Source organism: Anomalospiza imberbis, chromosome 8, assembly GCF_031753505.1.
Source record: "Anomalospiza imberbis isolate Cuckoo-Finch-1a 21T00152 chromosome 8, ASM3175350v1, whole genome shotgun sequence".
Taxonomy (NCBI): domain Eukaryota; kingdom Metazoa; phylum Chordata; class Aves; order Passeriformes; family Viduidae; genus Anomalospiza; species Anomalospiza imberbis.
The window spans coordinates 31,830,142-31,948,078 of record NC_089688.1 but is presented as its reverse complement, the minus strand read 5'-3'; the positions used below and the strand labels follow the sequence as shown (position 1 = coordinate 31,948,078).

Genomic DNA, 117,937 nt, shown 5'->3' with positions numbered 1-117,937 from the left:
GAAACACACTCAGCAGTGTAATTTACACACGGTATAGAGCCATGGGATTGTTTATGTTGGAAAAAACCTTTAAGGTCATCAAGTCCACCCTCATTGATGCTCCTCACAAAGAGCCACTGGCATCATAATCCCACTTCTTTCTCCTGCATGAGCCAACCAGACCTGGGGGAACTGAAACTCACTCTGATCCACGCTGCTGAATGCAAATCTCTTCTCAAACTTCAGTGCCATTTTGAAGGTGCCAAATAAAAATCCCAATTCCTTGCTGTGAGTGGCAAACATAAGCCCAGCTCCTCTGAGTTTATAATTTCAGTGGGATATTCAGTTATCCTGTATCAGGTTATGACAGGAAAAGGACACATGAACAATTCATCCCCACTGAAAATTCCTCCTGGGACAGTGGCACACTCAGCAGCCAGCTCAGTATTCATTGAATCATTAACAGCATTTCCTGAGTGCTCTGGTGTTGCACAGTGATATCACCAAACCAAGCACTGCTGAAGCATTTTTTGCTTCAATAGTACTATTAATCTATGAAAAAAAAGTTTCTTGGACAGGAAAAAAAAATGAAATAACACCTACCAAACTGGCAAATGTGAGTCAGTCCTTGGCAGGGCTTTGTCATACAGCCCAGGGTGAATCCTGGAACATTTGTTCCCAGTCCAAAGCCAAATGAGCAGGAAGCCTGGCCTATTCCAATGGTTAATATGTGCCTTCCTACAACTGGATTAAAAAATATTTCCCTTCAGCAGGTGGTGCTGCAGAGCAGTCCTATCATTCTAACCATGCCTGAGCTTTTGTACTGCTGCATTTGAGAAGAACTGAACTTATACATTTTCATTAGGCTGCTCTCAATATTTTCCCTTTCTTCTGTTCATTCTACAAAAGTGAATATTACCTAATGAACACCCCAGTAGGTACCTCTTGCTCTGGAATTACAGGCTGGGGGGCAAAGGCAGCACAGCAGGAGCTTTGAAACAGAACAATTCAGCAAGAAATCAAACCCCTGAGCTTCTGAAGCCAGGAGGTTCAAAGCACTTGGACTAGCAGAAGTGAATGGTTGTGAGCATGATACAACCTCAGGAGGCAGGAGCTGTAGGTGTCCAGCACTGCAGGAGGCAGGGTTTGCTGAAGATAACAGCAACCAGAGCCAGCAAATTGGGAATTTTAACACTTATACTGAAGAATCGATGTGCTGGAGAACTGAAGAACTCAGGGCAGAGAGGGGTGAAAGACTCCAGGTGCAGACCTGGTGAAGGTGAGCTGATTCATTTTAGAGAAACTGAGGCACGTGCCAGAGTGATTTGGTCTTTCCACTGCAGAGAGAACCAGCTAACAAGAGAAGTTTGCTCACTGTTCACTGCTGTCTTGGCAGGTATCTCAGACATTTTAAACTGCAAATCTTTAACATTTGAAGGGCCTTTATCTGTGGATTTTCAAAAGTCTGTTACTGCTCCAAGGACTAGTTTGTTTAAGATTCACACATTCTTCATTTCTCACGTCTTCTGTATTTTCTTTACTTCCAGGAATGCTGCATCAAGGATTTTCCCACAGACAACAATACACCAACTCATGGTTGTAGTCACCAAACCCGAAGGAAAGGATGATGATCTTGCAGCTTTGCCCTGCTTCCTTGGGATTCAGAAGGCCTTAAGGACCTTGTCATCCCCACAGCCTCCTCAAACTTCAAGGAAGCCTTTAACAACAGCCCTGGACTCACCCTGCCTTCCCCTCAAGGCTGGCAAACCTCAGGAGGCAAACCAGCCATGCTGGCTTGGCTTCACACCTAAACTGGTATTCTCCTGGGAGTAAAATAGCACCAGAAATTCCTTGTTTTATGAGATAACCTGGGAAAAAAAATAAAGAAGGTAACATAGGCATTCCAACCTACCCACACGTGGCTCCAGATGAGAAGACTAAAGGATGGTGGAGAGAATTTGGTCAGGTTTGCATCCAGGCATGGGGAGAAATTCCTCTGCTGCAAGGAACCATCCCAGTGTTTGCTTTCTGGTTTCTTTAAAAGGACAAGACAAAAAGGGATATGTGGAATGTACTGATTAGAATAAGGAGCTTGAACAATATCCTGAGATTGTTTTGGTACATGGAGCTGTTCACAAAGCTTTGTGAGGGTAGCCAAAAACTGATTGTCATAAAGTCCAAGAACAAAGAAAATGTTGATTTTTTTTTTTCTTATAAAAATATTTAATATACTTCGAAACATGCACATTGTTATTTAGCCCCATCCAGGCTTGGGTTTCCTAACATATTTATCCTGCTTTTCTCTGGAGCAACCAATTTCCACACACACATGCTGCAGATTTTCTGCTTTGCCACTGAACCCATTTCCCAGAATAAGCTGGGCTGGTTCCTGGTTGTCCTTGAAGCATTTCCACACCAGCCCAGGTTTAATGAGCAGATGCAACATGAAGGACTCAGGTTTGCAGGTCAGGGAGATGCAAACACTTGCGTAATGCCAGAATTTTTCCATGTAATCACAAAGTGGAAGGGACCTCAAATACCACCAAGTTCCAAAGCCCCACCATGTTCAGGGACACTGCCCATGTAGCACATGGATTTTAAACTCCATCAGGAAGAATATTGAATTATAAATATTTTTTTTTCCCTGAACTACAATTTCTCAAAGTTACTCCAAGTTAAGGGTAAGGAAAATTAACACATTCACATGCAAAGAAAGCCCTGAGAATATTATTCAAGAAAAGCATCTCTAGGTGAATAGGAAATGCAGAAGCCCAAAATGTACATGCAGTGCTCTTCACTGCAGTTTAGAAATCATTTTACATGCTTAAAGTCAATTTGAAAATGTCTGTAAAGGGCAGCACCACCAATTCCCACCATCTACCACTTTGTTTTTGTATTTTATTGAATATATTTGGGAAAAGAATTGCCTTCCCTTGCTCCAGTGTGAAAATGAAATGAATCTCACCCTTGCACAGCAGAGCAGAAGCCTGGGTGTCACAAGTCTCCTGCTGGACAGGAGATGGTGCCACCACGTTCTCATCAGCAGGGACATCCCTCCCTCCTGCAGACACACCCAGGTGTGTACCGCAGGGAAAGTGGGACAGCTGGAGATGGTGGGACAATGCCAAAGCCACCTGTGGAGAGCACAACACAGCGTCTCCAACAACACAGGCCTCCTCTGGGTGCTTCTTTTGGTGAAAAGACACTTCCTTTCTTCTCCACAAATCCTGCTTTGCAGGAGCAGCCAGTCCCAGCTGTTTTCTCCAGTGTTTGTTCCACCCAGGGCAGGTCATAGCTCAGCAGGTCCTGGGCAAACAGATGTGCATCCAACACACCTGCTGGGAACCAGCTGGAGGCTGGGAAGGAGCTTGGCCGCTGCTGGAGGAACATTCCTCACACCAGGAATTTGTTCTGACCAGCAAATCCAAGCTCCAAGCGTGGGCTGCTGTCTTGGCTGTGTGAGTCAAAAGGCTGGAGTGGCCTACTTTTAGTAAAAGAGGCACTTTGGGGTGAAATGTTCAATCTTCTCATCCATGGAAGAAAATGTCTCATCAAAATTTTATACAGCCTTGGGATCTTGGTGTTTCATCAACAAGGCCTTTCCAGATGCATAAATAAGAAAAGACTGGAACATCACAAATTGCTGGTCCAGAGGAAAAATGAAAAGTAGATTAAAAAAAAGAAAAAAAAAAAATCAAGCATTTACTCAAAATTTATGGACTTTTATATACACACTTGGGAGTTTTATCCAACATAATACTGTTGTTCTTGCAGGAAATAAAAGTAACTGGAAATTTCCTGCATCACTTCTCCTTTCTCCCTGGTGTACTTCACAACAGGAACTTTGAGCTGAGCTCCTGAATGTGTTTCTGGGATAAGTGGGGCAGGGTGTGGGGGATAGGTCACCTCAGATGGGGTTTTAGGGAGTTTTAGGGGGTTTAGGTTGCCATTTATATGGCAACCTTTCATTTCATGGGATGGGAGTTGATTACCCAAGTGGTCTTTTCTAGCTTCTTATTTAATAAAAGTAGTGAAAGAAATGTTTGCTGTTTTTAATTATCAGGATGAAGATCTCATATAATAAAGAGAAGATTTTAATTGGTCATAACAATGTAAAAGAAGGTTTGATCTCTTTGTACTCATCATCCACCTCCCTAGTGAAAATAACAGGTTTATTCTTTACAAGAACAAGAGGAAAAAATTACTGTTTGTAGTGAGGTTTTTTCAGACTATCTATACAGAAAGTCCAGTTATACAATGTCCCACCCCTGGAACTGTCCAAGGCCAGGTTGGATGGGGTCCTGAGCACCTGATCTAGTGGGTGGTTTGCCTGCCCATGGCAGGGGGTTGGAACAACATGAGCTTTGATGTCCCTCACAACCCAAACTATTCTGTGATCCCATAAAGAAAGTAATTTTCCAGAATTACAAACCGTGTTTCAAGCTTTTAAGAAAATAATAAAGGAGTTTTGGGCTGCTAAAATTCTGTAGAGTCTCTCAGACACTGCATTTATTCCTATGCATTATTTTCCATCCTTCCCCAATAGCCTTAAAATTATTCAGAGTCCTCAATTTCTCATGGCCCTGCAGTGCTGCTTGTTGGGTTAACACAGTCTGGTAGAGAGGAATTATCAGCTGCAGGGTTGTTACCCCACCCCAGAAGACAAGAATAACCCAGGCTGCTGTTAATAGAGCCCTTGGGGTGGATTAGAGTGAAATAACACAGAACAATCAGTGTTTGCAAATATAAACATGGAGAGTTTTCAATAGAAAAATTGGGCTGTGCAGGAAAACGGGTATGGAGCTGTTTGGATTGTTGTTATCCCTAGGAACATGACAATATAAAAGCATAAAAACATCACTTGAGGAAATGTAGAAGAAGGAAGGGATGGGAACAGAAAGAGCTCACCTCCTTATGACAAGAGCTGTTGCAATTTTGATGAGTGTTGGTCAAAGCCACAGTCACAATCTGGATCCATGGGGTGGTGGGAGAAATCCCAAAGAAGTAGGGGGCAGAAAGCCCCAGGGCCATCTGTTGGGTTTATATCACTCAGGTTAAATGGGAACACCCAGGTACCTCCCCTGGGGCAGGGAGATCCAGCTGGATGATGGAATGCTGTGGATCAGACACTCCAGGAGCCTTGGACACCTTCTAAGGTGATACAGCTGATACCACATCAGTGCAGCTGAGTCAGCTGTGGCCCATCAGCAGAGGGCAACACCTTCAGGCCATGTGTGGATTTACCACAGCTGAGTTCACTGATGAGGACTAATAATCAGCTCCTGCCTGCCAGGGTTCTCCTCTTCGCTTTTCCTGTTCGTCACCAGCTCTAGTCTGACATGGGCCATGCTCTGTCTCAGTCTACAGAGGATGGGATTCAGCCAAAGCATCCCTGGGGCATTCATTCTGTACAGGTACTGACAAATGTCAGTTCTACTGAGCACTCCTGCACAAGGTTCTTTGTTCTTGGACCATGGTGTGTCTACAAGGCAAAAGATCTCTAAAAACCACTTGGTCACATAAGAAATTCTATACTTTCAGATCATACTGGTTTAATTAAATTCAAAAAATATTGTATAAAACATGTGAACTGCTGCTAATGCCATGTACTGAAAAATGCAAAGTCCAAACCCATGAAATATGAGATTAATTAAAATAAAACATTAGTGCTTTATCCAAAACTTGCATTTTCCTGTTTCCTACTTCATGTTCATGTTTGCCTTCCCAGCCACGTAGGCTAGAAATGAACCTCTTTTCAAAAGACAGTTGAGACTCTTACACATTAAATGAGTTCAGCTGACAGAGCCCTAAAGAAAATAGTCATTACCAGGTGAGTTGTAATAAAATCTCCCATGGCTGCCACAGGCTGTTCTCTGGGCTGGCTCCTGGGAGTGCTGGGTGCTTCGCCCGGTGCCTGGCTGATCTCCAGCCCTCTGCAAACACTGGAAGCCGAGGCAGTGAACAAACTTCATGGATTGGCCTCATTATTGCCTCATTATTTACCCCATTATTGCTGCAGGTGATTCGGTTACTCAGGTAGAGCTCCTCAAAGCCAAGCATTTGCATTCATCTGTTTTCACAAGATTCTGCTCACACCTTGACCCTAAACCAACACATTTCTGTGCTTTCACCATGACAAACACCATTTAAATAAAAAATGCCTTTTCTGTTCTAACACCTGAGACTCTCAGGAAATACCAAATCTATGCTGAGCTAAAGGAGGAGGAAGTGCCAACACAGGGAAATAGAGCAGGCCTTGAATCAATTAGCACCACATGGTTTTATTTAATGCATTTATTATGGTTTCTACTCAAAAGCCAGCCCTTGCCCAGTTACATAAAGCTATCATTTTCTGGATGGCAGGACTGGAACCATCTTTATAAAATCTGGTATTATTTTGGTTCATTATTCCAAAAAAAAGTTACTCTTTACTTTTGCTAAGCTCAAGGAAGCAGAAGGAGGCTGACACAGATAGTTTGGAAGAAAACAGGCAGGAATTTTTTAAAGCTGTGATTGTATGGGTGAAGTGAAATGTGCAGAGGGACACTGTCACAATTCCAGGTGCCATCGTGTTGAGTTGGACACCATTCATGGAGAAAATGAGACAAATACACAAATCAAGTGACTTTACAGCTCCTCAGGGAGCAGCAGTAGCCAGGGGGCTTCAATCCACTAAACCCCAAGCTTTAATTTTTATCACTTCTCCTTTCCAGTCCCTCAAGGCAACCTCTTGGAGTGTGGTGGAGCTGGTGAAGGACATGTTGAGCATCTCGGAGGGAAATTCTGAGTTGTCTACCAATTACAGTCTTCTTAATTCAGAGGAAAATTTTGTTACATAGTAATTTTCTACAGATTTTTTTTTAAGTGATATATAAAGCCAGTGAACATCAGCCTTTGACAATTTTATCCAAATTTTGTAATTTTTAAATATGTTTTTGATCCACTCTGAAAGGGGAATCATGTAAATCCTGAGTTATCTACGTTGGCATTGAGGAGCTGACACCAATGTACAGCCACAGATTTGTGCCAGCTGGAGATCCAGCCTTGGGGATGTTCCCATATCCTAAGAATATAATAGAGCTCATTGTGTTCCTGTCCTTCTCTTTTTATTTTCTCCAACTCTTCCTTATTTTTCCCAACCTCTTGTTGCCACTTTTCCTCCCCTTTTAACACCAATTCCCATAATCAGTTATATCATACTTATTTTGGGGTTTGTACTGTAGATATAATCTCAGAATATACATTTCCATATATTTTCTATACAAAATGCCATACACTTCTCCAAACTTTGGCTTGTGTGGAGAATAAAAGGAATAAAGTCAGATGGTTAGAAATGGTCAGATGGGTAGGTTTAAAAATTAAAGGAAGTGTTCACATATTTAGAAAAAAAAAAAAAAATCAAAATTTGAACACATCCTCCTGAAATCTCCTGTCTCCTTGCTCTGTTTCACGGTTGAGCTGTCAAAACCCTCTACAGAATGATCTGTGGATCTATTCTCTTTACAGAGCTGACATTTTACAGCTAGAAACAAGCACAGAAACAGCAGTTTGTGTTGCTGTTGAATATAGGACCGATTTCACTGATTTCCAAGGTGTTACCCAAGCAATATGTGACTTTTTGATATAATATTTTTTAAGAAAAAAAAAATCATCAGATTAAAATCTGAACTGAAATCTCTATTCTAATGAAAAACACTTTCAAGGCCTGACCCCACTCTGCCTCATGCCTGACAGTGCTACAGACTGAGACCTTATAACTGAGAAATTGTTTATTTAAATCACCACAAAATCACAAATAACAGCAGTTGAAGTCCTTGATGTTTCCAACTGTTCAGGACCAGAACTACAACCACAGCCTGAGTTTTGAGTCCATGGTTTCACTCCAAGTTAGTTAAATAGAACATGAGTTAGTTAAACAGAACAGTGGGGTTTTGAGGATATTTTCTTTGGGAATTCCTGCAGTACTTACTGCAGAATAGCACATAACATAATCACAGCCTTCCAAGTGTTAATTGCTCTAAAAACCAGGATAAGGATTATACTCCTGACTTGCAGCCAACTTGGAAATTATCCTCTTATTAAAGCTATAACCTGAGAAGAAAAAAACCTGTGACTCAGGACTCATGAGAACAATAAAAAATACAGTAAGATCTTTTCTACTTTTTGTTCTCTCTTTCCTTCAGGGCTAACAACAATAGCGATAACAACAACACATTTTTGAAACTGAATATGTTTCCTTGGTTGCATCATAATGACTTTGCTTTGACTGCCTGGACCCAACATGGCACTTTATAATGAGTTTTTTTAATAGTGTTTAAGGTTAATAATCTTCATTTTTTTTTCCCAGTCAGAAAATTGGACTAATTTTACTTATTTTTGATGAAAATCCAGATGAAATCAATGGCACATATGTCACTGACTGCAGCACTGTAACAGCACAGGATGCTGTGTCACACCATGGGCTTATTCTCCACAGACAGCAGCATCTTCTGCTGGGCACCTCAGAGACTGCAGGGGTCAAAATGGGGAAGGCTTTGGTTCCTTTTTCTAGGGGAACCAACCAGGAGCAGGATTCAAACCTGTACAGATTGAGGAATGCCACTGAAACCTCTCTGCTGGGCTGAACTTCTTTTTCTTTACTTCACTTAACATATCTGGATGTGCTTTTTGTTACTGGGATAACCTCTGGAAAGCCTACACTGACTGCAAGCAACAAACCATATTTTATTAATGTACCATGGGTTATTACCAAGAAATGGTAGCAAATTCAGAAAAATCTGTTCTTATTTAAATAAAATAAACGAGCTGGTTTGAGGTTTGCAAAAGCTTTTTAATAATATTTCTGTCTCAGAATGTGCATTTTTCCATGCTGATAGTTATGAAGAATAACCTTATGGAAGTTGCTGAAGAAAAATGAACGTAGGGGGAGAACTAAGGAAAGTAATCTGAAGCAGAAACCACAGACTCATGGTAAGGGAAAAAAGGAAGTGTCTGTTGTTTCTTGTAAGTGAAATGTATCTGTTATACTGACATTTTGAGGCTGTACTTGGAGGTCCTTTGAGAGTAAACATTATTACACAAAGAAGAAGAAATGGTAGGGTCCTGACAACACAAGTCGTCAGCATTTTGATTCATTGCCTCAAGTAATTCTTGCATGTAAACGGAAGCCCCCCAAACCCACTCCCACACACTGCTGAAAATGTTCTGTGTTTTGTTTTGTCAGCTGGATGAAAAGCCATGCCACAGTTTGTTTAAAGAAAAAGCTTTTTATTTCACAAAACATGCTCCTCAGGAAGGCACCAGAGACCAGCCTGTAGAGCAGAAAGTACAACAAACAGATCCAGGGTAATCCTTACCCTGAGAATACCAGGGTAAGCAAAATACATTTTCTAACATAAAAAATCTCTGCCTTCCTTGGACATATTGTGTGATGAAGCCACCATGGATTTACATTCTAAAATATGAACAGGAATCTTCAAGAAATGAAAGTTTAATTACTGTTTATCCTCTTGAGTGTGTTCTGGGGGTGTTATTGACTCTCTGTGGTTTTATATCCACACCAAGAGTGTTTGAATTCAGGGATATTCCCACACAAGGAGAAGCATCGTGGTGCTTCTTGAAGACCCATGAGAAGGGACTTGTTCATCACAGTCAGCAGCTGACTGAAGACAAAACATGGGAATTATGGAATAGTTTGGGTTGGAAAGTATAGGAACTCACCCCCTGGTTGGGGTGAGCTGGAAAGGTGGAAAAGTCTCTTCTCTAACCTGTGTCTCCAAAGAAACACTCAGCAGTCTTCAGTCGTCCGGTCTCAAGGTAGTTTATTGTGTGTTATCTGAAAGATTTTCTCCCTGAGCTGCTGCGGTCCGTTCAGCAGTCAGACAAAGGCACACTCCCACACCCAGGGGGCTGGTGCCCTCTTTTATATCACGTATTACGTATCAGATGTTTACAGTTTCCCCAATGCCCATCACCTATATTGAACAGTGACTTTCTACTCTAAACCAATCTGTGAGTGCCAACATCACCAAGAACATGGAGGTTAGGAAGGAGAAGGAAAGAGGACAGGGCACACCAAAGTCCTTCCATCTTAGAACTTCTGTCCCCCATGTACAAAACTCAGACCCCTCTGTACAAGGCCTAAAACCCCCCTGTACAGCACTCAAAAATCCTTCCTCTCACTTTGTGACTACTTCTACTATAATATCTAAACTTTTGTTATTTCTTGTTCTTCCTGCAAGGCTGGTAAATTGTTCCATGGGTCAGGTTCAAAGCCCCATGTACAAAACTCAGACCCCTCTGTACAAGGCCTAAAACCCCACTGTACAGCACTCAAAAATCCTTCCTTTCACTTTGTGACTACTTCTACTATAATATCTAAACTTTTGTGATTTCTTGTTCTTCCTGCAAGGCTGGTAAATTGTTCCATGGGTCAGGTTCAAAGCCCCATGTACAAAACTCAGACCCCTCTGTACAAGGCCTAAAACCCCACTGTACAGCACTCAAAAATCCTTCCTTTCACTTTGTGACTACTTCTACTATAATATCTAAACTTTTGTGATTTCTTGTTCTTCCTGCAAGGCTGGTAAATTGTTCCATGGGTCAGGTTCAAAGCCACAGGGGTCTGTGGCTGCATTCCAGGGTCTCAAATACTTTTGATCTGGGCTCGGAACATCCAAGAGTGTCCAAGGGACATTCTGGCTTCCAACAGGAAAGGACCTTTAAGCTCATCCAATCCCACCCCCTGTCATGGGCAGGGACACCTCCCACTGTCCCAGGCTGCTCCAAGCCCTGTCCACCCTGGTCTTGGACACTTCCAGGGATCCAGGGGCAGCCACAGCTGCTCTGGGCACCCTATTCTGTTGAAAAAAAAAACCAAAAACTCTGCCATTAATGTGGCATTTTCCTGGTCAATTGTGATACCTTTGCTTTAAATGCTCCCTACTCCACAAATTTGTGTTCCCATCTTGGTTGGGATCTGCCAGACTCATTTCAGACTCATCCTTTACTGCTCAGTGGGAAGGGTAAAGAAAAGTCAAACCAGCCAGAAAATTCCAGCTCCTCCAAGAGAACAGTAAATAGCACGCCAGCTTGAATTTCCCTGTTGGATCCTGGGAACATTTGGAATACTTCTGGCTTGGTGTTGTCCCAGAAAGTCGAAATTGTTCAGACACATTAATTAAAAAAAAAAAAAAAATAGAACAATCCATTTCATTTCTAACTGGAGCAGATCAAAAACCACATTCACATCTATTTTTCTTGTCCAAGTCCCAGACAACATCCCTCAACTTTGTGCTGTTGGTTTTGTGAGGCTGAAATCAGACAAAGAGTGAAAAGCAGCCAAATATGGAATAAACATTTTTCAGGGAAGGCGACTTTGAGAGTCAACCCATGATAACTTCCTGAATTACAATCTTCTTTAACTCAGAGGAAAATTTTGTTACGTAGTAATTTTCTACAGATTTTTTTAAAGTGACATATAAAGCCAGTGAACATCAGCCTTTGACAATTTTATCCAAATTTTTGTAATTTTTAAATGAGCTTTTGTTCCACTCTGAAAGTGGAATGATGTGAATAATCTCTTATTCAATTTAAATACTGCTTTTTATTAAAAATGGGTATTTCCATTAAATTTTTTTGGTTTTTCTCTCTTTTTACAATTGTCTCAAAGCCTGTGAAGGCAACACTGCTTGTGGGCTGCATGGACTTTGTCCCAAGACAGAGTTCTGCCAGCTTATCATTCCAGTAAAGAATTTATATTAGAATATAAGGTACAGACAGGCGAAAAGAACTTGATTTTGATGTTTCTGAAGAAAAAAAAAATCAGATGACAAGTCATCCAGGCTAAAGAACAATGACCAGACTGAAAGGAAAAGTTTCTCCCCTGGGTAAAAGCCTAAGTTGGTGAGGATTTGCATTCAGCAGTTTCAAAGCAAGCTCATTTTGGTTGGGTTTTTTTGCATAAAAGTCTGAATGTTCTGCAGACAGATTGAAGTCAGCATCTCACTGAGCCTTTTCCAGCAGAGGTCTTTGCCACGATCTACAGAGGGGGATTTTCACTGCCAGGGAAAGCAGGAGATTGCAGTTCAAACACAGCGCTCTCTGAAAAGGCAGCTGTGATTCCTCCCCTGTTTCTGAACCTGAGATTGATCCATTTTCCCCTCATTTGCCCAGTGGAAAAATCTCCTGACTTCTGTAATTAAAGCATTTTAACCAGAGGATAGGAGAGAGAAGGAACCAGAGGCAGAGCGGGTAAAATACTTTGCTTAACCTTTATTCCTTAATTCAGATGGAGACCCTGAGGATACCTCAGGGACCCTTCCAGCACCTAAAGGGGCTGCAAAAGAGCTGGAGAGGGACTTTGGACAGGGGCCTGGAGTGACAGGACACAGGGAATGGCTTCCCACTGCCAGAGGGCAAGGATAGATGGGATATTGAGAGAAAAATCCTTCCCTGTGAGGGTGCTGAGGCCTTGGCACAGAGAAGCTGTGGCTGCCCCATCCCTGGGAGTGTCCAAGGCCAGGTTGGACAGGGCTTGAAGCAACCCGGGATAGGGGAAGGTGTCCCTGCCCATGGCGGAGGTTGAAACTGAATGAGCTTTAAGGTCCCTTCCAACCCACCCCCCTCTGTGATTATCTAATTCTATATAATAATATAGATTATATAATTCTATATAATTCCCACCTTCCCACCAGAAGTTTCAGCAAGATCCCAGCATTTGTCCCAAAGCACACCAAAGCATCTTTCAACCCAACAATGTCAGCACACAGCAGAGCCCTCTCCTCCGTCAGTGTCACCTCCACAAAGCTCCTGTGCTGGGACAAGTTGTGGGACAACCTGCTTGGTTTTATTCTGCACCTCTGTGACACTCGGGGACAAAAATGAGCAAGCCAAAGGTCTCAGTGCACGTGGGGGAAATCATCAGGTCCCAGATCAGCACCTCAATCCCTTGGCATGGGAGAGGCATTTCCTGGCATTTCTTGGCATTCCATGGCATTCTGTGGCATTTCCTGGCATTCTGTGCCATTTCCTGCATTCCATGACATTCCGTGGCATTCCATGGCATTTCCTGGCATTTCCTGGCATTCCATGGCATGTCTTGGCATGTCCTGGCATTCCATGGCATTCCATGGCATGTCCTGGCATGTCCTGGCATTTCCTGGCATTCCATTGCATTCCATGGCATGTCCTGGCATTTCCTGGCATTCCATGGCATTCCATGGCATGTCCTGGCATTCCATGGCATTCCATGGCATGTCCTGGCACAGCTGGCTGATTGTGATTGCTAAAAATAGGTTAGAAACTATTGTAAAATAATTGATAGTTGTTTTAACAGTGATGACCAGAGCAGCACAAGGTTGACAATGGATATAAAGAACTGTTCCCTGCACATTTCAAACCCTGTGCCACTTAGACAAAAAATGCTATTTTCTTTCACACTGGCTGTTTCCAGAGAGTCTCTGGAGCCTGCTGGGTCCCCAAGCTGGTGAGCTCATGATACTTTTACTAATCAGCATTTATTTCCATGTGGCTTGGCTGACAGACAGACTGACAGGATTTACCTTCAGGGCAGAAATTGCTCTGAAACTGGAACAGCAGCAAGGAGGGGTTGATGTGGAGAGGTGCTGGTTCTCAGTCTGCAGGGGCAGCACTGCTTCGTGCCAGGGCAGGATGAGAGGTGGGCTGAGAAACTCAGCTAGAAACAAACCCAGTGTTTCTATTTTTTTGGGATTTTTTTCCCAGGAAGCAAGATCTCTCAGCTAGGGGGTTTTGCTGGAAGGTGTTTGGAACAATGAATGGGATTAATTATTTAATTCATTTATTTTAGTTTTCTGTATTTTGGGTGCTTTAAATCAACTGGACCAGATTTCTGCCCATAACAGCCATGGCAGAGCAGCTGCCATGCCATGGCTCAGCAGTGACAGCCACCTTGGGGGTCATGCCAGTGTCCTTTGGGGTCTTCAAGCCACCACAGACATCTGGGGGGTCAGGAACCCTTAGCCTGGCCACTGGGCCCCCATTTCAGACCTCACAGGAAGGGAGCTCATGAACACCCATTACAAGGTGTGAGGGACACTGCTGTTTTCTCCATCCCCTCTGCCTTTGTGCCCATCCCTGCCAGCTGGAAGCAGAAAATTTCCTTTCCCCAATTTGCTCCTTCTAATTGCCACTATTTTCAGCACAAGGGTTTTAGTGTTAATTTGATTTTTGCTTCAGCCTCGCTGTTTTCTTCTTATCCTCTGAATTCCCTAAGCTTTTCACCCTAGCAGGGCTGTTGGAAGCTTTGTTTCTGCTGGTAAATCTAAATTATATTCCCTAACCCCATTTGTATGGAAGATTAGTAGCAAAGCATGCTGAGGAGAGGGGGTAAGTCAATCAATGAATTAACCTCCTGGCTGAATGCCACAACATGTGACAGGACAAATGCATCATGGTTTAGAAATTCAAATTTCAACAAGGGGGATTAGTGCAGTTTATAATGACCCAGAATGTTTTTTCCTTTAAAAAACGATGCCCCAGATGGATCCTGGAGCCTCTGGAGCTTCAGCAATGTGCCTGCCACATGAAAAATTTGCTCCCAGCGAGGAGTGCAGACTCCAGGCTCAGTATTGATTGAAATGTATCAGCATGTTTCAGAGGCAGCAGAGGGTTTATTTACTGCAGACAACTGGCTGAAAACAATATTTAGTTGCTTCTCAGGGCTGAGCAGAGAGGTGTGTGGGCAAAATTGTGCATGGGGAAAAACCAAATCCTTCCTTCCTAGTCACAGAGAAGGGAGATCACTGCTGAGCCTGAAGGAGCAGCTCTGGCACGGGAGATGTGATTTGTGTCTACCTGTGGGATGGGGAAATCAGCCGTGGGACAGCTGGAGTCTGGGAAACTCTTCAGTTCTGCATCTGGGGGGGAGAAGCTGCTGATCCCTGGGGCACCTGGAGGAGCTTCTTGCTCATTTATGGGGGAAGAGCATCCTGTTCCTGTCCTTGCACTCCTGAAGAAGGGACAGCTCAAGGGAATGATGAGTGGGGATCAAAGATTTGCTGCAAATGTCCCCATTTCCCTGGACTGGCCAGCTGGGGCCAGGAACTCTTTCTGAGGACACACAATTCCCTATTTTCCATCATGGACTGTCTCCTGGCATCCCCTTTGGCAGGCTCACATTTTTCCTTTAGTTGTGTTTAAACTGTCCCACAGGTCAATGGAACAAGAAATTAGGTTGAGGGAAAACCTCCAGCTTGCAGGAAAACCCCTTAGGAACTTTCTATTCATTGACTGGCACAGACTTATTTCTACTTTAAAATGGAAATTTTGTCAATTAAATATTTCTTCAACTCAGAAAACATTGACTAAAATTATTCTTCTGGTCTGAGTGGAAATAGAGCACTTTATTAGAAAAGTTGCACTCAAGTTCTGCTTTAGAGTGTATGTACCTGTCCTATATATGAGAAAAACTTCAACCATCTATGGATATATCAGAGGCAAAATGTGGCAGAAAATTCAAGATAAAACTCATGGTTTACATTTACACTGAGATGCAGCATCTGATGATTTAATCTAAATTAAGCTTTTGGAAAAATAGAGCAGAAGGGACAATGACTTTTCTGTATTTTCAAAATAATTTCATTAGTCATTTAATAATACAATCGAGATTATCTCAATAATTTAGCAACTATTTATTTCCACTACTTACAATACAGAAAATAATAATCTGGCATCTTTCTAAAGTCATATTTTCTTGTAGCAAATGCATCTGGAGTTCATGTAGACTAAAGAAGTAGACAAAATTGAGATTAAAAACACAGGATAAAAAGTTAAGCTTGTTATTTAACAACTTCATAATAAAGGTTCTTGCTGCTCATATGACACTCACTGTTAAGTATAAAATGTGTTTTAAATTGGGACCTTTCTCCTCACCTGGGAAGTGCTACAGCATGAAGATTCTGAACTGAACTCTGCAGAGATACCCGTGTTATGTACTCCACTCTGTTTTGCAGATAGACTCTGAAGAAAGAATTTCTCACTTAAAGGGAGACTAATTATATGACCTTTGCATTTTGAGGATCCACCTGGAGAATTTTAATCACTCAGACAGCATGAATGGTTCAAGTCAACTCTACTTACAATCAGTTACAGCACATAAGCAGTTTTATCATTTGCACAAGCCAGAAAAGAGGCACTTTGATGGAAAAAATGCTGTTTACATTCATACTGTAATTCACTTCAGATTTATCTTTTCCCTGATTGCAATCAGGAGATCAGGATACCAGCTCTGAGCAATATATCGTAGTAGGGACAAGCTGGGATTGAGAAGCAGTGCAACACATTTTCTAGATCAAGAAGAAAGACTTCTATTGACTTCTGAAAAAAAAAAAAAAAACAACATTTAGTGGGATATGAAGCACTTTGCTCTTTTACACAGCAGTCCAGAGCCATGAAAATCCCAGAGATGCTTAGTGAAACCAATCTGGTACATCCTCAGAAATACTGTGCTTTTGACAGAGAAACACAGCCAGGTGGGAAAGGCAAAGAAGGAGATGGGATGCATAAAAGAGTGGAGAAAGTGCATTGGGATGGCAATAGAAAAGGAATGAAAGACATGAGTGCAAGCGTTCTGAAATGCTTGTGCTTCCTCAGCTCTGTGGAGGTTTTATATGTGCATTTCTCACAGTCATCAGCAGCCATCAGGCTCTGCAGAAAAGCTCTGCATGTTTTTCCATGAACTTGACAGCTGAAGAGCCCAGTAAGATCACTTCTCCCCTTTCAAAATGTAAATTAGATCAGAGATAACTTGATTATCTCTGCAACTTGCAAAGATGTTTTCAGTGCAAACAAGAGGCTCTCAATCTTCACTTTGTTAAGCAGAACAAATGTGAAGTTTCTCATTAGAAAGCATCTCGTCTAGGCTTTAAAATATGTATTGCTTTTTAAAAGTTCTGCTTCATTTCCTTTTCTTTGCAAAACTTACATTTTGCTATGGAACATTGTACTGCCAATTCCCATTAAAGTTAGGGCATCAAACTACCACTGAAGATCCTGGCTGAAGAGTTTACAGGTTTCGCCAGTGATTGTCACAGTTCTTGTCAATCATCTTTATCTTCTGACACCTCACATTTGATAATATCCAGCTGCCTCAGCCACGTGGGTTGAAATTCACTGAATTTTAAGGTTAATCTAATTAAAAGATATCACTGCTATGGCTGCTGCTCAACAAGGGATTAGTGTGGGGTTTCTGTGCCATTGCTCTGTCAATAAAGTTGTTTCTTATTAAAACACCACAAGAGAGGATGTGTTGAAGGCAAAGAGCCTTTTACAGCACCAGAAATGCAAAGAAGCTGCATTCTTTAGTTCTGGAGCAGTTCAGTAATTTTCCCTAAAACACTAACTCTGCCTCCTAGTATTTCTAAAGATGAATAGATTTCACTGCTCATTATCAGAGAAGCAAATAGTGACTCAGTACTGACTCACAGATAAGAAAATGTTGCAAAAGAACAAATCAAATTGTTGGCAATATTGGGAGTTTCAGACATAGAAACTCTTGCCTTGATATTGCACTAATGGCAAATATCAGTTTTTGGATGCACAAGGTAGGTCTTTATCTCCAGACTGAATGAACTGAATATTGCAATATGAAATTAAGCTCAGCTCAGAAATGAGGGTTATCTCACGTTTGGGGCATGGCAGATCCTTAAACCTGGGCTCATGTGGTGTTTTTGCTTCCCAGAGGAATCCAAGAGCAAGGGGAATCTATTCCGTGATTCTTCTTGGACCACAGGTCATGAATCAAATCAATAGCTCATCCTCAAGCTTTTAGTAGAAAATTTTATATATATGCATATTACCAGCTGTTTTTTTGCCAGAAGTCCTTTGTTATTTTCTTAAATATTATTAGTTCAGCCACAGAAAAAAAAATAGTAGGAAAACATTTGGGAGATTTGAATTCAAAACTTGGTTTCCACCCCAGTATCTGAAGCTGAACAAAACCATTTCCCTTAATTGCAAATCCACATCAAGATATTCCATCACACTTTGGGCAAACTAACCCAGAGCCTGACAAAGAGTCTCTACCTCTCCACAAATTCTGCTTTTTTGCTGAGAACATGAGGAGGCAGGACACAAATACCTATAAATGATCCCCGCAAATTCATGTGGAGGTGATCTAAAAGACTATTTCTTCACCTGGCTGCTGTCCCCTTTCCATAGTACATTACAAGGCTTTTTCCAGTTCTAGGATGTTGGTGACTTGTAGTGGCCGTGGAGTCTGAATATCTTGGCCCATGTGGAGTCTATAGGGTGAAAATCTCTGGGAAAACCTGGTGCCAGGTATCTGCAGAAATATGGAGACACCAGCCCCAAAAATTGGGTGGGATATTCCCTAGTACAGAGCACCAAACCTGTTCAATTTTCAGGAGATGAGCCCTTCCCCTTCCTGAATGAGCAACTTTTATTTGATCAGCTTCTGCATCCAAACCTGAAACCAGAAATCCCCATGATGGGCTTAGGGAAATCTATAGTAGGAATAAAAAATAGCAACACACTGCTATGTGAAATGCATTATGGTTTTACTTCCAGAGACAGACTCTGCTATCAGATGACAGCAGCCATGAGTGAAGCCAGGAGGTGTTTAAAAGCAGCATTTATGGGATAAACATCACCCAGGCCTTCTGCCACTACTGCTGGTCACATGGGAAACATGCTGGTAGGGCTGGGGGCCTTACAGAATTTTTATATTCTGTATTCCTGTGGAATGGGGGAAAATTAAATATTTTTCTGTTGTGACAGCTGTAGAAAATGCTTAGATGTACCCTTTAATTTCCTCCATCGATCAGTTCAGATTGTTTTTAAATGGGGATCTTAGGGGAGCCATATGCTCAGAGACATTCTCAGAACATTGTTCAGGCGAACCCAACTGCACTTGCTCCTTAGCAGGCTCATTTTTCACTGTAATGCTGATTTCTGATGGAGCTTCCCAGCAGCTGGTGGCCTGTTCATTGTTCAAGGGCCATTTCAGTGAACTCCAAGCTCATATGGCAGAAGAGCTCTTCCCACTTCCTTCTAATTGCTGCAGAGCTCTCCAAATGCCAACGATGCACACAGGTTGTGAGCAGTGACAATGCACACAGGTTTTCTGCTGCTGAGCAGATCAAAGCAGAAGACTGTTGTGATGTGCTGTATTCATTATCTGAAGGAGTCTTTCCTTTGTCACAAGACTCATAAACGTGGCTGGATCTGCCTTTTTGCTCCCAGAGGGACAATGGGTCCTCCTCACCCCTCTGAGAACTCAGCAAAGTGTGTGAGCTCCCCTCTACCTTCCTCTTTAATCCGAAAGGTTTTCTCAGTGGGATTCAAGCTTTGCAGAATTCAGAATTTGAAGAAGATCCTGCCTCAGATCCCTTTGTGTGTTAAGAGCTGCACCTTTATTTCCAAAAGGAGCAGTTAGCTCCGAGAAGCTGCTGGCAATGAAATGCCCACAGTTGTTATGAGAGATAAATATTCACAAATGCCCTTTTTTTTTTCTTCTACCCCCCTGCCCCAGCTTTTTATTGCTCATGAAGGAGGCCCTGGAAACATAAGGAGGGTCAATTAAGATGAGATAAAATGATTAAAATTAGATAAGGATGACGTTTTTTACAGTGAAGGTGGTGAGGCTTTGGAGCAGCTTCCCTCATCCCTGGGAACATTCAGGTTGGATGGGGCTCTGAACAACCTGGTCTGGTGGAAGGACGATGAAAACAAGATAATCACTGAGGTTCCTTCCAGTGCAAACCATTCTGTGGTTCCATAACCTGTTCATTTTCAGGGATGTGCAGCTGGATCCTATTCCCTGGGCTTTTCTTCATGAAAAGGAGCAGGTTTTTGCGTGGGGCTCAGTCAAGTGCCTGGGCGCTAAAAGGTGGCATCACCTCCGAGGAAGAGGAAAAAAGTAGTTGTTAAGGCTGATGGAAATGCCAGCACTGGGCATTGCATAAATATCAATGCTGCTGATTTCTGGGGGTGTAAATCAAGACCAGATCCATTCTGAGTAAGAGATAAAATGTTATAAAGTGCTGTACCTGGAAGGAAAAAAGGCAAGAACTCTGTTTCTTTTGCACTCTGCAGCCTGTAGTAACAGCCCCCAGCATGGGAGATATTTTATAGAACAACATCTGGTTACAGAGTGCAAACAAACCAACAATTTACACAGGGGCATGTGAAAAGGTTTGACATATGGTATTTATTTATGAAATTCAATGAGCTGCCTGTATTCAGTTTACATTCAAATATTCCCTATGTCCCACAAAGAGACCCCACGTGTAGGCTGAAATAATTTTGCTGTATTCACTCATGATGCTGAGCTAAGTAACCTCTAATTGGCAGATTCAGATTATACAGACATTAATCATAATTTTCCCCATAGAATAGATGGATACGGCAATGTTTTCTGCAATAAATATCAGCAATAAATTCAGAACTAAGAAAAAAAATCACTTGATAAAACGTGAAAATTCTGTGGGCAGCATTAGCATCAAAACAAATTTCTAGAATATCAACATATAAAATGCAAGAATTAAAATCATATTGACCGTCCAATCCTCAACTTTTAACATTTCTCACAGAGGATTAAGAAGCTGTAAATTTGGAATGGATTGTTATGATAATCCATTTTGATCTACTATATAATACAGGCTAGAAGGAGTATTTTATGAGGTTATTTCTACAGCAAAATTCACTTTTAAAGACATTCTGACTTCTCTATCACATCTGTCAGCAGCTGAGCTGTTCCAATAAAGTTTATCCTTGCTGTTTAAATTCACAGCTCATTTCTGTTCTGCTTTTAATTTGTTTTATCAACTGGTTTCAGCTACTAGGGCTGACAATTCCATCATTTGCTGAGCCAAAAGAGCCCTCTGCTGTTGGAGACCTACTTCCACCCAGGGGATTTCTAACCCACAGCCAAGAGTCCAGTTGCACAGTGCAGAAAAACAAGTTTTTAAGCTTTTGGAAGGCAGAAGTTCTTATGCTGGCAACCTTCTCATAGCTGTGTTCTGAAACATTTCTAAAAGCTGCCAAGAGGTGTGTGGGTTGGCATTGCAAACACTGGCATTTCAGCTGTGGTGGGATTCAAAAATACCTTCTCCCCCATCTCCCTTCCTCAAACATTTGAAGTCTCAGATTTCACCTGGAACTCGTTGTTCTTCAAAACAATATTGAGAAAAATGGCTCAAGTTGAGATGTTGTGTTTAGTGAGAGCCAGGCAGCCACAAGGTGTGGATTTGACACTCCGAGAGAAGGCCAGTTCTGTGGTGTGTTGGTTCTGTTTTGGACTGTATGTCACAGCATCCCCATTCAGAACAGGAGAAGGACATGAAGTTTTAGAAATGTAAAATTACAGTACCTGCAAATGCCACCAAAGCTAGAAACAGTCCAAGGACTGAATCTTTCTGATTGATTTTCACAGCTCTCATTAAAAGTGTGTGAATGGACCTTTAACAAAAGCTCTGCTACTGCAAAGTGGAAGCAATGTGCTGTTTGAAACTTCATTTTTCTGTGATGCCTTGTGAAGGCTGACCTAGAACAGAGACTACACAGAGTTAAAGAATAAAAATAAAGAATATAGTAGGAATTTATTAAAAGGCCTCCATGGATCCACCTTGGGCAGCACCAGAGCCCAGCCAGGGCTGCACCCAGGATGAACCCAAATGGTCCCAAAATGCACGAGCGCTCCCGGGGGCTCTCACTGTGATCAGCTCTGCTCCATTGGCACACTGGAGTTCATTGTCCCATTCCAGCTTTAGCCCATGCAGTCCCATCCTGCTTGTTTTTCTCTCTCCAGCCCACGTTGTTTGTGCTCCCGGGCCTGAGATTTGGATCATTTGTCCTTGGTGCCCAGCTGGAGCAGGAATTGTTTTGTCTCCCTGCTCTGTGCAGAGAGCTCAGCATCCCCTGATATGAAGCCCAGACCCTCACACTAAAGCAGCACAGAATCTAAAAAATAGAAAAGCTAAAACCTGAGGCATCATCTGTTCTGTGAACAATAGCTGTGAGGGTTTTTTCTATTCAGCTGCTGCTCCCCTCACCCTGATGGACCTGGATCCTCATGGGATTTTTCTGGGACTGCTGAATCCTGCAGAGCAACCCATGGTGAAGAAACAAGGATCCTTCCTGGCAGGCACAGGGAGTGTCCCTCTGACTAGCAGAGGCATTTAGGGGCACCTCGAGGAAGAAAAGGAAGGAGTGGACAGGGCAAACTGGCTGCAGACACATCATTAAAGACAGCCCTTGGAGAGTAAATTCACTTTGTGGAAGCCGGGACTGGGTCATCTCTTCCAGCCAGAATGAAATGCTAATTTTGTCTGCAAAGATTTACAGCAATCTACAGCTGCACATGCTCCAGTCTGGCAGGATCAGCTCAAACCAGCAGGCCCAGAGCGCTCAGCTGTGGCAGCAGTGCTGGGGCTCAGCATGAGCCACCTTGGGGGCTGGAGAAATGAGCAAGGATGGTCCTGGCAGCTGCTTTTTTTATTAATTATAATGAACATTTCTGTGCAACCTCTTGTAAATGGATCCATGGAAATGGAGATAATTTCAAAGGCATGTTCAAGAAGCTGAAAGTAAATAGGCTCCCTGAGATAGAGGATGATCTTGGCTCTGCCAATGTCACCAGTGGCACTGCAGAAATCTCTTTAGAGATTTCTAAAAATTTCTACATTTTTTTAGATCTTTCTAAACCTCTAAAAAAATTTCTAATAGTGGACTCTGCTTTAGAGGGCCTCCTGCACTAATTGATGCCCAGTTGATCTGAACCTGATCACCAGACCCCTGTCACCTTTTCCTGATGTTCAAAGGAGATTCCAGAGTCATAATCTCTTGACCCAAATCATCCCAGCCTGTTGATTGCAGCCATGTAAATAATTTTATTAGTGCTCTGGATGTGGTTACCATATCCCAGTTTGATTCTCTAATTAGCCTGTTTTGTTAATTAATTAGGTTTTTTATCTCCATACTGTGAGGGTGTTTTCTCTAATAAACTTTTGTTTCATCTGGCCTGGCTCATTGTATTTTGATGGAGAATATGGAGGCTACAGAGATTTAAAATTACTGCTACAAATTTCCTCTCCCATATTCTTAATGTTATGAAATACAGATTATTGATGCTCTGGGTGAGGGACAGTCCATAGCTTGAACTGATTTGTTAACAGCCAATACAGAATTTATTGGGCAGATACATCATAAACAGCTCAGTCACCATAAAACATTATGAATTTTAAATTTTGTTGCAATGGGTTATTATGTAGTGTATATTATAGTTTTTGTTCTGATTTTGAGACAGATTTTGGCTCTATATTTGAACACAGCTACTTCTTGGTGTCTGCACAATGATGTCTGTGGATTTTAGGAAAAATCAGGATCGGTGAGGAGAACACCCCTCCCAGTCACCCTGCCCACATGGTGAACCCACAATAACATACAAAGAGAAGAAAGAAGAGTTTAAAAAAAGAAAAAAAGTAGATCACAAAATGAAGGAAATTATGGAAACCCAGAGGCCCTCAAAGCAAACAGGGAATCACCCTCCTGCAGCTCCTCTCCTAAGAAAATGCTTCCTGGGCTCACTCACTGCCTGTCTGGGGGATACAGGAACATTTGTCTGGGCATCTACAAATTCCATTTACAGCTTAAATCAACTCATCCTCCCTGGGCTTGTCACAGGATATGTGCTGGGGGGATCTGGGGACTCAAACAGGTCTGGGCAGGAGGGATGGCTTTTAGAATTAATATCAATACAAGCCAGAAGCAAGAAACTCCCTGAGAGAGCATCTACCTGTAGAGAGGGGGACACTCACACCTTCCTCCTAATTTAGGGTCATTATTTGTACTGGGCTCATTTGCATGTTATACTTAAAGGTCAGCTTGGCTGCTGCTGCTGTTTATTTGGTATTATGACCTGCATTTATTTAGAGATGAAACAGGAGCAATTGGAGCTAATCTCTTCTGACCACTATCATGCAAATAGAAGTGGTAATCATTAACTACCCAGAGTCACACAGAAAGAAGAGTTAATTAATTGTAGGCACACACATGTATCAACCTTTTATTTAAAAAAGCTGCATGATGACATCAGCCTTCGAGAATGTCAACAGACATTTTAAAGAGTTTCTGCTGCTTTTGTCCAAGAGCATTTAGCTCCCCAGAGCTTCTGGAAAGGGAGTTAAATATCCAATTATAACAATTTTTACCATCCAGATCATGAGCCTATTCTTCAGAATTAGCCTGAATTAATGAAAAGTGTGGAGAAAGGAGAAGTTACACGTCATTACCAGCTGCATGTCTTTCTGGACAAACCCAAATCCCCCAGCTCAGTTTTAAATCCTCATTAGCAGCATTTGCAGAGGAGTCCAGGCTGCTCCACACCCACCAGCACAGCTCCTGCTGCATCTCTTCCTGGTGCTTCCTGGACAATCCCTCTGACATCCCAAAGGACACAGGGATTCATGGCCAGCACCACCAAAAAACCAGTGCTGACACAACCAGCTATGACAAGTCCACAAATCCTCTTCGGGTACCAGCCCTAAATTCAGGAACTGTGGAGCTTTTTTGAAAAGTAATAAACCTTCTACCTTTCTTTAAAAACATAGCCACAGAAATTGATATTTTGAGTATAGCTCAAATTTTTGCACACCAGATTTGCCCGTTAGGGAAATGTCGTCATTTCAGTGAAAAGTATAAACTTTTTTTTTTCCTCATTTTCTTTGGAAAGTACCTTTTTATTAGAATCAACTATAAATATAACTGGCATTTTAGGTTTTTTTTTTTTTTTTTTTTTTTTTTTTTTCCTTTTGTGGCAAAGGAATACCTTGATTACGCTCTATCACCAGTTTAATCAGGAAATTTGCGGAGATGAGACCTCAAAAGCTGCCTTAGCAGGAGGGAGGTTCTTAAAATCCCTTTTGTAAACATGCCTGTAAAACTTATTGAGAGTTTACAGGTTGTAGGTTCTTCAAGAAATTACAAATCAGAGTGAGAGCAGGTGAAGCTATTGGAAAAATACCAAGAATTTTCCTATCTTTTTTTTCATTAGGATGGTGGAGTACCATTTATAATCAACTTATTAATGGTTACTCTTAATATAAATTTTAAAACCCCCAACAAAACCACAATTACCTGTGTTCAATATACACATGCACATGAAAGAGCAAGTGAATAATGCTGATAGGTCTCCTCAGCTGCATAAAAATGGAGAATAAATGGAGGAAGTGAGTTACAGAAAGTTTAAGCAACATAGGCAGAGTTCAGAGCAACACTCAGAGCTCTGCTATTCCTCAGCTTTCTGTGTTCATGGTTGGACCTTGTGTTGTTGTAGTGCAAAGAAAGGAAAATATGCAAGGAGCTCTCCTGTGCCTGGGGGAAAGGGAGTTACTTATGGAAAAAGGAAAGTTTTCCTCTCCCTTGAGTCCTAAATCTGATGTTTAAGGAGTGCAGTATTGCTGCTTATCTGTTAAAAGATGATGAACGTGTGGTTTTGGTTCTCCACAATGAATAGTTTCCAGTAGTTTATAGAAGCACAGTACAGTCCACTCTGAAGACACCATGGTCACAACTGTGCCATTTTAAACCTTTCTTTGTAGCATAGATGGTTTTTTTTCAGACAAGAAACTGAAAGAGACTGACAGAGCAAGCAGAAATGTCTGTCTGTAAAGGGAGTGTTGCCTCAATAGATGGATGCTTGGGCTGATAATGAAACCTCCTGGGTTTGTAGAACACCTCCTATTTTTGTAGAAAAACAGCTGTTGGAAAAACTGGCACCGGGAACAACAACACCATAACAAACGGAACCAGGAGCCACACGAAACGTTGGCACAGGCATGGAGGCCCAAGCCACAAAATAACTGGGATGTCTGGAAGGGAATGGAGACAGAAATCCAGGGAATCACTAATAAAGGCTGCCTGAAGGAAACCTTTAGGGGCTGCCGGAGGCCAGAGCTGGCCGCAGGCCCCAACACCGCGGGGCAGGGCCGCTCACGCTGCCGCCGCCGCCGCGCAGGAGTGGCGCTTTGTAAACAGCGTCTCATTAGAGCTTTCTGAAAGGAAAATCGCTGGGAATTCGAGCTGGGAGTGATGTTTTAGAGATGGGAGCTATATTTTAGAGCTGGGAGCGATGTTTGCAGCCAGCAGATTTCACGTTCTCAGCAGGTCGCGGGAAGGATGAGATTGGGGTTGAGTTTGAAGCCTGGCTCGTGGTGCTGTCTCTTGATACCTCAAGTTTTCACCCTTTATTTTTTTTTTTATTCTGTGCTGATTTGGTGTGTGAGTCTGGGTTTCATATTAGGGGATGGTGAGCTCTCTTCACAGAGCAGGGAGACAAAACAATTCCTTCTCCAGCTGGGGACCAAGGACAAATGATCCAAATCTCAGCCCCAAGAGCACAAACAACGGTGGACTGAAGAGAGAAAAACAAGAAGGATGGGATTTCATAACTTAAAACTGTAATTGGACAATGAACTCTAATATGCAAACCGACCAAAACTTATAAAAATGTGAAATCTCATGACCAAGCTCTTTTGCTTCCATCTTGGAGCCATCCGAGCAAAGCCACGACTGTGGCTCTGGTATTGCCAGGGTGTGGCCTATGAAGGCTCTTCAATAAATATCCACTTTATTCCCCCTTTACTCCATCTAGCTTCTGCTCAGGCTGCTTAAGGCATCACTCTGCTGTGGCTGAGGCAGGTGAGCAAGGGCCAGGCCACTCCTGCAGCAGGAAGGGCAGAAATGCTAAAAAGAATTGAAATACAGGAAGTTGAAATGTTAGAAATTGCAAGGAATTTTTTTTCCCCAGTTTAACTGTGGAATTTGGCTGTCGGTCTGGAATTTACTGTCTTACTTTGCCTTTTGCTACCCTACTGGCTTGTTTTAAGCTTCTGGTGTTTTCCAGGGTATTTTAAACATTGCCTTTTAAGTATTTTTTTTCTTTTGTAGCAGTCTTAGACAAGTAAGCAGGAGGAATTTGCACATGATTGGGCAAAATAACAAGAAATAAATATTTTCCATTGCAATTACAAGGTTGGTCTCCTCCTGTAAATTATTTATGGAAAAATACACTTAATGCCATTACCCAGATTTTCCAAGATAAAGGAAGATGAAGCTAAGGTTGCTGCACTGCAATCCATTAGTCTGGTATGTGTGATGGATCACAGTCAGAAGCAAACCATGTAGAAAATAGCTATAAGTGATCCTCCAGCAGGATTTTTGGAGCTTATTTTCCACCATCAAGGTGTGGATACTTCTGGTAGAGCAGAAGAAAACTTTCTAGGCACATAGCATCCTTCCTCCCTGCTGTGTTATTGGGAGGGAAGTTTCCTTCTCCCTTTGCACTTGGGGTGAATATATGAGATTTAAACCAAACATGCCTCTAAAGCTCCATTCCAAGTGCTGATGTGCTGCCTACATGTCTGGAAGCTCACTCAGGAAGAGCTTTTGGCATTCTGCCCTCCTGCCCAGCCTGTCAGCCTTGGGAGGGCTGTGCAAATCATACACCAGAGACGTGTAGTGCAGTACTTAAAGGAGGCTTATAAAAAAGACAAAAAGTGACTTATTACAAGGAAAAGTTATGATAGGACAAGAAAAACTGGCAGAGGGAAGATTTAGATGAGATGTTGGGAAGGAATTGGTCCCTGGGAGGGTGGGCAGGCCCTGGCACAGGGTGCCCAGAGCAGCTGTGGTGCCCCTGGATCCCTGGCAGTGCCCAAGGCCAGGTTGGAGCACCCTGGGATAGTAGAAGGTGTCCTTGCCATGGCAGGGGATGGAATGAGATGATTTTTGAGGTCCCTTCCAACCCAAACCATTCCATAGATTCTATGATTCTTCTCTAGGGACTCAATGCCTAGGGCTGCGCATCTCTCTGAGTTTAATTTTTCTTCAAATCTCCAGTCACCCTGTCCCGAGTACCTTTGGCTCCCTTCCACACCCTCAAATTTTCATTTTTGCAAGAGAATTCCTGTGCTTGGGTTGGTCTGCAGCTGTCTGTATATTGAGAAATCAGCTCAGAAACAAAAGAAAACAGAAAATTGTTAAATTCACCAACACAGTTTTCCATCCCTGGGGTTATTAACTTGGCTGTGTTTTTACTATTCAGCTGATTTTCATAACATGTGAAGGGCATTTATTTGCCATCTTGATTTTTCCATTCAGCTCAAATGAAATCCATCAGGAATTCCAGCATCACTAGAGATGAGGGCACTGCAGATGGACAGACTTCTGGGAAAATGAGCGGACAGACAGCTTGGTGACAGGGCAACACAATGGGACAGGCATTTCCAGAGAAACTACTAAATAAACGATCTTCCATGGGGCTTGAGGGAGAAAAAATGAAAAAATGATGCTTCTGTAACAGTTTGGATTTGCTGGAGGTGATCCAGATGTGTAGGAAGGGTGTGGCATTTTTGTTAAGACCAGTTTTCAAAGGACTGTTTGCAAGCGACTTCTAAAATTTATAAAACATTTTGACCTCATATGACTGTATTCTCATCTAAAATATATGAAAAGTACCCTTAAAACCTAAAGCTGTCACTGAGCATTAAATAGCCAAAATTTGTGAATCCATGATGAAGTTCTCTGGAGAAAGGGGAGCCACGTTTTCATTCTTTGCTCGTTTGCTGGCAGAGGCCTTTGGTAACACTCCCTGCAAATGCCTCTTGTGAGGCTCCAGATCTTGTGAGTTTCTGCTGGGATTCTGTCTGGAGTGAATAAAACACAGATGATGAATGTATTTGAAAATGCTTGGTTCTATTTAGAAATCACGTTCTATTTATTACAGCTCCAAGCCACCTGTGAAAGGAGATGGGGAGGATGATTATGGGATGGTATTGGCCTGCACAAACACCAGGCCAACCTCAGGCTCAGCCCTGCAGATGTCTGTTCGGGATGGGGTTGACTGAAGAGGCATTTAAAAGATGGGTTATTGCAAAATCAGTCTCATGGAAGGGTGAGACTGTAAGGTTGTTCCATCCAAAACCATCACATTAGAAGCCATATATTAGAAGCCTCACACCAGAAGCCATTATAATTCTAGTTACAATGTCTTTTATAAATTTCTTTTCCAATCAGCACCTTCCACAAAGCGCGCTAGCATCTTCATTACCAATTGCTAATTGCTACATTTTACACATTTACCACAATGTGTCTTTTTCTATCCAATCATATAACTCTACAGGAACTTACTGCTTCATCTTCTACTTTTTATCAACTCTATAACAAGTTCTATTGTTAAACTCGAAAATCTTCTATCTTGCTTAACATACTTGTTCACTTATATGAGGCCTATATCTAATTGCTTAAAACTTATTTCTGCTTAAACTACAAACTTTTATTCTTATTTTGTGTCTGTTTCACTATTCTGTTCTAAAGCTCCAAGCCTTCTCCAAGGTCTTAGGTCAAGCACTGTATCCATCTCTGAGCTTGTATGCTCGAGGCCTTGGGAGCTCTCTGTGCTTGCATTTCCCACACATGTCCCATTCCCCAGGCTGCCAGCCTTGCAGCAGTTCCGCTGATCTCATTCCAAACCACTGCAAATCTGAAATCTCCCATGATGTGGAGCCCTGAGCCTGTGGGCACTGAGGAACAGAGAGGAGCCGTAGAGCACGACACAATCTCAAGCGTGGGGGAGGTCTCAGTAGCAATATTTGTGTGGAAATCTGGGAAAGTGGCACTGGGAGCCTCCTTGGCTCTATCACACGTCACCATGTGGAGGAGAACCTTGGTCCTCGCTCAGCCTCTGGGCTCAGCCTCTCCCCTGACACACTATGCTGAGTATCATACAATAGCAATAAAAGGAGGCCCTTCCCAGAGCAAATGTGTAGGGACCATGGGAAGGAGAGAAAGAGAAGGACATAAACAATAAAAGCACGTAACAGCATCTCTAAAATATCAGGAAAATGTTGAAATTGCTTCCTACCAGCTTTGTTATCAATCCAGTTATAACAATAAATAGGGAATAAGAAACTCCCCTGTCTAGGTGCTGATCAAAGGAACCAGCAGATCTTCTTCCTTTTAGTCACAAGTGGTTTCCTTTCAAAAATATTATCATTATTTCTGAGATAGAACCATTTAAGCCCTGATGGATGGTTCTGGAAATTACTCCCCACTCTGCTGACAAGCTTATCTGGCCTCAAGTGAGGCCAAGGTGTTTTGCTTGGACTGAGTTTGCCATAACCTGTAGGAAGCAAACAAAACCATATCTGAACTGCACTATGGGGTGCATTTGGCTAAATTTCAGTATTTCCAAAACCAAATTCAGTAACCTAAATGATAATGACACTCTTGAGGGTAAAACTGTTGGACTCAGTAGTATCCCTAGCACTGTTGATCCCATTGATGAGTGTGAAATATAACCCCACTGAGAGAAGTAGACTCTGATTTAAGAGATCTTAAACATACAAAGAAGGTTAAAAAATGGAGATGCTGAGATCACAAAAATCTCTTTCAACCTAAGCTGTTCTATGCTTTTTGGAAAAAAATTTACTTTGGATAAATTTTAAAATGCAAGGTAATTTTTCTAGACTGCTTTTTTTTGGCAAAATTAGTGTGAAGTCCTGTGTGGAAAAATATATTAGTGCTTTTCAAACAGTGAAACATTATAATTTATGCTATGCCACCTATTAGCAAGAATCTGCATAGCATTAGAACTTCACTGTGCCTTTAAATCCTATAATTTCACTTCTCAAATAGCCTTGTCCAGCATGCTGGCACAAGCCCTTTTTAAATGGCTACAAGTTTAGTAAAAACAAGTTTATTACACAGCTGTGAAATTATATTGGCATATCCGGTAATGTAAGTCTGACATGAATCTCTGTGTGACAAGTGAAAACTCATTTCATTGCCTTCCTTTCACATTAATTCTTGCATTTTCACTGTTTTCATAAGTGAATGAACTGTGGAAGGTACCTTCAGTATATTGTCAAAAATATGTGATTATGAAGATAAAATTAGGTCTTTAAATATTGGCTTTAAACGTTACTAAATTAATCAGTCTGGGTTGGAATTAAGCTATGCAGAGACATTGTTATCATATGAAAATATTGCATTACATTAAATATTTCTTCACCCAAAGTAATCCCAGCCATGAATACTGCTTGTACCTGAAAGGAATAATTCCTGACTCTTCTGTCTTTAAAACACAATCTTTAAATACAGAATTTAATGACTACTCTCTGATGATGTGTTTGCCAGCTCTCACATTGAGCATAACAAATATTTCTACATTTACGTGCCATCTTCAGTTCCCACGGGACCTTCATCCACGGCTTCTCAGGCTACTCTTAGGCTGCAGATATTGAAGAAATCCCAGGAAAAAATGACCTTTCAGACAAACTCCACACTGCATTTTCCTGCTGCTGCCTGGGATGTGTTAAACATGCTGCTCACACTCCACATGGCACATGTGCAGCAATTTCAGTCCAGGAAATACCAGACTGAAATGTGAGAGTCGTTACTTTTTGGGATTCAGATGTTGGCAGGTAGATGATGTCCATGGGGACTTGCTGGAAGTGGCTGTTTTCATCCAAGTGAACCAAAAAGGGACGTTCCAGACGAGCTGTGAGCACAGCAGGAGAATTTCAACCCATTTTCTCCAACTGTTCCATATAACCACTGTCATCCATTCATCTCTGTTGTCTCAGTGCTGTCTCGGTTTTACAGTTAAAATAAAATTTATGCATTAAACTTGCCCATTTTTGGACAATGCAGACAACTCTAAACCATTGACCAGTGCAGAGCTACAGTCTTTCCAATGGTGATGAATCAACAAAACACAAATAGTATTAGAAAAAAACAAAATATTAGTTCTCCTTTTTGTAGTGCTAGCATTAGAGAATTTTTAATCCCAAGGCTGCATCTCCAGGCCCTTTCCTAGTGATATCCCTGCAGGCTTTGGCCCAGCAGTCATTGCCAAATGCCAGGGCAATGTGTTGTTAACACAAAATCTACAGACATTCTGGGGCATGAAGAAATGTAGTTACCATAATAATAAAAAAACCCCAAAAACCTATTATGTTCTCCGCAAAAATGCCAGAAATTCCTTTTCTGGCTTTGTTTATGTCACAGGTTAACTTTGCCTTTCTTAAAATTCTGTTTCTTCTCATGTGTTCAGCACAGAAGGAAAAAGTAAAGAAAACTCTGGGAAAGTGTAGGTAGAGAATTTTCATTTCTCCAGCAGAATGGGGCTGATGCAGATGGATCTGATGTAAATATCCCCAAATAATGATGATGGTGTGTTTTGGTTTCTCAATCTAGGACATGGTGGGTGCAGTCTCTGCTTGGCATTCACAGCATTTGCACCATGAACTGATCCATCACTTTGAGGTGTTCAAAACAGGAAAATCCCACAATTCCATTTCTAGCTTGGAAAAGGGTTCATATAGTGAAAATGATATCACAGCATGGGGAAGTGTAAGAGAACAAGGAACTTTTGTTTCCATGGCAATCTGAGATCCTTCTCCAGACACAGGCACAAAGGCAATATGCTGAATGATTATCTGAAGGTCATGTTGTTCTTAGGAGAAAAAGTTAGGGAGAATGAACTGGGATAAATTCCCCAGCCAGGATGCACACTGCATTTCTAACCAGTTCACATAAACAACTGCTGAAGGAAATAATTGCCTTCATTAATGGCATCAGTTTATTTTAAAATCTGTTTGCCCAAAGGGAACAGCAACCTGCTCAGGATGATATTTTGTACCGTTATTTGATATGTTCAGAGACAAATGTTGAGATTCTGGGTATATTTGGCATCCCTCACCTGGTAAAATAATTATATTCCCTTTAAAGTTAAATGCATCTCAAAACTGAGTAAAATGTCTCCATGTAAGAGCTTGCTTATGTTTCCAGTCATTTTTTTCCTGTGGTAAGAACCACTCTTTTAAGGATCTGCCTCATCAACAAGTGCAAACAGGGCTTTAAAGTCCATGATACTCAGGGTGTGCAGGTGAGCAGAACCTTAGTACCTGTCTCTGTTACACGTGCAAGAAACAGGCATCAAAGAGCCACATAAATGTTCAATGCAGTTTCCTTTGTATTTCCCAGTGTCATTTTTAGGTTTCCATTTCCTCTGAGATGGTTTGACCTTGTTGACAGCAGGGATAAATGCTTTATGCAGCAAAGAAAATGACTTTGGAAAGTGTAATTCTCTTTTCTTGCTCCATTCTGTGCTTCATGATTTACTACAGAGCTGAAGTATAAAGGAACAGAAACTTCACTGGTGTTCAGGAGGAAAGTTATTTTTAGAGTCATTTTATTGCCAAAGCATATAGAAACCTTATGTGCTACCTCAGAAAGTTACCCTGGAATGGCAAGGAAAACAGAGATGCCTGGTTTTTTGTCTTTTTTTTTTTTTTTTTCCAACCATGAAGCTTTGCTCCAACTAAAAAATGGTTTTCCAAATGAGAAGTTGCAGGAGTCACTGAGCTGTTTGAGTTAAACCTAAGCGTGTGGTCACTGATTGTGGGGTATGAATCCAAATTAAGATCCTCAGCAAGGACTGTGCTTACAGGTACAACTTTACTTTCTCCTCAGTGAAAAGCATTTCTGAATCTGCATTTTCCAGAGTCATTTAGGTTGGAAAACATCTCTAAGATCATTAAGTCTATCTATTAACCTGCTAATCCCACACATGTCCCCCAGTGCCACATCCACACAGCTTTTAACTCTTTCCAGGGATGGGGACTCCACCACTGCTCTGGGCAGCTCCAATGCTTGATCACCTTTTCCATGATGAAACCTCCCTTAATATCCACCCTAAACCTGGCAGGGAGAGTGGCAGGAACAAGGAAGAGCTGGGAGTGCCTCTTTTTCCAGAAGTGTTGTTGAAATTAGCCCAGCTTAGAGAGCAAACCATCATCTTCCAAATAAATCCTTCTTGGGAACAGAGAGGGAAACCCCGCTCATTTGCAGACCCCAGCATGTTGTGTCTCACTGCAGCAGGACAAACATTTAAAGCAAAGTGTGGAATGACTTCTGCAGTCTCACTGGCATCATTTCAGGGAGGGAGGGTGATGCTAGTTACAGTTGTTTTCTACAAAAATCTCAGTTTGCTTTATCTCCTTCCACATCAACAGCAGGTTTTTATAAGCTATTTTGATATTTCCCAGGCAAAAGAAAACAAACAGCCCTTAGGCCCAAAACATCTGAGCCCTCAGTGATCTTCATACTTCTGTGCCACTCTTAGAAGAAAAACCTCCTTTCCTGTAAGTTGTTTCTAGGATGCTGACAGATAAAAAAGTAGTAAAAACATTTTATGGTGAAGTAGATCAAAATTGTGCCTAGGGACAGATTTTGTGTAGTCTCAGCTGGCTGAATGCATGCACATCCCAAAAAGAGAGTTGGGTGTGGAAGGGGAAGCAGTGAATGCATACCCACACCCACAGTAAGTATTAAAAACCCCAAAAGAGAAATACAGGGGAGCTGGTTATTTGCACAGGTTGATACTCTGGAATAGGTATTGTTGAATTAATCTTTCTGAAGGGTAATTGCAGACAGAGAGAAAAGAGGGAGTTATTTGTGTTGACTGGAGGAGGAGCAGCAATGGGTTTAGTTCTGCCTCATGTCCTGCAAAGTTCTTCCCAGTGGAAGGCAAAATTCCCCCAAATCACATTCCTCAGGTCTTAAATTAAAGTGCACTCAACTTTGTATTTTGTGAAAATGCTTCTTGTTGTGCTTGAAAATGTTAATACTCACCTCTCTGTCCATCTTTAAACACTCCAGCAAGTTAAATAATGATCTGCAGCTGAAGCTCCTTTAGTTTCCAAACAGCCAAGTCCTCACTGACATCATGGAATAGTTTATTTTTCTACTACTTCTCTAGGTATGTGAATATTTATAATGCTTTCGGAAGAGTGGCTGTGCTGCAAATGGCAGCAAAATTAAACACATTTTCTGTAGCTTGTGCTCTGCCCTCAGAAATCAGGACCAAGGAGGGAGAGGACTATGGAAAGGGAAAATGAATTCAGAATATTTGTGAAATCACTAAGAGGGGATTTCCAGGATATTCAGCCTGCTCCCATACTGCTCCCAGAGGCAGAGGTGGCAAAGCCATCTATTACAGATAAAAGGACCTGAAAGTTTGATGGGAAGCAGCTTTTCAACAAGCAAAGTTTATTTATGTATATATATAAAATTCAGCAAAGCAGTGAAAAAGAAAAGTACATTTTCTTCTAGTTTTAAAAACCAAAACTTCCTATATTTGAAATAGAAAGTTGCATCGTTTTCAGATTTAAATGAAAAAAAAAAAAAGTAAATTTAAGGATAAAATACAGCTGCATTTTTATAAAAGGCAGGACAACAGACACAACATAATCACTACATTCCTTTTGGGATAGCAACTAAGAAAGCAAGGATGATCATTGCATATATGGGACAGGATCACCCACAGCCTGGAAACAAAATATATCAAAAGATACAGGTACCAAGACATGAAGTGATGCTTATTATGGTATTAAAATTATGAGAAACACACAAAAAATGCAAGCACAAAGCCAAAATAAAGACTGGGGTAACAGATGTGATGCTTTCTCCCAGCTGACTGGACCCTGGCAAGAAATACAATATTCATGATGAAAATATAAGATGGTATTTTCAACACAGGAGTAAGAATTCATATTTCATGGGAGCCAACTGTTGCACATTTCCTTCAGCACTGAAGGTTATTTTAGAGGTATGAGAAAGATGAAAGATAAGATTTTGCTCTCAGACAAATTGATTTCATTAACGACACTGGCTTGCGTGTGTGTAGCACAAAATATCCTGGTCTGCTGGGAAGATGTTTCAGGGGGAGCAAATATCAGGATTATCCCAAAACCAGTGAGAAAAAGGGCCAGAGATGAGCCATGCTCTTCCTGGTTTTCAGCTGGGCTGAATCCATGGAGCTGCCAAGTACCCCAGGAGAAGCCTCTTATAACTTGGCACATGATATGTGTTGAGTTGTATTAGTTATAGATAACTTGCTATACAATAATAAGCAACTGCAATGTATAAATTTACCTAAAGCTATAGGATTTAAACTATATTATTTGAACAATAAACTATAAGTTACTATAAAGTTGCTATAAGTTACTATAAGTTCTATAAACAAATATAACTATATATATATTAAATATAGTTTTAGATCTATAAACTAAAATATAGTTTTAGATCTATAAAGTAAAATACAGTTTTAGATCTATAAATGAAGTTATACAGAAATTTTGTTGCCATATTGGTGTAAACCAATGTAAAGAAGGGAGACTGAGATGGATCCTACTTTGTAAAAGTCAAAACAGGGGAAAAAAGGCACCGCAAAAGGGAATAACTTGTGTGGAATGAGGACTATTTGCCCCGGTCCCGCATCCCCCGTATCCCCTGCGTGCCCAGGGTGGCAGTGCCAGCAGATGACCCCCGCCAGGCACGGGCTCTGCGCGCCCACCCCCATCTCCCGGGGGAGGGAAACACTTTGGCCACGGGCTGGGAGGAGAAGGCTGCCTGCCAAGTTGCCTTTCCTTGGAATAAGCGCTCTCTTGGATGAGCTGCGCGCAGGAGGAGTGAGGAGTCCGGGCACGGAGCGGGAACTGTCGCGTAACTCGGGAAACTCGGGAGAGAGCGGCTCCGAGAGCGGCGGGCAGGGCAGGAGAGCGGCCAGTGGGCATCCCGCCTGCGGGGCGAGCGTCCGGGGCTCCGACTGTGCGTGTGTCCGAGCGTCCGAGCGCCCGAGTGTCTGTGTGTCCGTGTGTCCGAGCGTCCGAGCGTCCGTGTGTGCGAGTGTCCGTGTGTGCGAGTGTCCGTGTGTCCGAGTGTCCGTGCGTCCGAGTGTCTGTGTGTCCGTGCGTCCGAGTGTCTGTGTGGCCGTGTGTCCGTGTGTCCGTGTGTCCGAGTGTCTGTGTGTCCGTGTGTCCGAGCGTCCGTGTGTCCGAGTGTCTGTGTGTCCGAGCGTCCGTGTGTGCGAGTGTCCGTGTGTCCGAGTGTCTGTGTGTCCGAGCGTCCGTGTGTGCGAGTGTCCGAGTGTCCGTGTGTGCGAGTGTCCGTGTGTCCGTGTGTGCGAGTGTCCGTGCGTCCGAGTGTCTGTGTGTCCGTGTGTCCGAGTGTCCGTGTGTCTGAGTGTCCGAGTGTCCGTGTGTGCGAGTGTCCGTGTGTCCGAGTGTCTGTGTGTCCGTGTGTGCGAGTGTCCGTCTGTCCGAGTGTCTGTGTGTCCGTGTGTGCGAGTGTCCGAGTGTCCGTGTGTCTGAGTGTCCGAGTGTCCGTGTGTGCGAGTGTCCGTGTGTGCGAGTGTCCGTGTGTCCGTGTGTGCGAGGCTCCAACTGTCCGAGTGTCCGTGTGTCCGAGTGTCCGTGTGTCCGAGTGTCTGTGTGTCCGTATGTGCGACTGTCCGAGTGTCCGTGCGTCCTAGTGTGGGTGTGTCCGTGTGTCCGAGTGTCCGTGCGTCCTAGTGTGGGTGTGTCCGTGTGTCCGAGTGTCCGTGTGTGCGAGTGTCTGTGTGTGCGAGTGTCTGTGTGTCCGTGTGTCCCAGTGTGGGTGTGTCCGAGTGTCCGTGTGTCCGAGTGCCTGTGTGTCCGTGTGTCCGTGTGTCCGAGTGTCCGGCGGCGCCGCTCTGCCCCCTCCCCGCAGCCCCGTCCCGGCTCGGGCTCCATCCCTCGCCGCTCCCGGAGCGCTGTTCCAGCTGCCCAAACTCTCTTTGCCCTCTCTCCAAATAAAGTTCCAAGACTCCTGCGAAAGCCAGCGATGATCGCCCGTGGCCATTCTGGGCTCTGCCTCGCTCTCTGCACCTTTGGGCTGGCACTGCTGGGGGATGTGTCCCGGGCTGTGCCCATGGACGATCAGGATTATTACCTGCAGGAAATTACCAACAGGGATCATTATTACTCCTTTCCATATCCTGGGGAAGAGTTCTTTCCTTTCACGGAGCAACCCGGACAGGAAGGACCTATCCGTGCTGCTGAGACAGAGGAGCACCCAGGGTTCAAACCGAGCAGGAAGGAGTTAAAACAGAAGAAAAACAACAAAAAAGGAAAATCCATTCTTGAAACGCCACCAGGTAACTTTCCACCCTCTCCTCCAGAGTCTGGAGCCTGCTGAATCTCACGCTGACTGCGACTTTTAGCATTAATGAATATCCAGTTAATGGCAGTCTTGGTAATAATAACAATAAATGCGGTTGTGGTGATGATGATGACAACACATGAAATTTTAATATCGCACAGAACAGCCCTGCAGAACTTTTACATACTTTGAAACAGTCTCTTTACTTGAAAGGGAAAGAGTTAAAGAGTCGGAATGTAGTAATTCTGCTGTACTCTGGCTAGTCTGCGGACTTTTCCTTCTTAATTATTCTTAATTACACTTGGCAACTGGCTTGCTGTGAAAGCTGCTGTTCTATAAGCAAAAGAACAGAGACAGATTTCATAGTAAAAGGTGATTATAGATAGTGACATCTCACCTTACCCTTTGTCACTTTAATCTAAGACAGGCTTCTGAATTAATTTCACTTCCAAACCTGTGAATTTCTCTGAGATTTCACTTTTAAGCCCTCCAGAGGAAGATATGTAAACAGAGATCTTCCTGGAAAAGACTAAGCCCTAACAAGCTCAATTATCGACCAGTTAAGTAAAGAAATTAAACAGCAACAAAACGGCCTTATAATAAAACAGCCACCCTTAATTCCGTTTTCTAAAGTTTGCAGAAACTTGATCAGCTTTTAGCACCCACTTGTTCCCGTTAACACCTAATTGCACCACCCCGAAAGAGTAATCCCTTTCTGTGTTCCCTGACTGACTGGTAGGTACTTTACTGGTTTGGGATACTTAGGAGTGAGTTTGGTCCATGAAGTTTAGAGTTGTAAAATTTGGGGCCAGATCTCACTCCCCTACAGCTGAACTTCCCTTTACTTCAGGAGGAAACTTCAGGTTAATGACTGGGGCATATGGCACAAAATCTGTGATTTAAAACCATCAGTACAGCAAAACAGGGGATCAGGGGTTGTAGAGTGGCTTTAACTTTGTCCCGTGACATCCAGCAGACAGCAAACAAAATATTTGAAATTTCATGTTAACACTAATAGAAATTAATTAGCATTTGTGCAGCAAAAATATGGGCTTTTATACTAATAAATAGTGATAAGAAAATGCAATTTCCAACACCTAACATTTCTAGAACCACTTGTGGGGCAGGCAGAGTGGCTTGTCGGGGTAACTCCAGGCAGAAGTCAAGGGTGGTGGCAGATGCACCTTGTCTGGGGAGCAGAGACACAAAACATCCGCGTCCCTGTGCCCTCGGGGTCCAGCAGCTTCCCAAGGGGATGACACTGCCTGCACCATCTCAAGATTCATTATCTCAGTATGGCCATTGCAGTCTGCAAGAGATCTTCTGAGAATGTTCTTGTTCCGATGTGTCGTTGGTTTGGTTTTTTAAATGAAGGAAAAAGGCTCTGCTTTCCACCTCCACAGACTGAATCAGGTGGATTATGACAGGACAAGGGGGAACCACTTCCCACTGCCAGAGGACAGGGTTGGATGGGATTTTGGGAAGGAATTGTTTCCTGGGAGGGTGGGCAGGCCCTGGCACAGGTGCCCAGAGAAGCTGTGGCTGCCCCTGCATCTCTGGAAGTGTCCAAGGGATGTTGGATAGGGCTTGGAGCACCCTGGGATAGTGGAATGGACTGGATGATGTTTTAAGATCCTTCCCAACCCAAACCATTCAGTAAATTCATGACCATGGGAAACACTTGGATATTAAAGCTCTGTAATTAGGTTTTTGATTCCTCATTGTGGTGGAGACAATCAAGATGTCCATCCTGTGGTGGGATGTTCTGTGGTTCATCTCTGCTTTCACCTTCCCCGTTGGCTTTTTCCCAGTTTTCCCAGCACTTGGGGATTCACACTTGCTCCAAACATGACAGTGATGAGAAGATAATCCAATCCATGAGGGCAAAGTTTATTTGTCTTTACAGACCGGCATTGTCCTCGTTCCCCACCTGCTGCACTGAGCACAGGGGGAGAGGCTCGTGGGGCACCACCAAAAGCAGCTGGAAATGGCTCAGTCCCGCCTTCCACAGCATGTTTGGGCTCTTTGGACACAGCTGAGCTTCCAAGCTTTCACCAGCCATGTGCAATAAAAGGTTTCAAAGCCTGTGAGCTTTTAAAAAAACAACCAGAGGTGCAACAAGCAACTGATCTCCTCCACCAAACTCCTCCTTGATCCAGGACATGGGTGATGGGCATCAACTCAGCAAACTGGACTTATTTATCTGGGCAAATTCAGTGGATTTCCCTGGGAGCAGCTGAACAATTTTAACTGCAAGAGGCATCATAAACCCTGAGGTGAATACCCAGTGAGGAGAATGGTCACCACTTGTTACAGATGGGAGTGAAAACAGGAGGGTTCCAGCAGGAAGTGTCAGGCAGTTTGAGCTGCAGTGTTAAAAGTCCTGGCTGTAATATTTAAAATTTCTCTTTTCTCCTCACCCAGAGGCAGGCAAGGGCAAGGTCCTGCCGGGGCAGGAACTCTGATGCTTAGTGCCATGTCCCCATGTCACCAGGGATCAGCTTGGAATGAAGATCTGACAATCTGGCCCTCACAGACATGTTGAAATACTAATACATACCTATATTCACTCACATCTGGATGTTAGGAGGCCAGCTAGAAATAATAACAGCAGCTGTCAAACAGATATCAATAATAATAATAACCACAAATCTGGCTGGGTAAGAGTGTGTCTTGTGCTTATATGTACACAACTGTGTTTATGCATCTCTCCAGAGGTGGAATTAATTTATTGGACATGCAGTAAATACCGAAATTTGGGGTTTGTGAGGCTCACTGGCAGCCAGGACATGTGGGATTAATTAGTTGTAACAAACAATAGCCTGGCTGGGAGCTGGGATGGGGAAGGAGGAGGAATGGGAATGTGTGATGTGCCCTTTGGCTGAGCAGCTGGTCCTGATCAACTCCAGCTTTGAATCAAAGTGGAAATCAAACAGAGCAGTCTCAAGGACATGGCACTAAACAGACGACACACAGTCCATTTATTTCAGCTAATTACTGAAGGTGGCCAGAATATAGATATTTGCACTCTGTGAAATATTAATGCAGAAAGAAACCCAACTGTGGCCAGTGGGTTTGCAATTTTTTGCTTAAATATTAGAATTAATATTTGCAAATAGGCAATTCAGGTCAAAGTTGAAAGTATCAATCTGCCTCTTTGCCCTTTAAATTCCCCATAAATTAAGTGGTACTAGGCCATCCTTGGAAGGCAAACAGTTGGATTGACAGGTTTTGTGTATACAAACAGATTTCCATTTTCTAATTCTGTCCTTGTTTGTATAGGCCTCTGTCCAAAGCCCATTCAAATCACTGGAAAGAGTCTTGTTAACATCAATGTTTTTCTTTTATGAGGCTTTTAATAGTTTGAAATATGGAACCTCAGCTGCCATCTGTGGGGCAGATCCCTTCAGAGTCTGGGGTCTGACTACAGGCAAAAATTCATCATCAAGAGATTTACAGGGCTGAAGTGCCCAATAACCTCCTCAGTGTAGCCCAAATCTGCCACAGTGAAGTTTGTAATTGTTTTGATTTGATCTACAATACGTAAACTTGTAGTCCTTGTAGAGCCATACCTCAATTCTGAATGTATTTAGAAAATAAAGGAGTGATGTTTATTTGTATGGCAGTGCTCAGAGTGGGGCTCAGAGCACATTTGTTCTGTATTTCACAGATCTCCCAGTGTTTGATCTCTGCACAATCCAACATTTGTCTGTGTTTAGCTGAAATCAGGATTTCCTTTGGCTCATCTCCTTTGGTGCTTTCCCCAGGCTTGATGAAACTCCTCAGATGCATCAGTGTTTACTTGCCACATATTTGTTTATTTTCCTGCAATCTTGCCACCTGTTCAATAATGCAATTCTTAAGGGGTTTGGTTTGTTATTTCTTTTTAATTCCTGTAGTGCATAGGATGGGCCAGGTCTTTCCTGGGACATGTGTGTGAGGGGGAGTCAGTAAGGGGAGGCAAGGAGAGGATAAAATGGACAGTGAAGGCAAACATGGAAATAATCCAGCAGAGAGATTCTGAATTTATAAAAATAGACCAATAGTACTTTAATTGAGATGTTTATCAAGACAATGAAAGCTTGGAGAGAGATCAGTGAGTGAATGAGGAGGGAAAGCTGAATCACAGGGATGTCATTCAGGAAAAGCTGGAGATATTTTGGTGTGAAATGGGGGCGAAGATCTGGGGAGTGTGTGAAGTTAAAAACATGACAGGTTTGGGGTGTTACTGGCATTTGAGTGGTGATTTTGTTCACTAGAAAGAAGAAATGACAGAGTGACACATAAAGCATTGAACTGACAGCTGAAAGCACTGAGACCTGGTCACCAGGATACAGCAGCACAGAATTTCTCATGTGCTGGGAAACCACCAGTGCTGCTCTTCTCCAGTCCTTTTGTGTCCCCTCTCTTAAACCTTCCTTCTCTGAGCAGCCCAAAGTGGAGCTCTCCTCTGACTAGAACACAAATTTTCATTTTAAAGCTTTTGCTTAAACTTCTCATAATAGGGACTTCTAAGAATGGACTTCCTGGCCCTAGGTGGGTATCCCATGAATTTTAATATGACCTGTATTGCATCCTAATTGCCATATGTGACAAGCAATGTGGCTTTTAATGAGCTTTCTTTCATCTACCAGCCTCTATTTTCTCCTCAGCCTTTTTAAAATATGCAGAATAATGTAATGTTCACTATTCCATTTAAGAGCCCGTCCTTTAAAGAATGTCACAACAAAAGAGGACAAGGGATGACTAAGAATGAATAATGAGCAATACCCTCAAAATTGGCCAAATCTTTTTGATTAGCATCTTTCCTTACCCATGGCTTCAATGAATAATGTAACATGAGAGGAAAAAAATGGGAATAAACACATTTGATTATGCCAAAAAAAAAACACTTTCAAAGATAATTCTTCCAGCAGCCATTTCTGAATTCAACCCCATGTTTAAGGTGAGAAAAATGTCTCTTTAAAAACATGTCCTTAAAAAGGGGATGATTTCACTGAATAGATTTTAATAGTCTCAACCTGAGCCTAGAGCTGTCCCTGAAATGCCAGCAAATTATGAGACACTCATTAGGTGAATTCAGTCTTGGGGTTTAATGTTATTATCTGTTCAGTGAGCTGGCTAGACAAGTCAATCCCATGGCTCACAACCAAATTTCACTCATTTCTTTTGGGTTTGGAATGAAGTTTCTGTCAGCTACGTGAACTTCAAATCTGTCAGAAAGATGAAGTGGTGGAAGTAGAAGCTGTGGTGCAGAAGAAGCAATTTCCTGAATTTTCAGTGTCTGAGCTGGGATTTTTAAGTCTTGCCCAATTCACTGTGTAAAAAGCAAACTACCAAAAAGACTGGTGGTCTGAGTACAGAGTTGGGATATAAGTGTCATATTCACACAGTGGTTGCTTGTGATTTTATTGATATTTTGCAAAGGATGCTCTAGATTTGGTCTTCTTGTCAGGCCTCTAGTGAGGTGATGTCTTGTGGGATAATTTGGTCTATGGAAATATAAATCTGTGCCTTTAACACTGGGTGCTCCAGGAAAATGGGAACAAGTAAAGCTCTGATGTAGTCAAAATTACTTGCCTTTTAAAATGAACTTGTAAATTCAGTGCCTGGGAAATGAAATGAGGATGTTCAGAGGAAAATGGCCAGCCCAAAGACAGGTCTCCACCACTGCTGCTGTGATTATTTTCCTGATGAGGGTTCCTGAGCCACAAATTCCTGCATCTTTCAGGGTCAAATCTTGCTCCTCTGGAGCCTTTTTCTGGCTATTTCAGCCTCAAAAGGTGTTTGGTGGGGTGTTTGCATATCTAATCAAGCAATGAGAAACACCTACATCAAACCATTAGTAAAACACACTGCAACGTTAATTCATTACCTCTGATGCCACCACATTTACAATTTCCTTGTGGCACAGCGAAAGGAACATTTATGATTCCATTGCCCTGTGGTTTTAACAAACTGGTGTGAGCAAGAACAGGGTATTCTGGATGTCTGCTGTGTGCTGGAAGGGAGGGAGCACTATCAGAGAGGAGCAAGGCTTTTTATTCCTCACGCATGTGCCAGGCAGTGCTAAATCATCTTGACAGATGTAAAGGGAAAACTGTTTCTCTTTTCTACACATCGCTAAAAATGGCAACGAAAAAAAGGTGAGAAAAACAAGGATAATGAAGAGATGCCAGATGGTGACTCAGGGAGTCAGAGTGCCTGTGAGAAGGAGTGTGTGTGGGTCACTTAAGGCATCTTCAGAGCACTTGGGTTTAGCTGTTAATCCCTCCAGCCCTGCCCGAATTGAATTACAAAGGATGTTCTGGTGAGTCTGCTGATAGATATCTAAAGTCCTCTTCTGGACATGAAATGCTTCCCTCCTGGTGGGGAACATCCCAGTGTTTTGGAACATCCATCTTATGAAGGGTTAAATGGAGACAAGGAAAGACAAAGGCTTCATTTCTCGATTGCTCAGTGATTTACATCATTTTTGCAAACAGAAAAAGGCTTTAAAGTGACTTCCTGATTCTGGAGGGATGTTTAAAGGATCTGTCTTATAAATGGGAATCAGCCCCAATACACTTTGAATCCTATTTTATAACAATACATTTCAAAGAATTACATGAGATAATACTACTTTGTCTGAAGTGAAAAAACTCATTTTAGTCTTGGTTTAGGAAGAGTGAATCTTTTCCTGTTCTGACATGTGAATGCCCCCCAAACCTGCCCTGCCTGGGCTCTGTGGGGCTGCCTTGCTGGGATTTGACATTGCAGAAAAGTGAAAAAAAGCTGGGAATCTTCAGAGGACCACAGTGACTTCCAGTGGCTGTGGCTCATGGCTGGAGCTGAGTTGATTTAGGAGTGAAAGTACCCAGATATGGGATTAATCTTCTGTTTCTTTGTGGTTATTTACCTGTAACTGTACAGGTCTATAAATAAGAGTAAGTAATAGATTTTTGCTCCTGCTTTCACACAAGCATTAGCAGGATGCTGTAATTGCAAAAGTGCTGCTGCATCCAACATGCCAAGCAAGGAGCACAGTAAAAGTTGTGTACATAAATTAAACATAGATCATAGTTGCATGTCTTTACTTTCTGCTACACGCTGTATCTGCTCTGTAGCTTCTAGCTACTGACATAGAAAATATTGCTTTCAAAGTGGATACTGGAAGTGATTAATTGAGCATTTTTTATGGAGGGGGTTAATTACTTACAGATTTGTTTTGTGGTTTACTTTTTTTTTTAATGAATTGCCAGACAGACCTGTCTGTCTGTTTGTGACTGTACATCAGCCTGGGGCTACTGGTAAATTATTTAAGGTATGTACCTGGCAAAATTGTTCTCCTACAATCAACGTGAATCCCAAAGACCAAGTCCAACTGAGATCTTCCATGAAGTTGATAGTAAAGTATTATGTGTATATCTATAGTTATAAACTTTAAAATATGGGAATTTTGAAAGTTTTACAGTGGGACTCAGCTGGATAAAGCACCAGAGCCCTCTGTTCATGTCAATTCTTTCTTTTGGACTTCAGCAGCTCATCCAGACAGTGGCTGATAGTCCTTCCTAAATCTGATTTTCTTGCTTAGGTTATGGGGCTTGAGTGCTTCCCGAAGATGATTTCTTCCTGACTCTCTCATGTATCACAAATTTAGTGGTTTTCTTTTTATGGGAGGCTGGAATTTCCCATGGTAACTCTGGAGTGGATTTGGATTTGTTCCAGGGTGGAGCTGACTCAAGAACATGGGGATGTGTCCCAGCCTTCAGTGCATGTCCCTGGAGCAGGAGGCTTCCCCCAGGTGAGGCCAGAGCTCTTATGCTGCTGGGGAATAGAGGATGAGGAGAGGAGTAGCCAGGCCCTGCACACACCTGAGCTAAAACAAAGGAAAAAGTGTCTGGCAGATCTCCTGGGGGATGTTTTGTTCCTCAGGCTCCTCTGGATAATTTTGGATCCCAGTAGAGGACTGCAGTCCAGAACTCCTGCAGGTGCCCCAGATGAGTGGCTCAGATCAGCTCCTTTGCCTTTCATGAGATACATGGCAGTGACAAAAAGGGACCCCAAAAACCTTGATTCCATCTGGTAGTGGAACAAAGGATTGGGGAATCATACACAGAACCAGAAACGTGAGTGATCTCTGAGTGTTCCTCCAAAGACCTTTGAAAATGCTGACAAAGTGAGTCCAGGGACTGCAGAAGCCAAGAGATGGATGAAAGGCATGAGCCCCAAAGAAAATGGCTAAATTCCCAGCTTGCAGGAATGAGGGCTGGGGGGTCTGAGGCTGGCAGCATGTGGAATCCAAAATCCTCCAGACACATCTGATTTGTTCCACACTCCAAACATGTACTTGGCTTTTTTGGTGCTTGAGTGCCAGTCAAATGGCAATCAGACAAGTAGACCCCTTGCCATCTTGCAAGAGGAATAAAATGGGAAACTTTAAAAAATATGGTAAAAAAGTGCTAGTATGGAGTTAGTGCAGATAAAATGCCACAAGAACTCCTTGAAAAAGTGGACAGAAAATAGCACAGAACTTTTCCTCTGTGACTCTTTCCATATTTCTGCTCATTAATCCTGAACCAGATTTTTTTCCCTTTCCAATTAGGAAGTAGAAAAATGAGGAGTTTTATGCTCAGGGACGCTTGCCTTGAAGTTTTCCCTATTCCGTGGCTTTTCAAGTGCAGAATACCTGTACTTAGCAAATACTTTTGGCTCTTGTGGATAGGGAGGAGGCTGGACTCTCCAAGGCAGCACTGGAGTTAGTAAGTCCCAAATCATAACCTGAACTTTTCACATTAACACATTGATGTTTTGCAGTGCAAATAAATGTCTTGGTGGCAATGTGGGCACTTTTCTCGAGGAAAAGGATGTCAAACCTCACTGGGCAACTGATAAAAATTAGATTTTATCTGAATGCACTCCTGAGCATGCATTCTTCCTTGCTTCCATAGGCTGGGAAATGCATTGCCTTCAGCTTGGATTTTTGGGCTTTTTTTTTTTTTTTTGGGGCTTTCAGCCTGGAGCAGGCAGAGGGGAATGCAGTGAGTTTTATACTCACTAATAACTCATATTCCAATTCACGTGGAGCTCCTGACACACTTTGCTTTGAACCAGTGAGGCCTCCAATGTGCTAAATGTGAAGCCTGTGATTACGAGCCTTTGCTGGACCACAGCTGAATTGTTAAACAAAGCAGAAAAGATGTTTGGACAGAATGAATTTTGGGAATCTTTCACAGGCTGCTGCGTGACCATAGGAAGCTGGAGTAGGGAGAAGGGAGCTCTGAACATTTGGGCTGGAGAGGTGCCCACCCTTGGAGATATTTGTCTGAACCTTGCTTGAACTGCTTTATCTCCATTGCTCCGTAGCTTGGAGCTGGAGCTTCACACCAACTTCCCAGCTTCACTCCAAACCTTCCCTACAATCCTCCCAGAGATACCCACAAGCAATGTCCTGCTCAATTTTAGCATTTCTCTTCCTGCAGACAGGAATCTCAGAGCCTTGAGAAACTGCTGAGTGTTCAGAATTTAAAAGGTAATTACCAAGCTTTTAAATCCACAGATTCCTGGTGCTTGCTTGGGCTTGAGGCATTTTAAAACTTCTTTCTTTATTTCCAAAAGCTGACTTTTCCATGATTGGTTTGAAGGTGGGCAGGGAGGGGGAAGTTGAACAGAGAGACTCTGGTGTGTCCAAATGTCACCTTCACAATGGACATATGAAAGCTAAAAAGTCACCTGAGAGCTGAAGTCCTTGGGGAGGTGAGCAGAGACTCAGGGAATCACACCTGCTGAAATGAGGGGAAGGGAGAGCCTGGCTGCAGAGGGGGCTTTCTGAGCTCCTTAAGAATCATGCCTTCCTCTAAAATTACTTTGGGGAGGAACTGATTTCCCTTGCAAGCTGGGCTCTGCCCTTGGATTTTCCATGTTCTCCAGTGGGATTCCTGTGCTGGCGTGGGGTTTGTGTCCCCTGAGTGAGCCCAAATGCCAATTAGAGACCTCTTCCCAAGGGAAGCCTCTGTCATGCACCCTTACAATTCCACTCCTCTTTTCTTTTTTATTTATTTCTGGGGTTTAGTTTGGGCTGTGGTGTTTTTTTGTTGTTGGTTTGGTTAGTTTTTTGGTGTTTTTTATTTATTTATTTTTTTTTTTAATAAAAGAGGGTATTCACACTTCAATCCAGGCCTGGATCTGATTTTCTCAGATCTCAGAGATTTAGATATTTTTTGAAATGTTGCTTCTTGATGCTTTGAACTCTTAAATCCTCTGCTCTCAGGGTGCAACAGCTTGGACATAGTGGGCTTTAAAGAAAACAAGAAAGCTCTGTTATATGAGTTCCTAAATCTTTTGCTTTTCTGCACTTGTGGATTTATCCAAAGAACCTCTGGTTATTTTCTATGTGCACCTGGCCAATTTTTTATCCCTCCACTGAAACAGTATTCCACTTTGGGAATTTAAATGTATAAGTTACTTCTGACATTTTAGTGCTGTCTTAGAGCTGTGTATCAAAGAACACCCAAGAATTCAAAGAATTACATGTATTCAAAGAATACACAGTCTATCAAATGAATAACCAGTTAAATAAAAAAAGAGTAATTAAGTGAGAAGCAGACAACCCAACCAAACTTATTTTTTCTTTTACTCTGCTCTAGAACTTACAAACTGATTCCTTTTTAAGGGTTGGGAAGGAGTACAAAGCTTGAGTTCCAGTTTGCTGTAACCACACAGCTTTCCTCTGGAATCACTGCCTGAGCAACAGCTCCAGGCACTATGAAAAATTCTGTGCCTTATGAGAAGTGTTTAGGTTTATTAATTTCTCTTATTATATCCTGTGAAATAATAACAGCAGATGTGATGCTAGAAGAAAAGAAAAGTGTATAAATGTCTAAACTTGCTAGAGCAGACACACCAGGTCTTCATAAAACTCCGACCTTACACTTTATAAAAGGTTTTAAAAGCAAGCTGGATTGGTTTGAGGTATTTCCTGTCACAGGCTCCTTATATAGGTCGAGTATTTATCCCAGATGTGCAGCCTGGCAGCGGGCTGGGCAGGGAGGGAGAGCAGGGCGACAGCTCTGAGGGATGCTGGGGCTGGGGCAGAGCCTCCCTGCGATGCTCCCAGTGCTGCTGCAGGAGAAGGGGTGGCAATTCCAAGGGGTGAGGCTTGGCGTGGCAACCCCAGCCCATCTTTGAGGGTGTTGCTTGTGCATGGAGCTGCGTTTGCAGCCGTGTGTTCAAACTTTCATGTCAGCACTGAGGAACAGCACGTTGTTGTTGGGAAGACTTGAAATCCGAAGCATGGAAGGATTTCATCCATCCAAAGGATGAGTTTTCCCCAAGGCAGCAGAGGAGGACTGGTGATCAGGTCAGAAGGATGATCCTCACCCAGGTCTCACAGCAGATATGGACTGCTGCAAGTCTGCACTCTGTTGGCAATTTGAGCATTTTTAACTTTAATAATAAAAATATGAAAGATGACATCTCAGCTCTCAGCTGACTAATGACTCTCGGCTGCCTAAAGGCACAGCTTGTGCTCTTCATCAGCGTGGCTCTGGAGCTTCCTGCCTTGCATCAGGAGCTAAGTCAGACAGCTAAAGGGGTAGAAAACAGCCTAGGAAACCCAAAACTGAAGAGCCAAGTGATTCTATCCGCATCCAGGATTTACTCCTGCTAGGCTTTGAGCTACATCATCGAAGGAACTTCACGCGTCTGTTTCAGTCTCATTTCCAGCTCATTTTCCGCCTTGTTGAGAAGTAAAAAAATATAGTTTTGTCTGTGCTGGAGTTTAACTGGATTAAAATTTGAATAACATTAAGTGGAAGTGACTGGGAAGCTGCTGATTTCAGTCCTTCTCAAGTGTAAATTTAGCACTTGGGAGTGGAGGTGACTGTAGCAGTGGGGATGAAATTTAATGGCTCGTCGCTACTAATGAGAACTTTACAGTTTCTCAGGTTTTTCCTGCTCCATGTGTGTGTGGGGAGGGTGGGAAGGTGAAAGCTGGGTGATATCAGGGTAGTGCCACTTATTCCAGTGGAATTAGGTTTTTCCAGAGGATTTCTGAAGCTGTTCTTGTGTGTGTCAGCCCCAGGTGAGGAGTTCTGATTCTCAGAGTGGAGCATTTACAGCCCCTTTCCTGTGTCTTCCCACTTGTATAATTCCTTTGGGCCACCTCAAATCCATGGGGTTTTTTCCCCAAAATCATGGCTGTGTTGCAAAATCCTCAAAAAAACAGCCCGAATGCTCAGTAAATGTGTATTTCTAGGACCAGGAGTTATGTATACTTTCCAGTTTATTTATGTTTAAGGAATTTCATGACTATGTTGTCACTCTGCCCAGTGAATGTTCTATACCAACTATGGCTATATTGGATATATTTACTGCTGTATAAAATTCCTACTACAGCTCTCATGGAGGGAGAGGGGAATAATTGCACCACGAGCCAGTTTTATACTCATACAACTCCTTACAGATTTATCCTATTTTTGGTAAAATGCACTCAAATTGGATTGCTAATATGGTTAAACTTGAGCACTTTTAAGATGTCTCATTTATTGAGCCAGGGTTGTATCTTAAGATCAGAGTTGTTTCTGTTCTTGGTTTTATACTTGTTAATAGCATTCCAAGTTTTAATGTTTATTTTTGATGGCTACAATTAATGCTCTGAGTGTAGAATCTCTGCTCTTGCAGTACACCTCAGTGACCTGGTATTTTTAGCTATCTCTGGCATGAAGATGTGTTTTTAATGGTAATTTTTGTCCTAAACCCAGCCATTGTGCAAGTGGTCTGTCTCAGTTTTGTTCTTCATTTTTTTTGGCTAAGTCTGTTTGTTTGGCTCTGGAAAAAAAAAAAGAATGGTTCTCATTTTTGATGGCTGTACTCAGTTTTGTGGCTTTAGCTGGAATTACAGAAACTCTTCACCCTGTGCTTCAGAAAAAAAACACCAGAGAAGACATTTTAAAATTCATAGCCCAGAATTCAGCCTTTGTCAAAGCTCATAATAAAAAAAGTTAAGAGCTGATACGATATTTTTCAGGCTGGGTTCTTTTGGCCACTTAAGAAAATATGTTTTCTTCAGAGTGATTAAATTAAATACTTTCTCTGTAGAGAGAGGGGAGATCTTTGCAGATGCGGGTACAAATTGGAGGGTACCTTGTGCCACATCACAAATCCCATCCTGTGCCAGGCTGGTGGCAGCAGAAGGCAGCTCAGGGAGTGAGTGTGATGTCTGGAGTTTAGATGAACCTCTTGAGTCTCAAGGCTTGGCCACAAAACTCCCAGGCACTCTGGAAACTGCTGCCTCCAGCTGTGCCAGCAATAATAGAAGCTCTTCCTGCTAAATGTTTCATTGCATCTCGAGCCAGCCACAACCTGGGCTTGTGAGAGAGCAAAAATGTGAAAAGTTAATGAGAGAAAATGAAAAAGTGTATTTTTGGAATCTCATTTGGTTTCATGTCAGACCTGACCTAAAGAACCCAGAGAATTCTTCATTTATTCTTTATTTCTTTTTAAATCTTCAGGAGCAAACACAAGTGTAGGTTGCAGTGCTGTGATAAATATTTCCTCCTGAGAGAAGCCCCTGATGTTGTAGACCTCAATGCAGCATTTGGTGCTTGTTCTGGAAAAATATACAGCTTCAGTGCAACATTAGCCAATAATTAATGTGGTCTTAGGATAGGAAATGTTAGCATCTCCTTAATTCTTGATTTGATCTTTGGCCTGGGACTGTAATTCAGTATTTCAGCTTCTGTGCAGGGGATTTGTTGTAAGTGCACTTTGCTTGCTTTTCTCTCACAGTGCTCTGGGAATGAGTTTTTCAGAAAAAGTGAATAAAAGCAAAGGGTGTTTAGGGATCTTTAAGCTGGCCCAAGATGCTGCTTCAAATGATCTGGGGTGTAGGGTGGCTGGTGGCCTGAATTCAGGCCAGAAAAGAAACTTGTTATTGTTGTTAGCAACACTTCAGATATGAGCAGTCAGAAAACCACTCAGACTGAAATCCATGGACATTTTTCCAGGGAAGAGCTGGGCCATAGCAACTGTGGAGTGTGAGTCATGAACATCTGTGGGAATTTCACACTTCCATGATCACATCATCAAAACAGCAACATTTAGAGACCAAATTTCCACCCCCCCACATGCCCTCATAAATAAATATAAATTATTTATGTAACATACACATAACAAATTATTTAGAAAATGGAAAACTTTATTCTGTTGAACTCAGCCCCTACAAATGCTGTCCATAGCAGAAACATAATCAAAAGACATTTTCAGCAAGGTGAAGGTTGTCAGAAATGTGCTTTTACTGTTATTTCACCTTGCAGGTGCATTGCAGTATTAAAGTATTTTGCATACCTGTGACCTAAGCATAAGTTTAGCCACAGAAATTAGACTGCCAGAGTTCCCATTAAAAGTTTCTGCTGTTGGAAGATAAATAATCAACCACACTTTTCATGGGAAAACCTCTAAATTTAGCTGCTAGGGCAAAATTTATGATATTGGCCTCATTAAGAAATTTTTGTGCAAGACCATCAAGACCTAAGAACAGTATGCGCAGTATAATGAGCCTTAAAGTCTTAATTCCCACAAAATATACACTTATTTGTGAGCTTAATTTACCTTTATCTTTAGGTAAATTGACAGTTTTGCCTCTTAAGTGCTTGTTGAAGTGCTTTGTTTAAACAAGACTTAAATCCCGTATCTCCCCTGGGATAGGAGATTGTGAGAAGCACAAAGCTGATATTTCTCCTTTTCAGATCCCAGTATCTCTGCTCATGAGGAGTTAGACCAGCAGGAATTGAAGAGGGTTACAGGTATGGCTCTTAGGATGTGGGCTGAAGAGGAAACACGATGCTTCTCTCTGCCCTTCCATTTGAAATATTCCAAAATTGATGAAAATTCTCTTTAAGTAAAAGAATTGTTCGTCTGCTTTGCCTCTGGAAGAGGAGGACAGAATGATTTCCTAAATGCATCTTTATTAGATACAAGAGCCATAAAGGCAGTCTGGACTTACATGCCATTCTTTATTTAGACCAGAAGAAATAAAATAAATTAGCAATTTAGGCAACAGAGACGAGCACAAGTGTTTTCCTTGCCTGCTAATACAGCTGTGTGATACAGAACAGGTGAAACTGCAGCACAGCAGCTGGAATTATCCTGCAGGAGTGAAGGAAACCACGCTGGCTCTGCAAAAGGTGGGGTTTTGACCAGAGCTTCAATTGCAGATGCTGCAGCAATAGGACAAAGCCATCACGAGGATGAAACTGCTTTCAAATATCCCCAGCCACTGAGATTGCAAAGTGAGCCCCTGCTGGCTTGAGGAGGGAGCTCAGCTGCACATCCAGGTATTGTTCTTGCTGTAGGCAAACCTAGAATAAGAGGTAAATTCAGATTTCAAGAGATGAGGTCGAGCCTGAGCTGATTCCCGAGTGTTTCTCCTGCTGATTTTAAGGGCCAGGGGTTTCCCCCAGTGCCCAGGTACCAGAACTGCCTTGGTGCCCTGCTGGGACTCCTGGGGGAAGAAGAATTGACGACACTGGACACTGAGATGTGGCCATTTAGCATTGCTGCAGGGAAGCTGTTCTGGGCTGAAAGCCTCACAAGAACACACTTCCACAGACAAATGTTATTGTATTTTACTGGAATTAATTCATTTGATCCAGACATCTTATTAATGCTCATTTCTAAAGTGAATACCTATCCGTGGCTGCAAATCACACACAAAACCATGCTTGAATATAGACCAGGAGGGAAGAAATGTCCACAACAGCCCCTTCCCTGCACCTTCAAGCCTAATGTTTGCTTTTTATCTCTCTAAACCAGGAATTCTGTAGGTGCATTTATTTATTAAGTTCTTATATACACAGGACGTGTATTTCAATGTCTCAAAGCCACAGCTGAATTCCCTGTATTTTATAATGATTAATTTTTCAGCTGGTTAAGGAAAAAAACCAAATAACTGGGTCATTTCCAGCTGAATCCATTATGCAATGGATTCACACAATCTCTGGTCATTCCTGCTGTCCAATTTCTGTGGCTTCCCCAAGGTTTTTTCAAACTGGCATGGAGTACAAAATCATTAAGACAGTCCTACTGATTGGGTGGAAATTTTCATTGTTTCATGAAATATTTCTTCAAGTTAAATAAAATGTATTAGAGCAATACTTTACAAAGTTTTTATGAATGCCATAATTCAGTTTCTTTTCCTGTATTTTTTTCAAAACTAGGCTGTCCCGGTTATCTCCAGTAGCTGTAAGAAACAGGGGACACACACCCCAACAAAATAATCTATCCAAAATTAAATTCTTGGTATGACTCTTTTTTTTTTTTTTCCAGTAGTGATATGGCAACTTCAGGTGGATTTTGTTGTATTATAATGAGTAAATTTGAGGTACTCAGAAGAGGCTATATTGAAAAACTTGTCCCCACCATCTCTGTACATTACACATTGTTGTTTTGGTCTACATGCTCCTTTTTTCATCCCTTTATTGATGTTGGAATTCTGTACATGTGGAAAACATTCATGTTCCTAGAGTGTTAATATTCAAATATTATGGCTGTAAATAGGAAACATAATTTTATTTTAAAGAAAAATCAGAAGTCTTCTCTTGTGGAAAACTGCATGAAATAGAAAATAAAAAATAGAATAAAATATAGAAATAAAAATTAGAAATATTTTCCATTTTTATTCTATATTTCTATCTATTAAAAATAGAAATATAGAATAAAAAAGTAGAAAACATAATTTTATTTTAAAGAAAAATCAGAAGTCTTCTCTTGTGGAAAACTGCATGAATCCCATACATCCAAGCTGCTGCGAAAAATAGTCTTGATGATTCCAAGAATATCATCCCCATGCAGGGTTACACAGGTGGAAATATCTAAAGGTCTTCAAATGCAAATCCTGCTGCTCTGCTCCAAGTTTGGGATGTCTACTAGAGAAAGAGGAGCCAAGAGTGGAAGAAAGTATTTTCATTAATTTTCAGTCAAGTATTGAAGCAAAATATTCAGTTTTTTTCTTACCAAGATTAAAAAAAGAAATAATATGATTAGTTATTGAAGTCACAGCTTAAAGTCTAGAGAAAGCAGGTGTTCTCCTATTAATTTATATGAATAACTGCAAAAATAAATTCCAGGATACTATTGAATTGATGGTAAAGATTTTTATGATTTCACTTGGAATATGGTGAGGCTTGAGCAGGCTGGGAAAGGAGAGTGTTGTGAACATTGCAGGGTTTCCATCAGAGTTACCTGTTCTGCCTCTTGTAGTCCCTGCCTGCTCACACAGCCCAGTCTTGGTTTCATTGACAGCTCCTGCTGTATTGAGCATTTCCTAATATTAGCCTGGTAATCTGATGCATCCACAGACAACACAATTCATCCTTGAGAAATAAAGAGCAGTCAAGCACCTTTCTCTGAGATCCATACGAACACTTATTAGTAAGCTTCAATTTCTCTAGAAACAGAGATAAACACCAAAACACTCTGGGCATTTTTTTTTCAGCCTGGAAATACCCATCTTGCAGCCTAAATCCACAGGCAACCCAGGAATTCTGCAGCTTTATAGTGAATTAATAACATTTCACTCTGAATAAAACTAAACCAGCTTCTCATACCTGCATGGGCAGGTGAATGCCACCGAACTGCTCTGACAGGCAGCTGCCAGGCTCAAAAATAGTGCATTTCCTACAGGTTTCAACAAAATGGGGTTTTGCACAGCTAAGAGCAGTGGTGGGTAGGTGCAGATTCTTTGCTTCTTTTTTCCTCTAAGGTTGGGATTAACTGTGTGAGAGGGTATTTCTTGTTGGGACTCAGATATTTATTAGTTCTTATCTATGTCACAGTCTCACAAACCCTGAGTTCCACAGCCCTTCACTCCAACAAACTAAAAATGGAGCTGCATCTCTCTCTCTACAAGGCCTTTTAAGGATAAACTGTGTAATTAATAAATGACACCTAAATTATTTTCACTTTTAACCCAATAACCAACCACCCATGCCCTGCAATGTGGACTTTATCCAATTACACAAAACCACCCAAACCCATGGAGAAGAAGGTGAAGAAGAAGGACCAGCCTTGGCCCTAAAACTTCCATCTTGCTTTATATATATTACTGTATTCTAAACCCTGAAACTCTAATTTTCCCACCCTATGATATCACACACTTCTATCCAAACTCCACCCCCACAATCCCAGTTCTGTCATTTCATTTTGGAAGCCTTCTCCACGGCCTCAGGTCAATGCAGTGTTCTCCTGGGGGTCAGTGCCTGGCAGCACAGAAAGTCTGGAATTCTCAGCATCCAGGGCTCCAACAGATTGGGACTGTGCCTGTGCATCCCATGGAGCAGGGATGTGACACCTGGGGTAGCTCCGTGAGCCTTTGCTGCAGTTTGGCTGCAGAGAACAGGATGTGAAACACAGAGACTTTTCAACTTTTATTTTGTAACTCCCAGCAGTACCTGTAGATCTCAACGTAGCTTTGGTAGGAGCAGCATAAATGCTGAATTAAATGATATTTTATGAAGTGAGCATGCAAAACCAGCTTGCTTTTATTTTTTGGCTCGCCTTTATTTTCAGCTCAGACCTGGCACAGGTAGTTCTGGGTAACTTCAGGGGAATTTGAGATTGTTCACAGATTATACACCAAAGTGCCAAAGCATTCTCAGGATTGCACCATGAGACTGATTTCCAAACCTGTCTTGAGGACCAAACTTGTTAAAAAAGGCAGGCAGTTCCCAACAATGTGATTTACTCCCAGTAGAGATCTGTCAGAGCCTGAGACTTCCACTTGGAGTATGATGAAAGATGCAACACTCTATAAGGAAATGAAATTAAAACAATCAGACAATCAACCCAAAATCCTCCCAGCTATTCCTTCCCCTGGCTTCCATTACACATCCTGTTTCTTCTCTGTTTTGGATAATTGAATTGAAAGCTCTTTGAAATGAGGAGCTGTCTACATTTCAGCTCTCATGTAGCATTAAGATCACTGTTGGTACTTTAGAAAATATGTTAATTTTTACATTTTATCTTTACTACCTCTGAAGGAGACATTTGGCCCTGGATTTTTGTGAGAACTTCCTAAGGATGACCAAAGAAACAGCAACATGAATTGACAGCCTGTAACATTTTTCCTGTGGGATTTTAGTTTGTTGTGAACTGAGGAGGAGTCTGGGACATCTCAAACATTGCCAGTTTGTGCCTAATAATGCAAAAAACTGCACTTGAAAGTTAAATACCACCTGAAAGTTAAATACAGTCAGGTCCATTCCCACTGTCCGGGACAGAGCCCCCATCCCTGGAGGGATTTAACAGAGGTGTGCATGTGGGGACAATAGTGGTGAACATGGCAGTGCTGAGGGAATGGTTGGACTTGATGATTTTCGAGGGATTTCCCAACATAAACGATTCTCTCATACTTTGATAACCTCATGACATTTTGGTGGGTGATTAAAAAGCCAAACGTTTGTCTGATAATCACGAAACAGATTTTTCCCAACCTCTTAACTTCCAAAGCCAGAGCTCCAAGCACTGCTTTGCTGAAGTAATGGCATTTGCTTTTTTGTCCTCAAGGATGTGCAGAATTTGGGGCTTAAAGGGATGGTCCTTGGTTCAAAATTGCTCTGTTTGTGTTTAATCACCGCCTCTGCAGAGCTCACCTCTCTCTGGGCTCCCAGACCTCTGGAACAAGATGCTGTTGTGCAATGGGAGGAACTCTGAAGTTTCCAGAAGAGATTTTAATTAGAAACATAATTTCATACAGTAGCTTGGAATGAGTACAGGGAGGGGAAAAAATCCAAACAAGAGATGAAAAAGAAAACACCAAAAAGAAAAATGAAATGGGTGTTTTAGTCATGAAAAGCACTTGACAAGAAATACTGTGCATATCTGTGAAAAACTGAAGCACGGAGCAAGCAGTAATAACTATGTGAGCCCCTGCAAACGGTGTAAGTCTGCATTGCCTCATTGATTTTCTGAGAACTGCCATTCCTCATTGCCCTCAGCATTGCTCTGCTCCTTTATCCCAGGGAGGACCCAGCCAGCTTGGCACTGCCCACATCCAGAAACTTTGAATACTTGTTTGTTTTGTGTTGTTTTGTTGGGTGGGTTTTTTTTCCTGTTTAATTAAAATTTAATCAACCTTTTGTTTTGTAGATTGCCCTCCACTTGGTCTGGAGACATTAAAAATTACTGACTTCCAGCTCCATGCCTCCACAGCAAAGCGCTACGGCCTCGGGGCCCACCGAGGAAGGCTCAATATTCAGGTAACATCAAATTTTTCTCCTAAGTGGGAGAATGGCTCCAGGTTGTGCTGCTGAATAAAGAGAACCAGTGGATAGTTATCGGTTCTGACTGCTTTGTCAGCTCATGTCATTCAAATGGAGGGGAAACAGTGGGGTTGCAGAAGGGAGGAAGTTTGATGGATAACTTTTGGGTTCGTGGACTAGTTAGGAAAATCTCCAGATTTGATGTGCAATTCCAGACTCTGTGAGGAAGCAAAGGTGGAGGCAGATCCCTTCCCTGCTCCCTTCACAACCGTCCTGCAAGGAAGCTCTAGCAGCAAGTTGCTTTTTTCTTTTGCCTGTAGTTAATGACAATGCTTAATTGAAAGTGTGGTTTCAAGTGAAACTCTTTCCCTAAGGCAGTTTTTTTTTCAGAAGCAGTGATTATACCATCCAAAAAATGCTTCTAATCAGAACTCTCTAACATACAATCCTGTTTAGCTTCTTTTGTTTCAGATTAAAAATGTGTTTGGGTGCTTTGCAGGACCAGATGCCATTGTCCCGTTTCTCGTGTTTCTGTTTCCCACTTTATTATTAGGGCTGTTCTCTGGATTACAGTCTGCCCAGACTAAAAATGTTACTTTGCATGATAAAGCACAACACTTAGAGTCATAAACAGGATATCAGCACCCAGCCAACAGTGAAAGATCCCTGAAGTTTATTTACTTTATCTTTCATTTCAGACCCTTCCATTTGTGTTTCTCCTCAGCTGAAGGGGTTTGATGCTTAGGGGGGCTAAGGCTGGGACCAGGAGGGATGAGCTCTAATCAGCAGTGCCATTCCACATGGTTCCCTCTGGAAGAGGGATCACCCTTGCTTAAAATCCCACCGTGCCTCTGCACAAACATCTCTCTGGGGAAAACACCTGCATAGCCCTCCTAATTTTATTTTTTTTTTCCAGTGTTTGTTTTAATGTATTAAAGTTGGTCAGAAAGCTCAGGAAGTCACTTTGGAAAAGGCAGCTGGGGGGAGTGGCAGGCAGCCAGCACAGAAGTGGGAATGGGCCGTTCCTTTCCAATCCAGGCCATGGGGTTGTGTGCAAGGTGAGCTCTCACCTGCAGCCTTCATATTCATTGTCTTTGGAGAGCCACTGAGGGAGTTTGCTTCTTTCCTTGGTATTTTTGCTAGGAAAAAACCCTCATGATCACAAAAATGGGATGCAGATGATATTCAGGGGGGTTCTAGAGGAATGCTCAGTTATTTTATTACATCTTGTTTATATAATGGCATCAAACCAACGACTGTGATGCAAACCTCTGAGTTCTCTGTTGGTTCTGGCTACTTATTTTTCATGCTGCTGTTGAAGTTCAATTTATTTAAACACAAGACCACACTGGTTTGGCCATCCACTCCTGTCATCACCAGTAGTGTGCTAAAATAAATAGAGAGGTGATAAATAAAAATAATATATATATAAATAAATAGAGTGTTACCAATGGCTGCTGTGTCCTGTAAATATAATCTCCAGAGAAGCCAAGGGCAGAGTCTTTTACTGGGAAGCAAAGCAGAAGAAAAATGCCACTCAGCTCTTCCTGAAATTTCCCAAATCTTGGATTAGACCATTTTTTTTTTACCCCTACTGAAACTATAGATACAATAATTCCCTAAACTCCCTTACCACACAGGGTTACTACTGCTGTTAAAAAAAAAAAAATGGGCTTGCCATTATTTTTATTTAAAAACAGTTTTCTCTGGACTTAGTTAAAAATTAATAGCACTAAAACTTTTCTAAACCTGGGATCTGCAGGTCCCTGTCATTGGGGTTTCAGTGCATAAAGATTTCTGAATTTCACTCATATTTAGAGGGAATTTGCTCTAACCAGGCACAGGTGCTGCAGGTGGCTGATGTGCCAGGTGGGTAATGAGGTCCCTGGTGATTTCTCTGCTGCTCAGCACAGGAGGTTGCAGCCAGCTGGGAAAGGCAAAAGGCACTGGGATTGAAGCTGCTGTGTTTTCCTGCTGTCCAGAGCTGTACATGAAGGAAAACACTTGGCCCAGCTCGCAGACACTGCTGTGCCACTGGAATTCTGTGAACATGCTCTGGGGATGGTGACAAGCAATTCTATGGGCTGCTGCCCCCGTCCAGTGATCTGGATTTCACCCTAGAGCTGTCAGAATATTCGTGGGGCTGTGGTGTTCCCCCCCAGAATAACACAAAATCCTCTCTCTGCCCAACCTCATCATCTGATGCAAAGTCAGCTGAGAAGCTCAGGGCTCTCCCCAGGTAACTGGCACTGCCTCAATTTTCAGAGAATTTGCAGAATAATTAAGTTTTTCCAAAGCTTTTCAGGGTTTGTTTTGGTTATTTCATTTTTCCTGTTTAGATTATCTGAAGCACATGAAGTGAATCAGCTGGTGTGTGCTTTATTCCAGAAAAGGACAGGCTTAGAACTGGATAAGACTTTGCAGGATCTGCTTCTCTTGTGCCCTTGAATTGTGTGGGCCCTGATTTTCCTCCCAGTCCTGCCTGAATGTCGGGATTAAGGTGGGATTTCTCAAGGGCATGAACCATGTTAGTAGAGGCCCATATTTTGGAGATCTAACTGCAGTAGAGGTACAACCAGGAATAATTTAACATCATCAAGGGAAATCATGGCATAAAATAATACTAATTGAGGCTCTATGCCTTCAGGGATAAAATTCATTTGTATTTGTCACTTATACGATAATTAAAGTGGTTGAAACGTGAATCGTTTGTCAAACTATGTTTCTTTCCCTTCCTCATTTTCCTGGCTGGAGAAATCCAAACACTGAAGATTACCCAAGTGAAGCAATCCCATGTCTGCAAACACTGGCATTTGTGTATAAAGGAGACCTCCCTGTGCCTAAAGGGACTCCAGGAGAGCTGGAGAGGGACTGGGCACAAGGGATGGAGGGACAGGACACAGGGAATGGCTCCCACTGCCAGAGGGCAGGGATGGCTGGGATTTTGAGAAGGAATTGCTCCCTTCGAGGGTGGGGAGGGACTGGAATAGGTTTGCCAGAGCAGCTGTGGTTGCCCCTGGATCCCTGGAAGTGCCCAAGGTCAGGGTGGACATCGGGGGACAGTAGAAGGTGTCCCTGCCCATGGCAGGGGTGGGAATGGATGAGCTTTAAGGTCCCTCCCAAGCCAACCCATTCCATGGTTCCATGATTGTTTTTCCACATCTTTGTTCCCTTTGAAAAGCTGCATTATCAAATCACAAGGAAAAGACAAAATTATTGAAGACTTACTCACAGCCTGTGTGTTTTAGTTCTTCCCCACTGGCAGTGGGTGCTATAAATACCTGTGATGGGTAATGCTTTCTTTTTCCCCCTCCCAAACTTCCTATGGTAAAATATTTTTTGATCATCCTGTTGGGAATGGAAAAGTATTTAAGCAGAGGTGGTTTGATATTTGGTGTATTTTTACTGCTGCTCCAGCTGATTTGTGGCAGAAGACTGGAGTTTCTTTCTTTATTTGAGTACATTTTGGTAGTATTATCTTTCTCCTCATTATAGAATAAGGCTTTTAGAACACTGATATTGTGAGCAAGTTTTTATTCTGCCTTGCACACATCTAATTTGGAATAGAAACATGAATTAGAATGCAAAGTCATATTATTTGTAAAGGAATTTATAACCTTCATATTATTTTCTGGGTACCTAATAAGCAGCTCATTTGGTTTAGCTGAATTACATTTTTCAGCTTTCACACTTGGGAATTACTGATTTGTGAGTGACAGAAAAAAGTCTCTTTTCCTCTGTCCAAAAGGGTTGGTTGTTTTTTCTTTTTTTCCTCATAAGACACTGCTTACTGAGAAATATTTTTGCATTTGGCTGCAAATGAAGCATTAACTGGGTTAGAATTGGAGTTATTCTTGAATATTCTGTGAAGGGAAAAAGGCTTTGCTCAAGACTTAGCCCTGGCTTCCAATTTTCATTAGCTCCTTCAGTCTCCTGCTTATGAAGATAATTTAAGTTCCCATGACATAACTTGAATCTGCTTTTTCCAGTAATTCAGTATGGATTTTTAAACTTCAAGTAAACTCGTTACTGAAGAAAGGTATCTTGAGCTGTATTATTTGATAGAATACTTGGTGATAACTGTACCCATCTCTCAGGAATGATCATTTTTCCAAAGAAATTGAATAGGAATTCTAATTAATAAATACTTGATTGAGTCTATAAGTTTTTATTTTATAGAAACAGTTTTTGAAGTGGCCATAGGGAAATAAAACACCTTCAGAAAAAAATATGGACTTGAAGCTGAGAAGAGAAATTGTAGCATAAATTTCTTGAGTTTTTTTCCCTTCAGGAACATTTCTAAAAAGTACTTCTCATTGATTAAACTCCTCTTTTTCATGTAGTATTTTATGCTGATTGGACACAGACACCTGCTTCTTTTTACCCAGAATTTTTTTTTTTAGTTTCAGAGAAGCTGATATCAGAAAATAAGAGAGCAGGGAGAAGTAGGAGCATGGGGTTGTTTATTTCTTCTTCCTCTTCTTTTTCTTTTTCTTTTTTTTTTTTTTTTATGGTATCTTTGCCCCTATTTAAGGCTTAAGTATTTTAAGCTGTGGATAACTAAGACTCCCCATATTTGATATTCAGCTTAAGCTTAACTTTATTTAAACCCAGCTGAAACCATGGATACTCAAGAATGTAATTTGGGTGGGAGGGGTTTTTTATTTTAATAAGCACTTTTCCCATACGTTTTTTCTCTGCTTTCCACTTCTCATTGCAGCCTGGAGGAGAGGTTTATTCCCTGATGAGCATCACACCACTGGGAATTATCCTCAGCTTAAAAAGGACCAGGGATTGGGAGATAGGGGCACTTGTTCTGCAAGAACTGGTGGAATTTCCAGTGTGGAGGGATTAGCAGGATGCTGGTTCAAGGTGCTCTGCAGATATTAACACTTCCTGGCAAGGTTTTAAAGCCTCAGGCTACTTCAGATTCCATCTTACTTTAAAATGCATTGAAACCTTTTCTTGCAGGGGTTATAACTCAGGTCAGTGACCATGTTTGTATTCTCATGTTTTCCCATTGTTCTGCTCTCCCTGCAGAATTTATCTCCCATTGTTAACAGGCTTTTTCTCTGTGTTTTCTTATTTGACTTTTATACAAATTCTCCTTAAAATATCAGAGCTAATGTATAGAAGTAGGGGGCTTAATTTGATTTTGGTAGATGTAGGAAAACAAATAATTTTTAAGCTGCCTTATCTCAGACCTGAATACCTGAGAAAATGAGAAGTTTTAGGAATTGAATCAGTGTCTTGTGTTTTGCAGCACTTCCTTCAGGTGCCATCAGAGCCACACTGGAAAAAGGGATTAACCACTGCATCCTCTTTGAGTTAGAGCCACCCATTTGGGTAGAAAAAGTCTGTAAACCTCTTCATTTTCATTTGGGAAATATTTAACGATCTCCATTCTTGGAATTGCATGGATGGCAATGATAAATCCACATAAACCACAGACGAAATACCACAAAAATACATGTAGCCTCAGAGGACCACATGGCAAAGCTCTATGCTCTTTATGGCAGTGACGGCTTGGTGCCAAACATTTCCTGGGCTTTAGAAGGAAAATAAATCTCTGAAGACTTCAGATGCTATGTTTCATTAAATTCTAGTTCAGATTTATTTGGAAAACAGCTTACCCAAAATACCTTCAGCTATTTCTTTGAAAGGCTGGGAAGGCTGTTTGTGGTGGGTTTCCCAGCAGAAATTGGGATACAAATTGGTGCTCAAGTTGGGGAGCAGCCAGAATTTCCTGAATTTTTAACCTTTGCCACCCTGGCTATGAAAATTAACATTTCTGTTTCTGGTGGGAAGTAGTGCTACTGTTTCCTTATGCCCTGCACTCTGCTTTGCTGCTTCCAGGGAAAACAAGATTTTCTAATCACTGACCATTATTTACATGGAGCTGGCTTTTTAGGACCTTCCAAACTCTGCAGACCATGTGGATAATTTGTTCTGGATAAAGACTGTGGCTCTATCAGGCCACAAAAAACAGACTGAAGCTCTGTTTATCTTTTCTGACTTAAATTTAGATGCAAACATTCTTCGTTTTCAATGGGACTTCCCAGAATTTCCTGCCCTGCCTTGAGTAAGGAAATATTTTGGTGAGGCCCTCAAGGGTCTTGAAGTGAGGGGGATGAATGATGTGTTCCTTTCTTTTTCCCATGAAAGACCTTCAGTTTCTTAGCTCTGATTTATGGTCAGCTTTGCCTTCTTTTCAGGCAGGTGTTAACGAAAATGATTTTTATGATGGTGCTTGGTGTGCAGGAAGAAATGACCCCTACCAGTGGATTGAAGTCGATGCTCGAAGGCTGACAAAATTCACTGGAGTCATCACACAGGGAAGAAACTCCCTCTGGTCGTAAGTACACGCTGACTTTTCTCCATGGCATTCTGAGCTTTCAGACCAAGGCATTCATGTCCTGATGTGCTTTGGTTCTGCAAGGAAAAAAAAAAAAACAACAAAAAAAAACAAAACTAGATTGGAAATGCTGTGGGACATCAAGTCGTTGAATGGGGCAACAGTTATTATATATAAGGCAAAGTAATTTTATATATATATATTAATAAATTAAAAAATATATAATATAATATATATTTTTCTATAAAAAGCAAAATCATTATATATATAAATAAATATATATATATAAGTGTCACTATTGGACACATAATGAGTACACAGAAGCTTAGTAAGTTCAAAAGAGAAATAGAGCCAATTTTATTTCTAGCCTCGCAATATGTAGAATTCCAAAGGTGACCGTGGATTGGAGGATGAAATTGCCACCTCTCCAACCACACTGGTCAAACCACCAGTCCATCAATTCTCTCTTCCCACAAAGAAGAATGCAAAACAATCATTATTTACATGAACAGTGTGTGAGAACTGCAGGAGAAATATGTAAACATCAGAAGGCACAGAAAACTTTTAAAAGAACTTTAAAATGTTGAAAAGAACTATAAAAGAAACCTTAACATTTTAAAAATCAGGGCAACATATAATAAAATAATAATAATATAATCCATATATTTATATATCTATAAAAGGCAAAGTCATTATATATAGCATAAAATAGAAGTTTAAGGGTAGCAAACTTCTGTAGTCATGATCTACATCTGGGCCTTTACACTCACCTTGTCATATTTACTTGTGTTAAACTTCCTCATTATTTTCCAATATTTAACTTGATTAGCTCAGGTTATAGTTTCAGGGAGCTTTTTAATTTAGTTTCAAATAACCATGCCTCTTTGAGATGTCTTAATCCCTAGGTAATCACCAAGTAATTGCTGTAATTCCAAAACAAAATGATTTTTATGTGAGCAGATAAAACAAACTTTATAGCTATATATATATATATATATATATATATATAATATATGTAAATATATTATTTATAAATTGATATATGTTTAGAATTAATTATATTTAAAATATTATTTAATTACATATCGGCATATAATTATGCAAATGCATATTTTGTGTATATATAAAAATATACTATGTTTGAGCTTTCTGGCCACTGCTTGGGCTAGAGAATGTCTCATGGCACCGAGAAATAAGTGTTTTGCCCAGATTTGTCTGCATTTACTCCTCTGTGACTGCTGTGGAGTGTATATGAGGGATGCAGCAATCAGATGGCAGGAACAGCAACTGGAGGGGAGGATTTGGGGTTTTTCCTGCTCTTTACATGTTTGTTTGGGCTTTTAATTTGTCGCTGAGTCTCACAGATTTATGTGAGCAGAAAATTCCACTTGTGCTGCTGGAACTTTTGCACAAGGGTGCAGGAGATGCACAACCTCTCTGAGAGATCCATTCTGTCAGAACTCTCCCTTAGAAAATGAATGTGACATGTAATTGAAGGTAAACCAAAAAAATGCCACTGTATCTTAGAAAAATAATATTTTCTTTTCAACAGTTGAATTTTCTATGGTGGTTTTTTTTTTTTTTTTTTTTTTTTAATTTCTTTTAATGTGCTTGTGGGAGTAGGTGCTTATTTGGCAATAAGATTTCTATATTTATTCCACATTGTTCTGTGATAGGTAGATAATTACTGTAAGAAAGCCTTACTCCTTTCTTTATTCATCCTCTTGACATCGCTGTTCCTCTCAACACCAGAGCTGCACTGCTTCATCCTGTCATGCTTCTATTTTTAATTCAGCTCTGTTAGGAGTTTACAGCAGATCTTGACACTATTTATGGCTGGTATTCACAGTCATCTTGGGGTTTTGGGGTTTTTTTTGAACCACAGAATCACAGAAAGGTTTGGGTTGGAATGGACTTTAAAGATCATTGAGTTCCAACTCCCCTGCCATGGGCTGGGAATTTTGGTTTGGCCTCATTCCCCATAAAAAATTGGTGGGCAGAACACTGAGGGTTTGCAGGAAGAGCAGGATTGGTGCTGGCAGAGCAGGTCCAGGCTCCTCCTGGATTACTACAGAGATTTGAGGAAATCCAGGCACATTTCTGCCTGGCAGGAGCAACGATGGTTTCACCAGAGCCAGCTGTGCTGTGGGGCAGGTTAATGTCTCCTGAAAACACCTCCTGGAGAACTGAGCTGTGCCCCATGGAAGGAGCAGGGCAGTGGGGAGAAACAGTCCCAGTAAGGGACAGAAAAAGAGTGGGGTGGGACTTGTTTTGGGGTGGGCAGGTTCCTTTGTGCCTGTTTTGCTCAGAAAGCAAAGGAGACTCATCAGCTGACTGGGATGGTCTCAAAAAGGATTGTTTGTGATAGGAAAGTTTGTACCAAAAGATGCCTTTCTGTTACCTGAGGCACCTTCCCAGCTTTATGAGGCTGTGTGACAAGAAGAGAGTGCTTTCATGACTGATGGAAACATATGCTGGAGAATAATCTTATTGTAGGTATGAGAGCCAAAGAAACACCTCTCTGATCTGTGTTGTATTAGAAGTGAAAACCTGCCAAGCAGGGGAGCCGAGGTAAGATTTTTATTTAGTCCAAAGCCTTGGAGACTTTCCCAGCTTTATATGTTAAAAATAAAAAAATCAAGGCACTGAAGGAGGGCTGGCTTATATTAGATATTAGGAAGAAACTCTTTCCTGTGAGGGTGGGCAGGCCCTGGCACAGGGTGCCCAGAGCAGCTGTGGCTGCCCCTGGATCCCTGGCAGTGCCCAAGGCCAGGTTGGACATTGGGCTTGGAGCCACCTGGGGCCATGAAAGGTGTCCCTGCCCATGGCAAGGATGGAACAGGATGATCTTTAAGGTCCCTTCCAACCTAAAGCATTCTGTGATTCCATGACACTGGGATAAAGAACCACTAAACCAACTCTTTTTACTGAACAAGAATCTTTGCAAAATGAAAAAACTGTACTTCACTGGAAGACGTGCCTAGATCAGATTTGTACCCCTCCTGGTCCCTGTAGTTTCCTGCTGCTGATTTAATGAGGACATTTAAAATGCCAGGGGAGGGCAGGCAAGGACACCCTGCTGAGTCCTCTATCCAACATCTTCGCCCTTCACTGCAAAGCTGCAACACTTGAGCTCCCAGCAGTCTGGCCTTTGCTGTCCTGTGTGTGATGCTGCAGCCAGAGCTCTTTTCCTGGTGCAGGGCTCATCCTTCTCCTCCTTTGGGGCAGCTCTGGCACCTGGAGCCTGGTTTAGTTCACGGCCACTCCGATCAGACACGATCTGCTCACCTGCAGCTTTCCTCACTGGGGTTTTTTTGGGCTTTCTGGGCAATGATCAAATGAAGGTCACACTGCACACAATGCAAGGAGCATCAAAATTTGGTGCTTGGGGTTTCCATTTCGGGTGCACTGGCAGGAGCTGCTTCTGCTCAGCCCTTCCCCTCCTGCTATTCCCTGTCTGTCTCCTCTGGGGGATTGTAGCTCTTCTTGCCCATCCCCAGCTCGAGAGAGGAGAGCCTTGAGGAGGAAGAGGCTGAGTTGCACAAGCAGCTCTTGGAAACACAGATGACCTGAGGCGAGAGAAGGAAACTGGGCCTGGTTTGTAGTGAATACTTGGATTGTTTAATCATTTCCTTTTTGAGGACGAGCATTTCTGAGGCAAATTTTTTGCTCGGCTGTGAATTCTGCGAATCAAATCTTTCTCCTCTCTTTTTTTAAGCCTGTAACAAGCAAATACAGGCATTGAACAAAAAATCCTGGATTTGAGGAGTCCTTCCTTTGACCAGTCAAAGTAAGAACGTGAGCTTGAGGGCTGCTGCTGTTCAGGCACCTCGGTCATTCCTGGGAAACCTGAAATCATGGAAAAGTGTTCTTTTGCCACCATAAATGGGCAAATCTGCTTAGATTATCCAAAAGATCTGCAGATGATGAATTTCACAGAAAAAGTGGAGCCCAGCTGCGAGAACCAGGACTTCTTTTTGTTTTTTACACTGAAGATATCCAAAAATCAGGAGTGCCACAAGTGCTGGTTAATAGGAATAAAATCCAATGCCTTGAAAGTGAGCAGGATGTCTGTTGCTTTGGGGGAGAAATAATATATGCAATAATAATACGTAATTCTTAATAATAAGTTATTCTTAAGTAATAATAATTTATGTATAAAAATAAATGTAATAATAATATGTTTAATTCTTCATATAGCTGCCAATACATCTTCCAGTTTTAGGAACCAAATATCTTTAAAGTACTGTTCAAGGCTGTAGAGTGGGCCACTGGAAGCATCACTGTGGAATTATGCCAGGGATTTAAAGCAATGATGTGGTAGTTTAAAGTATGCACTCTCTTGACAGAAAGAAAGAAACTATTAATCACTCTTAGCAGTTTGGCAGGAATTTGAAAAACAGAGTAAACTTGTTTCCCACAAAATAAACTCTCTTCTGATAATTCAGCATCATTTTTTGTATCAAGAGAAAACCCACGTGTCAAAATAGAGTCAGTGTGTGCTGACAGTAATATAAAGCTTCAGGCTGTGTGAGTGCAGAGGATGTTTTGGTTTTCAGGAGAAGATGTAATGCTACAGTGAGTGAGATGTATTTTCTAAAAATTAACCTTTCAGTCATGGTAAATTGTGAACTATCACCCCACGCCATGGAATGACAAAATGACAACAGTAAGGAAATCATGGATGAAATTATCTGTGCAGAAAGTTGGAGTTCTGTAGCAAAATTATGAAATTTTTAGAGAAAAATCAAAATAGACTTACTTTCAAGCATGTTCTGTTTAACACCTTTCATCTTCATAAAAATATTGAAGAATTTTTACTTTATACAAGATATTTGTCTTTAGGAAAAAAAAAATGTAGGGGGAGGATTTTAATTTTTCAAGTCTGATTTGGGTAGAAGTTATTCCCCGTGTCTTCCAAAATTGCAGTAGCTCTTGAAAGGTTTGAGGAGACACCAAACCAGTGGTGCTGGCTGGAAGAAATGACGTTCATGTATTGCCTGGTTCTAACTGTCACCTTTTTAAGCTGGTCACTTATTTCCTTAGTGCTGAAGAAACATTTTACCCAGAAGCTGGTTTAGACACCATTGCACACTCCCTACTGTGGCACTTGTTTGATTTCCCAGTGCTGCTCTGTAGGGATAGCAAATAATAAATATCCAGCAGATTGGATTTTGTGGCTGATCATGCTTCTGCTACAGATAAGATCCTTTTGTTGAATAGGGGAATGATTTTGCAATTTTTTTTTGGTAGTACACCCTTGACCTCAGCCTTCCCTGTGTGCAGTGTAGCTCTTCATGATGCCCCAGCATCCCTTTTGACAAACTGTCCTGAGGGAACTGTAGGTCTGTAACAAGCTGGGTGCCTTCCAGAGATGCAGTTGAGGATAAATTTAGGTCAGTGCAATTTGCCTGCTTGCTTCTAATTTCGGTGCCACAGCATTCTGCTCTTTAGTCACAAAATAAATGTGCTGCCCCACATTCCATCTTATTGCTGCACTCACTGGCAGTTTCTCAGAAGCTCAGATTTGTTTTTTAGGCAGTCTCTGTGGCAAGGGGGTAACTTCGTTGCTTGCAAGGCAGTAAAAATCAGTCACAGAATCATTAAGGCTGGAAAATGCCTCTAAGATCATCAAGTCCAACACTGCCAGGGTCTTTTCAGCTATTCCTGGTACTGAGGTCATGGTCTCAGTAGTAACACTGGCTGCCTGAAGACATAATCACATGAGCATCTTCAGTCTTCAGACAATAACATAAGAAAGAGCAGTGATAATCCTTCCAGTGACACTGTGGTAGCATTCAAGAAAGTGGGGTGGATATTCTCAGGTATTTTGAGCTGCTACTACAGTCTAAGAGAACATAATTTTTCATTGTACACATGAAGCATCAAAATTCAGCAGTGCAGTGCTGCTTGTGAGAGCAGAGAAGAATAAACCCTAAACCCTGCCCAGCTCACAAGTACAACAGACAAAGCTGGCACTGACTTTCAGAGCTGTTCCTCCTGTCCCCTCACAGAGGCTGTGAAAACACACCCTGGTGAAACTCCAGCAAGTTCAGGGGATATGTCTCAATGTTTTATCCAGATCATGTAACAAAACAAGCAGCTGCTGTGTGCAGAGTAATTCTGGTGCATTAAATCAGTGCAAACTGTTATTTGCCTGATTGGGTGACAGGACTGCAGAGATGATTACAGCTTTCCCAAAGTCAGCCTCATGGGGTGAATCATTCCAAATCCATAGAAATCATATCAAGTGTATTGATGGGTGTTATAAAACAACCTGAACTCATTGCAGGAAAAGCTCCCTTGAGATAATAATGTCAGCAGTTTTGTGTTATACTAATGTTTATTATGGCTTTACCTAATAGGTTTTCTCTTGGTGTGGCTTGGTGAATCCTTCTCATGGGCTTTCATGAGCCAGCCTTTGGCAGCTGCACCTCCAGGGCTCTCCATCTATTCGTTTAATTTCAGCCCCTGTGCCTTGTTGATTTTCCAGCTCAGTTCTTGTCCCCTGCCCAGGGTTTTGTCACAGCCTTGGGCACCCTGATGAGCACGCCCCACCTCCCCTTGGCTCTGGAGAGCTGCCTCGGTGACCAGCTGGGGTGATCCTGTGTGGGTGGGGTGCTGACAGCACACCCAGGGACAGATTCATGCTTTCACAAGATTGTTTGACAGAAATGTCAGAGCTGATGCTGTTCTGTTGTGGCTCTGATTTGTCACGGGGATCCTCTGCCCAAGCCTCCGTCACTCACTTGGAGGGAGCAGGTCACTGCCGCCCCAGGGACAGCTCCTGCCCAGTCACTCTGCACTCTCTGAGGGTGCTGAGGAGTGGACAGAACCTGCCCTGCACAGTAGGGATGCTCAGAAGAGGAAAGAAAGCTTTTTAACCTTCGTGGAAGGGACTTGAAATCAAATGAGCCGAATCCTTTCGGAAAATGCGACTTCCAGTGAATTTGGGCATCTGCTGCAGCTGATTACTCACCCTTACTCACCACAGCCTGGATTTGTGTCTTTGGCACGTGCACGGTGACTTGTTGCAATGAGAACGGTTGGGTGGGGGTCATGCTGGGGTCATCAAGCTCCTTGTCCCTCCACTTGTGCCCTTCCCAAAGCAGTGTCCCTTCCACACACACTGAGTGGCACTTGGCCACCTCTCTGTGGGCTTGGTAGCCCAAGGGTGAGAGCCTTCAGCATTGCTGTAAATATTCTCTCAGCTGTGGACACGAGTGGCAGTGTTTGCTTGCTGGTTACACTCAGGGCTTTTCATTTTCCTGTATTTTAACATTCAGGAAGTGAGGCATTGCCTGGAAAGACGGGATTTTTCTCCTCAAATACACGACTGATTTACAAAGGTGAGGTAGGCACAAAAAAGAACGGAAAATTAAGAATGCCACAAAAAGAGGTTCAGGAGAAAAGGCATCACAGCTTGGTTGTGTTCAGCAGATACAGAGGATCTGGTGCAGAAAGAATTTCAAAGTCATGCAGATCTTGTTGCAAAGAGTGGCCCAAAATGAGGGATGTTACGACCAAAATGTTTGGGGCAGAGGATGTCTCTGACCCTGGCACCTTCAGGCATTACTGGCTGAATGTACAACAGCAAAAAGAAACATCCACAGCTGGCACCAGATTTTCAAGAAAGTCATAAAATCCTTGTAAAAACCTGGCTGTAAGTTGTAGCAGTTGGGTTGGAAAGGTATTTGCAACCCCACCTCCTGTTTATTGAGTAAAGCTTTGGAAAATCTGTGCTGAATTCAGTTCAAGCAAGTCAAATTCTGGCTCTGAGCTTTTCTTCATAGGGCCTCCACAGACATGGATTTCACAGCAGTACATTCATCTCAGTCAGCTAGAAGCAATTTTAAAAATTAAACATTCAAAGATTTCAATTATTAAAAAAATACCCTTGCTGGCTAGTCAATCTTCATCTCCTAAATCATATTTATTTTAATTAGTTTGCAAAACTTGCTGGGCTACCTGTGGTTTGCCTGGGCATTTTTTGACTTGGCTTATTTGGAAGCTGTTTGGCAGTGGGTGATTTAAAATTTTATCTGCATAAATATTATTATAGAATGTTAATATTAATAGTTTTACATTTAATTGCATGAGAGTACAAATTAATTTTTCAAGCAGAAAGCCATTAAATTGCCAGCATGCTGATTCTGTTGCATAAGTTTAGTATAAGGTTTGTCCAGCATTTTTTTGGTATAGAGATTTTGCTATATCAAGTATTTTGGTGTGTCAATTTATTTATTATTGCTGGGTACACATTTATTTGCCTGACTGGGTCTATTTTATATTAATTTTAGGGGTTTCTATTGCAGATAAATCAGGTGAGCCTGACAGCAGAAGAATAAAATGCTCAGTTGGAGCCAGGTCTGTTGTGCAAGGGAGCTCTGCTGGTGTTTGCTGCTCTCATTCCAAGAATGTCAGAGAATCACGGGATAGTTTGGGTTAGAAGGGACATTAAAAGTCATCCTGCTCCAATCCCCCTGCCATAGGCACCTCCCACTGTCCCAGGTGCTCCCAGCCCCAATGTCCAGCCCGGTCTTGGGCACTTCCAGGGATCCAGGGGCAGCCACAGCCTCTCTGGGAAATCCATTCCAGTCCCTCCCAGGGAGCAATTCCTAATTCCCAATATCCCATCCAGCCCTGCCCTCTGGCAGTGGGAAGCCATTCCCTGTGTCCTGTCCCTCCATCCCTTGTCCCAAGTCCCCCTCCAGCTCTCCTGGAGCCCCTTTAGGCTCTGGAAGTTGCTCTAAGGTCCAGTCCAGAGCCTTCTCCAGGCTGAACAACCCCAATTCTCTCCTTTCCAGACAGAAATGCGCTCCATCCCTTCAATCTTCTTTGTGGCCCATCTTTGCCACTCTGGGCTTGAGCTTCTGCTTACCAGCACCTCAAATCACCTGGGCTTTCCTTGATGTGGAAAATCACCCTCAGAGATGAGGATCAAAGTGTTAGATTAATTTCACTTGTTGCTGGTTCAGCTTCCCATGATTGAGAAGCCTGGCCTTAAAATATGACATGCAGCAGGTGCTGCTCAAACAGAATAAACCCAAACAATCCCAGTTCCCAGCTGATCCACTGCCTGCTGGAGCCTGGGCAGGAAAAGCCTGGCATCCCTCCACTGCTTCCCATTCAGCACTCGTTGTGTGCTCTCCTGAGCTGGGATTCAGCCTCGGGTCCAGCACACAGAGAGAAAAGTCAGGAAATTGTATCAGGGCAGGCACAGCTGGAAGATGTTTTGTTGTTCTGCTGCTGCCCATGATCTTTTTGCCTATGCTCAGTAGCTGATGCCGTGGTTAGATAAGGAAAAGCTGATTATTGGGACAGGAACCTGCCAAAGCTGTAGGAGATCTGCTTTTAATTCTCTGCTTTGATTCAGGTTTACTCTCTCTGTCCCCGGGCAAGTTATTTAATCCCTCAGCTTTTCTTTTTGGATGAAAATGGAAAAGCAGGACATTTCCATGCACCACAAGAGACTGAATTTGAAACTGAAGGCATTCAAATAAGCTTTGTCTAAGACCAGTGCATTACAGATAAAAATCAAGTAATTAGTAATAATTCAAAAATCCACCACATTAAGTGAATTTGAGTCATATTTTGATTTTTGCATTTATTCTCTCTGAAAGGAATTGATTAATATTGTCAGGGGATACTGAGATTTTTCAGATAGGCTGCTTCTGAAGACATAAGGCTGCCATAAGTTTTAGAAGGGATTATTTAAAAGGGATGCACCTGAATCCAAAGGATCCCTGTCAAATCTGTACCTCATGATCTTTTTCCAGCATGGAGGAAATTTGTGAGGCAGAAGTGGCACTTTGTGGCAGAGGGTGATGAGCTGGGGGTAACCTCAAACACTCCTGGATTGTCACACAATGGCTTCTGGATTGCCTTGCCCTCTGCCAAGAAAGAGCTCCATGATTAATGCACTCTTTTTTGAATGCTGGCCTAGGACTTCCCCAGAATTCTGTCTCCTCAGCTCTATAAACCTGGCAAATACTTTTCTCTCAGGAGTGCAATGGTAGGTCCTGGGAGATTTTATAGAGTGAGACCAGAAAATCTTCTCTGAAACAGCAGCAGGGATATCCTGAGTCTTGGAAAACATTACAGCTTTCTTTCAGCCTTCCTTAGACAGCTTTATTGTTCAGTGCTGATGGGCCCCAAAGAGATTGGATGTGACAGAAATCCCTGTCTGCAAATCCCAGATGCGAGGAGATGGATCTTGGTGTCACCAGGGGATCACACAGACAAAATTCCCCAATACTTCTCCTAGCACAAGGCTTTGCTTTAGCTACCGTGTTCCTCTGATGGATTGCCACAAAAAAGCTTCAGATTTCTGTGCCTACATGAATAAACCAGGTGTTTCTGGAACTCCTGGACCGCGGGAAATGCTGTTCCTGGAGCATGTGCCACACATCCAGCTGCTTCCTGGGGTTAGCAGCTCTCCTGTGCCACACATGGGTGGGAAAACTGCAGTTCTTGGGAGGGTTTAGTGAGTTGGGTGTTCTTGTCTGGTCTGGAGCTGTGGAAGTGTCTGGGATTTGAAGACACTCAGTCAAAGCCCTGAGCATTAGGCTTTGTTAGTTTTTTTTCCAGATCCTCTGACTACAAGAACACACACAGCGCTCCCTTTCCCCAGTGTGGGGGATGTGGCTTTTAGGGAGAAGGTGCCATTTCCCAGGGGAGTCTGAATTTACAGAAGCTTTCTTAATATTATCAGAATCTGTTTTTATTGTGGCACTGGGGGAAAGGGGGGGAAAGATTTAAGCCCCTGGAGGCAGCTTTGCATGCAGTGCCAGTGAGAGAAGAATCTGATCCCCTGTGATGTTTTTATTCTGCTTTTTCCTCACAGGCAAACACAATGAATAGTGTATGCTGTGTACCTTAATACATTGCACTGATTTATCTCATCCATGACCCTCTGAGGTCCTTCTATCCTGCCAGGGTCCAGGACTGGATGCAGTCCATTAGGATTTTAATTGCATTCTGCCTCTCCATAGCACGTTACTTGTTGCCTCTCAAGATGGAAAATATGCAGGACTACTCGTATATGTTCTCCTTTGGGAGAAGTTTGAACTTTTGTAATGGTAGGGAGTGAGAAAATCAAAATATGTTAAATGAAAGTCCCAGCTTAGAAATGTTACTGTGACAGCAACATTTTCTCATGCCAGTAAAGCAAGCTTGTTCTTTTAAAACATCCTATATGTGCCATGATTTTCTTACAAAAGTGTGTCCATGGTTGTTGCGGTTTTATGTGACTTTAGTACTCTGAATTTCTTGTGCAGACATTGAGCAATGAATATGGATGTGTTGTGTTTGCCCTCCTAATCTGATCTGTGCAGCTGAAGTGAAAAATTTCTGTAATACTTCAGAAGCAATGATGTTATTTTTTTTTGTGGTGTTGTTTCTTTTGGTCATTTAGCCTGATTTTGAGAGATGACCAAGAATAGTAAAAAAACCAATTATGCAAAGCTCATGCAAACCCCCAACAAAATGAGCAAGGAAATAAAAAAAAAAAAAAACACCATCAAAAAGCCCAATATAATTTTATGTGCCTTGAATATGTACAGTGCCACCAGCACTCTCCTTCAAACTCAGGAGTTTTGCTTTCAAGCTTATCTTTTTATAGTAATTGAGAAAAGGCTATTTTCCTCTTTTTAGAGTTTTGCTGTTGGCCATTTTATAGAATGGTTTGGGCTGGAAGGGACCTTAAAGCTCATCTCATACCAGCCCCTGCCCTGGACAGGGACACCTTCCACTGTCCCAGGCTGCTCCAAGCCCCAATGTCCAACCTGGCCTTGGACACTGCCAGGGATCCAGGGGCAGCCACAGCTGCTCTGGGCACCCTGTGCCAGGGCCTCACCACCTTGACAACCAAGAATTTCTTCTCAGTATCTGATCCCAACCTGCTTTCATCACCCCTGTCCTGGCACTCCATGTCCTTGTCACAAATCCCTCTCCTTCCCTCTTGTCAGCTCCTTTATTTGACAGAAATAAATCAGCCTTTCTTCAACTTAAGAACACAGAAAAGCTGAGGGAAGAAAGTTCTTTGCAAGAGTCAGGAGAAACTTATCCAGCATGCTGAAGTCACTGTTTATTTTGTTGTGTGTCATTTATCATTTTACAGCCAAATTCTAGAGAAGCCAGCATGGCACTTCTCAGCTCTGCAGTAAATCTCCTACCCCAGGAGCCTTTCCACTGAAAGGCAGACAATTAGGATATGCAGAGTGCTGCTAACTTGTTACAGTTGTTTACCAAATACTAAAGTTGTGTGCATTACAAGTGATAGATGTACCCTTCTTTTCATTGCGATAACAAAAAGTTGGCTGCTTGGCAATAGTCAAGATTTTTCCATTTAATCTAACATGAATGGCAAAATCTATTCACTGAAGGAGGCTGGTGAAAGAGTTGCAACAGACTGGTTTAGTGTCTAAAACAGAGCTGGGTTTGTTCAGTTGTTATTTTGTTGGGTTTTTTTCAAAATTTCATTTTTTTACTTTTGGGGGCACTAGTATAGAATTTCCAGAAGTGATTTTCCAAATCCTACTAAATATTTACGTCATCTTTGTTTTCAGATGTATTAAAAAGACCTCAGTTGTCTGTTTTGGAAAAGGCTTGGTGAACTGGGGCTGATGGTTTTAGTCTTGTTCCATCCTTGTCCCTTTTTGGTCTTCATTAGAAGCCTGATTCTCTGTAGTGAGCACATAAAGGCTGGTTTGTCCCTTTAAACACAGGCACAGTGGGTTCGGTGAGGGTGTGTGTGTTCATAGGTACTTTGCTATTATTAGTTGATTTTAAAGGAAAAAACAAAACAAATCAAAGTTGTATTTGTATAGGAGCAGTACAAGGGGAAGTTCTTAGGTGTGTCTGTCCTTCCAGGCACTCCTGATCTCCAATTTTTTATGCTCTGCTATAGTAAGAAATGCGGTGAACCCCGGCTCAGGGAAGAAATTAAGATGTCTGGCTCCAGACCAGAAGGCTGAAGGATAGCTTTATTAAAACTATACTATATTATATTAATATACTATTTAAAGAGATACCATACTATTCTATATACTTCTTTCTTACCTAACTCTCAAACTCGTGACTCTCTGCTGAGAGTCCCAGCCACAGCTGGATCCATTGGTCACTGACCCCAAACAACCTTCACCAGAATCCAACCCAGCCATCACTGCAGGTAAACAATCTCCACACCACATTCCACATGGGGAAAACAAAGGAGCAGAGATAAAGATTCTTTTCTCTTCTTCTCTCTGTGTTTCTCTAAGAAATCCTGAGAGACAGAATTATGTCTCTATGTCCAGAGAATGTGAATGTCACACTCTGCTGCTTTTCCAGCACCTGCCTCAAAGTCCCCTTTCCTTCTCTCCAGTGCCAAGAGCTTTCCTAACCCTGGTTTCACTCCCAGACATGGACTGTAGCTTAGCTAAGAACCTGTGCTGAAGAAGAGCAGCTCCAGAACCCTGCTAGTTGCACCTAAATATAGAATTTAATCATCCTGGACTGACTTCATGGTACAAATGTTCCTCCAGGCCACAAGTCTCCTCCAAGTCCCTGCCTACTGAAACCAGGTGTTAGGGGAAAAAATAAATCACTGCTGCTCTTTCTGAGTAACAAATGTGAGAGGAGAGCTGGGCATTACCTTCTCCAGCCCTGTACATACATTTCCACAGGTAATGCCCGAGCAGTGTGAAACTCCACAGCTTTAATCCAGAATATAGAAAGCAGCAGTTTACATTTCCTCATACTCTTCTTTAGATGGATCCAGATGAGGCATAACTGAGGTATTTGACTTTTTTAGATGAAAGGGGATTTTGCTGTAAATCAGATGATATTAGAAAAATCAGCCTATTGGGGACTGATCAGGATATTGTATGAGTGCAGTAGTCCTGTGATCAATTGTCTCTCTGTCCCCATCTCTTGCTAATAAATACAAGAATAACTGCAGGCACCAGTTATTCTTCTATTGAAAGAAATGGAAATTTTGCTGGTTGAAATTCACAGATGTTTCATCCTTGAAGATTTATTACTTTTTTCCCAACCTCTCTGATAATAGCAGCAGAACTAATAAATGTTCTGCAGCAGAAAAGATGATCTTTGAACACTGCATAAATCTGTTCTAGGGAAGCCATTTATCCCAAACTCTGCTTATAAAAGGAGAAGAGAGCAGCAAGTCTCTCATCCCCTGGAATCCCAGAATATTATCTCACCAGGATTTTCCTTCTATGTGCCAGGCTTCTTGAAGAGTCTGTTGAATCCAGATTGGCATGACTTTGCCAAATGGGCTTTCCACTGCTAGCAGCCTTATAAGCTTGATTATATTAAATAATGTACAGTCATTCTAAGTTTTGAAAAGTAACTTATTTATTTTCTTTTTCAAGGAGTAACTGGGTGACCTCTTACAGAGTGTTGGTGAGCAATGACAGCCACGCGTGGACTGCTGTCAGAAATGAATCTGGAGATGTGGTGAGTAGAACAAAACATGTTTTATCAGGAAGAGCAGAGGTGGGAAAGCAGGGGCTGGCCACAGATTAGTCAGTGGCAGCATCTCTCAGTGGTCCCATTGATTTTAAGAGCAAATTCCAAGGTACAGAATCAGACACAGAATTGCCCAGGGGGAAGGGGGGATTGCCATCCTCGAAGAGCAGTTCTGGCCCGAGCCACCATCAGCCTGGACCTGAAAGGTGATTTTACACTTCTCTTACCAAAAGAACTCAGAGACAGTTCGAAGCACTGACGTTGCCATTTCCCCCTGTTTGGCCTGGCCAGATTTTTGAAGGGAACAGTGAGAAGGAGATCCCAGTGCTGAACATGCTGCCGGTGCCGCTGGTGGCGCGTTACATCCGCATCAACCCCCGCTCGTGGTTCCAGGAGGGCAGCATCTGCATGAGACTGGAAATCCTGGGCTGCCCCTTGCCAGGTGAGAGCCTTTGTTAATTAATGTTGGCATGGCTGCATGTGGCAAGACTCAAAAATTGCATTTCCTTTGGATAGCTTTGCTTTTGGTATAATATTTATCTTTAGTGAGTAGGGTTGTGCAAAAAGAAACAGAAATATCTGCCCAAGCCCACAGACAGTATCAGGATAAGTTTTGATATGCAACCCATAGTATCTGTTTTATTAATAAAGGCATTTGCCTTTATTAATAAAACAAGATTGCATTGGTGATCTAACAAGATTTTCTTTGTTGTTTGGGTTTAAATGCAGTACAGTAAATCTTCCTGAGTGCACATGTTCAATGGAGACAACAGGATTATGTACTGGGACAGGCATTTGCAGATGTCTCAAGCTTCTAAGGCAAGAAATAACAATTATAGAACCTGATTTTTAATTTCTATTTCATTATATAGGCCACTTTCAGGACTTTCCTGAAATATTTTGAAGGCAAATCCTATTGCTGAACTAGTGCTTAGCTTGTAGGGAGGAAGAAGGGCTGTAAGGAATTTCTAGGATATTTCAAGTGTTATTAAATCCAGCATCATCCCTGGTAAATCAGAACTGAGGGGAAATTGTCCTATGCTATGCAAGGCCACTTAAAAAAAGAAACCCAAAACCATTCAATACTGCAAATTCTGACAAAGCCATGATTCTGCTAGGCGCATTGTGAATAATCTTGTAGTGGATTTATGTCTTCATTTCTGTGTGTACATGTATATAAATATTTAAAAACCCTCTTTTCTCAAATATTTTCTAAATTACTCACTACTCATTCGACACCTCTCGTCTGCTTTTTTTTGTTGTTTTCTTTGATCTCAAATTCTGGCACCATGGGGATTTTTTTTTTTTTTTTTTTTTTTTGCAGAGGTCTGTGATTAGTGTTTTAAGAAATACTAGAGGCAGAAAAAAACTGCCTTACCAGAGCCTTTCATCATTGCTTTTACTGTTCCTGCCTCTGTTCAGAACTTGCTGCCTCCAGTTCCTCTGGTGATGTAGGGTCTTCACATGCCAAGCAGTCCCAGCTTGATTTTTGTCCTTTAGATGTTTAAACATTCAGGAAAAAACAAAACAAAACTGCTTGTGGCATGGAAGGGATAATTCTCTGCCAAAGAGAAGTGTGGGGCAAGCATTGTCACACAATTTAGTCTGTAGATGTGTTATCATAAGCACTGAATTTAGCAGCACACAGACAGCTGCTGTCCATGGGTAAAAAATACATCCTGGACTCAATGGCAGTGACCAAAGGTGCCTGTGCATGTGAATTTCCCTGTTTTCAGGAGGATTCTGATTTCTTTCAGCTTTGGGTGTAGAACACCGCACCTCTGTGGGTTGCTTGTTTCCCATTGTGATGGGCAATTCCACAGCCAACATTTCCTCTCAGCTCTTAAAAGGACCCTCTGAGAGCAGAGATTTCTCCCAAATTCCTGTGTGGAACTGCTCTCTATACACCAGGGTTTGAGGCTGAAGGAAGAGGAGCCTTTCTTCAGCACCATGACTTTTTACTGCCACACAGGACACACACAGAGAGGTCTCCAGGGAATAGCAGAGATGACACCCAAACTGTTTTCTAGGGCAATTTGTAGGGAAATTCTCATGATCCCTTTCTCTCCCCTAAAACTGCATCTAAAGAGGAGAGTGGCAGTATTTGGAAAGGTGATTTTTGTTGAGTGCAGCAGTTTTTTACCCTGGATTCTTACTGGCTTTACACCCATCCAGGGCCAGATTCCGCTTGGCAGTGCTGGCACTGGCTACCCTTCAGCTTCACGGGTCTGTGTCAGTGGGTGAAGCTGGGAACACATCCCCACTTTCAGCACTGTCCTGCTGAGTGCTCTTCCAGCTTTTCACAGATCTTGCATTCACATGGAAACAGCATCAGAGCATCCCCCTGGTAGTAATTTATTGAGTTAATTGCCCGCAGTGGCTGATTCAGTATATTCCTGAAAGAAAATACCAGAATCATTCATTGAGAAACACAATGGGAATGGGGTGTGTTCATTCAGAATGTAATTGGGCTGAAGAACTAATAGGTTTTGATAAGTGCTGACCCATCTTTTTAGCTCAGAAAGAGCTGGCATTTCTTTCTCCTTGCTCATTTTGCGCATCGCACGCGAGGTGCCCGGGACAAAGCTGTTCCCCAGGTTCCAGAGGCCTTTCCACGCACATTTTCTTCCTCTAGGATGGGACATGTTTTTGCAGCTCCCTCTAAGTGGATTCCTCACCCTTTATTGGTGTAATTTTGCTCATTCCAAGTTAAATATCTGGATGGTGTGGCCGTGGGAGCAGCGACTTTGACAGTGCTGCTGTGACACTCTGTATTGACTGTGGGACTGGAAATCAAGGACTCTTCTGGCAGTTTTTTTCCATCAAAATGACCAATTTTCCTAAATTTACCAAAATTAGGAGGTGAAGCTCTGTTAGTTCACACACTTTTAGCCTTTCCAAAACCTGGGGCATAGGGAAGTACCCCAACAACTAAAGGAGGGTGGAAGGAAAGAAACCCATTTTCATAACTCTGAATTTCTTTTCATGTCTTCCAGACTTGTGATTTTAGGGTTTATGCCTTCATTAATCCCTGAATATATTAAACCATTTGCATTCAGTCTGTGCTCTGTATCAGCTCTCCATCAAGCAGGTTCACAGGGGTGGGTAATAAAGGAATAAGGAAAAAGGATAAAAGAAAAAGAAAAAACCTGAATAAGATTGATATTCGGGTTTGATTGACTGTCAGAATGAGATGGAAATGGTTAAAGACAGCTAGAACCCATTCCTGTGGGTAGGGCTCTGTCCATAAAATCTGCTGCATGTGCTAGATGTACTAAAAATTGGATAAATCATGATAAAACACTATTTGGACGACTGGAACACATTTATCTAAGCAGTATTATAAAAGATATTTGTAATTTTTATCAGTGAAATGCTTATATCTTATCTGTAACATAAATTTTTGTTGTGTCTTAGGCTAGTTTGGACAAACAACCTTTTCTAGGTTGTTACAGTAGCTCTAAAAAAAAAAAAAAAAACCAAAAAAAAAATAGTGTTGTCCAACTATGTCAGTGCTACCTTTGGGCAACAGAAAGGTTTTGCTGTTTCACCAAGAGAAAGACATTCCTCCGTGGAGGAAAGATGCCAGAAAATCTTACCTGTAACAACAATCAGTGCTGCCATGTCTCAAAAAGGAGGGCAAAAAGAGGAAAAAACCCAAAAACATTTAATTCCCTCTCCACTTTCCAAAAATGCTGGTGTTTACATAGAGGGAGACTGACACACACAGTCTTTTGCAGCTGCCTCAGAGGGATGGATGTGCTTTCCTTGCCTTCTCTTTCTCAAACCTAAGGAAGGTCACAACGAAATTGCATGGGATCAAAAGCACCCAGAGATTGGAAAGAGAAAATTAGTGGAGTTCTTCATGCATTTATTTATATTGTAGAGTATTCAAGGCAAGAGACAATTATTTTAACGGAATAAATTTGTGATGAAATTTAATTTTTAATAGTTCTTATAGAGAAAACTATCACTGGTACCATGATCATGCCATTACTTTGAACCCAAGATATAAAATTAATTTTAACAGCTCTGTAATGGAGTACTGTGTTTTGCAGTGGCTTCAGTCTCATTTTTACTGCTTCTATCTTAGTGCCAGGCTACCTGGTCAAGTCTAAAGTTCTGTTCATTTTTTGATAAAAATGTGACTTTTTACAAGTATCTTTCATTATAAATGTCCATGTAAACAGCAGTTCTAAATCAGCATCTACTTCTGAGAATAAAAGCAGAAAAGAATCCGTTTATAGTTGAAAAATATTACTTCATTGCTGATTTCATGTGTGATGCTAATGCTCATGAGCAATGCTCATGAGGCTGCCATGAAATAGATCATGTGGAAAAAAACTTAGGATCACCTGATGTGGCTGCCAGCGGATTTATTTCCAGATTACACATTTGCTGTCTGTGAGATGTTCAATTTAGTGAAGACAAGTCAAATTCTCTTAAATTACACAGAAATTAAAAAAAAAAATCCCAGTCATTTGCGAAATAGCACATTGGGATTTTTAAGGCAGTCTAAGGGATTTAAACCAGAATATTCTTTTTATTAAAAACTTCTCTGAATCCCTTGGATTGCCTTCATTATGCCCTAAATTTAGAGCAGCACTTCTGAGAAGCTGAAACCTGCTGGAAGCACCAGGGCCTCACTGGCTGAGGTGCTGTAGAGCTTAATAAGGGAAAATGCCCCTTTTTTCCATCAACTGACGAGCAATTGGTCCTTTCTGGTACTTTTTCTAGGCAGTTTTCAGAGCCCTCTTGCTGCAAAGTAGTTGGGCATTAACCCACTTGGACTTTTGGGATCCCGAGCACAGGAAGTGATGCCTTGTGAAGGCTGATCTAGAACAGAGGCTAGACAAAGTTAAAGAATAAAAATAAAGAATATAGTAGGGATTTATTAAAAGGCCTCCATGGATCCACCTTGGGCAGCACAAGAGCCCAGCCAGGGCTGCACCCAAGATGAACCCAAATGGTCCCAAAATGCACGAGCGCTCCCGGGGGCTCTCGCTGGGATCAGCTCTGCTCCATTGGCACACTGGAGTTCATTGTCCCATTCCAGCTTTAGCCCATGCAGTCCCATCCTGCTTGTTTTTCTCTCTCCAGCCCACGTTGTTTGTGCTCCTGGGCCTGAGGTTTGGATCATTTGTCCTTGGTGCCCAGCTGGAAAAGGAATTGTTTTGCCTCCTGCTCTGTGCAGAGAGCTCAGCATCCCCTCACACTAAAGCAGCCCAGGCTCTGAAACATATAAAAGCTAAAACCTGAGGCATCAGAAGGATGCAGAGCTGTTGGAGACAAGAGAGTTGATCAGAGGGATGGAGCAGCTCTGCTGTGCGGCAAAGCTGAGAGAACTGGGATTGCTCATCCTGGAGAGGAGCAGGCTGTGGGTTGATGTAACTGTGGCCTTCCAGTGCCTGAGAGAAGCTACAGAAAAGATGGAGAGAGACTTTGGACAAGGGCCTGGAGTTTCAGGACACAGGGAATGGCTTCCTAGTGCCAGAGGGCAGGGTTAGATGGGATACTGGGCAGGAATTGTTCCCTGGCAGGGTGGGCAGGCCCTGGCACAGGGTGCCCAGAGCAGCTGTGGTGCCCCTGGATCCCTGGCAGTGCCCAAGGCCAGGCTGGACAGGGCTTGGAGCAGCCTGGGACAGTGGAAGGTGTCCCTGCCCATGGCAGGGTGGCACTGGATGGGATTTAAGGTCCCTTCCAAGCCAAGCCATTCTCTCCTCCTATGAATCTATGATTTACCAGCTTTAGTCACTTGTCCTTCTTTACAAGAATAGAAGCATGAAGGGCACAAGGTGCCTCTACCAGCAAACTTCATTACCTGTACTGGTGATACAAAGACACATTAATGGTAGAAAAAGTTAATATATCCCTCTGTATAAATGTGAGTGCCACAGTTCTGCAGGATATTTTCTCCCTGGTAGAAAGCCAGACTTTCTCCAGAATTTTTTGAAAATAAATCAGTATATTCCTCTTATAACTCTTTTGTGGTTTGAGTTTTTCAGTCTCTTATTCTCAGTTTTATTAAAAAAAAAAAAAAAAAGCCAAAGTGGACCCATCCAGCTGTGTTCAAGCCTTGTTTGCCTTTCTATATTTTAGCTTTTAATGTTCTAATCTGTATTCCTGCTGCAGCAGAAAACCAGCGATCCAAGCAGGCTGCAGCAGAGCCTGGCAAAGTATGAGTGTTAATTCCCCAGGGAACTGTCAAATTGAGCTCTGTTGTTGAGGAAGGGCCAGAGATACCATCATTCTCACTGCACAGTTTTTTTAAGTTTCCACCAACTCTACAGCATTCACAGTCATTCCCATGATATTAGTGTTTGATGTATGGAAAAAGAGCCAGGCTTTGAAAAGAATGGGATTAAAGTATCAGGGAAAAAAATCGGTTGCTGTATATTTTGGCTCGTGGGGATACAGAAAACTTTCAACATCCTGGCAGTTTTATGACGTTTATTTTTATATTTTTACAACATGGAGGTATTTTTTCAGTGATGAAGATATTCTGTGGGGCATTGAACACATTGTCTCATTTGAGAAGTGGGGGTTTTCTTTATGATTTCCTTTTCTCATCAGCCTATTAATGAGCAATTTCTACAAATAACATGGATTGTGATGAGACAAGATTTTTTTGGACATTTTTCTGTCATATTTGTAGACCAGACTTCAACTGACCTTTCAGCATCTCTGCTGTAGATTAAGAAATGGAAGTGGAGACAAGGATGGGTCATGTTACTGTGAAGCTTAATGGGCCTTGCATGCTTCATTTCATAAATAACTTAAATAGCGCAAAACACCCCAAAAAAATTAGAAATTTATGGGAATAGTTAGTGCTTTTAATGCCAGAAATATGAAACTTTAAAATGTTATAAAGTATTTTGCACTGTTGTGAGTTTTCCATAATTTCAGTAAGGATTTGTTGCTGTGGGATGGTAACTACATATTTTTCCTACTCAGACTTGTTCATTTTTTCCCCCAAAAAAACAGCTGACAGGTGACACTGTTAAAAACCATTTTTTTTTCTCTAGGGACAATGTCTTTTTGTGTTGCAATAAGACAGGATGATATTTAGACTTTTTCATACTTCACTTTCCCCCCAATAATTTTAAACCAATGAAGATGATTTTGTGTGAAGGGAAACAATTTTTCATAGAAGCCTGACAACCACTGGCTTGACAAATGATTACTCACAATTCCAGACATCCCAGATGTGGCAAGTTAAGAAATGTGTCTGATGTTTTCCAAATAGACTTGTTTGTCTCTGAAAATAAATCATAATAAATTAGGCTAGGAGCAGATTTATCAGGAACATCAAAGCTGAGCCATAACAGTCTTGGCCTGGTTTTTTTGGTGTTTTTTTTGTTTTTTTTTTCCCCCAGGTGAAGGGCCTGGAATGTCAAGGAGATAAAAGATTCTTTTCTAACCACATATCCTTTTGATACTTCAAAATGAACAAACAACAAATAACATCCATAAATAAGTGAATATGTAAATTTTTAGTAACCAGCACCTCTGACTTCCACAGGAACTCTTTTGGAAGCTGATTAGGAATGCCTAATATGCCAAATTATTCCTTTCCATGTTTTGCAATCAGTGCATAGGCATGGAAAATACTCATCAGGAAAACTGAAATTCCTTGCAATAATAAATTAATCAAGTGGACACAAAACATTTACTGTGGCTTTTCCCTCTAATTTGATTTTTCTTCCACTCTTTTATCTTGCATCTGACTCATCATTTCCCAAAGACTTTTTCCCTCCTCTTCAGCTTAAGGCTGCCCTTCTGCTTTTCTGCTGAAGTTTGGTTTTCTGTTCAGAGGAGCTGTCTGGAAAACTGATGCCTCCTTGCTTTTATTTGGATCTGTATGAACTGATTTGTGCAGTGATTAGAAATATTCAAAATCAGTTGTTTCTCTGAGTTTTGCTTTTGAAAATCTGTTTTAAGTACACACAGGACAGTGGAATTCAGATTTCCACGTTCCTTACATGCATTGTGCCAAAACACCTCTATATTTGAAATTCCTAAGCATGAGAAAACTCCTTTTTTTCTTTTCTCAGACCCAAACAATTATTACCACAGAAGAAATGAAATGACAACCACTGATAATCTGGACTTTAAGCATCACAACTACAAGGAGATGAGGCAGGTAGGCAAAGAGGTTGGTGTGTGTTGGTGGGTGGATGGGTGAGGGTTTTCAGCCCTGTGGAATCCAAATTCCACCAAAATTAAAATATTATTTTAATTTAAAAATATTATTAAACTTTTTCTGCAATATGTTTATAAAATATTTTCTCAGTTTTAATCTATTAAAAGAAGCAGTCCGATAAAGCCCCAAAGTCTTAATTTGTACATAAATTAACCTGAAATAGGTGACACTACGTGACAGAGGAAGTATTTTCATATAATGAGGCAATCTTTTTCTTCCATATGTATTTGAGTGGTGAATGACACAGTGGTTTCTCCTTCTAGATTTGACTCATTTAGCCATCAGTTTTCTCACATATTTCAGTGGCTTTGAATAATCAGAATAAACTCTAGAGTCCAATTCCATATTCACAGTTGTGAAAATCAGCAAAAATTCACCAGAAACACCAGAAAAAAAACCCTCTGCTAGTATAATTTTAAATCTACCAGCCTTGTTAATCTTGTTCTTTTAACTTCAAACAAGTTCTTGGCTTTGTTATTGTTTTTAATCTCGCTTCATATCACCACAGACACAAGTGTGGGCTGTCCTGAAGAAATATTTCTGCCCACTTTCTCTTCAAATATAAAGATAATATGTTTGGACTTGGTGTGTGTGAATCACTTGCTGTGTGCTGGATTTTCAGTGTATTTATACTGCATGAATCACCTCTGGGTCTTATTGAGCAGTTGTGTACTGAGTCACACGTTTATTTTGGTAGAGATTTCATGGCCTATATTTCTTAACACAAAGATTAGATGAGTAGGAACTCAATTGGCATAATTACTGTCAAGAACAATAAAATAGAATGTATTTGTGTTGTCGTTGCAGAAAGACAGGTTGGTCAGGTTAGAAATATCTTGGGGGAAAAAAACACAGCTTTAAACCAGAATGCTTTTGCACTCTTCATACAAATGGAAAATCTGTGACTGTGGTTGAAAATTGTGAACTGTGTGTTCTCCCAATTTCTGTTTTCTTCTGTGTCAAAATAGTTGTTTTTTGTAAAGCTCATCGGATTTTAATTGCTGCTGGACAGAATATTGTGGGTTGCATTGCAACAAGTCTTATATTCCCAAAACTATTCTCAAAACTTCAGTGCAAAATGGAATAACCGCCATAGTCAACTTCTTATTAAAAACAAAAAAACAAACAACAACAACAACAACAATCAAAAACATCCCCAACCCCCAAAATATACATTATTGTCACTTTTCATAGCTACTTCACTGCAAACCATCTTAGAAAAATGCTGTTCTTTGATTTATTATCAGCACTGGAGGAGGAAGAGATGGTGTTCCCTGGGCCATGTTTTGGAAGCATCACATTGCATTGCAATAAGTCAAATATTTGTGAGAGGGAGGGATTTTCTCAGGGTTAGGTGATTTTAATAGAGCTCTCTGATTAGGAAGATGAAATTTACAGCTCCAGTTTCCTCCTTATAAAAGAGCATTCAATATTCTTCTTCCAGTCAATGGGAACCCTCACTGTGTTTTGTGTGCAGGATTGTTTCACAGCCCAAAATGTCTCTTAATTGTTCATTTCTATGCATGTATTTGTATATATTCATGTGGTGCAAGAAGCTGTTACATGTTTGATGTGGATATCTGAGTGCAACCTTGTCTTTGAGACAACAGACCCAGATCATAGGTGAAATATTGTGCCATTTGTAGGAAATGGGAATGAGAAGATCAAATATGAAATATGTTAAATTTCAGCATTGTATTTCCATTAACTCCGTTGCGTTACGTGTCACCAAGAGTCACAGTAAATGTTACTACAAAGGCTCGAATGCAAGAAATGTTCTTTGACTCAGAAAATAATCGCATGTTTGCAATTAAAGAGATGATGGGGAGTTTGCTGAGGCCAATACAAATATTTCCACTGAATGTGATGTACTTTGAACTTGGTTCTGGACATTTTTCTCACTATTAATGAGCATTTCTGTACTTTCAACCACTTTTCTAAATTAATGTTCCTGGTATCCTGTGAGCACTGGAGTGCCAGGCACGTCAGGAAAGCTTCTGCACGTGGAAGTTTCAGAGACAGCTCTGAGACCACAGGCTCACATTCCCTATTTCTTGTGGAGCTGCATGGATGCAGGGAAACATCAGCCAGCTCAGTTTGCTTCAATTTGAAGAAGGTGTGAGGAGACAAATTAGTAAACACAGGTCTGAGTCAGTAACATTATTTTTACAGTAAGATTTTAGCCTTTATCTAAAATAGAACTGCTTTTAATGCAATATCTCTACTTGCTGGCAGAGGGAAAAATTAATATTTCTATTGAAATGTGGCAACCTACAAAATAAATGCATTTCTGTGCACTGACACCCGGGGTCACCTTATCTATAGTACCTCACAGAGTGTGGTGGTTTTAATCACACTCCATTATTTTAAATACTCTCCATGGCATAATGTTTTAAAAATGAGATAGCAGAGCTATAAATTCATGGACTAAACATAAATTTGTTACAACTAAGAGGTAATCAGAGTAGCAAATGAGGAGTCTGTGCTGCATCCAATTTAGAATGAACCAATTCATTGTGGATCTATTTTGATGCTGCATTGTCTAAATATGTTCTTTTTTTTTATTATTTTTTTTCTGTTGGCAGCTGATGAAAACTGTGAATAAAATGTGCCCAAATATCACAAGAATTTACAACATTGGAAAAAGCAACCAAGGACTGAAGCTGTATGCAGTCGAGATTTCTGACAACCCAGGAGAACACGAAGTTGGTTAGGATTTTAATCTTAACTAAATCTGTTGAAGGGGTGTTGGGATTTGACTTTTTCTCCCCTCCTCTTTCTCTGTATCTGCACTAATTATCACTGATGGAATTATATTCATGGCAGCAAAGATTTCAAATGTATGTGGGAGGAACCTCAGCGCTGTATTTCTAAATTGGGAAGGGGAGGGTGAGCACAAATAGAGGACATTTTGAATGTGGGATCAAATTCTTTAATGATCATTCTTCACAGTAACAAAATAAAAGTGAACCTTAATACTGGGGAATGGATTTTAGTCATGGGATTGATGTAGCTTTGGATAGAAATTTACCTTAATGCATTGCAAGCAGGGAAAGGTCAAATCTTCAAGTAATTTTTCACTCATGAGGTCTAGGGTTCAGTTTCCTACCATGATATAATTCTTCAGCATAGAAACTCATTCAGTCTTTGGTCCTTCTCACTGCGATAGTGCCTGGGACAGCTGTTGGAATAAAGGAATGTTTTGCTTTTCTGTATCCATGAATACCCTGATAACGTGTTTAGATTGGTTGTTAGGAAAATTCTCTTCTAGCAAAGTATTTTTCATGTGACTTTTAGACCATCAAAACTGTTAAAATCTACCTCTAACATGCTGAAGTTGTGAGTATAATTAAAGATATGTTTAATCAAATTTGGGTTTTAGAGGTTTTACACAGTGGCTTTAGATATCACTAATACATAAAACTGTTCTAAAATAGCAACAGAAGGCAATGTCTCCAAAGTGACATTTTCACCTCTCATCTGTGCAGCTGAGACATTTCTCCAACACTCCTTAAGTGAAATGTTGCTGATTGACATCGATGCCATTTGATAGAGATTTGATTTGCTGCTCTGACTACAACTCTGCTCTGTGTTTTTTGGTTTTTTTTGGTTTTTTTCCACAGGGGAGCCAGAATTCCACTACATTGCAGGAGCTCACGGGAATGAAGTGCTTGGACGAGAGCTAATCCTTCTGCTAATGCAGTTCATGTGCCAGGAATACCTGGCTGGGAACCCACGCATTGTGCACCTCATCCAGGACACCAGAATCCACCTGCTGCCCTCAGTGAACCCTGATGGATATGACAAGGCCTATAAAGCGGTAATTAGGATTATGAACACGTCAAGGAATTCTTTTCTTTCCAGTAGATGAATCAAAAATGCTTCTCTTGTCTTCATTTTCTTCAAAGATCATGCTTTATGAGGGATTGAAATTTAAAAATTAAAAGATTGGCACATCAAAATAAACACAAACCATCTTGGGAGAAAGCTGAAAGAAACAGTATTTGATGTGATGTTGGCTAACAGGAAAATGTACATGAAAGGAGGGTCACAAAGACTCATGGGGTGTACAGAACCATGGGAACACCATTATGGAAAATGGAAAATCCATGCAATCTGTTTCTCACGAGAAACCAAGCTTAGCACGTGAAAATTTGCATTCCTTTGCAGCTGAAATTTAACAGTGTGCCTTTAAGGAGAGCATGATGTGTTGGGCATTGTAATAATTCAGTCTGGATGAAGACAGACACCTGGAAAAAATGTAGGGGCTGGTCAAATGCACTGGAAAATCTTCCAGAGCAGTCTGCAGAAGACCTGAACAGGAAAGTCAAAATCATAGTCATGGAGGGAATGTCTGCTGTCTCCATTGAGAGATATATTTTGGCTAGCCTCAAGTAAATTTTCATGGGTTTTCCTTCACCTCATTCAAGATTTCATTCAAAATTTTTAAAAAAGTGCCAATGATTTAATTCAGTTAATTAAGTAATTAATCTTCCATTTCTCTGAATAGAATTACCTTTGGCACATTCCCAAACATTCTGCAGGGGCTCACAGGTTTCTGTATTCTGAATGAACATTAATTTTTTTTTCTTTAATTTTCTATTTTTTTTTTAAATCTAAGGGTTCAGAACTGGGGGGCTGGTCTCTAGGACGATGGACTCAGGATGGCATTGACATCAACAATAACTTCCCTGACTTAAACTCTCTGCTCTGGGAGTCAGAAGATCAGAAGAAGAGTAAAAGAAAAGTTCCAAACCACCACATCCCAATCCCTGACTGGTACCTGTCCGAAAATGCCACTGTGAGTAAGGCCAGGAGAGGGGACACAAAGGCTGGGATGTGCTGAGAGAGTGAGATTTACATTTCTCAAGAAATCAATAACCTGGGAGTGAAGTTCCACACCTGATCTAAGTCAATAATTCCCTTTATGTCAGTGGAAATAAAAATGCATCAGAAAAGCACCATTTTCTCCCAGGATTTAGAGGCAGGTCTTGAGGAAGAAACTATTTCCTAGAGGATTTTCTTTCCCATCAGCTATTGCAAGAACCTGGAGGACTCAAACCCCAACTTTTAGGTAGCAAGGTAGACAAGGAGATGCACAGCATGAGCTCAGCCATGTGGATCGGGCTTCTCCTAGGTTCTGTGGCATAGATGAGCTCTTTGAAAACTCACTCACAGATTTGTCCTGGGATTTTCTTACTTGCTATTACTTGAAATATATTCTTATCTCAAAAAACGCAGAAACAGATCTGGTATATGCAAACCCCATGCTGTGGCTTATGTTAAAGTCGTTTATTGGCTTGTAGTGCCAGAAATGTAACTTATTTTGGCCTGACCTTTTAAATATAATGGCAATTATTAATAGCAGCTTCACTGTGGCAGTTTTTAGTACTTTAGAATCACACAATCATGGAATAGTTACAGTTTAAAGGGGCCTCTGGAGATCAATCCAAGGCAGGGTCACCTGGAGCAGGTGATGCAGGAACAGATCCAGGTGGGTTTGGAATGTTTCCAGAGAGAGACTCCATGACCTACCTGTGCAGCTGTTCCAGTGCTCTACCACCCTCATGGAAAAGTTCATCCTTATCTTGAGGTGAAACTTCCTGTGTTTTAATTTATGGCCATTATTGCTATATTTACAATCCCTTATTTTGGAAACAAAGAAGGGGAGCAATGTCACCATCTGACACCTCTGTCTGTTCCTGCTCTTGGCCTCACTCGACATAGACGTTCCTGTTCCTTAAACTGCTGATGTGAATGTTTTGTTAGCTCTTAAGGGATGTCTGTAACCTCCTAGGGATGGCTGGCAAGCACCATAATTTAAAGAAGGCCTTCTCCTTGCCCACACCCCTTCTGCTGGCCCATCACGCTCAGGACCTCCTGGGCCTGCTCTCCCTTTGAAACAGCACGATCAGATTTCCACGCTGAACCAAAGCCGCTGTGACTTTTTCTCCCAGGTAGCGGTGGAGACGCGGGCAATCATCGCCTGGATGGAAAAAATCCCTTTTGTGCTGGGTGGCAACTTGCAGGGGGGAGAGCTGGTGGTGGCCTATCCCTACGACATGGTGAGATCCATGTGGAAAACCCAGGATTACACGCCCACCCCGGACGACCACGTGTTCCGCTGGCTGGCCTATTCCTACGCCTCCACGCACCGCCTGATGACGGATGCCAGGAGGAGAGCCTGCCACACTGAGGACTTCCAGAAGGAGGATGGCACTGTGAACGGAGCCTCGTGGCACACCGTGGCTGGAAGTAAGTGGCAGAAGCTCCAATTAGCGTTACCTTGCTAATTAGGGTAAAGCCAGGGCTGCCTGGTGTACGCTGCAGCAGCAGTGGTGGCAAAATGTGTGTTCTAAGAGGAATATTTCCAGATGTCATTACTGTAATTAATACCTGGTGACTGCTTCTTTTGCAGCCAAGTTTTCCAAAAATGCACATGGAGAATTTATATTACCTTTAAGAACTCTGTGCACTCAAGACAGTTTGTCAGGAAGAAAACAACCCAGTCCAAACCCCCACACAAGGTGACAAGAAGAAAACTGCTGCCAAGCACCACAACCAGTGTCAGAGCTGAAGCAGGGGCTTCAGGGAGAGATTCCAGTGGCTCTCAGATAAAGAAATCCTGATTTCAGCCTCCTGCTGGCTGAACTCAGCCTGAGAACAGCCCTCACTCACATTCCCTGGGAGTTGCAATGAAATGCCATAAAAAGCTACTGTTTTTCTGCTACCATCTTATTAAAAAAGAAAAAAAAATAACAAAAAACAAACCAAGATGTCTTTACACTTAAATTTTGCATGGGCTCCACACGCATTCCTGCTGCCAGGATAAATCACAGCCTGGATCAGTCTCCCCACACCCAAGCCTGTCACCCTGTTAAGGAGCACAGAGGGAAAGCCATGGCCTGTGGTGTGGCCAAAAACCTCGATTTCTAGGAAAGCCCAATTAGAAGCCCATTTTTAACAGCATTAGTCATGTTTGCCTTTGCTCAAAATCCTGGTGTTTTTCTAAGTGCATCAGTCAAACCACATACTCCCTGAAATTAGGAAGTGAGACAGGCATCTGCCACCAGTGGGCTGACAACAGGAACAGCACTAATGGCAAACAGATGCAGGCCAGTGTCTCTGAAACCCAGGTTTAGGTGAACCTGGCTCGTGTTTGGAACTTGCAGGTACTTCCACTGCATAAACATTTTGGGATTTTGGACATGGCTTTTATGGCTTTTATGTTGGCCCATGTGGAGTTAGTGCTGGCCAGCCTTTAAAGGCTACAGTCGAGAATTAGCTTGTCAAATATTTTTTCAGCAGGTTAAAAAGAGTTGGGTGAATACTGGGGGGGAAACCTTGAACTCTTAGGTCTGACAGTACATTCCCGTGCATTTCTGCAGATTCTAAAGCATTCTCTGAGAGCTAACTTGGCCACTTAATTATCTAATTTATGAATTTAATTTTCCTAAGTGCTACAAGAAACATCATTATGAGTCAATCCAGAAAAGATGACATTGGCCTTGTAACTAACAGCTGTCACATTGAGTTCCATTAAGTAAAGATGGACAACATAGATGCTGAATATTACCCTGATTTCTTAGGACTAATTACATTTTGGATTTTTTTCATCTCATTTCTTTATTTCTTGATGGTGTTTTAATTATGATTTATGTCCTGCTGTGTTACATTATGGTAAGACCTCCAAAAAAGTGGTTGCAGAAGCTCTCCCACCCATCCTTTTGTGTGAGTGGCATCTCCTCATTGTACCTTGCCTTGAAACTGCCTGTCCCCTCTTTCCTCATCCATCTGCTTCCTTGCAGAGGTCCTGCACAGAAACTTCTCACTGCTTATGCCATGGGAAAATTTAAATGGGATTTTTCTAATTTCATTTCAGTCCCTAGAGAAGCATGTGCACCACAGATACCCAGCACCTCCTCATGCCTTTAAAACACAGCCATGATATTTCCTGCCCATTATTTTGACTGCAGTAAATGCAAGTTCTTCAGCAATTTATATATAAAGTTTCTGCACTGGATGGACTGCACAGAGGCAAAAAAGGGACTGATTTAATTTTATATCCTGTTTTGGAGGCTGGATTTGCATGTTCAGGCACTAGGAAAGAGTCACTCTTGGCAACACAAAGCCATTTTCTTAAATACACGTATTAAAACTGAGCAATTAGTGTGTATGGCAAAACATTTCACAGCAGATTAATCAGAATGTTATACAGTATGTGAGGGGAAAATAATGATGGCTGTTTCTCCAGTGGAGGGGAAGAACATTTATGTAGAGTAGCATATGCCACTGGCTGATGTTTAGGTTTTCCCCATCAACAAAAGTGAAAACTTTAACATCTGTATTATATAATCCTCCTGCTCTGCTTCCAGAAGGCACTGAGGGCTCATTAAATACTTGACTACTGCTCTATGGTAATTGGACAGGAACAGGGATTTTGGTTTAACTCTTCTCGGTCAGAAGCACTCAGTGAATGCAACTCCTGCTGATCTTTGCTATTTACAACATAACAATTAATGATCATTAACAAACATATTTTAAAATATTTTCCTATAAGAAGTGCAGGTGGAACAAGAAATGAAGCTCACAGAATTTCTTCCTTTAGTGTTCATGTTGTATATCTCGTTATCTGTGTGAGAGTGGAGAACTAATAAGGAGGAAAAATAATGGAAACAGAGGAGAAACCTGAAGAATGGAAATGTTTGAGCTCTGTATGTAAAGACAGCTCTCCTTAGTGCTCCAGACCTTTGCAAATGTTACAGTGGTCTCTCTCTGTAATGCAGAATTAAACTGCAGCTCCTCAGAGAGTGGAGGCACTGAGGTTCCTGGGGCTTGATTAGGATATATTTCTGATGAAAATCCCTATTGCAGAGCAACAGTGCAGATCCCCGTCTTCTGCAGCACTGTGATAGGGAGAAAAGAGACCCTTTCATTTCTTACAAACTACAGACACCATATGTAACATAAAATAATTATTACTGCCTTGATTTTTCTGGCTTTTCTATCTGCTAGATTACTCAGGGAGGAAAACAGATTGAGGACCTATTTCACCAACTGCTCTGATAAATCTCTTTTACATAACAACCCCTGCGAGCACATGGCTCTGTGTCCTGGCATTCAGGGTTCTATCAAATGGGAATTCTGTGAATTGGGTAAACAGCTGCACCTCCCTGCCACCCAACACAGACAATTCCATTTCTACCCAGGGCACTCATAAGGGAGAGCTGCTCCGTGGGCAATGTCCGGGATTAGAAATGCTTAGTGCTTTCTTTACAAAGCACAATTTTTTACTGTAGAGAGAGACCTTTCTCCTGGTTGTGTCCCCATCTTCTCCATCAGTAAAATCTGAGAAGGGTTTGGGTTGGAAGGGACCTTAAAGCCCATCGAATTCCACCCCTGCTTGGAGCAACTTTCCACTATCCCAGATTGCCACAAGCCCTGCTGTCTTGGTTTGAAAAGCCAGGTGTCTGCTATTAGACAGGAAGGGAAGGGGGGAGCCTCCCCTGTAATAGTAAATGTAAACTCCCTCCCTCTGAATTATTATAATTTTGAAATTAAGGGGTGCTCAGGCAAAGATATGGGAGCAGGAATAACAGTTCTTTAGTAGGGAAGAAAATAAAAATAAAATTAAATAAATGCAGTAATACAAAACAATCTTGACAGAGTCAGAGCAGGCCGTGGCAGCCTGTGGGTCAGGGTGGTGGCAGCAGTCCCATCCCATGGTGGCTCAGCCCTCCTGCAGTGCCAGCTGTGCTTCTGCTGGAGCAGGGATCCTGCACAAGGCTGGAGTTTTCCTCTGAAGCTCCAGGGCTGGTGTGGATGGGCCTGGGCTTCCTCTGGGAATGCAGTGGAGAAGAAAGCTGCTCCTCTGGGAATGCAGTGGGCAAAGGCTGCTGTGGTGTTCCCAAGGTCAGATTGTATCCAGGTAGGAATGCTTGGCTCCTCCCCTGGGCGGAGCATCTCCCCATGGATGATGGAATTTTATCAGCCATGCAGGGACACTCACTGGCCATGTACAGAAGATAATTAATAACTAATGACCCATGAGCAGAAGAGATCTCCTGGAGGGAGGATTGGTTGTGGGGGAGATAAAGAAAAAACTGCCCAATGATCACAGATAACTGCCCCACCTCTGACAGATGGGGATAGAATACACACCCCAGTCACATCTTGCAACCCAGGACACCTGTCCAACCTGGCCTTGAGCACTCTGGTGCTTTGTTACAAAATATTTGGCATTTCTAAAACCTTTTTGCCCTTCCAAATCTGCAGGCTAAGCCAGCTGGATGAATACCTAACTTGTGCTTATTGAAATTACATTAATTTGCATAAAAACTGAGATCTGATCAATAGATTAAAAAGGCCATGAAGTTGTTCCCTTTTTCCCCAATATTGACAGGCATCAATGACTTCAGCTACCTGCACACGAATTGCTTTGAGCTCTCCATCTATGTTGGTTGTGACAAATATCCCCACGAGAGCGAGCTGCCAGAGGAGTGGGAAAACAACCGCGAGTCCCTGATTGTTTTTATGGAACAGGTATTCACCTGGTACATTTTGTTTGGATTTAGATGTTTATTAGTTTTTATTTTTATGACAGTTTTGTAAGTTGTGAGTTGTATAGTATTTTATTAATCAACTAAAAAATGGAGTTGTATTTTTTTGGTAAGATATTTTAAGGATAAATTGTCTAATTAATAAATGATACTTAAATTATTTTTATTTTTAACTTAATTAATTACTTGTGGTTTGTAATGTGGACTTTTTTATTTAATTATATAATACTACTTAAATTTATGAAGAAGAAGGTGACAAAGAAGGTAAAGAAGGATTTGTTTCTGTTTTAAAACTTTTTATTTTATATATATTATTATATTCTAAAACTTTAAACCTCAAATTTTCTATTATGTGTTATTATACACTTTTATTTAAACTACACATTTACCATTTTAGTTTTATTATTTAATTTTGGAAGTTTTTTTATGGTTTTAGGTTAAATGTAGTGGTTTTTGGGGGGTCAGTGCCTGATAATACAGAGTGCAAAATTCTCAACAATTGAGGTTCCAACACCTACTATTTTTCTTGCATGACTAATTATGTGGTTATTGGTATTTTTGATAGATATACCACTTCAACCAGGCTGGTCTGACTTCAGGGAATAAAGTAATGAATCTCTTCAAAATTTGATGTGGGTGCTGAGGTTGCTAGAAAGGGCTGCTAGAAAAAGACCCCAATATTGTGTCTGTTGCTTCTTCTGTTCTTTGTATCTGTATCTTGAATTTGATGTCTCAGGAATCCTAACAAAATTCCCAAACTGATCCACAAGTTACTGCCTGAAGGGCTGCTACAAAGTTAATAATGATATTCTACAATGCTGTGAGCCATAAAGTAGGAATATAAAATTAGAATTCTCTTATGGAATTAAAGATTCATTGTAAGTTCCTAGGAATACTACTGTTCTTTGCTGTGCAATATTTACTTGCTTTTTTTATTCTCTTCCCAGGTCCATCGTGGCATCAAAGGCATTGTGAAAGATGTGCATGGAAAGGGAATCCCAAATGCTGTTATTTCAGTGGAAGGCGTTAACCATGACATTCGCACAGGTAAGAAAAAAACACAATAAAAATACAAAACATCAGTGCAAAAGAACAGATTTGTGGTTTACAAACAAACCCACTGAACCATGTTCCTAAGTACCACATCCACATGTGTTTTGAATGCTAATTTCATGTATTTTTGTCTCTTTACTGGTGTTTTGTGTTCTTCATTTGCTGCCACTTCCATGTGCTTTGCCACTGAGGTACAGAGTGGGAGATTTGGACACATAAACTGATTTCAGGCCATGGAATATCATGGAGCTTTGTGACTTCCAAATCTTTAATGTTTGCCACAAGAGGTGATCTGAGCCAATATTGAATCTTGAAACATCTAATTTAGTTTATGATTAATTTCAGTGCTACTGTGTCTCCCTTGTAAAAGAAAGCATTGAATGACAGATACTTAATTAGGCAGTAATGATTCTGCCTTAAATATTTCAAAATGGGGCCACTGGGAAATGACAGAGGAAATTAAAGTAATCAGCTGTTTTTTCTTGTCTTGGAAGCCTTGGCAGTGCTGAAAGTCTGCCATAAAGTGTGGGTTGTATTACTCTGTTAACAAAATTAATGTATTGCTCTGAGTTAATGCAATATGTGATTAATCTCCAGCTCTCTGTGCTCTGGATTGTCATGTGAAAAAGAAAAAATAAAGTACAATAAAGGTACAAGATCCCAAAATCCACCTTGTAACACTCAGGGAATCTTGCAGCTATTTACATCTTGACTTATTGCTGAGACTCTATGGCTCAAGGCCATCTGCACTTGTTAGTAAAAATAAAATTACTTATTTTATTCCCTTTAATTTTTCTTTTTAATGAGACGTTTAAGCTCACACTCTGGAATCACTGTGGAGATGGGAACATAAAAGTCCTATCTTGTTTCATATTATCCAGGTAACAATACACGTCTCATTAGTCCCTGAAACTAGAGGATTTATGCTGGAGCCAAAAAGCTAAAATGACATGTATAACTCCAGAGAAAGAAGGCAAATTGTCAGCAGTCTTCTTTCATTTATACCTTTTAAAATGAAAAATGTGCCCATTTAAACCTCTGAGTTGCCTTGATGTAAAAATAGACCAGGCAGGAGAAGAATTATGGCCAGTATCTCTATTCACAGAAGTTTTGTTTCAAGTGAGCTGAGCTCTGCTGTTTCGCTGCTGCATCAACGTGGTCAGCTGCCCCGTGGAGCCAGACAGAAGTTGCCTGTAAAAGCCCTGTAATAACATTTAAAAGTTTGAGAAAATTCCTTTGCTTCTTCCTGTGGACTGAAATAAAAGCAGCTTGGTTTGGCTTTCTCCTGGATACAATATCCCTGATGGAAGGAGAGGGATGCTGGCATTCAGCTAACACCATTAATGGGCTAATTGAAGGCAATGATTCCAAGAGCAAGAGCTTTGTGGGGAATTATTCCATTTTCCCTCAATGCAGATGTAACTATTGATTAAGTCTGAGTGATTTGGGCTGGACTCTGTGAGAAAACCTCTGGAAAAAGAGTTCAGTTGGGTGAACAAATGCACCTTTCCCCCTCCATGGTGCCAAGGCAGTTTTGGGGGTTGCTTCCTGTAATTTGGGAAATGATAAAGTAAATATTGATGGAGAAATGTGCAGTTTCTTCCTGGTGAAACACTTCTGTGTCACAGCCAGACTTCAAAGACAGATGCTTCTCTGTGGTTTTTGAACCAAAGCATAATTAATTTAATTTCACACCGTGTCCAGAGAAATTTTTATGAATATCTTGGTAAGTTTGCAGTGATTTCAGTATACTTTATGTACCAAAACCTAAGGATTTAGAAGTAGCATTTAGTAATATTTAATATATTAAATATATTTTTATATTAAATATTAATTTAATTAGTTCAAGCTAAGCATAATTCTGGTATTACAACTCTCCAGCCTCACTCCTGGCTGCCTAGTCCATACAGAAAAGTTGAGTTTAAGTTGTTACATGCTTTGGGTATGCAGCACTGTGGCCAGGTTTCCTGGAGAGTCTTTTGTTGGTAAAAAAAATTAGAAAGATTTTTATAATGTATTTAAGTCAGCGCAGTTTGGTACATTTAAGTGTAAAAATTGCTTTTGCACTTTTACAATTACTTAATTGTAACTAAGGTCTGTCCTATCAGGCTCAAAGGACATTTCTCTTAATTGTAGAATTTATGGAGTAGTCTGACATATTAAATTCATAGCAATGCTATCTTTGTCCTGTAATGCATTGTTATTTTATCTAAGCAGACATGGCAATCCTTTTCCAGCCCCACTAGGTGGGTATGGATGCAGTCTGCCTCCAGCCTGTTCCCACTGGAACCTATTATTTCAGCAAACCTATTATTTACTAAATTTATCTGTGTTTTTAATTATGTTTCTTTTTGCTATCTGTTCTGAATTTTTTTTTTTTTACTAGATTTAATCTGATTTTCAAAAAACCCCAACCTTTTAGCCTGGTATTAAATTCTGGGCGCTGACAGCTGACAGAAATACTCCTGTCTGCTTGCTTCTAAATGGAAAGCAGGGAAAGTGCATCCTGCTGAAGGCTTAATACGCAGCTTTGCAATAAATTCCCCGTGGGGTGTGAATGTGCAGGTTTATTCCTGGCCCTGTGTGGGGTTGTGATGAACCAACTGTTAAATGTGTCAGAAAGATGTGGGTCAGGTTTGCAGTCCTGGGGCTAAAGCCCGGCTGGGAGCAGGGATGTGATCACAGCCACACACGGGGGGGTGCAGAGCCCTCTGCCTGCCCCGTGGTGTTGCCAGAGCATTTACAGCTAAAAATGAGCCCTTGGGGATACATACAAGGAATTTGGGCAGATTTGTGGTTTGGCCTTTTGTTCAGCTTCCAACAGTCCCAGTGCTGAGGGAGAACTGAATAAAGAGCCTCTCTTAGAGCCTTTCCTAAAAATGCCCGAGTCATTTTGGACCTTATTATCACCCCAAATGTCATCAAATTGACTTAAAAACCCCCTGATCTTATTGAGATGTAATAATGGACCTGATCATGTACAATTCTGGCACACTCAGAGGCTGCACTATCAGGGTATATTCAATATTGCCATTTGTTAGCACTTGCTGTTTGCAAACAGATTTTTTATTTTACCAAACGCTAAATTAAAATGCTTTTTCTTTAAACAGAGGCTGACCAGCCTGATCCTTCCCCAAGTATAATATTTTTATGCAAATCATCTTCAGTTTTTGCTACACTACTCTGCACTGCCAGTGAGCCCGGGTTGGTGTTAGTAAGGCTGTCAGGTCTCATCAGTGCTAAAAAACCCCAATCCCTCCTCATGCAAGAGATGTTCCATTTCTATTTTTACATGGAATTGCATATTTGAATTTGCACTTTCATTCACGGGGAGTTTCTCCAGGACAGAGTGCAAAACTAATTTTAGGTAATAGTTATTCCCCTTTTTCAATTTACAGCTAAGAATACTCAGTGGTTAAAATCATATTTAAAAGAAGCCTAAAACGATCCTGATGCACATATGGGTACATAAAATGGGGATATCTGAGATCATTCATGGGGAAAAAGAAGAAACTAAAAACTCCTGATTCAATGAGGTGTTAAAATACATTTTTATGAGTAGGTTAGTTGATTGCAGGAGCGTGGATTGTGCATTTACATTTAACCAAGTGGTTAAATGTCCTAGTGAATTTACTTTGTAGGAAAAGCAGTGTAATAAACCCTAATGTAAGGCTTAATAGAAGGGAATGTTTTCTAACACCTCAAAGTGAGTTGATACTATGTATTCACACACTTTTCCTAACAAATAGCACCAAAACCTGTGTCCTGGCAGTCTGATCATGGTTGTGTGATGTGGATATTTCACTGGGGCTCCTCTTGATCCCTCAGTTAGGATTAGTGTGGGAAAGGTCTTTTCTACACCATGGGAATCACCAGATTTTGCCTCAGGCCTTTCCAACTGCCAAAAACCTACAGCTGGTTTGGAGCCTTTTTGCATCATTTGGAAAATACGATTGAGGTGTGTTTTTCTCTAGGTTTGGCAGGATGAGGAGGGGTATTTGCAGTGGGGTATTTGCATTTGCCCCTTGGACACCCTCCTGGTGTGAGGATGGAGGGTCCAACCTGTGGTGTCATCTTACCCATGGCCAGGGACTTCTCCTGGGGCTGGTGCAGGGCTGGGAGTTGGACTCGATGGTCCTTGTGGGCTCCTTCCAAATCAGCTTATCCCATGTGATTCTGTGTACTCATCTAATGGACTCAAGTTGCCCCAGGAAAGGTTTGGATACAAATTTCTTCATGGGAAGGGTTTTAAAGAACTGGAGCAGGCTGCCCAGGGATGTGGTGGAGTTCCCATCTTTGGAAGTGTTCAAACAATCTGTGGCCATGGCACGTGAGGACATGGTTTAGTGGTCACTGTGGTGGTGATGGCTGATGGTTGGACTTGAGGATCTTAGAGATGTTTTCCAACCTCGGCGATTCTGTGACACTATAAACACCACTCTCCTCAAGGAGACAGGACCAAAATCCTGAAAACCATCTTTTTTTTTCCCACCAGGAGCTGACGGGGATTACTGGCGTCTCCTCAACCCGGGCGAGTACGTGGTGGGCGTCAAGGCCGAGGGCTACACCGCCGCCACCAAGACCTGCGAGGTGGGCTACGACATGGGGGCCACCCAGTGCGACTTCACCATCTCCAAGACCAACCTGGCGAGGATCAAGGAGATCATGAGGAAGTTTGGGAAGCAGCCCCTCAGCCTGTCGGCGCGCCGGCTGCGGCAGCGGGCGCGGCGGTGGCAGCGGCGATAGAGCTCGGCGCCAGCTCTGCTTCTCTCAGCCTGGCTGTAGTCGTAGTGAGAGTTACATAGCCCATCTCTTCATGCCTTTTTCTCTGCACGAGGCCTTTCTGTTTGTGGAGCTGGATGGATGCTCGGGGGGTTCTCATTTTTGGTGGGAAAAGAATCGGAAATGAAGTTCAAGTCAAACCAAAAGGAGCTCCCGGCTGAGGGGAGAGACAGGGAGAATGGAGGAAGGTGTTTTGAGTTGAGCTGGAATGAAATGTTTTGCGTGTTGGGTTGTTTAATCCTTTGTCAGTCTGTTTTCTTTAAAAATTGAAGAGAAAGGATAAAAAACAACAACAACAAAAAAGAGATACTTATAAAGGAGAAGTGTTCTGAATGAAAAATTGAAAGACATATCTAAAGTATGAAATTGGTATATTTTTGCAACTCAGAAAAGTTTTGACACTCTTTATGTTCTATTCTAATATGGCAGGAAAAGCTGAGGGGTGACAACTTCTGTTCAATGTGATTAAAACTTTTGTCAAAATTTCTCTCTTTCTCTGAAAGTTCCCCTTTTGATAAGCACTACATTTCAGGAAAAAAGCCTGCAGCGAATAACCCACCTTTGCTTTCCTGCTTGGGTTGTTTAGATTTAAGGATGCTTTGTGCTGCCAGATTTTAATGCCAGGAGTGTTTTCTCCTCTGGCTTTTTAAGGCTGCGATTTTGCTCCATGAACTAAACTTGATAAAAAGGTTTTGGGATCAGGACCACTCCAGCACTGTGGCGTAGCAGTTCTTCCCTGATGTGAGAGAAGGACCTGAACAAAGCTTTTCCTGAGGATACAGCCAGGTGTGTCATGTATGAGAGGAGAGGCTTAGCCACTGAGAGGTGCTTAATTCACAGATCCTCTGATACCATCTCTTTTCTTAATTTTTGGCCTGACTTGAAGTGCCTTTTGTGCTCCTGCATATCTCATGCCACTGTCTTCTGTGACATGCAAGGGGTTCTGGGTTCCTCTGCAGGCCTGCTCCTCTTGCTGCTGCTTTTCTGGCCTTATGCCTCTTTGGGAGCAGGAGTTGTGCTTTATTGTTGGCTTTTGAGTAGTAAAATTGTACAGCAGGACAGGATTGAGGTTCAGGAAAGATGCAGAGCACATCTAGGAAAGAATCAACACTGGGCAAAGTGCCAGTTGATGAAATAACGACTTTGCTCCATCAGCTTTAATGTTATGACCTAAATTATACCTAAAAAAAAAAAAGACTCAGCTGCATTATTTTAGCCAGTCTATGGCTAAATAAACATCTCTTAACATGCTTGGTAGCAGACTGCAGCTTACTCTTCCAAATACAATTCTGTTTTAAACAATTTGATTGCTATTTACAGTTTTTGCTAGTTTGATAGGATTCTTGAAAAAGACATTTGGCAAAATGTCACTGAAACTGAGAAAAAATAAAGCATGAGCAGAAAAGTTACTGTAAAAATACCATGTGCCATCTGTATTAATTTTTTTTATTGTCAAAGAATGAAGGAAACACCTAAAAGGTGAAAGACTGCAGAATGAAAAACATAATCTAGAGCCCTTGCATAGTAAATAATCATATTCCTAAATTTCTTAGGCAATTTCAGCCCTTCCTTGTTCTGCAGATACCATTAAATAACAGCAAAGGGTCCAATAAAACAGAAGAGTGCACTTTTAATTATCTGTGACTGAAATTATGGAACACCTCCAAGTCAGTATAATTTCAATTAAGTAACAGAAGTAAACAACTCATCCAATCATTCCATCATGCGGAATTATATTTTACTAATTTCACCCTCTTTGCACCCTTACAGCATCCTGTATGCCATATATTTCTGTATAGCAGATATAACTGCAGTTTGTCAAGAAGGGATATTTTTTTTTCTTGAGAGGTGGGAAGGGATTAATGATGTCTTTGTGCAGGTAACAAAGAGAAATCATTTTGGAATATGGAGTAATGACAGCAGACAATTTGTTTGCAGTTAAATTTGATGTGTTCACTGGCAGATGTAGATTTTATGACCATCATGATAGACCAAGAGCACACAAGATTTTTGGGGTTAAGAATGGAGTTTTGTGGATGGATTCTCTCTGGAGTCCCACAGAGGCAACTTTGTGGGTGGTTGGAATGCACTGGCAAAAGTGGAACAAAATAGCCAAATTCAAATGGGATTGAAGGTGGAAACCACCTCTTTAGTCCTGACAGGTGAGGTTTTTCTACCTTGAGATAATGATGTGAGAGTTTAACTTTACAAACCTTGAGGTTCCTGTGCTTTGTTCTCACAACTGAGGCTCTTCCTATGAGAAATTATTTTTCATTTGATAACAAGAAATGGATTTGATGGGGAATTCTTGGACATGTGTTGGCTAAGACTGGATGGACTGTGATTGCTGAAGGCCTCAGGTGCTGGGGACAGTGGCTTTGGTGTTCTTTCCTGGCTGTCACTAGTGCTTACACGAGTTTGGGCACAGCAGAACTGGGACTAATGCAGGTGACCTTACTCCATTTTAGTCCAGGCATTCCTAAATAAATGGCCTAATAGCTGTCAAGTGGACTTGTCTGTGCAGTTATTTTCTGATTGTCCAGCGCTGGAAAACACTCAGACTCCAAGGAATTTTACCAGGAATATCAGATGTGTGAGTATCTCATGCTGTTTATGCCTGCCCTGGATGTAATGATGGCAAACTGATGTGTGCCCTATTTCCTGCTGTAGTTATGCACTTGGGAGTTAAAATGTTCCTTTCCTTTGAAATACACAGCACCATTATTTAACCTTCAGACACATCCAAACCACAAACCAGTAAATCTGGATACCAATGTTTTCTATTTAACTGCCTTTTCCACCTCTTTAGAACAGGTAATTTTTTCTAAAGTCTGTGCTTTAAATCTCTTTTCCTTCTAGTGTTGTAAGAAAACAGACAACCCTACAGAGATGCCAAGAAATAAAACTTGAGGGTGGATTCAGCCCTTTTGTAATTACAGATCCATTTGAGCAGCTTATAGGAGTTCTCTTATGTGAGAACTTTGCTAAATCATGATCATCTCTGATATAAAAGAGACAAACACAATCCCTTCCAAGTAATAAGAAATTCAGCTGCACAACCTCACCCACACAGGAAAGGTTACACAAATGAAAGGTTAAAACAGGAGATTCTCCACTCTGCTTGATAATACCAACCATCAGTCATCTGCTCCCATGAAGAGCCCTGACAATCATAAAACACAGTGGGAGCTGCCTGGCTTCTCCTTAACTATCCCTGTCAGGTTATCCAGCTGCTCATTTTTATTGGTTTCATTATCATCTGTTTTCTTTTCTCATCCAGCCTGATAACCACAAGTGCAGTAACCTCTCAAAGACAGCTCTCAGTACATGCAAATCCTAGACTGGTTTGGGTTGGGAGGATCTTAAAATCTCCATCTCATTTCACCCCTGCCATGGGCAGGGACACCTTCCACGATCCCAGGTTGCTCCAAGTCCTGTCCAACCTAGCCTTGGACACTTCCAGGGATGGGTGAGTCAGGTTGGGAATCTACAGAAATGATATCTGCTTACACACGTTGGTAAAAATGTAGTATCATTTGGTAATCTCTAATCCAAGTTTAATTTACTGGCAGCAGAAGAGTTTTAGGCATATCTGAGTATGGCTTTTACCAGGAGGTTGAGCTTGGTGTGGGTAAAACACTGATGAAAATGAATGTGAATGAAATCATTGTCTGTGCTTGTTAGGAAGTACGATTTTTCATTGGATATTTTAAGCCTGTCACATATTTTCAGCTTCTGTCACCATCCACTTTCCCTTCTCTTATCCATGAATAGTTGTGGGTTTTTTCCTCTAACTTCAGCTCATTAATTTCACAGAATTTGGGACATCTCCCCAAAGTGTGGATTTCAGCAATGAGTGACAGAGATCCAGCCAGATTTCCTTGTCTCTCTTGTCACGCTGTGGCAGGTGCTTGACCTTTATGAGAAACACCAAAACAGAGACAAATTTAAAACAGAACACGAGTGGATTCACACCAATCCTTCCACTAACTAGCCTTTAAAAACTGCCATGACATACCTTTGCTGTGGGTCTGAAAAAGCCCAGTTTGAAGCTTTTTTTACCTTTTATTTTGTAACCAGGCTCACAGTGAATTTAGGCAGCAGCCCTAAGCCTGAGGGGAAGTGTAAAAGCACAGATAAATTGTATGAATTGTGGTGGCACCACCTCCTGCTGCAGGACAGCCAGCTCTGCTGCTTCACACTCCACAAGGACACAACTTTTCAAAGCCCTTTTCCTCTCCTATTGCAGCAGCTGCGCACCTGGAGAAAGAATCAGTGATTTTTACTCTTGACTTCATGGGTACTTTTAGGACCACTTTTGGCTGTGCTGCTTTGTGTTATCATAGACACAAACAGGGGTTTTTGGCTCTTTCCAGTCCTTAATAAACAATTATGAATCCTCTTGGCTTCAGGTGATTAACTTCCAGAAGTTTTAGTGTTTTCTTCTGATACCTCCTTAATATTCCAAGTTTAAATCATATCTATGCACTTACTCTGAAGTGTTTACTGGTCTTTAATTTCTTTTTGAAGGTCATTAAACTTCTGATGACATTTTTGTATTTCACTGGAATGTTGTAAGATTTTTTTAGCAGAAAAATTTGCATTCAATGAACTTATAGCAGTGAATGCAATTTTGTCACTAAATAACCATTCTCTGCCATCTTCCATTGGTAAAATCAACATTTGGCAGCATCCAAGGTCATTTTATAGCTAGGTGAGGTTCACAAATCCACCAAGTCCACACTGAGATTTGCAGAACAATTTGTTGATCACTTTTGTGGCTTCTCTGTCCTCTTAATCTGACAAGAGTCTCAATTTGATTTTAATGGAGGTTACAGTTTCCATTAACATTTTAAACATTACTCACATGCTTGAGTTTAATTATCATCTCAGTTTTTCTCATTAGGCACATAAAGGATATTTTTATAAATTTCGCAAATTTCAGAGGGGCTGTATTGACTCAACAATTTTTGGTGGAACATTTCAACTTGATAGGTAAATGAGCGTTTTCATCAGTAAAAAATGACAATAATTGAATTTTTGACAGCTTGTAAAAAAAACTCCAGGCAGTGAACACAAAGGTACTTTACAGGTGCATGTTTTTAATACTTAATCTGCCTTTTCAGGAGTTTGAGTGCCTTTGTTCACCTGCTGGATGTCCCACTCAGAGGTGTTAAATCCACCTTCCCCTCGCTGGTATTTGGTGATTCCCAGAGGCTGGATTAACCAATATCCCACAGTTTTCTGCTCTTTACTAAACTGATCTTCAGACAAGACCCCTTTATGCACTTGCCTCTCCCAGGGGAAGGTCCAGCCTTCATCAGGGAAGGTCCCTGGAGCATGGCTGGAGTGCCAGCAGAGAACACTTGGATTTTCACATCACGGCAGCACTTTTGAAAGTGATTTTTTTCCACCAAAACACTACAAAAGAGCATTGCACTGTGTATTCTGAAATACTGCTGGTGTTTAACAAACACAGTAACAATTCCCATGTATTATTACATTAAGTAATCTCAACCACCTGATATTTTAATTATGCTAGTCATTAATTCTCTCCCTTAATTTGCAACAGCTGCTTTCTAAAATGCAATACATCACTTATGTCAACAGCCCAATCATTCTTATTAACTCTGCTGTCCCAAAAGCAACAAAAAAGAGCATTCAGAGTAAACTGTCATTTAAAGATTAAATATTCATCCAGCCTTATTGTCAGCAAGTAAAAATATGAGAAATATAATTACTTTTTGTGGTTTAGATGTGACAGAAACCCAATACCTGGGTTAATAAGGAGCAATGGCAGAATAATCTCACTTAAGCACACCAGGGGGATTTAAATCTGAGATTTGTTTCTTACCACAAAGGTCTGGATCTGGTTCCATGGCCTCGGTGTCAAAAGTGGTAACATCACATTGCTATTTCTTACAGTTTTGTGAGCCCTGGAACTCACAAGTGAATGGAATCATTAATTTGGGTTGGCCAAGCTCAGGGATCATCTCCTGACTCCAAGGTTGTCCTCACAAGCAGAACAGGTGAATTTACAGAATACCTGGGAGAGGGATGGGAAGTGAAGGGAAAAACTGACTCTGTTTCTATGATCCACCCTGTATCTGCCTTATTTGTCTATATTTGGCTAATGAAGGGCAGCTGGAGTCACTGTAATGAACATAATGATTTCTGGGAACATCCAAACCCCAGTGATTGCACTGAAGGACCAAGACAATCAATCAGCAGCTCCACCAGAAAGACATAAGCTGTCAAATCTCCCTATTCAGTTTAATTCTAAAGGGCTTTGCTGCTGTTGGCTGCTATATGGTCATTTTTAAATACTAAAAGAAATTCCTTGAGTGTTAGAACTTTAAAAGTTGTTCTTCAGAGGTATTTGTCTGCTTTTACTTACACACTCTCTGTGACTTTTGCCCTAAAAAGGTCATCAAGGACCAGTTTGATGACTCTGAGTCACTGTAAATTTGGGTACTGATGGTCCTGTCCACCCTCAGTCAATGCACCCTCAGCACTGTGTGCAGAACCTACCTGATCTGGGGAAAACCAAGCATTTTAAAATCTGTTTCTCACTAATGAAAGTGTCCATAGAAGTTAGTTGCTGATTTCCATCTCAGCTGCAGAAGTAATGTATCATTCTTAAAGCAGTACGAGTCTCCAGAGGGTACTTTTCAGATTATCACATTCTTTAGATGTATTATTAAGACCTTGACTGCTGCATGATTGATTTAATATAAATATAAATCAGTAGACCTTCCCTAGAACTCATCCCTGTCTTCTGCAGGGAACTTGGTAGATTTTTAGGAAATGAGACCAGAAAAAATGTGAGATTTGGGTGGGATAAACGGAGCCTCTATTACAGAGGGGAAACTGAAAGATGGAAAAGAAGATTCCAGTTGAAATCTTCTAGTCTCCTATTTTTCCTGAATAAATTTTCTTTTTCCTGTATTTTCAAACAGTCCATGTTCCTGAAGCAGCCACTTAGGTGAACAACAAAGGACATCATAAGTGGTGGCATTCAAGATTGCCAGCCCAAGCCAGAGAGTTCAGAAGCAGATGGTGGCAAATTATATTTCAGCAAACACTGATAACGAGTTTATCATCAAACAGAAAATTACTCTGAAATTTGGGACCTGGCAGAAAGCTGAGTGGGAATTTTTCACACCAAAGGACCTCAAAGCTGATAAAAGCCCAGGGATGGTCAGAGCAGTATTCCTTCAATGAGTTTGTGATTTGACAATCAACTGTTGATTGAAATGTTGAGGATGTTAAAATCACCCATTTCCAATTTAAAATAAAATAAATGCCTGTTATTAGAAAGGAAAATATAAACTAGGGAGGGGGAGGAAGGAGCAAATCAGGGTGTTAAAAATGAAGTAGAAATGAATCTCTGTGACCCACAGCAGCAGTGGGGTATGTGTTTGTGTGGGCACACAAGAAATGAGAGGGCAGGCAGCCCTCGGGGGGCATCAGCACTGCAGAGCTGCCAATTGGTCCACAATGGAAACCCCAAATTGTACAAATGCAGCCTTAATATAGTAACAGTCAGAACAGAGTGTAGGAGTCCCTAGTGTTTCTCAGCTTCCCTGATTGCATCTCCTCAAATTTCAGAGAGCCTAAGAACTCAGAATGTAAAATAGTGGTTAAAACATCCCTCCCACCATCCAAAAAAATAAAAGAAGGAAAAAGAAACAAACAAAACAGAAGCCCCACCCTGCTGATGAAACCCCAGAGTCTCCTGTGACTTGTGTATCTGAAAATGTTACCTTGAAATATTTGGGAATTTGGCCACAGTTCATGCCAGGTTGTAAAGAGACTTTAGAGAGGAAACAACAGATTCTCATCTGCTGAAACCATACAAAGGCTGCTCATGTCGAGATAAAACTGCCCAGCCCCTTTGGCACTGCATTTGATAGACTTCCTTATCAGCATCCCAAAGCTTGCCAAGAGTTACTCTTTATCTGATTCCCACTGGGAAAGTAGGAGGATTTTCTGCATCAAAGTTCATGACCCATCCACACCTGGATGTTCATGAAAGGTCCAGCACATTGTGGGTGCTGCTGGAAACAAACCACTAATAAAAATGTAATTTGAGGTCTCTTCTTAAATTTATAGACCATTTCATGTAATAGAATCGTTCAGGCTGGAAAAGCCCTCTGAGGTCTCCGAGTCCAACCATTCCTCCTGCCAAGGCTGTGTCCCCAGGCACCACATCTCCAGAGCTTTAAATCCCTCCAGGGATGGGGACTCCACCACTGCCCTGGGCATCTGGGCCAAGGCTGGGCAGCCCTTTCTATAAAGAAATTGTTCCCAAACATCCACCCTGCCCCTCCCCTGGCCCAGCCTGAGGCCGTTCCCTCTCCTGTCCCTGTTCCCTGGAGCACAGCCCGACCCCCCGGCTGTCCCCTCCTGTCAGGAGCTGTGCAGAGCCACAAGGTCCCCCCTGAGCCCCCTTTTCTCCAGGCTGAGCCCCTTCCCAGCTCCCTCAGCCTCTCCTGGGGCTCCAGAGCCTTCCCCAGCTCTGTTCCCTTCACTGGACACACTCCAGCCCCTCCGTGTCCTTCTTGTGAAGGACCCAGAACTGGACAAGGATTTGAGGTCCCTCAGCAGTGCCAGCACAGGGGACAGGCACTGCCCTGGTCCTGAGGCCACAGCAGGGACAATAATATATTTTTAATTGCTTAATACCTCAGTGCTCTGCTGACAGAGCCACTGGTTAGCACTGGGGCTGTTCGTGTAGCACTGCTGCTCTGCGCACACGTGAATTAATGATGATTAAAACTCTGTAACCTCCTGAAGATCAGGCATTGCCACCAGCCAAGGTGCTCCCTACAAAGTGCCTCTTGGCATTTCCGCCACCATTTGTCACATCAGCTCTCTGTAAGCAGCAGTGGTGCCCCTCTAGCCCAAAATACTGGAAATATCTTGGATAACTTCAGTGACTCAGCAGCTCTCTAACCCTTCAAATAGGCAGGGGGTAATTTGTGAGCAAGCAGACCTAAATTTGATCAGCTGTTCACAACAAATAATTTGAACATCTCTGTGTGTGCAGTCAAAGCAGATCATCTTAATGTGAAAATGATGGCAAATATGGAATCACTTTAATAGGATGATGAAGAGCTGTGGGCTCCTGGGGAAAGCAGTGCAGCAGTGTGTGCACCTGCATCCATTAAAAGGAGCAAAACATAGGGAATAACAGGCTGTAACTTGCCAGCCCATCTGTGGGGCATGGGAAGAGCTGGTAGGAACTGGGGAGGACAGGGAAAAGAGAAAATACGTTGTAAGGCAGCCTGGGATGGTGTAATGAAGCTCACACGGGATATTTGCCTCCCTCCTAAAATCGATGGAGGTTTTGGAACACACATGGAATTTGAGTTATGGAGGAAGAAAAAGTAAAATTAGAAAGGCACAGGAAGTAATGCCTTGTGAAGGCTGACCTAGAACAGAGGCTGGGCAGAGTTACAGAATAAAGCAGGGATTTATTCAAAGGATCTCCTCCACGGATCCACCTTGGGCAGCACCAGAGCCCAGCCAGGGCTGCACCCAAGATGAACCCAAATGGTCCCAAAATGCACGAGCGCTCCCGGGGGCTCTCACTGTGATCAGCTCTGCTCCATTGGCACACTGGAGTTCATTGTCCCATTCCAGCTTTAGCCCGTGCAGTCCCATCCTGCTTGTTTTTCTCTCTCCAGCCCACGTTGTTTGTGCTCCTGGGGCTGAGATTTGGATCATTTGTCCTTGGTCTCCAGCTGGAGAAGGAATTGTTTTGTCTCCCTGCTCTGTGCAGAGAGCTCACCATCCCCTGATATGAAGCTCAGACCCACACACTGAAGCAGCACAGAATCTGAAAAACAGAAAAGCCAAACCTGAGGCATCAGTAGTACCTATGTCACCTAATCAACTCCATCTACTCTGCCCATTTTTACCATAACAAGAACATGCCCTAGTCCCTGGGAGGAGTCTGTGAACACTGGCCAAAAAATAGAGGAGGAAACAATCCAAAGTAACTACAAGTTCTGAGATGATCTCACTGCCCATGTATATTCATTGTTTGCTGCTAGGCAGAAATATTCTTCCAGTCCTCTTGACATGGAAGAAGTGGAAATTATAATTACAAGATACTAATATCTTCTATAAAATTAACTGACCAATTTTTACCAGATAATAGATTTTATTGCCTTTGTAGTATTCCTTCGGAGGAAAATGTTTGTAAAGGCCATACATATTTATAGGTGCTACAAATATAGAAGTATATAAATATGAAAAAATGCATAGATATATCTTCCTTTCCTCTTCTTTCTTTTGCATTGCAAAGAAGGGACAAATTATGAGAAAAAAATATCTGTAACAAACTGACCCAGGCTGCAATTGCTGTGTTAAGGCTACCAAGGTCACAGGAGAAGATGATGTTTTATTACCAGTGACAAATATCAACACTAATGTGAGTTTATTGACAGGCACAATGGTAGAGATGGCCAGGAAAGCGAGGTACAGGAACTGCAGTACACAGAAACTGAGAAAGTGATTTCTCATCTCATAAAGGATGCTGGTATGTCCCTCCTGGATTGCATGCATGTCCTTGAATTATCAGGCAGCACTTCTTTACATGGAACATCTACCTGCTGCTAAACACACCATTATTTAGGGAATGGTGTGAGTTCATCATCATTTACATTTTTCTTTAGATTCAGATACCATCTGCTGCTCTGTTTTCTTTTGCCTAATGTCACAGTCATAAGCATGTAATTACCATACTCCTACTCTTTTTTTTTTCATGTTCTTATTCATTTCAAGCTTAATTTCAGTCAGTTTTTGTCCTTAGCTTTCTTAAACCCTGCAATTATTAGAAGACAGCTAATGGGATCAACAGCAACGTTTCATGCTGCAAGGATAAATTTTGAAATGGATTAAATGAGGACAGATGACAAAGCACTGAAAGCAATCTTTAGATCGGAAAAAATGGAAGGAAAAAGTAGCCTTGTACAAACTAACAAATGATGACTTTGTATGTATTAAAAACTCTAAGTCTTGGGGGTTTTTCTCATAGTTGTAAAGCAAGAATTTGCAACCCTGAGAAAGTGTAGGCTTCTGTAAATATTAATGGAAGAGCATTCAACCCTGGCTCTACTCTTCTGTCCAAGTCCAGGAAAAACTCAGCATGGATCAGTTCTGAGCCAGGTTTGCTGTTTGTCTCTGGGTTATTCTGTAGCTTAAGGGGGGTCATAGAAGGGAGAGAGAGGGACATTGCATACAGGCAGCTGGTGACAAGGGACAAGGGCAATGCCACCCTCACAGGGAACAATTCCGCATTCCCAATCTCCCATCCATCCCTGCCCCCTGGAGTGGGAGCCATTCCCTGCGTCCTGTCCCTCCATCCCTCGTCCCCAGTCCCTCTCCAGCTCTCCTGGAGCCCCTTCAGGCCCTGGCAGGGGCTCTGAGCTCTCCCTGGAGCTGCTCCTGTCCAGGTGAGCACCCCCAGCTCTCCCAGCCTGCTCCATATCAAAGGTGCTCCATCCCTCTGATCAAAATGGATATTTCTGTGATGTTTGCACAGCATATTCCAGCACACCCGTTGGAAAGCAGTCTGTGCAACCCCACAAAGAGATGTAATATCACTTTAGGTCAGCTGCTTGTCACCCAATGTCCCAGAGACCACTGAATGGCTCCCAACCTTTTCCTTTCAGAGATCTCTTGGGTCCCTGGTGCTGTGCTCAGATTTGCTGTGTTGCTCCAGTGTCAGGGACCAGGGTGGCTCAGGGACACACCTGAGCTCTTTATCTTGTGTTGGGACTCCTGCAGCTCTGGCTGGGCTCCTCTTGTGCACTGCACGTGCTACTAAGTACAAAGGATTCAAGTAAATATTGGCATTGTTGGAGGTGCTGGGAACGTGCCCACTGTCTTGCTGGCATTGCAGCTGCTTTCCTCCCAAAGCCAGGCCAGCAGAAGTTGGCATGAGGCTTTTAACTTGGTTCTAGCATGATGCTGGTAAAAGAAAAAAAAGTTATATAATAATGTAGATGGTAAGTCCTTTGAAACTACAGTTCCTTGCATTTTCCAGGGTAATTATTCTGTCTCTGCTAAATCTCCAGGCGAAACTTTCCAGGAATTAATATTCCTTTGCATTTGCCTTTGTACTGTGAAAGACAATATTTAGGTCCTTCCTAAGGGATGGGAAAAAAAAGTTGTAATGGAGACCAGAGCAAAATAAAACCTCCCACAGATTCAGAGAGGGAACAGCATCCCAGAATCGCTCACATGCTGTTAGCAGCTTTCCTCTGCCTGTTTGTTTGAGCCTGGAGCCCAGGATGGAGCTGTGATGCTGGGAAATGCCTTTCCCTCCGTGTGAGAACACCACTGCTGTACTGAGGTTTGCAGAGCCAGCTCCTCCTTTCAAAGGTAACAGTGAAATCTTTGCGTTTGGAGCCTGATTTGTGCCTTGCTCCCAGTAAAAATTGGAAGCGGCTGCAGGCTGAATGTGAATAAATTATTTACCTCACCCAGCCTTGCCAGCCTTTGTGAGAGCAGGGTGTTAATCTGTGGAGCCTCCTGCTAATGTGAGCCTGGCAGGGAGGTGGGGCATGCACAGAGAAAGGTGGGGGAAATAGTTATTTAAAATAATGGGGGGAAGTGGGAATAAAAGACGCAGCACAAAGCAATCGTGTTGGTTAAACCACAAATTATTTGATGTCTGACAATTTTCAGCTCTTCTGGGATCTCTTCTGCTTTTCTACAGTGGAGATTTAACACCTGTATGGGAAGCAAAAGAGCCCTTAAGAGGCCTAATCTTTGCACTGGAGTGGAATTTAGTCTTCAACTCAAATCTCTGTCTGGAGATCACAGGGAGAAGACTGGAAACGTTGCTGATTCCAGGGAGTGGAAGGTGGCAGGAGGTGTGGAATGAGACAACCTTTAAGGTCCACTCCAATCCAAACTATTCTGTGATTCTATGTTGCTAATGAAATTCATTATTAATTATTAAATTATTAATGATGAATCCCTGTAAATTTAAAAAAAAAAAAAAACAAAAAACCAAAACAAACATTTGGGGACCAAGAATTTGGACTTTACATGGGCAATGAAGGACTCTGCTCTGTGAGGACCAGAAGTTGTGCCCTGTGCAGGGTGCAAACCACTAGGGTGGTGTTGAGGAAGAGTCTTCAACCTTTCTGTGGGAACTCTGAATGGGGGAGGATGTTCAGGGAGCAGGAGAAGGAAGCCACTCAGCCTTGATTTTTGATTTCACACCAGCCCTGAATCCTGCCCAAGATGTCAGGGAATAACTCAATTTAAGTACAATCATGTGTACCAAGGCTAAACATATATCCAAGATTAGACATAAGCATTGTGTATTCAGATTCTCCAATTATTCCACTTGTGTTGCTCATATTGGAATGAAGTAATATTCCATTGCAATGGACTTTGTAGCTGTTTTCAAAAAAAAAAATGGGAGGGACTGACCAGGTCATATCATTGCAATGACACCACAGGCTTGATTTTTGCAACAATGAAGTGAATGAAGTGAAACAGGCTTTTTAAAACGTTAATTTTATATGAAAAAATAGCTCATGCCAAGTCATTTGTCATAATCACATTTCATTAACAGTAAAGTTAACAAAATCACAATATACAGATTTAGTATGTATTTATTTATATATGTCACTTTGTATTAACCATTACCTCTATGTAATAAAAATATATTACAACATTTGATATGTATCCACAAAGCACAAGCCATTGTAAACAGAACAGACAGCACAGGCCCCATTGTTCAAAATCTGAACTCAGGAATAACAATTATTTTGTTGAACTCCTTTAAACTGTAGACACGGAGGATTTTACATGACTGCCCTTGCATTAATGGATTTGTTTCTCTGGAATATCTCTCAGGAGACTCTCAGAGTTTAGCTTACCTGGGACCCTAAAATCCATGTTAACCCGTGGCACTCATAAGTGTGTTCTCATTACAAAGAGGTCTGTGCATCCCTTTATCCATGCAACTTAGGAAGATTTAATTTATAATCCCATTTTCCCCCTAAATAAATAGCCCCTGCAATTAGACCCCATTGTTATACAAAAAAAAAAAATTAAATGCAATAAATATAGTGGAATATTTATAATAATATAATCAAACATGCCCTATCTACAGCAGCTGTTAATGTTACTTCATAACTATCTTCCTTCAGACTGGCTCTAGGTGCTTTCAGAAATAGGAAACCATCTATTTTCAATATTTGCAAAACAAAATAAATATTTTAAATACACAGGCTGAACT

General features: G+C 41.7%; 1 protein-coding gene and 1 long non-coding RNA gene across 3 annotated transcripts; one reads left to right on the top strand and one right to left on the bottom strand.

The window, feature by feature from the left end:
- Window positions 1-37,670: 37,670 nt before the first annotated feature.
- On the top strand, window positions 37,671-106,171 carry CPXM2 (carboxypeptidase X, M14 family member 2). The gene is made up of 13 exons (XM_068198277.1): window positions 37,671-37,999; window positions 58,129-58,238; window positions 64,457-64,596; window positions 78,972-79,056; window positions 79,360-79,510; window positions 87,123-87,211; window positions 89,857-89,980; window positions 90,895-91,091; window positions 91,893-92,076; window positions 93,233-93,526; window positions 97,674-97,813; window positions 98,778-98,877; window positions 103,379-106,171. The coding sequence occupies exons 1-13, from the start codon at window positions 37,687-37,689 to the stop codon at window positions 103,627-103,629; spliced, it is 2,178 nt and encodes a 725-aa protein (XP_068054378.1). The 5' UTR covers window positions 37,671-37,686; the 3' UTR covers window positions 103,630-106,171.
- Window positions 81,170-84,544, bottom strand: LOC137478405 (uncharacterized). Of its 2 annotated transcripts, none has more exons than XR_011001540.1 (3): window positions 84,324-84,544; window positions 82,668-82,856; window positions 81,170-81,464 (listed from the first exon to the last, which is right to left on the bottom strand). It is a non-coding gene; the product is annotated as an uncharacterized lncRNA (long non-coding RNA). The 2 variants fall into 2 exon arrangements; XR_011001541.1 differs by having other exon boundaries at window positions 84,359-84,544.
- Window positions 106,172-117,937: the final 11,766 nt, after the last annotated feature.

Excerpts from the sequence above, each read along its gene's own strand:
- CPXM2 (XM_068198277.1), top strand. The coding sequence starts at position 37,687 with ATGATCGCCCGTGGCCATTCTGGGCTCTGCCTCGCTCTCTGCACCTTT. Across the intron at positions 38,000-58,128 it reads CATTCTTGAAACGCCACCAG|ATTGCCCTCCACTTGGTCTG; the intron begins GTAACTTTCCAC and ends TTTGTTTTGTAG. Across the intron at positions 91,092-91,892 it reads ATGACAAGGCCTATAAAGCG|GGTTCAGAACTGGGGGGCTG; the intron begins GTAATTAGGATT and ends TTTAAATCTAAG.